Below are 144,179 nucleotides of genomic sequence, written 5' to 3'. Positions count from 1 at the left end.
GATTGGGATGGAGGTGACTAGTGGCCCAGAAGACACCGGGGGCTTGTGAGTACTGAAGGCTGAGCAGAGTTGGGGTGAGAGGGGGCAGGGCAAGTTTATTTTTTTTGAATGTTCGTAGCACATAATCTTAGAAGTTCAGTTCATGCTTTATACACTTCAGGGCCATTTTTTCAGGCTGTGGAGTCAGAGCTGGATACGGCTGTTACACCCAATTTCTTCTGGCTGGTATCTAGGGTGACCAGACAGCAAGTGTGAAAAATCGGGACAGGGGGTGGGGGTAATAGAAGCCTATATAAGACAAAGCCCCAAATATTGGGACTGTCCCTATAAAATCAGGACATCTGGTCACCCTACTGGTATCTTGGCGGCTTTATACCAGCTGTTGGAATATGTGTCCCTTAAGGTCTGATAGAACATCTGCCGCTGTATGTTGGCAGCAGCCTGCCTGCCACCCTCCCCCACAACAGCTCTGTATTGCATAACTTCACCCCTACCTGTTTAGGTGGTGAGTTGATCCTCCAAGGACTTTATCCCTAAACCAGTATGGAGCTTAGCAATACACCCTCCACCCCCACTACAGTACTTATCCCTTGCTCCACCCCACCCTCAACTGTTCCTTTCCCTTGCTCTGTTTATTTTTGGGTTTAAACAGTGAGCAAAAATTGACTTTGGCTTCTTTGCCTGAACTCTGAAGTGTTTGAGTTGATAAGATCCAGGTGATGCATTCAGAGACAGTTACACAGTTCCCAGGGAGAAGACTGGTTCCTGGCAGGCAGCAATGAGTGAAGCTAAGCGAGGGCTGACGTTTCTTTTAACTGCAGCAGCATTGCTCTGCTTGCCTGTTCACCAAACTGTTAAAGCTAGATCACCGATTAGGAATAACATTAAAAATCTTTGGCATTGAGGATTCCTGCTTAGATCCTGGAGTGGGGTGAGGGGCTACATAGTATGGTGGAGCACCCACAGCTGCTGGGAGGAATGTGGGGGAGAGCATTACACGTTGCTCTTGAGTGAGTCTACCTCCTGCCAACCCAGAGGCGTGTTAGACTCAAAAGGAGCCACATCCAGCCCTTCTTGGTCTAAAGGGAAGGTCAGACTAGACTCAGGAGGGGAAATAATGGGGGAAACAGAATGGTGGAAGAACCACACACTTCAAAAATTCTCCAAGGGACAGAGCCCCCCTTCCTCCGTCCTAGGCAGTTGGCCATCTATACAGGAAAGCTGGGTGCAATTAAGTTGGGATCCTGTTATGGTGACATCTTTATTCTCATACACCAACTCCACTCTACACAGAGGTTTACCTACAACTAGAACATCACGGTGCATTGAAGCTGCCAAAGACTCATTCCACTGCCTGTAACCGGAGTTGCACTGCATGTGAGTTCACTACAAGGCCAGTTCCACCCCATAAAATAAGCCTGCTTATATGATTTTTAATACTTCATTATAAGAAGTTCCACATTTTTAAAGAGAGGCTTGAGTGAATACAATTGTGCAACTAGGTCTGCAACTAGGCCATTAGCAATTATCTTTGAGAAGTCATGGAAGACGGGAGACATTCCAGAAGACTGGAAAAGGGCAAATATTGTGCCCATCTATAAAAAGGGAAATAAGGACAACTGGGGGAATTACAGACCAATCAGCTTAACTTCTGTACCCAGAAATATAATGGAGCAAATAATTAAGCAATCAATTTGCAAACACCTAGAAGATAATAAGGTGATAAATAACAGTCAGCATGGATTTGTCAAGCACAAATCATGTCAAACCAACCTGATAGCTTTCTTTGACAGGGTAACAAGCCTTGTGGATGGGTTGGGGGAGAAGCAGTAGATGCGGTATATCTTGATTTTAGTAAGGCTTCTGGGATGTATTAGCAGGAGTATTGTAAGCAAGACATGAGAAGTAATTATTCCGCTCTACTCCATGTTAATTAGGCCTCAACTGGAGTATTGTATCCAGTTCTGGGCACCACATTTCAGGAAAAATGTGGACAAATTGGAGAAAGTCGAGAGAAGAACTACAAAAATGACTGATGGTCTAGAAAACATGACCTATGAGGGAAGATTGAAAAAACTGGGTTTGTTTAGTCTGGAGAAGAGAAGACTGAGAGGGGACATAACAGTTTTCAAGTACATAAAATGTTGTTACAAGGAAGAGGGAGATAAATTGTTCTTCTTAAGCTCTGAGGATAGGACAAGAAGCAATGGGCTTAAATTGCTGCAAGTGAGGTTTAGGTAGGACATTAGGAAAAACTTCCTAACTGTCAGGGTGGTTAAGCACTGGAATAAATTGCCTAGGGAGGTTGTGGAGTCTCCATCATTGGGGATTTTTAAGAGCAAGTTGGACAAACACCTGTCAGGGATTGTCTAGATAATATGTAGTCCTGCCTTGAGTGCAGGGGACTGGACTAGACGACCTCTCGAGGGTCCCTTCCAGTTCTATGATTCACATGCATTACTATCACTGCACATGCACCTCAGGACACTGTATGCACAAATGGCTGATGGCTGCATGCACACACGTGTGGCACAAACCTCTCAAGAAATGTGGCCCTATTTCTGTGTGCACCTATCATTTATTGTAGTCCAGAGATGTTCCAGTCACTGACATGTGAAAACAATGTGGGACAAACATCCACCTGACCTCAGCTGCAGGCTGAAATATTTGCACCTGCATGAGTGTAGGCCCAGTTATACGGGCAGGTTGAAAAACCCACCCTTTCTGTGGATTCAGCCATCATGTGTGTTTTTCAGGAATACAGCGAAGCGGATTTCATATACAGATTAGCCATCACTGCTGAGAGGAACAGTGAGAAGAGGAGGATGGAAGGGAGCACCCATAATATTTTATCTCCTCAGGGGTACTTCATATAGTACGTCTTAAATGCAGCCCCCTCTGGAGTGTAGAGTAGCAAACAACCAGCCTACAGCACACTTGCATCCGTTGGAGGGAAGGGAACAGAAGCATTGGGGTAAGTTTCCTAACATGCTCTGGAATCATTAATGCCCCCAACCGAGAACATCAAACTGCCAGGGGCTTCATTTCTCTACCTCAAAAACTGAATCAACGTTGACAGAATTTGAACACGGGGTTCCTAAAATCTGATGCTCAAAAACAGAGACAACCCTTTAAGAATAAGCGTGATTTTCTACTACTTCCCACTAGCAATATATATCACTCTAGTTACTATTCTTTATTATTTGGTGTTTGACCTAAAGCTTCTATTAGGAGTCAAACTATTTAGCCTACGCAGCACAAATAGACTGTGGGGTACTATGGACTAGAGCACCACCCAGTGGTAAGATGTTCTTCTGCAGATAAAACTTGCCACTGAATGCTCTACCTCCCTCTGCCGTGTCCAAGGTTAAGATCAGAAGTCTCAAAAAGCAGCAACAAACCCCAGAGAAATAAATTACACACACATGCACAATTTGGCACTTTGATACTGATGATTGGAACCCTATAAATATTATAAATGGATGGATATTGCCAGTTTCATTTCCCCAGAAGCTAGCAGTGTTATGACAGACCATTCCGTGAGACCACTTTTCAATAGATTAATGTCCTAGGCAAATAAATGTTGCTCCCACTCCTTTGACAGGTTTAGGGACCCCAGACATGGAGCAAGATGAAGAAATTGTAGTCCACCACCCTTCCAAACTAGCTCCTGCACAGCACGAGAGCCCATACTGCAGGTCCCCTTCTCAAACCTGGCCTCAAAAGATTAGGCTTCCCCATGAAATCACTAGTCCTTCAATCTCAGCTAAGGGTATGGGGGAGGGATTTTTCCTCTTCATTTGTGCTAGTGCTAACTCAAGATGGCATGAACACAGACTTCAGGGATGGGACTGCGGGGAGAGAGGAGGTAAATCAGATACCAGCAAGAAAAACATTAAACGTTCACAAACAAGCCAAGATGGGCAAGGGTCAAATTTACAAGGAGAAACATCTCACTCTAAAATATTTTGCCTGTGGGGAGAGTGCATTTTCGTGGTAAAGCTGTATATGCAGTCACCCAACAAGTTTTAGATGTTAGCAACTTTCAATCTTTTGATCTGGAGTAAAATTTTCAAAACACCTACGTGATTTAGGAGCCTACGTCTCATTTTCAAAAGGGAGTTTGGGCAATAAGGAGCTTAAGTCTCAATAAAAGTCAATGGATCTTGTACTCCTGAGTCCCAAGGACACTTTTTTGGAAATGAGACTTAGGTTTCTAAATCACGTAGGTGCTTCTGAAAAATTGTACCCAGTGTGAATCTGAATTAGTGGTCTAGTAATAGAAAGCTTCTATGCCATTTCCAAGGCTATAAGCCATCCAACCTCCTTAGAGAGCAATTATGGTCAAAACATTTATAAAATTAAGCTAATCAGAAAATGGTAAAAACTATTTCAAAATTTCAATGTGTTTTGTGAAATTGTTTCCACTTCACAGGGTACAAAATTGACTCTCTTCACAAAATTGTGATTTCTTATATTAACATTTTTAACCAAGTTTTTCTAAATTATTTACAAGTTTTTTTAGTTACCAGAACAGCCAGTTAAACAACGTTTTCTTCTATAAGAAAATATGGTGCATAGTAAATTTTTGCAACAGTTTTGAAAGTGACTGATTAAAACATTAGTTACAAATACTGTGAAAAGTTTCACAAAATGTGGAAAATTGATTGTTTTCCACATTTCAAAATTCAAAAATGAAATGTTTTCTGAAAAATTGACATTACGGCCATTTTTTGATAAATAACCTTCTAGAGAGAAAAATTTTGTTATATACTCACATAACTCTGCTTCTTTGGGGCCAAATAAATTGAAAACCTACATATGATGTTGCCAACTCATTATATCTGGATTTTTGTCTTAAAGTCCCAGCTACTGGAGTCATGTGATTACATGAGATTTAGCTTACACTTAAGAGAAGCAGTAAATTTCTAGCTCTCGTAGTATGGAGAAAAATCTTGAAAACAGGAATCCTTAAGGCTCAAACAACAAAAGCAAGACAAAATCTAAAATTCATTAAGTTTTATAGTCTCATGATTTTTTTAAATCTTTGGATTTGGCAATTCAGCAAAATCCAGGGCAGAAGTTTGTAGGGTTTTGTTTACTGAGGCTAACACAAACAGACAACTAGCCCATTGAGTCAAGACCACAGAGAACACCTCAGGCCTTTATGAAGTACTTCCATTGACAGGTAAGACAAATAGGTTTCCCTGCTTCCCGTCCTAAATCCTCATTTAAATTATTGTGATGCTTGGGTTTATCGGTGATTGTTTTCATATTGAAGGACTGGCTTGGTTTATGATTTCAGTGAGAAATAAACAAATTAAAGCTGATAAGAAGTTTCTGCAGCTCTCCATAAGAAGTAGTTACTATTTTTCCCTGTTATACTATATTCTTATATCTGTGTGCACACACATGTATGAAAGAGAGAGAGAATGAGTCATGCAAAGCTTCTAGAACTGTGCTTTCTCACAAAAAGTTCTCCTTGTATATCAAGTTATTAGATAAATGAGCAAGAAAGTTTTAAAAATCCTACATCACTACTACAGTGTGTATAAGTAACAGGGGGAAGTTCTTCAGCTGACCAAGTTCCAACTCTTTCAGCAGGTGTAAGAAACCTGCATAAAGCCACTGAAGTTTGACCTCCTGTATATTTAGGATGGAACTAAAGTGGTTTTCTTGAAACAGAGGGACGTAAGGACCAAGTTGGCAAAGGTGCTTAGATACCTAACTCCTTAGGCACTTCTGAAAACCCCTCTAGGCTTCTATCTGCATCGACTTGCATCCGAAGAAGTGGGTATTCACCCACGAAAGCTCATGCTGCAAAACGTCTGTTAGTCTATAAGGTGCCACAGGATTCTTTGCTGTATCTGCATCTGTAGGCACCTAAATACCTTTGCAAGCCTGGCCTCTAAATACCTAGGTGAGAGGAGGTACAGGAATGAAGTTGTAGGGACGGCCAATCTCAGGAAGAAGATGCTATTGAAAGAATAAGTTTAAGCTCTTGGGTCAGTGAGCATCTGTTCTAGGTTTGTGGGGCCTAGTCCATGACTGGAGCTACTAAGTGTTACCACAATATAAATATAAACAAAAATATAAATAGCTAGCCTAGCTATGGTTTGAGTTACCAATGAAGCCAAACCCCAGAGAGAGTGACTACGTGATCTGCTGAGGATGGGGTAGAAACTCAGACTGTCCAGTGTAATACAGGTATCTAAAAGTAGCATAAAAGAAACTGTATTAAGAACTGTTCTATAGCATTCTCATTTCAAAGCAGAAGCGGAGAAGGGCTGGATGTTTAACAGGCTGAACATTTCCTAGTCAATTCTACTACAGTATTTACTCAACAAGATACCAGCTGAGAAAACAACAGCTTTCTGTGTTTTTCCATCCTGTGCATCTTTAACAGCTTGAAAAGAGTGACACCAAGTGGTTACTTCTACTTTTGCTTACTGTCTTTTCCCACATGCAGTGTTGTTGTAGACATATCAGTCTCGGGATATTAGAAAGGGACACAAGGTAGGTGAGGTCATATCTTTTATTGGACCAACTTCTGTTGGAAACTTGTCTCACCCATCAGCAGAAGTTGGTCCAATAAGAGATATTACCTCGCCCACTATGTCTTTTACTATAGTCATTTTCACCAGTCAGAGCAGCAATTCATTAGAATTATTTTCCAAGGCCAAGTTAAATTGCCAAGGTCTGAGAAGTGGTAAGAACAGTGCCATAATTTAGGGAAAGCCAGGAAGCCGTTATAGACTAGTTAGGGTGACCAGATGTCCCGATTTTATAGGGATGGTCCCGATTTTTGGGTCTTTTTCATATATAGGCTCCTATCACCCCCCACCTCCTGTCCTGATTTTTCACACTTGCTGTCTGGTCACCCTAAGACTAGTTAGCTTAAGGTCAGTTGGGGGCGGGGGTGGGGGGTTTGGAGAAATTTAGGAATCATTTAGTAGGATTTGAGAGCTACACTTCCAAAACTAATTGGGTGCTGAAATGATCCATGGCCACAAACTGAACAAAACAACACAGTCGTCATCAGCTAAACCACAAACATGTGGTATCAGAGATAGAACCCGCTGTGACCTTCTGCTCTGAGAAAAAAGGCCTTTGCCACTGGAGATAAACAGAAAACATCTTATCTGTTGGCTGCCAGTGGATGGCGCTGTCCAAAATATTCACCACCAAATGTGAAATCTCCTGATAATTGGTTTTATTTTTGTCAAAAAGTGCTCTTTAAAATGATTTAATTTGTTTTCAAATTAGAAATAAGACTATCTCCAGTTCCCACCACCACCACCACCACCACATTAGCCTGCTATTCTCCCTCCATCCCCAGGTAATGGTGGTCTTAGTTAAAGCAGGAATGTGAATCAGGAGACCTGGGCTTATGACCTTAGACAAGTAATCCAGTCTCACTGTGATGAATATTATGTCTGTACAACGGGGACAACGCACACCTATCTCACAAGGTATTAGTGAGCTCAGGGGTGGGGTGCAAGGGGTTATGAGGCATAGATACTTCTAGGGTTGCCAGGATTGGCCCGGAGTCTCCCGGAATCAGCATTCCTCTCCCGGTGACTATTGAAAGCAATCCAGGACATTTAAATAGGATATTTTAAGAAAAATGACATTATGTAATGTCCCAGAATAGTTTCAGTCAGAGTTGGCCACTCTGATTACTTCACATTTGCAAAGCACTTTGAGAATCTAGACTGGAAGGTGCTACAGAGGGACATTCAATGATTAGGACAATTCTCTCTGTGGATCTACAGAGTTTGTGAAACTGTGCGCTGTCCTTCTATCTTCAATCCAGCCATGGTCTTGCACTCCTATGGAGTGGGTCCTCCTTCCACCGGGGTCCTCCCTTGTGTGGTTCAGCATTTCTTTTTCTCCATACACTCTGCATCCACTTGCAGTGATTTCACTATATTATGGGTTTAGCAGAGCACTGACTCACAAGCATGGCACCTCCAGCTGGCCATCCAGGAATTAGCTCGCTCCGCCCTGGAGCGCCCTCTATGGGCCGGTGTCTCACCCTCTGTTACCTACCCCACCGCAGTCCCTTTATCTCCACAACGTATAGGTCCCACCAGGGGCGGCTCTAGGATTTCCGCCGCCCCAAGCAGGGCGGCGCGCCGTGCGGGGCGCTCTGGCAGTCGCCAGTCCCGCGGCTCCAGGGGACCTCCTGCAGATGTGCCTGCGGAGGGTCTGCTGGTCCCGTGGCTCTGGTGGACCTCCCGCAGGCACTCCTGCAGATGCTCCACCGAAGCCGCGGAACCAGCGGCCCCTCCGCAGGCATGTCTGCGGGAGGTCCACCGGAGCCACGGACCAGCGGACCCTCCGCAGTCATGCCTGCGGGAGGTCCGCCAGAGCCACCTGCCGCCCTCCCGGCAAAATGCCGCCCCAAGCGTGCGCTTGGCGCGCTGGGGTCTGGAGCCGGCACTGGATCCCACGTCCGTCCCGGACCACAGTGCCCCTTACCTTGGGGTGCTGCCCATCATCCAGGGAACCCCACTCCCCTGAGCCCACCTCACCTCAGTGACCCACTGCCAGTCCTCATCTAGCTCCTTTACTCAGGGGCAAACTGCAGTCTGAAGTGGCCATGCATCATTGGCTAGGGGGTTGGACCTGCTGCCTTTCCCCGCAGGCCCAGTATGTCCTTAGGCCTTCCCGTCAGGCCTCAGCCTGGGAGGTCACCAGGCCTGAGCTCCCCACCTCAGCCTGCCCCTTCCCCAGCACTGCTTTGTTGAAGGTACCCTGTAGTCCCAGTCCCTCCCACCCCAAGGCTGGAATGAGACTGCCTGCCTCCTAGCTCACAGCCCTCTTTATACCAGCCCTACCGGGCCTGGATTGGCTGCTACCTGCCTTCCCCTGATTGGCTCCTTGGGGCAGCCCTTTCCTAGAGCTGGTTTTAACCCCTTTCTCCCCGGAGCAGAGTCCTCACCCTGCTACAGTGGGCCCAAGTATGGTCCCAGGATTCCTACCCTTAAATGCTTTGTTTGCATTGCAGCAAGGGATTCCAGTATTCAAACACCAGATAGCAAATTCTAGCTTCTGTGTCTGCAGTAGTCAGTTTTCTATCTACTACTCTTTATACTCTCACTAACTTCCATCTACCTCCTCTAATGGAATTCCCCATCTCCACAGCAGCAGTTGCATTCATTTCTGGACAAGGTCAAGTGAACAGTGTCCCTTCAATGGATAAGAACTCAGAAGGGCTTACTCTGCTGCACAGCCGTGTCTTCTCTTCAGAAATGTTTTAGAAACAAGCTGTCCTGTTTAAAAGAATGCTTTACATTTTCCCCCAACAGCTCCAGCACTGCACTTCACTTCAGTTAAGAGGGAAAAAAAGCAGCCTTATTCCCACTCCCACACACTGCATCACCCTCATATTTAAATAGTTTATCAACTTATCTCTAAAAATATGCAGTAAAGCCAAGAGAACAAGTTCAAGTCAAAGAGCATTTCGCTGGTGCATTTGGGAATCTACAGAGGAAAAATATTCTAGGCACAGGTCTCTCACGCTATAGATTACTAATGTAACCTAATAGTATTTTACAATTGTTTATCACCTTTAATCCTAAAGTTTAGTCCCTGGCTAGAAGAAACATTCAAACCAGGAAATTATTTGAAGGCTTCACTACAAAGGACAGTAGGATACTGGTGATGGTTGCAGAAATAATTCTGCCTGCTTCCTTGACTTCAGAGAAGACAACTTCCAGGCATTTCCCATTGACTTCCTCATGGGTTGAAGCCAAGCCAAAGTTCAGTGTCCACTGACCCAGTAAAGCCAGAGAATTTAGTGGCCTGCTTCCCCCACCCCTGCCCATTCACTCACAGTTGGGCTTCTCTCCATGAGATTTATTTAGTGTTGTAGGTTGACAACAGGGGTCTGACTCTTGTTTTCTTTCCACGCCACATTTAAAAAAGCTTTTATCAACCAAACCCGCTGCTCCTTTTCTGTTTTGAGAACCTAGCACCAGCAAACACCTTTTTGCTGCATCACAGAGCCACTTTCTTTGCTGAGCTCCATTTATTAGTTTAGCTTTGTTATTTACCTTCTCTATGACAAGGTTATTTGTAACAGCTTGTTTCAGTGTTCTGCCCTCTTCCTGGCATCTGTTTGCCTTTCCTGTGCCAACATCAAAACAGAGACAACAACAAGAAAGTCAGCCAGAAAAGAATCCTTGTATGTTGGGGGAGCAGTGTGGTTTAGTATGTGAAGTGCTGGCCTGCGTGCCAGAACAACTCAGTTCTAATCGTGAGTCTGCCACTAACCTGCTGTGAGACCAGGGGCAAATCACTTCACCTCTTTTTCCCCCCTTCAGCCTTTTGTCTCTGCCTTGTCTATTTAGTTTGCAAACTTTTCTTACTGCATGTTTGGGCAGAGCCCCACTCTCAGCTGGAGGCCCTTGGTGCTACAAAAGATAAATAGCTTTTCAATGCGGGGAGGGGAGCGGGGGAAAAAAATCACACTGATTTAAACCACCACCACCACCAAAACCCCACTCACACACCAAGTCTGATCTTTCTTACTGTAGTTGATGGAATTACTTCTGACTTCCAAGTAAGCAAAGTTACACTAGTGTGAGAACATAGTCTGTAACTTAAATAACCCTGTGTTGAATTAAATTCCTTCTATGTTGCAGACATGATGTTAATAATAATAATTCCAGAAGATAACCCTATGATACACAGATCAAAGTCTTACATTCTGACCGTTCAGTAGGAGAGGAACAGTCTCATTTCTTGACATTGAAGACAATAGCACCAACAGATTATCAGATGGGCAGCAGGTCTCAACATGCCAGCACAGTATCATTGCAATCCATATAGGAACACACAAAATGAAACAAAAAACCTTTAAAGGCTAGTCTATACTGGCAATGTGCGGCAGCACTTTAACATGGCTTGTGTGGTCGCGGCGGAGCGCTGGGAGAGAGAGCTCTCCCAGCACTCTAAAAAACCCACCTCCACGAGAGGCATGGCTCCTAGCGCTGGTGCACTGTCTATACTGGTGCTTTGCAGCTCTGAAACTTGTTGCACTCGGGGTGGGGGTTCACATGCCTTAGCAAGAAAGTTGCAGCGCTGTAAATTGCCAGTGTAAACAAACCCTATGCCACTGCATGAGCTACCCAGACCAAGAATTCTGGCACATTGGGTTAAGTGGGCACTGAATGCCTGTGTATTTCACCAGTGAATGGGATCTGTGCTGCTGAGCTGAGCAGGTGGGAAGGGATTGCTATAACTAGCTGTTACTGTTGATATAAGTTCCTTCTTCCCCCCAAAGCACGGGGAGGGTACGGAGGCAGGGGCGGCTCTACAAATTTGGCCGCCCCAAGCAATCATGCCCGGGAGGCGCCCCCGAGCCGCGGGAGCAGCGGACCTCCCGCGGGCATGACTGCGGAGGGTCCGCTGGTCGCGCGGCTCGGCTGGACCTCCCGCAGCTGCGGGCGGTTCGCCGGTCCGGCGGCTCCGGTTGAGCTGCCGCAGTCATGCCTGCGGGAGGTCCAGCCGAGCCGCGGGACCAGCGAACCGTCCGCAGTCATGCCTGCAGGAGGTCCACTGGAGCCGCCGGCCGAGCGTCCCCTCCGCAGTCATGCCTGCGGCAGGTCCGCTGCTCCCGGGGCTCCGGTGGACCTCCCGCAGGCATGACTGCGGCAGGTCCGCCGGCCCAGCCTGCCGCCCCCCCGGGAAAGGGCCGCCCCAGGCGGGTGCTTGCCCCGCTGGGCTCTGGAGCCGGCCCTGTACGGAGGCATTGTGTCTGAGAGGGGTATCTGTGAGGCAACATGCTTCCCAGCACTACCCGATGTGGCACAGCCATTGCTTAGAGCTGTGCCTAAATGTAGAACTTTAATGAATGCAAATAGGTGGCTTGCTATGGATAAAGTGACTTTGTCAATACCAAACTAGTAATAAAAAAGGTCCATGTCTCTGTTACCAACACATTATACCATTCATAGAATTTAAGGCCAGACAGGACCATTAGGTCATCTAGTCTAAACCTCTGTATATCACAGGACATTAAATTTCATACAGATACCCTATATTAAGCCCAGTTACTTTAGTTAGACCAAAGAATTTTAGTCCTCTGAAGACTAAACTGTTCTCTGCCTGTGGCACACAACAGGAGAAACCACACTGACAACGATGCCAGAGGCTCCTGCAATGGCAGGGAATTGATTAGATGACAAGTCCAGATTGTGATGCGGGCAGATCAGGTGCTAGCTCATGCCAAGGCCCCAGGCCTCATTAGCACTGACAAATACATAGCTGGAAACCAGTCTGGCTTACCTGTGGGTTAGTATGGTTAAAATAGTGTTATAAGGATGTACTATATTTAGACTTTATGGAATGCTGGAAGAACGCTGCACATATTTACTTCTGCTCATAATATCTTTATCTGTGGTATTAAGTTATGTTGAGCATTTGAGTTACACAATTACAGAGGTTGACAATGCAAACAGGAAAAGAAGCATTCATTAAAATAAAGTGCGACCCTGCACATAAGATGGCCCATTGAAGGCAAATGAGGCATTGTGCAGTATCGAAGGACAGAAATCTTGTTGATTGCAGTCCTCACTCCCCCCAGGAAATGGAGGCCTGAGCATGAATTCATCCCATCAGCTTGGATTCTGGGATGAAGGAGATAAAAATCCCTGACAAGTTGAAACTTGGTCTCTTTATGCTGTCTGGACTCTGAGGGGCAAAGATTCCTAAACATAAGCAATAGATCCCCATAATACTTGACATGGGTCAGCCTTGAAGGACATAAGGTTCTGTACTAAGCAGGTCTATATGTCACCTTTTTAAATCTAAGACTAACGCATGTGTGTGTTTATGTTTCCTGTTTTAACCTTGTAAATAACATTTCTTTTCTTAATTAAATTTATCCTTAGTTAATTACAGGACTGGGTACTGCCATTATCTTTGATTTGAGATCTGAGTACAAGTAACCAGTCCTTTGGTACTGGGAGTAACCTGAATGTTGTTGTGATTTATCACATAGTCCCGCTTGTCTGGGTAGCAAGATAGTCCCCTTGGGCATTCCAATCTGACTCCATGGTAAGACTATCATAGTGCTTTAGGAGTTCACACTGTTTACTGGGTAGGTGAAATCTAACTCTTCAACATACAACCAGCTTGGGGTGTCTGCCCTGCTTTTTGAGAGTCTGCCCTGAGATTGGAACTTACAGTCATAGGCCATTCCAGACAGCAGGACACAGATGACCCTAGCAGGCAAACACACATCATGCCGCAGAGAAAGACAAAAAAGAAAAAGTTCCTGCCAATTTGACCTGGGGGAAAATTCCTTACCAACCTTGAATCTGACAATGAGTGTGACCCTGAGCATATAAGCAAAACAATCATGCATCCAAGTGAGATGATTCTCTATACCACTTCAAAGCCCTGGTCTCATCTTTAGAGGAAGGTTTAAACAAAACAAAAAAAAAACCCGCAACATATCTGTCCAAGTATGCCTCAAGAAAAAGAATTCCTTTCTGATCCCTGCAAGTGACTGTCTGAAGCCCTGACGCATGAGATTATTTTATATTCACTGTCTTAATGCAGAGCTGCAAGCATTGTAAGCACATTGAGGACAATGCAGAGCTCCCTATTCCCCCATGGCCCAGGAAGAAAGATAATGAACAAGGAATTCATAGAGTCACAGATTCCAAGGCCAGAGGGGACGCTACCACAACCATCCAGACTGAGCCCCTGTATACACAGGCTATAGATTCTCTCCCAGAAACTGGATTAGAACATATCTTTTGGAGAGACGGCTAATCTTATTTTAAAGGCACCAAGCAATGGCAATTCCTCAAGCTCCCTGGTAAATTGTTCCACTGTTTAATCACCCTCACTGCTAGGAAACTGCATTTTATTTCAAGGTAGAATTGTCTAACTTCAGCTTCCAGCCCCTGCAAGGTTACATCTTTGTCAGACACACTGAAAAGCCCGAGTCAAGGAGTGAGCTCACCTCTGATGCATCTCCTTGTGGCTGGATGTGGCATAGTGGGCTCTCCTTCTTTAGCACCTTATGCTGACAGCTGCTCCGGCCCTCCGATGATCTTTCTCATCTCGTGCCATGACCCTCCAGCTAGGTCATGGTTAGAGCCATCCCTTCCAGGGTTGGCAAAGAGTCCAACTCAAAAAAACATAACTCCTTTCCCCTTCAACTGGACTTACTCCTCTACAGACTCTTCACTCCTTCACAGGCTCTGCAGGGGCGTCCTGCTCTTTTGCAGAGATTTCTTCCTGGAGGCCCAGCTCCAAACTCAATAGTCCTTCCCCTCCTTGTGCCAGGGGGTTTCTGCACCCCCTTTCCTGGTAGACCAGTAAGGGAACCCAGACTCAGCCTCTGCTCTGGTTTCCAGTTCAGAGACCCTATTATGAGCAACTAAGGTCCATTCCCTCAGACTCCTTTTGCTTCCCTAGACTTGTTGCTCTCTTGGCCTTCCTTCGAGCGCCTCCCACTGCCCCTCAATGGGCTTACTATACATCTGGCTATCTTTGCAGGCCTTTTTTTCTACTCTTTGGCAACTACCTACAATCTCTACCTACAACCTCCTCTTTGTCTGGGTTTCTTCCCTTTGTGCTCACTACCCAGCTCCTCCCCAAGAGAGCTTCATCCTCAGCTGGGCCTGGCCCACCCACCAGGTGCAACCCAGTACACTAATTGCTCTCTGTTGCCAGTTAACTATTTCATTAACTCTGAGGGGGAACATGCTCCATCACAGCCTCCCACTATCAAGTATCTTGTCCATGTATAAGTATCTATACAAAGAAATCAAGTCACCTCTCACTTAGAGATGGACAAAAGTTAGGGGAGTCCACATGGAGGGGCTACCCCAGACCCATGAATCCTATAACCTGGTCATAAGACTTTCAGGCTGTCCAAGCAGGGAGTCTGGAAGCCTTGGCCTGGCTGAGCTGCCCTGAAGCCAGGACTTCTAGATTCCCCACTGCACAGCAGGGCCCTATGAGCCCTGACTCCAGACAGGGTTCCTGAAGGAGGCCCATAGAGAGAAATTTAGGGCCCTCGTATACCATGTTTGTCACCCCCTTTCCCCCCCTGCCCCATTTCACTTCATTTACACGCACATTGCAAACACTTTAGGGGTGCCATGAGCTTGGTGCCCTGGAACAATTGTCCACCCTTTCCCTGTCTCTCATCAGCCCTGCCCGGGGCTGGCTTGGTCCCTGCCATAGAGCTAGGAGCCGATAGGGAATAGCAGGGCTGCTAGACTCCCAGTTCACAGGAGGAAGCTTGGTAACCTGGGGTCCCTGGGCCAGTACCAAGGAAGTCCTGATGGCAGGGCTTCCCCAGAGCTATGGACCCTGAAACTCAGACTGTCAGCCATGCACAAGGAAACCAGGCAAGCTGTATTAGCTGTTTTAAACTTCAAAACCTCAAAACCAGACTCCAACGAGAGATTGCTGAATTGGAATTAATTTGCAAAATGGACACCATTAAATTAGGCTTGAATAAAGACTGGGAGTGGATGGGTCATTACACAAAGTAAAGCTATTTCCCCATGTTTATTTCCCCCCACACACACTACTGTTCCTCACACCTTCTTGTCAACTGCTGCAAATGGACCATTTTGATTACCACTACAAAAAGTTTTTTTCTCTCCTGCTGGTAATAGCTCACCTTAACTGATCACTCTCGTTAGAGTATGTATGGTATCACTCATTGTTTCATGTTTTCTGTGTATATATATATCTTCCTACTGTGGATGCATCCGATGAAGTGGGCTGTAGCCCATGAAAGCTTATGCTCAAATAAATTTGTTAGTCTCTAAGGTGCCACAAGTACTCCTGTTCTTTTCAGGGATCATATAGAAACTCAGGTGGCTTTCTAGGTGAGTGTGTTGCTTGCCTTGCCACATAAATTAGACTAATTAAAACAGCCACTGATATACACAACTGCAAATTGTATCCAAGTTTTGTAAAAGGCATGATTGACCCAGTTGCTTGTCAGAGGTCCCACATCCATCCAGCTCATGATTTTTATGTAGTCACTGATACTGGTTTGATGACCTATAGTAATCGTATTGTAGTTCCAGTCACTGAAGGACAATATATCAGAAAGAATAAACCAGCACCTCACAAACGATTATAAGCAGGCCCAAATGTCAGTGTGGTGGCATGGCCTCAAGCAAGACCTAAAACACAAGGAGGAATCATGAGAGCCTTCCAGATAGCAAACACTAAGCGTCAGTGAAGAAGAGGGATATACCCATCTCTAGTTATTGACTGTTTCTCCAGGTTTGTAGAAATCCTGTTCCTCACTTGTCCCGCAAGTCAACAGGTCATAGAAAACTTAGAGTATTCGCTAGCCAAGGTAGTCAAAATAAAATCCAAACTCCCAAATTCAGCTCTTTCTTCCAGGCCAGCTTTATTAGTAAACAGAATATGCAAATGTCTTAAAATAACAACAACACTGAGTAACAACTCCCATCCTCCTTTCCACAAGCTGGGAAGAGACAGACCACATCCTAGGTAGCCTTTCCTAGCCATTGCTCAAACCACATACTAGAGTCCCATGAAGGACCTTTCCTTACCTTAGAATTTTTCCTCATCCCTTATTTTCCTGAAACTAAGCTGGCAGCCTTCCAGCAAGGCTGCCCAGAGGTGGGGTGCAAAAGGGTCACTTTGACCCAGGCCTCTCCTTTGAGAAGAGCCCAGACTGGCTTGTGGAGTTGCTGTACCACTCAGGTTTGGCCTGGCTGCTCCTCTGTCACAATGGAGGGATGGCTGGGCCAAATTTGAGTGAATGACGCTGTGATCCTGCATGCCAGGTAGCAACGCCCAGAGCTGGAAGCTGGTATAACTCTGCAGGACAGGAGCTGCCGCTGTGGGGTGAATGCAGGGCAGACTCACTCTGGAGCTCCCTATCTCCCAGACCTCCCCTCAGTAGTAATTGTTTTGGAATAGTGGAGGAACTCCATTTCAGGTTTTGCCCATGGCCCAGAAAAGTCTCTTTGCAGCCATGGCTTCTAGCATATGATGCTTGTTTAACTGACTCATCACCATCATGTGCTCTCTCTGAAAACTGCAACTCCAGCAAGGGCTGTAGCAGACATACAGGGCTCTGTGCATGTTCCCCCACAAGGTACAGATTTTTCCCCCCTCACATTTTGGCATTCTCAAAGACACAGTAACTAACCTTGGGGTACAGTTTGTTGGCACTGAATGCCAAACTTGTGGGCTACAAAGTGATTTCAAGCATATTTCCCATCCTCCCTCCCTCAGAACAGAAAGGGATGGTGGAGAAAACAATAGAGATGGCTACAATAAAAAAGAGCTGCCCTGAAGAGCTATGGGGCAGCCAATTAGACCCCAGGTTCGTAGAGCAGAACAACACAGTCAATCTCTGAGGTAAGTCTCATAGGCCTTGCTGAAAGAAGAAAGTACCCATGAGCCTCACCTCTTTTAACAGTCTGACTTGACTCAACCTTAAACCAGCTGATTCAGTCACGATAAAAATGGATGAAGAAACCTATTAGACAACATCAGCTACTGCCACTGGATGTAGTTGCATCCCAAAATCATACCTGCTTGAGACCTACCTAGGTACTCCATAAAGAAGGAACAGGCAGCATATGTGAAGAGAGTCCTATTATTGTTGAGAAGAATCTTAATATTATTGAAGAGGACTCTACACCTTTGGGGTTTGAAAATGCAAGTGAACGAATGGAACAAAACACAAAAGATGTCGAGATCTGGGAGAGTAGTGAAGTCAATGACTCATCTGCATCTATAATTTGTTGTTAAATATTAATTCTTGTTTTATACTGAAAAAGGAGAAGAAGTGATATGAGGATACCTGCTGTGTTTTCTAACCTGTAGCTAGCTGCACTAGGAGGGCTGGCAAGTGTCTAAGTAGGAGCAGGGCTGGAGAAAGTAGAAGCAGGGCTGTAGAAAGTAGAAGCTGTAAATTAAGTATGGATAGTACGGTTTCCCTCATTTTAATAAACGTTCTTGTTCAGTGTTAGGAAAAAAGTGATTCTGTCCTTAATTCTTTACCAGTTTCCCTTTATAAAAAGAAGCAAAACAGCCCATTAATTAACATCAAATTGCTTTCTAGTCCTAGGAATTTGTGCCCATGCAGTATTATGTAAACTTAAGGCACAGTTGTCTGGTTCTTTTAGATTTTGTTCTTGCTCCTACAGGTGCTGAGAGATTCTGGACTCTCAACTCCTAGGGTCTGGCTCTTTCCCACTGCAGTGTGTGTGCCTCATTTGACACTGTAGCATTGCTGGGGGGGAAATCAAGACTGAACTGTGTTGGGTCTTCACAGTGAATGCTCAGAATGCCTAGCTTACTATCACCAGTTAGTAAGTAAATAAGGACAAAGACTGTCTGGGGCTCAAGACCCAAAGAGCATCTCAGAAGCTGCCAATAGAGTATTATCTGTCTTTCTGGTAAATAAATCTGAGGTTTTAATGTGGAATAATGGGAAAATTATGTGCAGCTTGATAGTGTGAAGGGTGCTGAATGTGAATGACAACCTTTCCGGTTGTAAATGGACATCCAGCCTGCTGGAACTGTTACTTATTATTAAACATAATTGTAGAGTTAGATTCACAATGCCACAGTGCAGGAACATCATGTATCTTATTTACAGGCTTTTTTTATGGCTGTTTTAAACTTGGTCATCTTGAAATTTGAAATATTGTGACCACAGATGCAAATTTGTATCTAATGGCTGAAATGGAGTAAGTCATTTTTTGGATCTCAAACTGGTGAAAAAATAGCATGTTCTTTATGTTTTGGTTGATTGTTTTGCTCTTTTCCAAATGCTTTTTTAAAATTGATATAACTCAGAAACAGACTTATTTTAAAAAATGAAATTTTGCAGGTGCTTCGAGTTCAGTCTATGCTGTGGGAGATGTAAAAATTAACCCGGGACCCCTAACTACTGTAGTGCAGGCCAAAGATTAGGCAGAGTTCTGTGTACTCTGTCCTCACCACTTCCTGACACATAGCTAGGGTGTTTGGTTTTGGGAGTTTATTTATTTCGTTTTTCAGAGTTTATTTTTAGCAATTTTTTAGTTTTATGTAGATGTCTAAAAATCAGGGTTTTTCGGGGCTTTCTTTTTGTATATACTGTAATGAGTAATCTTTTTGTAATGTTTCCCTAAAATGCACTAGGGAACCTTTGTGGCACACCAGCAGGGTCTTCATGGACCAATTAATGTGCAACGCATTAGTGCTTTTTAGAAAGCGCACCCCTATAGTCAGCATTACTGCACTGTGTAGACAATCCTTAAATAAAATTACGATTTCTGGTGTTTTTCAAGGATTTATTGGATTTTTTGGGGGGTTGTTTTGTTTGTTTGGGGGTTTTTTTGTATCAGGATGTTTTAGCAGTGTTTATAAATTAAACCTAAAATCAGAGGCCCTACGCTTACACCAGGAGAAATCCAAGGATTCCCCTACTCAGGGAATACCTTTGATGCTAGCATAAGGTGCTTTAAGGGCCCTTTCCACTCTTCCAGCAACACAAAGGGGACTTAACGAGAGCTGTGAATCTGGTGCCTATGCCTATATTTTAACATACTGAGCCCAGATTTTTAGAAATTTCAAGAATCATTCTGGTGGTTGCAGGTAGAAGCCACCAGCTTCTTGACATCTAAATGGTCATTTGTGCCCACAGTTAAAATTGTGTAAACAGTTGTTGCAACTGCTTGTAGAAATTATGGGCATAAAATTCTAAAAATCTGGGCTCAGATTTTAAAACACTAGAAGTACTATTGCATTTGTATACAAAGTATTTAAATTTTTTTAATGCATTTGCCATTGTTGTGTCTACCTAAAAAGTGTCTAAATTATCCAATTTGCAAGTGTAATTGCATGTGGAAAGTACACAGGCTATTATACATGTATTTGCACATCTAACCTTTTGCAAACCTAATGCCTGGACCTTAATTGCACATGCACCTGGCCCATGTTTTTAATATTGTGCACACATTTTAATGCCGAAACAGCACAGCAGTACATGCAATTACAGTGACTGAAAGTACAATTTAGATGTGCATTTTCTGAAAAATTGGGACAAGATTGCACCACTGCAGTGATTAGCTATCCCCCAGCCAAAGACATTATCATGTATACACATGTAAATGTTTGAGAATCTTTATAATCCAATTTATACCAATAATTTAATGCTGAATCCCCAGAACAAAAAATTCCCAGTGATTTAAGCAAATTGTTAATTGAACTATAAATTTAATTGAACATGCATTTTGCCACCTCATTTACTTCATAAGTACCTCACAGTATATGTTTAAAACTCCCATTGTTACATATTTATCAAGTAATCTGAGCTATTACAGATGTGTATATCTGTATATACTCTTAAATGTGTCCATACAGTACTTAGTGATTTTTTAAAACTTTCTTTTTCTTACTTGAGCTCATTTTACACCGTGAAGGGTGAATGCTGTCTTCAGTCTGTGGCAGACCCCCAAATTCTCCAGGGCAGCATATGGCTCTTAGTGACCTGGGGCAACTATTCTATGATAACAGTATCTCAGATAATTTTTTTTCTTGATGGATCCTTGACTGAAGAGTCTGCACTGATTTTATCTATCCAGTCAGAGAAGGTGACATGAATGCACAAGTCTGTATGCTAACTTTCCTTATGAAAAGCTTTTGTACTGCAGTAATTCAATTGCCTGCAGTCATAGCATCATGGGCTTTGATCCTGGCTTAAGTAGGCCTATATTTGGAAGGGAAATGTCCAAGGGCTATCTATGTGTTGCAGTAACTGTTACTGGTGACTAAATGGAATCAAAGCCCAGAATGATGTTCAGTGTGTGCTGTTGAAAGCTGCTGCCTTTCACTACAGGGTCAGTTGCATTTCAGTGGAACCTACCCAATGGATATAATCTGTGAAGCATATGTGAAGCAATCCTTCAAGATTAAAAGTGCTAGAGAGATATAAACTATTGTAATTGGCTAAACTGCCAGTGCCTGACTGGACTGACCTTGAGAAGGGTCCTATGGATTAAGAGCTGCCACCTGGAATTATCTCACAGGAAAAAGATCTGCGCATCACAAAATGGTGATGTTCATGTCCCAGTAGTGTAGCATCAAAATGTCTGAGTCTGAAATGTCTCAATGACATTTTGATTAGATTTTGTTTGAGCTTGGGAGCAGCAAGCATAGTTCATTGGGGCTGGGAGAATGTTAACCCTTTTGAAAATGAATTATGCTCATGAAGTGGTACGCACAGTACATATAATGAATGGTACACAGGTTCACCTAGCAAGGGGAGGAGTGGTGAGAGTGGCAGAGTGAACTATGTGTTGGAGCTGGCAGATGGATTCCAGAGACCAGGAATGGAATAGGGAAAACCCAGCCTCACTCCACCCATCTGTGCAGGCCCAGGTCTAATTAGACATAACTAAGGTAACAGTAAAAAGAATGAGGAGTACTTGTGGCACCTTAGAGACTAATAATTTTATTTGGGCATAAGCTTTTGTGGGCTAAAACCCACTTCATCGGACGCATGCAGTGGAAAATACAGTAGGAAGATAGATAGATAGATATAGATATATATACAGAGAACATGAAAAAATGGGTGTTGCCATACCAACTCTAATGAGACTAATCAATTAAGGTGGGCTATTAGCAGCAGCAGAAAAAAAACGTTTTGTAGTGTTAGGCCTAAATAAAAATGTAGCACAAAAACCAGTTATGTCAATTTGACTGAAGTCAGCATGTTTTATAAAGCCCTAAAAAAAAGTGAGATACGAAAGGAAGGTGCATTCCTAAAGTTACCAGCTGTGTTAACTCCTGTCTTCCAGTGTCTGGTGCTTGGCAACTATGCTGATAAGAAAGTTGCTGGGGCATCACAACTTGCTTACATTATAAAGAAAAACAGATGTGCTTTGTTATTAGGGTTTGTTACTAACCAAAGGGGGGTGGAATATAGGTTGTGTGAAGTAAATAATTTATGACGTAATAAAACTGTCTATATAAGCTAATACTAAGCTGTAAAGGGGGGGCTGGTTCTCTTCGAATACAAGCAGTTCTTTACTGACACGTGCACTTGTCAATAAAAAGCTTTTGTTTTGGACCTTGCTGGTGTTGTCTGTAACTCTGCGGTCAGACAACGAACTTCGCTGTTGGGGTTCGAGTCCCCGACAGTAGTGATAATCAGGATGGCCCATTTCAAACAGTTGACAAGAAGGTGTGATTAACAGTAGGGGAAAAATTAGCATGGGGAAATAGTTTTTACTTTGTGTAATGACCCATCCACTCCCAGTCTTTATTCAAGCCTAATTTAATGGTGTCCAGTTTGCAAATTAATTCCAATTCTGCAGTTTCTGGTTGGAGTTCGTTTTTGAAGGGTTTTTTTGTTGGAGAATTGCAACTTTTAGGTCTGTAACTGAGTGACCAGGGAAGTTGAAGTGTTCACCAACTGGTTTTTTAATGTTATAATTCTTGACGTCTGATTTGTGTCCATTTATTCTTTTGCATAGAGACTGTCCAGTTTGGCCAATTACATGGCAGAGGGGCATTGCTGGCACACGATGGCATATATCACATTGGTAGATGTGCAAGTGAATGAGCCCCTGATGGTGTGGCTAACCTATGATGGTGTCCCTTGACTAGATATGTGGACAGAGTTGGCAATGTCACCAAATTTGTCCATCTGTCTCTGGGCCCGAGAAAAAGGCACAGGTACCAACCATCTGTCAGTCCTCAGGCCTGGGGTGGGGGCATAGCTCCCCTGTCAGTCCTCAGGCCTGGGGGGGGGCATGACTCCCCTGTCTCTGTCCTTGGACGGGAACACAGGTCCCCTGTCTGTCTGTAAGTCCCCAGGCCTGGGGTGGGGTGGGGGGCACGACTCTCCTGTCTGTCTGTGAGTCCCCAGGCCTGGGGTGGGGGGCACAGCTCCCCTGTCTGTGTGTCCCCAGGCCTGGGGTGGGGGTCACGACTCCCCTGCCTGTCTGTCTGTGAGTCCCAAGGCCTGGGGCGGGGGCACGACTCCCCTGCCTGTCTGTCTGTCAGTCCCCAGGCCTGGGGTGGGGTGGGGGGCACGACTCTCCTGTCTGTCTGTGAGTCCCCAGGCCTGGGGTGGGGGGCACAGCTCCCCTGTCTGTGAGTCCCAAGGCCTGGGGCGGGGGCACGACTCCCCTGCCTGTCTGTCTGTGAGTCCCAAGGCCTGGGGCAGGGGCACGACTCCCCTGCCTGTCTGTCTGTCTGTCAGTCCCCAGGCCTGGGGTGGGGGCACGACTCCCCTGTCTGTCTGTCACTCCCCAGGCCTGGGGTGGGGGGCCCAGCTCCCCTGCCTGTCTGTCACTCCCCAGGCCTGCGGGGGGGGGCACGACTCCCCTGTCTTTGTCCTTGGAGGGGAACACAGGCCCCCTGTCTGTCTGTGAGTCCCCAGGCCTGGGGGGGGGGGCAGCTCCCCTGTCTGTCTGTGAGTCCCCAGGCCTGGGGGGGGGGGCAGCTCCCCTGTCTGTCTGTGAGTCCCCAGGCCTGGGGGGGGGGGGCACGACTCCCCTGTCTGTCTCTCCCGGGCCGCCCCTCCCCCAGCGGGGGCGGGCCCGGAAGCGGCGTGGCCGGCCTGGCAGCGTAGTTCCTGTGGCCGGGGAGGGGGTGACATGCAGAGCAGGCAGCGGCGGCCCCGCGAGCAGCTGGAGCCGGAGGAGCAGGGAGCCGAGGCGGCGGCGGGGGGCCGGGCCCGGGGGGCCCCCACCATGGAGATCGAGAAGGAGTTCCACCGGCTCGACCAGGCCGCCAGCTGGGCCCTCATCTACCAGGTGAGGGGCCGGGCCGGCTTCCCCAGCGCCGGCGGGGAGCTCTGCCGCCCCCGGGCCCCGGCTGGGGGGGAGCTGCGGCCCCCTGACCCCTCCCTCCTCCGGGCCGGGGCCCCAGGTGGGGGGGGCGGGAGCTGCGGCCCCCTGACCCCTCCCTCCTCCGGGCCGGGGCCCCAGGTGGGGGGGGCGGGAGCTGCGGCCCCCTGACCCCTCCCTCCTCCGGGCCGGGGCCCCAGGTGGGGGGGGCGGGAGCTGCGGCCCCCTGACCCCTCCCTCCTCCGGGCCGGGGCCCCAGGTGGCGGGGGGGGCGGGAGCTGCGGCCCCCTGACCCCCCCCCTCCGGGCCGGGGCCCCAGGTGGCGGGGGGGCGGGAGCTGCGGCCCCCTGACCCCCCCCCTCCGGGCCGGGGCCCCAGGTGGCGGGGGGGCGGGAGCTGCGGCCCCCTGACCCCCCCTCCGGGCCGGGGCCCCAGGTGGCGGGGGGGCGGGAGCTGCGGCCCCCTGACCATCCCTGCTGCCGGGGGCCCCCGACTGCGGGGGAGGAGGGGAGCTCGGTTCCCTTCATAGCCGCTGGCTCTGGGCCCTGGTGGGGGAACTCTGCTCTCCAGCTCCGTCACTTATTTCCCCCACTACCGTCCTGCTCAGGGCTCTGTGGGGACCTCCGCCCCCTTCTCCCTCTGGGCATGTCTGCTCCCCCCCCCCCAGCTCCTTTCTCAGGATCTTGTAGCGGGGAAGCTCTGCGCCCTGTGTAGGGCTCTGGGGAACGAGCTCTGCTCCCCCACCCCGTCCTGCTCGGAAGTTTCCTTCCCGTGTCATGGGTCTCTAGGGGGAGCGCTGCAATCTTCTTCCCCCGCAAGTGGCCAGCCGCTGTAGAGGGCCCTGTGGGAGGACGGTCCGTCCCTTTTCTTCCAGGATCTTTCCAAAACCAACCTCCATATATGACTCCTGGATGACGGTCCTTAGTTCTGCCCCCTTCCCCCACCCTTGCACAGCTTTCTGCACTGGGCTGTAAGGAAACTTCTCCTCCCCCCCCCAAACCCCACCCTATTGCAAAGCTCCGGGGGAATGGTGTGCCCCCAACCAGTCCTCTGTACAAAGCCCTAAGGTGAGCTTTTCTGCCCTCTTTCATTGATATATCTCTACCACACAGCTCCCTGCAATGGGCCCTGGAGGGGCAATTTAGTGATGCATATATTTTCCCCCACAATGCACAGAATAGAGAACTGATACCCTTATAATCCCTCCCCCTCCAGTCTCAGGGTGGATGGGGGAAGGAGTTTGTGGTACATGTTTTCTCAACCATCCTTGTACTGTCACCACCACCACCCTCCGCCCCACCTAAGGAGAGGCAATAAATTCCCTTCTCTGCCTTTTAACCTCTTTTTAAGCCCTGAGGGGTATGAAGTCATATACTCACACACCAGCCCACTTTCCCAGTGGAGTGATGGTGGGGTGGCTGTTGCATGTATGTGGCTTTTGAATCATTTTAATAATACAAAGGCTGTAAAATTGGTTAGGTATAGATTTGTATACAATTGTGGTATCCCCAGGGTAGAGGTTATTTGTCAATAATGGTATTATATAAAATATCTTTAAATTGTTTTATTATATTTACCCAGAAATATTTCAATTTCATAGTGGCAGACTTTAGAAAAAGATACATTTGTTACTTCACTGGTAGTGTGGTGGGTTTTGAATGTGCATCATTTACATTGCCTATATTTTTAACAAGCTCCCTTGACAGTATATCCCCAAAATAAACAGGATGTGAGAGGGGATAAGGAACACTTACAGCTAGGTTCATAAACCCAAGATCCTAATATGTTGAGATCAGGTGGCATTATTATAAAGTAACAATGTTTTTGCTGTTAATATATCTTGCTGTCTAGTTTCTCTACAAAGGCGATGTTGTGTGTGACTGGGTTATCTCTTCCCAAGCCTCTTAAATTTTTTTTTTAAGCTGATGTTTTGTAAGATCTTTTAATGGGTGTTTGACAGTGTTTTAGTTCATATGCTGCCAAGTTGCTATGATCTACAGAATGGATCAATATGTGAAATCAGGCTCCTCTGCCCATTCACTCTGAACTTCTCTCACCATAGAGTTTTACAGAAGTGGCACAATTGAGTTTGTTTCATATCCACAATATGCAGAGTGTAGAAAAATCTTTAATGCAACATTTTGAGCTGCTATGGGGCAGATGGTTGCTTCACAAAATTAGAGATGAAGAGTGAAAGATCACCCAGTTCTGGGTTTTCTGGGAAGGTCTTCTACTGGTCTGCGTATTTTGCTTCCTGCAGCATTCTAAACTTGATGTCCATTGAAAGTCATTAGGTTTTTTTTCTAATCAGTTCTTGAAACATTTGATGTCATAGACCCAGTGTTCAGGAAACAACTTTGACTAATGTATTACAAAGTTGGTCTAATGTTAAGGTTGTGAATTATGACAGCAGAAATACAGAAATTCAATTGTGGCTGCTGCATCACTTTTAACTTGCGTCATCAAACTGAAGTTCTTACACAATAGGAAATATAGGATTATGCTGTAACAGCCACAGTATTTGCAAGCAGTTGCTTGATTTGGGCTGTAGAAGCAGCCTTGAAAGGGATGCTCTGGATGTTCATAGCTTTTTAAGTTGAGCTCTTTTAGTTACCAGCTTGTACTGAATTTGAGTGGGCAGTGATCAGAAGAGAGAATCTGATCACTGCCATTTGACTTTAGTGAAATGAGTTAGTGGTGGGTCATGTTCTAGTTCCCGTGCATGTGTCACTGAAGAACACTAACTGGCACCTTTTGCTGGCAGTCTCAACGAGTCCATTAAATTTAAGTATCGGGTCAGAGTAGGAGCATGTTGGCTGGGCAGCATGGGGATGTTTGTACAACAAATGTCAGTTGTATCCCTTGTGAAGGATAAATAGAGAATTCACTCTCCAGGGTTGACAGCTGTGAGGCTGTCACCCCTCACCAACACTCCAGCAATGTGTGTGGTCCACTGATCTCAATAATTTGGGTCTTAGGTATGTGTGACAGAGTGCTAGCTGTAGCAACTGGAGACAGTGACCAGAGTGCATCTGCTGCCTTCTGTATGCTATAGCAACTTTAACCTGTTTCCTTGGGAGTTACTGACACCAGGTGGTAATGGCTGGGCTAATGAGGTAATTACTTTAGTAATAGGAATTATATATTAATTGGTGGGAACAGGAAGTAAAGAGGAAGCTCAGATGGTGAGCTAGGTGGAAGAGACAAGTGGTGTGAAAGAAGAGTAACAGTGTGTGTTTGTGGCTGAGGGACCACAAAACGAGGCTAGGGAGGGGTCCTCACTAGATAGCTCAAGAAGCAGCCTGTGATATGTAGGTGCTGCAGAGACTACCATAGTTTCTGTTAGTGTTCTCTACTCTGATGTGGATGAAGGCTGGATGTCTGCTGATTCTTTTTGCGTATCATCTGTCTTTGGTACCATTGGCCATGAGTTAGTGGGGATATGACTGCAGACCCCATCAGGAGCAGAAAGTGATTCTTTAGTAGCTCTCCTCCTTTCTTACTGAAATATCCTGGAGTGTAGTCATGAGCAACAGCCCTTTTGCTGAGACAGCAGTCTTGTGGGGTTTCACGAGTTGCAATTTGTCATCCTCTCCTGTTTTAATGTCACTAAGGGGACGTTAAGGGATACTGAAACACTTTTTACTTATCCCTCTAACAGTCAGCTTTAAATTTAGTTTCCATCTCACCTGGCCAGTGTGGTTCAATAACTTGCTCTAACATAGTCTAGCGAGGTTCAATTCACCCCTGAAACACTGAGATGATACTTGGAGGCTGAGCAATGTAACTGGGAAAAAAGCAAGAACATTTCAGGTCAATTTAATACAGTTTTCTTTGTAACCTAAGTCTCTTTTTGAGGCCCAAGTTGCTTCTGGATGTCCAAATATCAACTGTAGCCATGTTTTTCTAACCTAATTTGGATGGGAGAATGCACATCTTTCTTTCACATGTGCACTTTGCTACAGTCCCTACTTTGACTGTCATGAGAATGGATTACTTCAGGGGTCGGCAACCTTTCAGAAGTGGTGTGCTGAGTCTTCATTTATTCACTCTAATTTAAGGTTTTGCGTGCCAGTAATACATTTTAACATTTTTAGACGGTCTCTTTCTATAAGTCTATAATATAACTGTTGTTGTATGTAAAGTAAATAAGGTTTTTAAAATGTTTAAGAAGCTTCATTTAAAATTAAATTAAAATGCAGAGCCAACCCCCTCCACCCCACCCCGGACCAGTGACCAGGACCCAGACAGTGTGAGTGCCACTGAAAATCAGCTCATGTGCTGCCTTCGGCACACGTGCCATAGGTTGCCTACCCCTGGATTACTTTAATGGGTTGTTAATGCAACTTTCCTGTGTATAGCATCCTTCATGCAAAGATTGATGCATTATAGTGAGACATATATATGTAGCTTTGCCAATCAGGAGGGATACAGTTACATTTTTCCTGATATTCTTCCTCAGGTTTAACAGGTAATTTAGCCTTATCAGAAGTTTCCAGTGTCTAGGTGGTATGAAGCTAACTACTAAATGTCCAGGAGGAGGGTGTAGACCATGTCACTTCATACTGCCCTGAATGAAGCTTAACAGCAATTAACAAATAGAGTCATTGGCTCATATTCTTGGACATAGGTGCCTGACCAGGTTGCATTTAGTATAGGGGAGGGATACTGAATGCTACAAGGAGCTCAAAGCAGTAGTGGATGTGGCTAGCTTGGATCACTCTCGTTGTAGGTGGTGGGAATATCCATTTGACCGCTGTCTAAGCATATGTGCTGATGAAGCTAAGTGGGAATCTGTCATCTTCTGCAGGATCAGGAGATCTTTGGTCATTGGTGCCAAGTGACTACTAAAACTCGGGCATCTTTTTAGTGGGATAGGAGGGGGCTGCGCTCAGCTGAGGGAATATAACCACTGTGAAAGAACAAAAATAAACCACAAGAAGACAATCTTTCTGAAATGAAGTACTTCGATATTGTGTGTACATTACAAAACATGATGAGAAATCGGCCCAACGTTGAGTACTTAGTGGAGCTACTTTGGTTCACCATAAATGATTGCTCAAAAATGGGAAAACATTTGTAAAACACTCAATTTTTTCTTGACCAAAAAATCCTCTCAACACTTTAACCAGCTCTGTTTGCCACAAAAACTGTAGAGCATGAGATGTTTTGTCTTTGGCATCCTTCCAAGGAAAAGGGCCCAATCTCATTCTATCCTATGTCAGTGTCATAAGAAAAACTCTTGCTTAGAAAATACTTGAATAAAGTGAGAAGCCATTCTAGACCAATTACAGTGATGTAAGTATGCCTTGCACCGTGCATATAAATAGGGTCCTCTACGTGAAAAACAGCAAGTTCAAGAAAGAGCTAGGGACAAGGGTAAACAGTAAATTTAAATATGAGCTTTGCAATGTGAGACTGTGGCAAAGGTATGCATTTAGAAAATAAGTGGTGTAGGGATGGGTGAATGATATGTTCAGTACATAAATATCTTCAAAAGGATCACTAGGAATGAAGAGAATTCACCCTCTGAAGATATCCCAACAAGGAGCAAAAGCCTGAAGCTAAGCAAAGTTTAAGTTTGCCGTTGAGGGAGGGAGTATGGTGTGTAAAGGGGACACTCAGCCATAACAGTAAGTGGACAGTGAAACATCACAGTTCTCCAAGAAAATAGACAAGATAAGATATTTTAGTGAGATTGCTGCAAGGAGTAGTCCTTCAAAATGCAGGGTGACTTTTTGTAGGCCCCAGTAGCTGATAGAGCTATATATGTCTAAGGAAATGCTCAAATATTGGCAGGTGTGCCCACTACAACATAAATGTTACTCCCACTAAAATAAATATATAATAAAGAAGCAAAAAGGCAAAAAGCCTGATGTCTTTCCATTGCAGTTCACTTTTAAAAGGGGCGCCATCTGCTTGAAATCTAACAAATAAAAAAAAAAGTTAAAATTAGTTTCAGGTACTAATCTGCCCCTGAATCCCTATGCTACTTTTTATGGTTTTACAGTCACACTTCCATGATTTCTTACTTACATTCTTTTCTTTCTCCCTTTGCTGTAAGAGACTGGTTATAAGGGGGAAACAGTGAAATTGACTACACACAACCTGCTGTCAAATGCAGAAAGAAATATTTTCATTAATCCTTCAGTAATAGGAATCCTAGGTGTTACTTGGATCAGTGGTAAATCCAAAGTTTTTGGACAGATTACTTTACTTTCTTAATTGACAGTGTGCCTTTTAAAATATGCTGCTTAGGCTTTAATACCTTTAACTTACCTAGTTTTAAGGCCCATAGGCAACTAAACTGAAGTTTGTAACTTAAATAAAAGGTTTCATTTTCCATCTTAAGACCAAGCTTGCACATGAAACTAACATGAATTATATATCAAAGTTGTCTTGTCCCAGAGGTTGGGTGCAACTGGGGGCTTCTAGTCCTTGGCACTTAAGTTGAGAAACTGTTGCTTCTTTCTAGGTGGCTACTCTAACTGGGAGTGTCAATTCTGACTTTTTTGTATGAATGTTGATTTAGTGTATAATAGTGGATATGATTTGGAATAGTAGTTGCAATCCAGTATCTGAATTTACAAGTTGTTACTGTCCAACATGTTACTGTTGCAAAATGCTTTGATATGTTGGACTTCGTATAAATCAAACCAGGCTTGGGTATTTGTAACGGACTGGATGACCGGGGATGATCACTCGATAATTGTCCTGTTCTGTTGTTCTCTCTGAAGCATCTGGCACTGGCTGCTGTCAAAAGACCAGATACTAGGCTAGATGGACTGTTGTTCTGACCTAGTATGGCCGTGCTTACATACAAGTAAAGTGTTGTTTTCATGGTGGGTTGAGAGCATGGCCCAGAGGGGGGCACAGGGTTGAAAGTTGGGAAACCTGAGTTCTGGCATCAATTTGGCAAGTAAATTAACAGCCGTACCTCCTGTTTTTTCCACTTGTAAAATGGAATTATACTCAGTAACTAGATATCCATGGTAAAACTGATTTATAAAGCACCTATGTTTTGACACCTAATTACTGTAGTGTGGGAAGGAAAGAGACAACTTTTCAGTAAGATCTTGATTCTGCTCCCATTGAAGTCAGTGGGAGTTTGGCTATGGATTTCAATGGGAAAAGAACTGTACCTAAGTTTGCCAAGAAAACATGAACATTTACTACGCATACCAGAAAAATACTAGCAAGACAATAATAATGCCATAGGCACAATCTGCAAGTGAGTGGTATATCAGGTATTTATAAATAGTAATCATGAGCCCTAACACCATTCTGTTGTAATGCTGAGCTGCTATAATAGTGGAAGTTATACATCATACAGGGATTTTCTCCTTTGACCGTTATCTCTTGCTTTACAACTGTGTTTTCTTCTCTCAGAACAGAGGCCTTTTTGTCTGTCAGAGGAATAGCTTTTCTGTACTGTGAAAGTGTTTGAGAATGTGGACTGAGTAGGAGGCTACATCTCATTAAAACTGAGACTGATAAACATTGGCACATGAATGTTATTTTTAAAAGCATTTTTGAAAAATAATTTGAATGGCTAGTTTAAATGTCCCTGTGTTTGTTTTAATACCAATGTTTTACTTTATGTTGCTAATTTTAAAAGGACTATTTCTTGGTATATTAATTCACAGGAAAGAGATTACTGTAAACTGACACTTATAAAAAAGCAAACATGTATTAGGGATTGTCCAAAGATTTTTGGTATCTCTAAACATTTTAAATGTGCATATTTATATAATTATAAATGTAAAACTTCATTATTTTCAAAATAAAATTGTTAGCACATGTTCGTGTAATAGTTGTTGAGAATTGCAGTGTACTAACACCTGTCACTTATGGGAAAGCAGATGCTCAGCAATTACCCTAAATGTTTGCAGTTCTTAGGGAAAAAATCACCAGGATTGGAAGATAAAACCAGTTCTCTCATCTGTAAGTGAAGATTGAGAAGAAATTCAGGAAAAAAATCCCCCTTTAATTTTAAAAAACAAACAAAACAAAACAAAACTAACCTGATGAAATTTAACTTGACCACTGTCGCCCTTGATTAGTTTGTCATGTGTACACAAGTGTCTGTTAAGTTCTGTGCTTCACTTCAAGTTCAAGGACTGTTTGTATGATTGTGATTTAATAAGGAAAAAGTACCCAGTTCTTCGACAGCTGGGGAAGATGAAAAATAATATCCTTTCTGCTCTCTTCTGTAGGTGTAGAGGATGTCCATGAGTTATTGAAAAGCCTTTCTGCAAGAAGTCTGAAACAATCTTTGTGCAAGGCAAGCTCTGAAAATATTGGTTTCAGTGGAACTAGATGACCACTTTTAAAGTGGCTTAATGTACTTATTCTTGTCATTGGCAGGTGTAACAGTTTTTACACATTCCGTGACATTAGTCTTAGCTAAGAACACATTCTCTCTCAACCACAGCATTCTACATGAACTATGAAATCTTAAACTGCAAGGGTTAAATTTGTGAGAGACAAGGAACAGGCCTTTCATGATGGCTGGCGCAACACAGTGGATCTCCCTTCTGGAGTGTGATCAGAGATCTTGCCACTTTAAATTTCACTTTTCTCTAGTGCTGTTGATTGATCACAATTAACTCATGCGATTAATTCAAAATTAATCGAGGCTAAAAAAAATTAGTCACGATTAATTGTACTGTTAAACAATAGAAAACCAATTGAAATGTGTTAAATATTTTTGAATTTTTTCTACATTTTCCAATATATTGATTTTAATTACAACACAGAATACAAAGTGTACAGTGCTCACTTTATAACAAATATTTGCACTGTAAAAATTATAAAAGAAATAGTATTTTTCAATTCACCTCATACAAATACCATAATGCAATTTCTTTATTGTGAAAGTGCAACTTAAAAATGTAGATTTTTTTTTGTTTTGTTACATAACTGCATTCAAAAACAAAACAGTGTAAAACTTTAGAGCCTACAGGTCCACTCAGTCCTACCTCTTGTTCAGCCAATCAGTCAGACAAGCAAGTTTGTTTACATTTACGGGAGATAAGACTGCTGGCTTCTTACTTGCAATGTCATCTGAAAGTGAGAACAGGCGTTGGCATGGCACTTTTGTAGCTGGCATTCCAAGGTATTTAAGTGCCAGATATGCTAAACATTCATATGCCCCTTCATGCTTTGACCACCATTACAGAGGACTTGCGTTCATGCTGATGACGCTCGTAAAATAATAATAATAATAATAATGCATTAATTAAATTTTGACTGAACTCCTTAGGGGAGACTAGTATGTCTCCTGCTCTGGTTTACCCACTTTCTGCCATATATTTCATGTTGAAGGAATCTCGGATGATGACCCAGCACATGTTCCAATGTGGAAACTACAGTACCCAAACCACCAATAAAAGAAAACCAACCTTTTGTTGTTGGCAGCTGACTTAGATGATGGAAGTGAACATGCGTCGGTCAGTCTGCACTGCTTTGGAGCAGCAAAATAGTTACGTTCATCTAAGTTTTTAATTACTAAATGTGAAACAACTAAAATTCTGCTTGACGTGCCACTTTGAGGTATAGTTTTGTAGGCAGAGCATGAGATGACGTATCTCTGACTTTGATAAAACATAATTTTAGACTTCTATACCATGCTTAATTTTAAATCAGTGACATTACCATGCTTACTTGTATATTCTTTTCTTAAAGTATTTTAATTTTCCCTTCTTTCTCTCTCACTCACTCACCCCCACCCACCAAAGCTACACAAAAGTCAGTCAGGCATAGATAATAGAACTTTGCAGCAAAGTTGAACTTGACCGAAATCCAAACATAGTAAGTAATATAGATAGGAGAGCAGACTGTGCATAAAGTAGTTATGTAGGGGAAAAAGCTAACCACCAAACTAGTTTGTATGCCATCTACTATTTTCAGTCTTTGCTATTGAACTTCATAATGTATAGTGGCTGAAAACACAGAGAAGTAAGATTTCATAAAATGCACACAGCAAATGAAAACTAATAAATAGCTAACTTGCTCAGTGGTGAAGGATTCCACACCATAATGAACTACCTAGTTACTCTGATTTTAAAAAGAGAAATCAGAGATTCAAAAATTTTGAGGGCTAGGATAGCCTCACAGTCCTATCTCTTTTGAGTGATTTGGCATCTAAAGATCTTTGAGTCTGCTAAAATTAATTTTGACAGATGAGTTTGGCAATCTGTTCTTTGTCACATTTAAAATAAGAAGCGCAGAAAGCATTCTGATGGACACCACATTTTCAACTAACTGGACTGTGTAGTAAGATCAAAATAGATTAATATATTGTCCAATAAATCATTAAGTTCACAGGAGTATTTGGTTTTTCTAAACTATGGAAGATACTTCATGAAAACTAAATTATAAAGCAGTATTGGTAAGATTAACCTAATGCTAAGAAATGGGATCATAGAATTGGATGCAGTGGACTTTGAGCATATGCCAGGAAAGCAGGGAAATTCAAGAATATGAGAGCTAACTTAAAAGAAGGTTCTTTGTACAGGCATGACAGATCTTACCATGTTGAGGAGGAGAATGGGAGAAGATAGTGAAAGATCTTGCAATACGCTGTCCAAACAGAACTTCCAGAAGTTTTTAAATGAAAGGCCTTTTTGTTTTAACTTTGGGGAAGTTAGTTCTATCTTCCACTTCATACAAGCTGATGTGCTAAAATATCAAATGTTGACCAAATTATTTCCATGGGTTATTATTGCCCTTCCACTCATGAGTAGTGTGGTGGTAAAGGGCATCAGAGTTTGTGGAAAACTTAACAGAACCTCTGAGCTGGCTGTGATTGATCACTTTTTTAATATCTGAAAAAAGAATGGATTCTAACTCTTAAAAAATAGTGCCATGACACATTGTCATTGCTCCTGACTGTTCTGTGTCTCATATGGAGATTCATCTGAGTACATTTCCACCTTAACCAGTTGCTTATGGCCTCTTCACCAACTACCTATTATCTGTTCCTATCCACTCAGTTATGGTAAACCAAATGCTGTCTTAACCTTTTAAGAGTAGTCTTTTGAAATTACTGGTTTAAGGCACATTTCTGTGCAGTTTCCAAAGAGTTAATCCTTTGAATGGAAAAACTGTGAGATACATGTTCTTAAATGTAGCTGGACAGACTTACTTTGGGGACGGAGAGGAGAAATGGGTTAAGAGATGGATGTATTGAAAACTTAACCTGGTTTAGAGGTACCTATTGTGGCTTTATCTGGGTAAGTACTGTTAATAATATGTCAGTATTTACATTAATGAAGCTTATTTCAGAGACTGTCATGCTTGCAGACTAAGGCTGTATTCCTCCTCTCTGGAACATTTGGGTAGCATCTTGTCTCTTCATGGTTGCTTCCTGCTTTAATAGGAGAGCCAGGCAGTAAGGTAGCTCTTTGTTTTCTTTTTTTCCCATTTCCATTTTTCCTTCAAGAGATAGTGCTATGGAAAACAGTAAGCAGCATGCTCTGCGCAGCAACTGTCTCCTCCCTTCCATAGCAGTATCTCTGTTTTCCTTCTGTGCATACACCTGCTACTCCCACCATCTGAAGCTATAGCTGACTCAGCTGTTGGTTCTGGTGAATGCACTGCACACACAAACCATGAGATGCAAGAAGAAAGGCACCTTCACTACAAGAGGGTAAAAAGTTCAGTGAGGGTTAAGGTCCCACCTCAGAGGATATTTGGTCCTAGGCATCAGTGATTTAACCAGGGTTGAGTGTGTAGCTCAAAGTTTTTTCCCCTGTTGTGTAAGAAATTTGAATCCTCTTAAAAAATTGTGAAAGTTGGAGGCAAATTCTGCCCTTGGTTTCACCACATAACCCCAATAATGTTAGTGGAGCTGCACAGGTACAATTAAGGGCAGAAAGAAAACTGTCAAATGTCTGGGAAACAGAAAATGTATCGTTTTTTACTACCTCGTTGGATTCACTTATTTTTAAAGCACAGTTTTGATGGTTAGGTTGATTAGGTTAAAATGAATGTTCTTCTGACCTTGATCTTTCAGATGCTTTCCTTGCCTTTCCAGCTCAGAACTTCACGTTTCCACTGAGGTGCTTAGTTTACCAAATATAGAATGTGTCTCGGCATTAACTAGAAGCTGTTCTGTTCATCAGATTCTTTGTGGAACAGGAGCAAGTGGTGGACATACAGAGTAATGTTCTCATACCTCTTTTTTTTTTTCTTGTACACATTTCAATAAAAATTACTTGTTTATATCATCCTGTAATTCCACAGCAACAGGTTCCAGTATTATACACAGTGTGACCTTTAAGTGTGATCACAAGGAAAATAGATAAGATCTATTTTTAAAATGAATCTTTTGACTAAGATTCTACTTCCTTTTGCTGGCAAGAAAAATAACCCATGTTGGTTCAGATGATCTCAATTCCACTATTACACGAGGCCTGTTTTTTCCACTGCCCTACACAGCGTACAGTCATTTACACCTGTGTAAAATTGGTGTGAAATGGGTATAAATTGCTACTATTTTGACTGGTCGCATTTTACACCCACTCTGGCAGGTGTAAGTGATTGTACAAGGTGCAGGCCAGTGGAGGGAAAAATAAGCTTATGGCCTTTGATGCAAAAACACTAGATTAACTGGGATAGCAAGAGGATGAAGTTGGGAGAGGGATGGGAGTTGGAGGGAGACTTGTACAAATACTAAATTGCATCTTAAACATAAAAACTACATGCATAACATGGGCACTTTTTTCCATTAAAAAAGCTCCTCAAAATGGAGGAAATATTACAACTGACCAATACAAATGTAGTTCAGTGACTGCTACACTAGTCTAGAAGTTCTCCATAAACTATCCTTGTTCTCCTCCTTTACACAGCTGACTGAATCACAGAGCAATATTTGTTTGCTAAACTTTTGATAAAGGGAAGTTTTCTACAGAAGCTGCAATTTGCCTACTTGCATGTGTCAGATAGTGGTGATGATAGCATGCCAGGGTCACAAGAAGTAGAGAAGAGCTTGACTGAAAACTGTGCTAGTTAAATCAGCAATATTGATCTTCTCCAGAAGCATCACAGAAGTGCAGCGCAAGGCTTCTCCTATTGATACTGTTTCATACGGAACAAAAAACTTCAAGCATATTAAGCATCTGAAGGATAACATCTGCCGTGATCCAGCAGCTGCACCCTCTGATTCAAGTGGTCTGCCAGTATTACTCAACTGCTGAGTCCCCATCTTTGTCAATGAGTGTCAAGAGGACTAGTTGGAACAAAGAGGTGGTGGTTTCCAGCCAGTGGTATAAAGAAAAGAGTTTGCCTATGACAGTGGTTGCCCTTAGTCATCATGTGCTCTAGTAGAGCAGTTATTGTAGACTCTGCAACCATGAACTCAGATGCTAAAAGCTAAGTCATAGAAATGTGGTATGTATACTGAATAAGAGTGCGAATGTGTCTTCTCAGTTCGTGCCTAGTTTCTTGAGGTGGCATGCTGAGGCAGAAGGGGGGTGGAGGTAGCAGTGGCTCCAGGGATTCGGGAAGGAGAGGGCTCATCAAATGCTTCTTCCCACAACAGAAATGATGATAGTCTGAAGCCCCAAACCAATAAAACTAATGCTGCCGCAGATGAGAGCGGCAAGGCACCTTGTGAGAGCCATCTCAGCTTTTGAACTTGCTGCCGCGTCCCTGGTCTGAAGTAATCCTAGATTATCAACTTTAAGGGAATGTTGCAAGTCCCATATGTTTTCCCTGGATATGGAGGATTTGGAATATTTTGGGAGATTAAGATTTTAAATGTTTTCTGATGGTAGGTTATAGAATCATAGAATATTAGGATTGGAAGAGACCTCAGGAGGTCATCTAGTCCAATCCCCTGCTCAAAGCAGGACTAACACCAACTAAATCATCCCAGCCAGGCCTTAAAAACCTCTAAGGATGGAGATTCCACCACCTCCCTAGGTAACCCATTCCAGTGCTTCACCACCCTCTTATTGAAATAGTGTTTCCTAATATCCAACCTAGACTTCCCCCACTGCAACTTGAGACCATTGTTTCTTGTTCTGTCATCTGCCACCACTGAGAACAGCCTAACTCCATCCTCTTTGGAACCTCCCTTCAGGTAGTTGAATGCTGCTATCAAATTCCTCTTCTTTCTTCTCTTCTGCAGACTAAATTACCCCAGTTCCCTCAGCCTCTCCTTGTAAGTCATGTGCCCCAGCCTCCTAATAATTTTCGTTGCCCTCCGCTGGACTCTCTCCAATTTGTCCACATCCCTTCTGTAGTGGGGGGACCAAAACTGGACACAGTACTCCAGGTGTGGCCTCACCAGTGCCGAATAGAGGGGAGTAATCACTTCCCTCGATCTGCTGGCAACGTTCCTACTAATACAGCCAATATGCTGTTGGCCTTCTTGGCAACAAGGGCACACTGCTAACTCATATCCAGCTTCTCAGCCACTGTAATCCCCAGGTCCTTTTCTGCAGAACTGCTGCTTAGCCAGTCGGTCCCCAGCCTGTAGTGTTGCATGGGATTCTTTCTTCCTAAGTCCAGGGCTCTGCACTTCTCCTTGTTGAACCTCATCAGATTATGTTGGCTTATTATTGTAGAAAGTGTTATTACATGAGTAGTCTAGTATTTTTATAATTGTATTTTGAAAGTGTGTCAAGAAGGTTGCAGAGCAAAGGAAAATCTTTTTATGGAATTAGTGTATTTAATCAAAAAATACCTGAGCTTCCTAGATGCAAAGCATTACACCTACGTTATATTGTATCATTTATGGACCAGAGACCCATTATGTTGTGCTCTGTACAGAGGCAGAAAAAGATGGTCTCTTCCAGGATTAAACCAGACTCAACAGGAAAGCTAGTTGCTTAGTTTTTTCTACTGCATCTGTTATGTTCTGGACTATGCAAAGGTGAGTCACTTGTGCTGCTTGCAGAGGCTTATGTGCCATTGTTGTGATGGCTTCAATAGCAGTAAATAAGATAATACTGCTACTTAGATTAGTGGTGCTTCCAGCAATAGTTATCCAAAAAAACCAAACAATTCCAAATTTTCTCAGGTGTCACTATACCTGTGTGGTGTGAACTCCAGAATTTTAAGGTCTTTTGCCCGTCCTGTAAGGGCTCTTAATTGTAAAACCTTCTCTACAGAGTGTGCATTCTCCATATTAGAGCCTATATATATAAAATATAAAAAATTCCTGTGCTTTTGGTTCTCTAGGCTTTGAATCTGCCATTAAATACACAGTGCTTCCATCCCCACTTCTAGCAAAATATGCTACTGCGCTTATGTGCAAGCTTAGTAGTTAGTCATCCACAGACACTGTTGTGTGCCCGGTGGTCTTTAATTTAATGTCTAAGCATTTTTTTTGCCTGTATTTTTACCCTTTTGTTTTTGTTTGCATTCTTAAGTAAGATATTTCTGGAGGTGGATGTACTGCATACTTTTTATTCAGTGAGCTTCTTTAAATACTTGCACTGCTAATGGGGGTTTGAAGTAATCTTGCTTAAACATGCTTTATAATTTGGGAGCTGATATCAGCCAATGCTGACAGGAAGTGGAATTTTATGAGCAAGAGACTAGTCAAGTTGCAGGGTGTGGTGGAATCAGCATGGCAGTGTGGTCTGGACTGTAAAAGAGTATAGGGAAGTAATAGGAGTTGTATGTTTCCAAAGAGAGTTCCCTAAATATAGAGATGCAAGTCCTTACTAGTCATTTGGCTTTGCAGAGTGGTGTTCCTTGGTAAATTGCTTTAGACACAATACTAATAGATCATGAAATGAGAAAGTGTTTATCCTATCTCTCCTGTGTAACTTGCTTTCAACTCACAAATCTGAATTATTAGCATGAAGAAAACTACTAAAAAAATCCCATGCATGCTTGGCTTATCTGGCCCTGTTTTTTGTCTTTAACATACTGGAGTGTTACAATGGTGCCCTAATTTAGTAGCGTGTCTGTGAAAGACTGTTGTTGGCATCAGGACATCCCTATTTAGCACCAGAGTCATTCTTTCAATCCAGGCTGCTTCCACTCTTCAGGTGAAAGAAATGCATAAGGCCCAGTTCTCTCTTGGGGTATGTCTGCATTGCCAAAAAGTGTGTTCTTAGCTTGTGTTAGCTAACTCAGGTTAAAATAGCAGTGAGGATAAGACAACTTATCTTTTGACTCAAGTTAGCAGCTTGAGACAGAGCCTATAGGGGATCCTGGGTTTAGCAGCTCCAGTTCAATCAGAGTTAAATGCTCAGTTTCCTTGTCTTCACTGCTATTTTAACCTGGGTTAGCTAATCTGAATTAACACACTTTCTTAGCAATGTAGACATACCCCTACATGAATAGGGTCTGTTTGTATATAATATATATATATGGTGCCATCACCATAGCAGGTGTACCTTTGCCTTATTCTTGCTATGGTTTCTGTATGCTAGTTGTTGTTTTGTAAATTACACAAATAATGCTAAATTAAATGTAGAATAATGGACAAGAATATGGCCTGTTTTCATTATCCTTTGTGAGTTAGCTGGTTTTGTGTCTTTCTACAGAAACTTCTTAAACTGCTTGTCTTTCATAGATGGAGCAAGGTATTCAGAGCCTACTGTTAATCTCATACAGAACTGGAATTTATATTTAATTTTCAGTCATGATCAAATTCCTTCAAATTGTCTTTGTTCCATAAACATACTTTCTTGGTGCATGGTTAGCAAACACTAATTTTCACAAACTGAGACATTTTTTCCGTTGCATAATAGAAGCCTGATCTCTGTAGCAAAAAAGCATAGAATTTTAGCATAAAGAAATTAAGAACTTAAATTTATATTGTATTTAGAAGCATATAAGAGAAGCTAGTTCTCTTCTGTCAGATGCATGTGTGTCTAGAACTTCACTCAACTAGGCTTATGTGAACTGTGGTGCTTATCTCCATTTATAGGATTCAGTGGTTACGTTTTTGTTTCTCCAAGAAAAGTATTGATTTTTCTTAGAACAGAGTTTACAACACTCTAAATATTCATCAAGTGCACACAATTTAAGTTTATCTGTTATAATATTCTAAATGAAAGCCTTAATCTAATACAAAATTTCTGGATGTTGTTACATAAAAGTATACAGGCACAAATGGGAAAATGGGAGTAACCCAATCCCGCAGTCCTTTTTATTCCCAGGAGGATTTAGTGTGAACTCCACAAGTGATTTGGTAACAAGGAAGAGGGCACCATTCAATAACTTGAAATCTGCCTACAACAAGCACTTAAGTTTGATTTCTAAACTTGCATATTTAATAATTGCATGCCCATGTTTCTCCATATTTTTCACGATCAGCAGAAATATGCTACAAAATAGATTGACAAACAAATTTAACTGTCCATGCCATTTTGTAGTGTAATGGTTTCTTCACGCACACACACACACACACACATCTTTTGATCTTTAAGATCAGTCAATAATTGAGTGATAAAGCTAGATTAAAAATAAATACTTGGAGTTTATTGGTTAGCTGTTACCTAAATAAAAACTACCTGAAACCTGCAAATTCAGATTTTGGGAACGTAATGAAAAACTGCTAGTGAAAGTGTGCATCTTTGTGTCTGTTGTGATAGCAAAGGTGAGTTATTGCATGTGCATGAACAAAATGCATGTGTAATCCTGGTAATTGTGCATTCACTCAGTTTTTAAAATGTGGCTTTGAATATCCTAATAATACTATGATTTTTTTTACTAACAGTGTGACAATACCTCTGTCTCTACAGATAGGGCCTACCTCCGCTGTTTACTATTGGACATTAGCTGAGGGTTAAGTTTGCAGTATAGCACTCTTACCCCATAGATTGTAAAACACTAAAATACCACAGAGTTTCAATCAGAAGAAATGAACTGTGTAAAAAAGGGAAATCCTCTTGCATGATGGAGTATAATGTTGTTCATCTGATATTCAGAAACAGTTCACTAGTGTGGTGTTTTTTGAGGCTTTGTTTGTTTTTTTTTAAAGTCTTTAAAGCAAATCTGTAGAAAACTTGAATTATCTGCACCACTTTTAGGTAAGATAACTAATAGACCAATGTATGGTGCAAAAGTCTTTAGCTGTAAAGTCTACATCTTACTTTAATGTGTTCACAGCTTCCAATTTAAAAGTTTGTGACTCCCTTTCTTGTATATTTTTAATACTGTCTCTATAATATCTCGTAGTTTTAGATACTTGAATTTTATGCAAGAGGAAAGAAAATTGGAATTCTCGACTATATGGTGTGTTCTGTAGTGGTGTTCCAAGTGTGAAAATAGTACTGATGTTACTAGCATTGATATGTTCATAAAGTATTAGGTGTGCTATACCTAGTACTGACAGGATTTTTATCCTGTTAATATTAGGAGTTGTGCAAATCTATTAAACTTAAATGGCTTATTTTATTCTTCAAAGCAGGGGTCCCCAATGCGGGCGCCAGACTAGAATTCGGCAGCATTTCGGCAGATGCCCCACTGCCGCCATGGTCCTTCATCTGGCGCCCGCCAGACGAAAAGGTTGGGGACCACTTCTTCAAAGACTGTATTGCTAGCCTAGTCAATTCAGGATTAAAGTTATGAGAATAGTTACATTTGCATGTGCTTAAGCAATAAGTGTAAAGATTCTCATCCTTCAACCTCTGACTTCAGTTGTGTAGTATTTCAGAGTATTGAGTGGTCAGTCTGAGTGAAAAATTTAACAAGTCCATAGTCTTTTATTCCACAAGCATTCACTGGACCCTAATATTTGTTGTTTTCAAGAGTTTAACACAGATTTTATTGGTGGGTTTTATTTTTTTATATTTTATTCACCCAGAAAGGCTAAGATAAGAGTATAGCAGTTTGTATTGGTTATTTTCTCTCCCCTCCCACCTGCCCTGTTTGTAACACCCTAATAAAATGAACTGATGTAGTACATTTAAACTAAAAGAAAACTGTTCTTAGGATGCCAGATGGCTCAACAGTGTGATAGCACCTTTTTTTTTTTTACATTGAGTAGCCTTCATCAAGTGATTAATAATGCACCATTTCTCTTGGGTTGTCTTATTTTGCAAAAAGAACGGTTGGTAATAAAAGATGAATCTAGTACATGTGGAACTACCAATATTTCCATTTTCATACTCATTCTTAAGAATTTAGGATGGGATTTTCAAATGCTCAGCGTTGGTCTAACACTGCTTCCACTGAAACCAATGGATGTTTTGCTATTGACTTCAATGGAAAGAGAGTTAAGTCAACACAAAGCACTTTTGAAAATAACACCCTTCGAGTATTGGCATCTGCAAGAGCTTACTGGGCAGAAACTTGGGACAGATGGTCCAGATGCAATATTTATATTTGGAGTTTGGCGAAAAAGAATATAATTTGGTTTCTCATGCAGTACCATGAACCTCCAAATAACTTATTTTCTTTATAGAAATGTAGAGAGAGATTGCAGAAAGTCTTGCTGCAAATCCTAGATGGTTTTGCAATGGAAAGTGTGCTCATGTCCATCAATTTCATAATTTAGCTGCTATATATGTATAGTAGCGAACTCTTCTGTGCACATTACTGAAATTTTGCACTTTCATGTCAAACCAGAGGTCTACACCAGAAATATATGTTCTTAAGCAAATAGCTATGAATCAGAACTTTCCTTTCAAGACAGGCTCTTCTGAAAGTGCCAGAAAGAGAAGATTGACTTTCACATTCTTATTTGACAATGTAGCCTTTGTAAATGAAACACTTTAGAAAAAATAGTGGTCAATCTCTTAAAGTCCGAGTACCCTATGGCATTTTACATAACAGTACCATACTGTGTGAACTTAGTAATATAATAGATTTTTAAAAGCTTATGAGAGGGAAGTAACCTTTTGGAGCTCTTACAGTATGAAAACCAATGAGAGGCTACCGTGAATAAACTAGGAACTCTAAAATTGCTATTCTAAGCTAGTTTAGAATGTCCTTAGTTCTCAGCAGTACCCACACAATTACCTTTTAAAACTGATGTAAATGTATAACTGTAGGATTTATCACTGTGGGAGAAATAGACAAGTTTGAGGTCAGCAAGCTTGTTACTTATCAGTCCAAAACAGTGCATTCACAAATCAAAACACTTATGTGGCCATGGTGACTGAAAATGTCTGATTTACGCAAGATGAAAATGAAAGTTTCTTGAGGAAAAGTACTTGTATAACAAAACTAATTCATTATGCTTACAGAAAGGTATTTTGAAAGATGTGCTGTAGTCAGTAAGAAACTGATTACAATTCACTACAGAACCAGGTTTCTTTGCTAGGGTGGATTTAAAAAAAAAAAAAAAAGCTGAGATTCTTCTGTAAGTGCATGACTTCAGGAGTTAGAGCTTTTAGAAAAAAATACTGCATATCACAAGTTGGCAGCAGTGGAAGATTGGAGAATATTTTATATTTTGGAACTAATGTTCAAATAACCATTGTGCAAACTAAAATTTTGTGCAGGACACAATTGTAATATAAACAGCATATTTGTCAGAGTAAGTGTTGCTAAAGAATTGTCCAGATAGTAGTAGGTTTTATAAAAGCTACTGTTCCCTTCATTCATGACCTTGACATCATTCTACTATAGACTATAGCCAAGACTATAACAGGCTTCAAAAAAGAACTAGATAAGTTCATGGACGACAGGTCCATCAATAGCTATTAGCCAGGATGGGCAACGATGGTGTCCCTAGCCTCTGTTTGCCAGAAGCTGGGAATGGGCGACGGGATGGATCACTTGATTACATGCTCTTTTCATTCCATCTGAAGCACCTGGCATTGGCCACTGTCAGACAGGATCCTGGGCTAGATGGACCTTTGGTCTGACCCAGTATGGCTGTTCTTGTGTTCTTACTCAGTTTCCATGTCAGCATTTAAAATACTTCATTTCATAAATTGCACAGAGTGCCAGCAGTAGCAAAAAATTTGTGGATTCAGCAGTCAGTTTTGCAGAGAATAATAAAGAACAAGCAAAGTCCAAACCACAAAGGTGTGATTCCTCACTTGATGATTTTGCATATATTCAGCAACAGTGGCAAATGATCAGAGAAGAATCTCATGTTACATGGTCAGTTTAGACTCCAAACTCTGTGGAGCAGGGACCATATCTTTGCTCCGTCAATGGCTCATATGCATCTGGTGGTATGCACAAATGTTGGAAAGACGTCTAGAGTAGACACTGTATCATACTCATTACCATAGTGTGAGTGCCTTTATAAACTTGTATTGCTTCAACAGGTTGTTTTTAAATGTATTTTTAGCACCCCCCTCCTTTTCCTTATGCTGAATGTTTTGAGAGGTTGTTTTTTTTGTTTTAATGTGTATTATAAATACATTAGTGGAGAACTTAGCAATGAATGCACTAAACTTAATCTTGCTTAGTAAAGCCCCAGATGGGAGGCTATGACCATTTGGAGTGTTGACGTGTTGCTAAGTTTTAAAATAGTGTGTCAAGAGTAGTGAACTGAAACATGGGATAACCTTGACTCCTACACCTCTTGTGCAAAAGGCTTGTGATTTACATTATTTTTAAAATGCTTTCCTGTACTGTTACCATCTAAGCTGAATAATATTAAATCAGCTGTGATCACACAAATTTTAAAACAAAGTAAAATATCACCTGTCCTGGCATTTGAACATCTTTTCTGCTGTTTTAAGGTGCTGTGTTATAAAATAACGGTACTAGTTTAAGAATTTGGAAAAGCTTTTGGCATTTAATTTGAGATTTAACCTTTGTGTAAAGAGTTTACAAGTTTCCTGATACTGTCAAGTCAGAAGCAAGTTAGCATTAAAAATAAATTCACAACATATTTTTACTAGTCTTGGTTAGCTGATGGCATATTTGGCTTTTAATATTTTACACACAGACTATCAAAACCAGCTTCTATAAATCATTATTAAATGTGTGTTTGTGTACTGTCTCACGTGTTCAGCTATATTAGGTCTTTGAATTTTTACAAATTAAGTATAGTTTTAACATGCCTTAGTAATGTGCAGGAGAGAATATCCTAAAACTTCTTTACTTTCCAGAAGTCATGCATAGCTGCAGCTTGAATCTGGCAACTTTTGAATATCTAGTTCAGTGGGTCTCAACCTGAAGGCTGCTTGCGGCCCAGTCAACACACCGCTGCAGTCCATGTGACATCCTCAGGGCCATACAGGTAGTGGTGTATATCTATTGTGTGGATGTAACACATAAAGAGCTGCATATGCGGCCCACAATGGTAAATAGCTTGAGAACCACTGATCTAGTTGAAGTGTGTGTTACTTATATTATGAGGATTGGAGTGAAGTTTATCTGCCATATTCTATATGGAGGCCTGATATGACCAACTTCCAAAAAGTGAATAGGCATTGGGTACAGAGGTCAGTAGTTACAGATTAATCGTGCTCAACACACTAGACGGCACCCTCTGTAATGGTAGGAGTAGACTTCTAGGGCAGCCCCAGGAAACAAGATATTCAAAGGACAAAGCAGTTCTGACTCCCACGAGCAGTAATCCTTTTGTTTTTGCTTGTTTGGATTCTGATGTAGGGGTACCTAAAATCTTAAAGAAGTGCACCTCTTAGGCTCTCCCTGACCCCTCCCCACCCCATCCCCCAGGCACGTCAAAGGAAACATTTCCAGCCCTGACTTCCAGACATCCTTTTCATTTTTTACTCTGAATGACAGCCAGTGCCAAGGACAATCCTGTTCTATAACCTTAATGGTTAGGGGAAGGAAGAAAACAAAATCTAAAGCTCTTTTTCCCCAAGAGACCTAGGAAGACACATCCTACAAGAGCCAAAAAGAACTCCAAGAAATGCCTCTCCTACTGACAGAAGAAGGGTACAATTATTCTTGCACGGCTGTCAACCAAGGGAGCATTCCCATAGTAGCTAGATTTCTAAAGTAATGGTGGTCAAAATCTCCTTCTCCCACGTCACAAACTCAATCAGAGAATTAATGACAATAACAGATGAAAATCTGTCTAACTGAAGAGCACAAATGGTGCCAACAAGAACTCAGGAGCATCAATTGGCTGTAGTCACAGATGATTTGGTGAACTGGTGCATTCAGGAGTCTCATGATACCATGGTAAAGCCTTTTGTGAACTGGCAAAATGTGCGCTTCCCCCCATCCCCTTCCAATTTCATAGCAAGGAACTGAGATTGCTGAACCATCAACGTTCGAATCAGATTTGACCCTAGTAACAATATCCAAAAATTGACATTCAGGTGTCCAAGGAACAGCCATAAAATAAAGCAGTGTGTTTATACTTCAAGTGTAATGTGTTTATTTATAAGTCCAGCACAGATACTTAACGTGGTTTTTTTTTGTTTTTTTACCTCTTAAAACTCACTAGACCATTTAATTTTTGGGATACGAGCTATATGCTGAAATTTATACTAAAATTCTGTAAAGGCCTGAATAAATGTACAAGCTCATGTACACACACATGTACTGCCTGTGTCCTCTTGGCATGCAAACTACAATGAAGCGTATTAAAAACAGTGACAAAATTCAGTCAGTGATAAACAGGTTTCAGCATGCAGTGCTTTGACTACCTTTCTGTGGAATGAAGTAGTATAACTTCCATTCCTCATTGCAATCTACAAACTGTTGATTCCAGGAAGTACTACAAGAGTAAATTGAATCAGATTGACAAACTAACTGGTAAATAATATGGACATAAAGAACTGAAAACGAAAAGGATGTCTGGAAGTCAGGGCTGGAAATGTTTCCTTTGAAATGTATGCTGAAGTTGCTGGTGTGTGTGGCTTTTTTTGTTTTGTTTTTTTAATGACTTAAAACACATTTTAGAAATGTTCTTGAAACATTTGTCTTGAGTAAATGGTTGCAGTGTTTGGCTGTTTGTGTAGTTAAACTGCTGTGCTACTTGATTAAAAGACAAGCATACTTTCCAGGAAAAGGTGAAAGGGCACAGATACCACAGATCAGTTTCGTTTGCCATTCTCCGAACTTCAGGCAGATATTCTAGTGTGAAATGCAGTCTTTATACTGAGACTTGAGAAACAGTAAAATACAAGGATTCAGTCTGTTTCATTAAGTACACTGAGTTTAAGAGTGCACTATGTTGTATTTGAGGGCAAAAGTTGAGACCACAAAGCTAATTCTCTGGATCTGATTGCCTTGAAGCCTCTTACTAGGTTTCATTTTATCACTTAATTTGAGGATATCAACATCTGTAATTGATTGAGAGCTGGAGTTATTATCACTTTCAAATATTGGCGAGTCCAGTTGTATATATTCATGCATCACAGATTTTAAAATTGGGAGAGTGGCTGCATACCCATGTAAAGGCATGTTGTTCAGCTGGGAAGTTTCTGAAGTGTTTCAAATCAAAAAAGAGGAGGCAAGACTCTTCAGTATTCCTGCTTTACTTACAGATGAGAGAGTCCACAATGTTACTGCAGAGAGGTTCCTCAGTTGAAGAGGCTGAGTGCAGAGATGGTGTGGAAGCCAGATCTCAGGAATCTATTTGGAGCCAAAATATCAACTGAGGGAACATGACACATTTGTCTTACTGTCATAGATGTGCCAGGGCTATTTTAAATTCCAAAACAATAGTGCAAAAACCCAGGTTTCCATGGTTTAACTTTACAATATGCAGGTAAGCAGAGGGCTTCAATTGCAATTTAAGGCAATTGCTATGTCATTTGGGAAGATGTGATTCAAAAACAATAAAGGGCAACTAGCTTGGCCCTCCATCTGCAGGATTTTCCAAGGTGGAGGAGCCAACTTACCAGGATGGAAACCTTGGCAAACCAGTGTAGAGCAACGGATTTAAAGCAGTGATACTCAGACTGAGGCTTGAGAGCCGCAAGTGACTTTTTAATGTATCTCCTGTGGCTCTTAGCAGCACATGATTTTAAAACACTATGTGATTTAATTAACAACCAATCAGGATGCTTTTACTATGCTAACAAATTGTAGTTGATAAAATAAGAGTTGGTCAGTCATTTCGCTAGGAGAATAAAATTATATAGAGTTGCCAATTCTGGTTGGACGTATTCCTGGAGATTTCATCACATGACATAATATTTATTTAAAGATTAATCTTTAATTCCTAGAGACTCTAGGACACTCCTGGAAGGTTGACAACCCTATATATATAAAATAAATGAAACAATGAATTTGCCCTGCTGTGGCTCTTTAGGGTAATATTAATTGCTAATTTGGCTCCTAAATCACTGAGGTCTGAGTATCACAGGTTTAAAGAAAGGAGTATGGTGAAGGAAACTTGCAACAGGTCTCCAAGGTATTGCTGTGTGAGCAGGAGCTGGTGACTGTTTTAAATGCTGCATGCCAATAATAAGGAGCCTTTACAGGAAACTGGGGACGTGCTAATTATTCCCTTAATGAAATAAAATATCCCAGGTGTTGCAACCCCAGAATAGAGCTTCTATGCTAATGTCTCAATTCTACACTCCTATATAAGATAATGTAGAAAAGTCTCACAACCGGCTTTACGAATAATACATTCAACTGTGAGTTTGTCTACACTGCTCCTTACCCTACCCCCGTCCCAAAAAAGAAAAACCTGTGGAAGCCAGTCTCAGAGCCTGGGTCAACTGGTTTGGTCTTGTGCTGTCAAGCCGAAAATAGCAGTGTAGACATTCCCATTTGGACTGGAGCTCAGGCTCCGAGACACACACACCCTCCTTCGCCGGGTTTCAGAGCCCAAATAGTCATGTCTACACTGCTATTTTTAGCCATGTACTGGGAGCCTGAGTCAGTTGACCCCTGGCTCTGAAACTCGCTGCAGTGTGTTCGTTTGTTTTTTTGTTTTTTTTTACAGGGCTACACATACCTTTTAGCTTGCATGTAACCTAATGCTTGCGTTAGATCTTTACTGTTTTTGTATCTGTAAAGTACTGTGTACACATAAAACTTAGGTAAGTTGCATGCGAAAGGGGAAGACTGCTCATGAAACAGGATTTAATTACTGAGCTTGTGTTCATTTACAGGAACACTTTTTTGTGGTTCAAAGCCTTGTATGTAGTGGTTTCAAATATACTGAAATCAATTACAAGAAATCAGACTAGAGTGATTCATTTTCTGCATATTGATTTCTGCCCAAAGTGAAACTTGTGACTTTAACAAAACGTAAGTGATTCTTTTATTTTTTCATCTTCGCATAGTCCCTTCAGGGAGTTTCTTAAATTTCTTTCTGATCAAGTCTTGTAAAAGTATGAGACTAGAATCCAAACAGAAATGGTACCGAGTAATTCCTATGCTGTTAACTTAAGTTACAGCTAGTTCATGTTCACATGGAATGAGCATACTCCATGGTTTTTTTTGTTTTGTTTATCTAGGCCGGATTTTTTAAAAGGACTCAGCGCCCAGAATCCGGTCCAGATTTTCAGAATAGCTCAGCATCCTCTTAGGTACCAAAATAAATGGCCAGATTTTTGGACCATCAAAGCTCACCACCTTCTACTCTGAGCACAAGCTGAATTTCTTTGGCCTTGCCTTCTCTAACAAACATGTGGCAACGTGTAAGCAAAAGGAAACTTGTACAACATTGCAAAACAAAACAGTCCACACACTCCTCCCCCAGGGAGAACATGAGAGAAATAGCACAAATTTTAGACATGTTGCTTAATGCATTTCTGGAAGGCACTCAGCAATGGAGTTCAGTGCAAGAACCCAGATAGAATAGAATTTCAAAACAGCTCAGTGCTTATTGTGTGATAGTCCTTGTTTTAATGAATCAAACTCAGTCCAAACACTTGAAATACCATGAAATATTCTTTGCACCAAAAGTTGAAAGTAGTTTGCTTACACTGTTACAGTTTCAGGTTTGCTTCAGTGTGATGAGAGATCAGTTTTGAGGCTACTCATGTGCCTTATTGTAGGAAAACCTTTTGTTCTTAAGCTGTAAAGAACCTAGGAACTGAAACAATGGCTATATTGACCACAAATACATGAAGTGAGTTTTTTTTATTCTTGTGAACTTATTTTCTGTTTGAGTTATAGGCAATACCAATAACCCTCCCCTCTTTGGAAAGAAGTAAATTGTTAATTGAGTACACACAAGAGAATAGATTTGATAAAAGCAGTGTCAATTCATATGAAATAAACTTAAGGCAGGTAAAATATCTAGTTTCTAGGTTTTTAAAAAGTTATCCACTTTTTTAGTGCCGTTTCAGAGTAGAACGGATAGCCCCAACGTATTTAAGAAATTAGATCCCTCCTTTAATTCAGAACAAGGCAGCAGATGTGACAATTTGTGGCTCCTTCCATAGATTTCAGAAAGAACTTACTTATTAAAGAGTTTACTAACGTCTTTTCTGTAATTCAGTAGCTTTTGAAACAGTTTTCATTGCATAACGTTTGACACCTGCAGTTCACATTTCTTATCACAATATACATGTAACCTAGTTTGTTGACAGTGCATTATCAATAGAACCTTTGAGGAAAAACAACTCTTTCTATTAACTTTGGTGGGTTTTGGATTAAGCCCATACTTCAGAGTGTTGGTGCTATGTTTATTCTGTTATTTCTGTTGCTAAAAACTGGTCCCTGGCTGCTGCAGACTCTGGTGCATTTGAATATACAGTTAGAGGTTTTTCCTTTTTATTATTCTTTTGTGTATAAAGGGAAGATGTCGGTAAGTGAGATTTTTATGTTTAAAGAGAATTTTTAAATAGTTGGAGATTCTTGCTAGCATTGTTTAATGGAAACAGATTAGTGGCAAAGTCTATGCACAAGACCAAATCAAGCATTTTTTTCCAACTTCGCAATCTCCTGCCCTTGCGCTAGAACAATCCTTGAAACTATTTGAACGAGATTATCATATCTCTAACCTTTAAAGAGACCATATTCTATGTAGTCCACTATATAGCTTTATAATGTGAGGCTGAAATTTTTCAGGATTTATAAATACAATCTAATACTCAAAATTCGGATGTCTTTTGCAATCAATACTGTAAGGCTGCAGTTCAGTTCTAGAAAATTTAGACCTATGTAGGAGAACTTAAAGCATTTGAATTCCGAGGAAAATGTATAATAGAAAAATCACTAGAGACCTCCATTGTGTATTAGATTTTTAAATTAGCAAACAAAATACTACGTCCCAACACGTATCTTTGACAAAACAAGTGAACCATGTAGTTTCGTTTTGCTAGGTTGGTAGTGTTCTGGTAAGCATATTTGGAACCTCACTGTGCCACTGTTAATCTTTGCTGAGAAACGGAGTATGACTGGGTTAGTTGTCAGAATTTTTGCAGAGTGAGAATTAAGATTCCAGTATGCTTTACTGAAAATCAGGCTTATTCTCTTTAGTATTGGATGCAGTTGTGCAAAACACTTGTTTCAAAATGCAAATAAAATATCACCATCCTGCTAACTTGAAAAAGTGGTGCATTTTTTCTAGGTTTCTGATATCAAAAATATCATCTGCTCAATTTTCACAGCTTTTGAGTTCCTGGAGAGCCATTGAGGGGGAGCAGTCCTGCTTTATCACGTTTTTAAAATGGTCACTTGCTCTCATATTTCTCAGCTAATTTAGTTGATTTTTTTCTTTTTTTTTGGAAAGGATAATTAACTATTTGATTTAAAAACTAAAATCTGTTTGTCTCAGGACTTAAATTCGGCTAGAGCAGAGCTCTGGTAAATATTTCTAAGCCCAAATGGCTCCTCTTCTTCCCACTCCTCCCCTGGTGGGCCTGAAACCCAGAGACTGGAGCCCTGAACTGGAGGTTTTTAATAGCATGGGGGTTGAGGAAGGGGCTCTGGGAAATAATCTAAGAATTTAAACTCTGGTTTGTCCCAAACTATTATCTATGTATATATAAAATTGGGGCTACATTCTATACCAGTGGTTCTCAACCAGGGGCCGTCAGTCCAGGCCCCCCCCGGGGGGGGCCGTGAACAGAATTCATGAGGTCCACCAAGCATGGCTAGCATTAGACTTGCTAGGGCCCAGGGCAGAAAGACAAAGCCCCACCACACGGGACTGCAACACGGGCCCCCAGCGCCAGGCAGTTACCCTATTTGCCACCCCCTAATGCAGGCCCTGGCTTTTCTATGCAGAAAAACAGTTGTGGCACAGCTGGGCTGTGGAGCTTTTATAGCATGTTGGGGAGGCCTCAGAAAGAAAAAGGTTGAGAACCCATGTTCTATACCATTTTAAACATATTGTAAAATATTAAAGGAGTCTTGCACTCTAATTCCTACTGTCCCTTATCCCTTTAAGGTTAATTTCATGTGTATAAAACATACTTCGGTGAAAAGTAATTGTGGGTATATATGTAATAAGATGATAATGACCGTGGGTGAACACAAAAGATGAAGTCACTCCACAGTTCCCTTTCCATCAATTATGTCATCAGAACCTCTGCACTGAATTGCATCTTTGTATTCATTCCAGGGCCATCTACTGTTCTGTTATAGCCCATACACAATGAGATTCCTAGCTCTGGAAAGATTACTATCTTGATGATTGTACTCTGAGTGTGCAGCCAGAACCATCTGGTTTCATTGTCTTAAAGAGTGTGGGAGAAGCCTCTTGTCAGGTGCTTAATATTTTTGTTTCTCAAACACTTTTCACAAAAATATTTAGATTTGCAAAAAGGCTACATATGTTATCAGAGAACATTCGGTTTTGGTCATGTCCTTGTATAAGTAACAACGAAGGCTGTCAGTAAGAAGTTGACACTGTCGTCAGTCGAGGGGTTAAAATGTTATGTAGCAACTTTCTTGAAATGTCATCCTATAAAAGGTTGAAATGTCCAAAGGGTCAGGGAGAATTAAATAAGTTTTAGTTCATATAAAAACACGTGTTAGTGGAATCCAAACACCACTGTGCAAAAATTTGTTAAAGCTAAATTTTCTTTCAAAAACTGCATCTGAATTTGCTCTACAGACTGATGCAGAAACTACTTCAGGAGCTAAATAGACATCTGGATTTTCAAATGTCCCCAGTATACTAGAGATGAACCTGAGCCAAAATACTGGATCTGAAAGCCTCCAATCTTTGGGGAACTTAAGATCCTGTATCTGATCTTCACGATTCATTTCCCTTCTCTAAACTGCATAGGAGGTGGATTAACTGACTTGTATCTCGACGCACTAGTAAGACTGTGGTTTGTTTCCTGGCACTGATTCTTGCTTGATATTGTAAATAGTAAAAGCTTTTCCTCTGCAAAAATACTTGTCAAAGAGCCATTTTGTTTTTCAGTCTCCACCTCCAATCTTTTTCCCTCACACTCATTTCAGGAGCAGTGAAGAGAGTTGTTGAATAGGAAACAGAGTTGTGCAAGTGAGGAAGAGGGGAGAAGCAAGATTTTTTTTTCTTCTTTTTTTTTTTTTAAATATAGATGCTCCTGTTTTAGTTTTGTTTCCTGTTCAGCTATCATGTTATGAGCCTTTTGAAATATCGTAACAATGTATTCCTGCCACCTATTGTGAACTTATGTTCTTAGTCTTAGTTTTCATCTTTTAACCTTCTAATTTATTTAAATCTTGAAGACCTCCATATAACTTTTAGCCTAATATTAGACCTTCATTGATGCTGTCTTAAAAAAAAAAAAAAAAAAAAAAAAAGAGCCTTCACTACAAGTAATAAAAACCATAATTGATTTAAAAAAAAGTTGAAAAGTCAGAAATACGAAAGGTTGTAATATGTAGGGACTGACAAATTGTCAGATCCTCAGCTGGTGTAAAATCCACATAGCTCCACTGACTTCAGTTCTACAACTTTATTTTCCTTTTTGCTTAATATATTTACATACAAAAAACATTTAAGTGTTCATAGTTTCCAAGGCCAGAAGGGACCAGTGTGATTATCTAGTGTGACTGCCTGTATAACACAGGCCACAGAACTTCCCCAAAATAATTCCAATTAGAACTAGAGTATGTCTTTTAGAAAAATATCCCATTTTGATTTTAAAATTGCTGGTAATGGAAAATCTGCCAAAATCTTTGGTAAATTGTTCCAATGGTTGGTTACCCTCACTGTTAAAAACTGTTCCTTATTTCCAGTCTGAATTTGTTCATCTTCCATTTGTAGGCACTGGGTCTTGTTAGACTTTTTTGTCCACTAGATTGAAGAGCCCATTATGAAATATCTGTTCCCTGTGTGGATACTTGGATTGTGATCAAGGCTCTCCTTAACCTTCTCTTTAAGATAAATAGAATCTTGTTTAGGTGGCAAAGTCAAACACTTGAAGGTTAGGAAATGCCAGATTTAGGGTAGCTCACATAACTTTCATTCTACCCGCATTTTAAAGTTGCACATTTAGGGTTATGTGTGGGGTGTGTTTTTGTTGTTGTTGTTGTTTTTGTTTTGTTTAACTTCCAATCATATATTGGGCTCCTATACAGCTAGTGTCTTTCAGTAGAAACTAGTTAGTCCTGTTTTCCCCCTTCTTGCCCTTCCTACCTAGAGGTTCCCAAATGGCAACTTATAAATCTTGGCCCAAATATTTAAATTTGTGTGGATAAGTGCACACCCAAATGATCAGAATTCAGAATGTGTATTCAGATGAACTAATTACCTAATTTACACAGTCCTTGGTGTAGAAGAGTAGACTCACTGCTAGAGTGAATCCTTAAAGCATGGGTGTGGTGTAGTAGCTCTCCTATTTAGCACCCCTTGCCAAGAGTCATGCTGGTCCCTTTGTGGTCCACCTCTTCTCATGGCTCGTGCTTTAGTCGCCTCCCATTCAGGCTGACAAAGTCTAGCATAAATAAATCAATACCCCGGTCCTTCCAACTAATCTGTCTCCCTTGGGTTTTGGAACCTTCTCTCAAAGTTTCTAGCAGTCCATATCTTAAGGGCTTCCCATCACCTTAGCAGTGGCTGGTAGGGGAACCCAGGTACATCCTCTACACTATGCCCTCTTGCTGCCACCTCCCTGGACTTCCTCCAATGAAGCCTGTCCCTGGGCTTTTCTCCTCACTGTGTGTAAGAGCTTCTTGTCCTTACAGATCTCGCCACTCTGTACGATCAGGCGTGTAACTTGAAAGTTTCTCCTTGCAGCCCCTTTCTGCTTCGTGTCCTCTGTTTATAGCACCACCCAGCCCCTTCACAGATGGGTTCCATCATTAATTAGGCCAGGCCCACATTAACCCTTTCACCACATATGTGGGGTAGTCACCCTATCACAGTAGGCAATACAGGTTTTGCAAATTATGATCCTCTAAATTTTGGGTTTACATTATTTTTAGACCAGTTGCACCTTGTTTGTGGTGCACAACAAAGCCCTAGCTTAGGGATGTCTGATTGCTAGGATAATCAAAATGGGTATAGGTTTCTTTAAAGCCCTTTCCTACGTGCTGACATAATTTAATGGCATGTTCCAGCCTAGCTTACGCATTCTGGTGGCTGTGCATTTCGGCAACCACAGCCAACTGACTGTAGACATGGAAGTGCTGCTTATACTGCATCACTACAGCCTGTTTCAAGTTGCCCACATAGTATTGAATCAGCAAGGGGCTTTCTAGGAAAACCATGTTGCAGGTCTGTGATTACAATTTCTTAACCTCATAGGGCAATCACTTGCTCAGCCAGCCTTACACAGACCTCTTGAGAAATGTAAGTACACATCCACAGGCTTGCTTAGTTCCCGGATGTATGAACAAGCAAATATCCATAACCAATGTCATAGAAAGTGGTGTGAACATTTTATTCAATTGTACAACTTCTACAGCTTGTCAGACTTTAGTTCATGAATCTGAGTGGAATTTTATAAACTGTGTTTATACAGGCCAGATTAGATGATCATAATGGTTCCTTCTGGCCCTAATATCCATGAATGAACCACTTGCATATGTGGTCCAAAACAACATCCCTAAAGAATTTTACATCAGGGCTACTGAAGTCTGGTTAACAAGTTTATCAGGCAGGTGTCTGCATAGAAAGGGAAAGCCAGTCCTGTTGCCCCAACTGGTTGAATATCAGTTTCATCCAGTGTGTTCCTGAAAGCTTTATCAGAATAATTCACTTCATATTCTGGCTCACCAGTGTTGCTCACCAGTGTTCCCTTTAGAGAAGGACCAGGGTCACTGATGCTCAGTTCTGCAAAATCCTGCCTCTTCACTTTTGAGCCTGAAAAGGTTTTCCCCCCAATTAATCCAGCTGTTTGTCTCTGCAGGACCCCTCAACACTTGTTTCTCTTGTGGTCTCAGGAGGGAAAAGCTTTGTAACTGCATGAAGTCACCTAGCAAAGGAACGTTCCAAAGAGCAGCAGCTTTCCCTTGACTTCTGATTGTGACTTATTTTATTGTGCTGCCCTTCTTCGTGGCATCTGTATCAGTAAATGGAGACTAGGAAATTGATTATTTAAGTAAAATTCATTCATTTTAAGATTACTGTTATGCTGATTTACTAAAAGCATTAACGAAGTTTTAAATGTTAAATGTGATCATTTCAGTGTACACCAGACTACTATGGTTCACTGTAGCTGTGCTCATAGGGCAGGGGTCGGCAGCCTCTGGCATGCAGCTCGCCAGGGTGCTTACCCCGGCAGGCTGAGCCAGTTTGTTTACCTGCCGCATCTGCAGGTTCGGCCAATAGCAGGCTCCCACTGGCCCCAGTTTGCCGCTCCTGGCCAATGGAGGCTGCGGTAAGCAGCGCAGGCCGAGGGATGTTCTGGCCATGGCTTCCTGCTGGCCCCATTCGCCTGGAGCTGTGAACCGTGGCCAGTGGGAGCCGCGATCGGCTGAACCTGTGGACGCGACAGGTAAACAAACTGGCCCGGCCTGCCAGGGTGTTTACCCTGGCGAGCCGCGTGCCAGAGGTTGCCGACCCCTGTCATAGGGTCTTGGCAACTGCTGTTTCCCAGAGATAGGCAGGCAGTGAGTCACAATATAACATAGGACCGCTTATCCTATGCTACCCGAAAATTATTTTCCAAAAGGGTTTATGGGTAAATATATTTCATTTTACCCATTAATCAAGCTATCTACAGACTTAAGGTCCGATGCAGACCATTGAAGTCAGTGGGCTTTGGATCAAGCCTCTTTTCCCCCCCTCAAACAGTAATATGAGTTGTAAATATTGACACATGAATGCTTGCAAGGAGGTGATATTCATCATGTGATTATGAATGCAATGTACCTGAATGGTTGCTGACAGATCCACAAAGGTATGTAGGCTCCTAACTTGAAATCTGTGGAAGCTAGGACCCTAACTACCTATGTGAATGTGGAACTTAATTTTTCTGTGGCTCAGTTTCCTGCCTATAAAATAAGGATGCATGTAGAGCACTCTTGATATATTCTGATGAAGGGCACTATAGAAGTTAGTGTAGCAGGTGGCCTAAAACTAAAATGAAAAAGCAGAACTTGGTTATACATAGTGACTGAGTTCGGTGTTTGAGGCTACATAGCTTTATGGTATTTTGTAAAGCTGCTAGTGGTACTGGGGGCCAGAAACACTGATCTGACCAAGGTGTGCTCAGCTTGAGGAGAAAGGGGAAAGTTGACTCTAAATGACTTTTCCACTTACCAAGTCCTGGGGCCCATTTGGCCCCTAACATAGCTGAGAGCAGCTCCCCCCTCTTGAAAAGCACAGAAAGATCTTTAACTTTTACCTGTATCATTACGATAGATCTAGATCAGAAATGGGCAGAAAAACATTGATTTCTCATCTGAAGTACAGCATTTCAACAGACTTCCTCTTCCCAAGCTACAAGTTACTGCCCTGAAATATCTGTGGTGGGTACAGGACTTAAACCCATGAGGTGAGTGCTGTCAAATGAGTCGTACTCAAAACCAGATTTAACTTCAGAAAACTGACTTTCAGTTCTAATCCTCATTAAGTTTCATAATGCATGACATTTTAAATTGTTATGCTTCCCTTTTAAATGATATTCACACTGTAGAGGCACCATATGAATGTAATTCAAGAAAGTGTTAATTATCCTTATCAATCCCTGTATTCATCTACCAGCCTTTCATTTATTATACTGACATTGAGTTTGAGTCACTCTGACATGACACTTGTATGTGAATTTTTGAATGAGTACCTTTTTTTTCTTTTACTGTGGCTTCCTACGTAGATTATACTACCATAGGACTGACACATTTTGAAATTGCTGATCTGATAACTAGTCTCTGACAGTGGCCAATACCAGAAGCTTCAGAGGAAGGTGCAAGAAACCCCAGAATGGACAATTTTATGTAAAACTTTGCCAGCAGAGGACTTTTCTTTTAATAACCCCCTCCACTGAGGGCATCTGTGCTATGATTAAGTCACTTCATGTTCTGTGGGACTTCTCATTTCCATTGGCTGCACAAAGAGCTACCATTGCAAAAAAATAAATAAAAAGAACCACTACCATCAGACACGTCAGATGAGGGCACCTCTTTCAGAAATATAGCTGGCTCCTGAGATCCATGCATTCAAGACTTTCGAGATTGCCTATTTTATGCAATTTGCTATATTTAGAATGAAGCCCTGTGGACTAATTGGGGGTTTTTTCAGGGCAACAATTAGCATCACAGGTCCCTATGAACACTTCACTGTGGCACTCCGTTCACTGCACTGGCTCCCCATTTAGTGTAGAATCCAGTTCAAACTAAGGACAAACTTTGAAAGCTCTACAGGGGTTTCTCGAGCTACCTGAGAGAAAGTATCCCCCTCTGTGACAGTGATTTACCACAACAGGTATGTCTACACTGCAGTTAGACGTGTGGCAGACCCACCTCCGCTGGCTCAGGCTTAAGGGCCTTTTAATTACGGTGTAGACATTTGGGCTGCAGCCTGAACCCAGATATCCACACTGCAATTAAACAACCCTTTAGCCTGAGCCCCATGAGTCTGAGTCAACTGGCGTGGGCCAGCCAGGGATATAGACGTACCCAATCAGGCAAAACAGAGCGCCTACTAACTTCCTGCTTTCAGATCTAAATAGCAAACTGATCTGTTTGACCTAGCTTTCCTACAATAGTATTCTTTCTTAAGGCAATGCAAATTTAGCATATTTTCCTACCTTGGGGATTGAAAAGAGATCACTGCCTTTATTAAGACTTTGTCTACACTATGCACCTTTTAACGACACCACTGTGCCACTACAGCTGTGCTGCTAAAAGGCACGCAGTATAGCTACTGTTTGTTGGCAGGAGAGAGCTCTCCTGCTGACAAAACTTCAGCCCGCAACAAGCAGCAGCAGCTTTGTCATTTGTATAGGATTTTTTCCTATATCTATGAATATTCTTATAGTCCTATATCAATGTCTAACACTTTTTAACCGTATTGAACACTTGGCTTCAATGGTATTTGTGGCAATGAATTCTTGGGGAAGGTGGAGAGGATCTTCTGTCAGTTATTAAAGTTGCTTTGTGTGACTGAAGCATCATTGTAATTCTTCTGTAAAATGTAAAAAGAGCTGATGTTAGCAGTTTAGATACTTAGGAACCATTATTGGCTTACAGTGGCACAAGGCAGGTTAGTGCCTCTGCTTTATATATTGGATTGAATTAATAAAACCATATAGACTTTTTTGCTTACATTACATGTTGATTTATTAGCATATGGACCTTGTCTTTTTCTTTACACTTAAAAAGACTATGTAGGCTCTGTGGGGAAAAACTTTAGAAAAACTTTTTTGCCATTCCCTTTTTGGTCTTGATACTTCAATTTGGGCATGGTAGCAAAAAATCTAAAATAAAAAATGACCAATTTATGAATATATGTTTGTAAGTTGCAGGGACTTCATGTTCCTGGGATGTTGTACTGTTGAAGTTGAGCCTACATTCTCCATCAGAAGTACAGGCAGCCATGTGTTAAATTATAAAAAGATAGCAGCTGATGTCAAGGCCTATTCAGCAGGGAGCTATTTCAGATCACTGTACTAATTTGGGGCAAGTAGTTGTAAAATATAACTCATCACGCAATATAGTCTGTAAAGCATACTCAGAGATTGCTGCTAAATCTATGGAGAGGAGTAGGAAAGGAATTGAATGCTTGCAGTTGGCAGGCACTTTGGACAAAAACATTCCTATGATTTAGCACTTCTCTATATACCTAAGGTTACTTCTCTGCAAAATCATAGAGTACCAGTCTGATTTGGTCCAAATTCGAAGGGCCAGATCCTCAGCTGGCATAAATTGATGTTTGCTCTGCCGATGTCAGGGAGCTACACCAGTTTAACCAGCTGAGGATATGATCCTAAAAATTTAAATTTCTTAATGTAAAATTTAGTTTAATTTGATTAACCAAATAAATCATAGTGTCTCAAATTCAACCCTAGTGGAAAGGGATGAATTTGCCCTAATATCTTTAGTATTTTTGGATGGCCTTTGAGCCATGGTAAACTGTACATTTTACACACATACAAGATGTCTGTGTTGGGACTCCTTAAATTTCATTGTAATAGCTAAACCTGAATTCTACAGCAAGTGCATTTCCTGCAGATTTTGTTCCAGCGTGGGTGGGGGGAGAAATCTGCCATGGTCCTGGTAACAACATTCGTACAGGTTGTACTCTTATGCAGCATACAATATGCATGTCTGCCCGATTTTCTGTAAATAAGGGTTTATGTTTAAGTTGGGCAGTATTTTTGCTTCTTTATTTCTTCTGAGTTTCTTTCAGAGGCTTGAGCTGTTAGACGCATCTGAAAAAAGGCTGGCGGTAGAGCTGGATGGTTCTGTCAGCATTAGCTTGGGGAATGGCATCCGTGCTTTTATGTAGAGTATGCACTGAGTACAAAGTACCCCTTTTGTCATTTGCAGCTCCAGAACAGCTTGCTGATGACTCGAGATAAGGATCCAAATTAACTTAACTAGACATGACTGCAGTTTTGGGCTGTTAATACAGACTTATGAAATGGTGACGTGTAGAATACTAAATGACAGATGGATTGTTACAGATACCCATTTCTAACCATCTTTCTTAGTGAACTCTTTAATGTGTAGCTGAGTGCAATGAATAACTTAGTGGAAATATTTATGTAATGCCATATTCTTTATAATTCTGTACATCAGGTAAAATATGTTAGACGTTGTGCTTTTACACAAATTGTTGCAATACTTCCTTTGTGAAAAGCTGATAGCATATTAGCATAGCCAACAATGAGTCAGTGTCTTGCACACCAAGAAATAATCTTACCTCAGTATTTAATCTAAAACTGAAAACATTTGTTCTAAACAGTTGCTGTCCAAAACCCTCAAGCAAATTAAAACGCCATGATAAGCAGACACTTGCAGGTGACTACAAAATAAAACCCTCACAGACACACTGAACTGTAAGCTTTTCTTGCAAAGTGCTGGCAAGTTTAAATATCTTAATTTCTTTTGTTCTAGGATATCAGGCATGAAGCCAGTGACTTTCCATGTAAAGTGGCCAAACATCCCAGAAACAAAAACCGAAACAGGTACAGAGATGTCAGCCCCTGTAAGTATCCTTTCTTCACAATTATTTGTAACAGTCTGCTGACCTCTAAGAATTTGTCTCCAGAAGGCATTTGGTTGTATATTTTGAATGGATGGCTACACATCCATGACTGAAATCTTGTCATTAATATACTTAATGACATAAGATATATCACAATACACCATAGTATGGTATGGTATGTTATGGGATTACACTGCAGCAGTATGCAGTAGCTGCAGTATTCATGAACAGAAGTCTTTGCGGGAAAGCAGTTGTCTCATGGTCAGATCCCTGGGGACAGAGAAAAAGAATAGGTAGGATAGCACAAATCTGTTATCAATATTAAATGTACATTTATCCTCTCCATTACTGTAAATACACGTGTGTATGTGTATAGCATGCTACCAGTTAATATAGGATGTTTGTAGCTGTACAGAGACGGGAGCAATCTTGCCAAAACAATATAATTGGAAGTTAGTTTGAGAAGAGAAAAGGAAGCAAAGAAACCAGCAAAGCTAGCATTTAACTTACTCACTTCAGAAACTCTGGTCTCCTTGTTTTCCTAATATATAAAGTTTCATTAACAGATATTCAACCCTGTAAGTCTCTTCTCCCTGCACAGAGTGGGTCATGATTAGGGCATCTGATTTTCAGTCTTAACTGATAAACACTGAGAAAACACCCTAATACAAAAAATGCAATCAGCGTTTCTTGGATAAACACCAGAAATGGTTACTTGTATGCAGGAGCTTGTCTACACAGACTGGTAATGTGGATTACAAGGGTGTAAATACTAAAGGACACTAATTTCTTGCACAATAATTGGTCCTGCTGGTGTTCATTAGAGGTTCCCTAGTACACTTCAGTATATTGCTGTTTGAAAGAGTACTATGTTAAAATACACTAGGGAACATTGCAAAGAGATTATAGTAATTATATACTATAATGAGTAATGTATAGAAGGCCCCCAAAAACTCCAACTTGGACACTTACAAAAATCAAATGATAAAATAAACCCTGAAAAATTAAATTATAATAAACCCAATAAACCAGAAACCCTAATCATGATGCACATTTGTGACTTCTTTCCCCTCATCCCAAGTGCGTATTAATTATATCCTCTGTTTTGCGAGACAAGGTGGGTGAGGCAATATATTTTATTGGACCAGCTTCTGTTGGTGAGCTCTACACAGAGCTCTTCTTCAGGTCTGGGAAATGTACTCAGTGTCACAGCTACATACGAGGTGGAACAGGTTGTTTCGCATAAGTAGTTAACACTGCATAGAAGAAACATAAAGAACAGTAGTGGTGTATGCTGCAGTCATAGGATTCCTGTACATATTGCAGCTGAACAGATATTTCCAGATAATGGCTAAAATTCAGTTGAGCCTTTCAAGAAATTCAGTAGAAACTATAATGTTGCACATAGCTTTGCTTACTGATCAGTTTCAAGAGTCTTATTTTTTTTCCTGCTGACAATTGTTGATTTTGTTTTACGTTTGATGGTATTGCTTCCAACAAGTTTAATTTTCCTGTAAAATGTGGAAATTCTTATGCATTGAGGGGAATCATAAATACTTCAAGCTTTGGAACGAACAGACATATGCAGTAAAATAAGCATCAAGTAATTTTTGTTCAGTAGGTGGGGTAGATTAGGGAAAATTTCAGTTGAATCTAGGACCTATAAGGAGAGGTTAAGGTTTCCATTTTGTGATTATCCTGCTAATACAGGCAACTTTGTTCAAATTTCTTTTATCCAGATTTTAAGGAACTGATTTTCACAAAGACCTGCAAAAACATGCATACAGTTGTGTAATTAATTTGTACATGCTAATTGCATGTATAAGCAGCAGCTTGATATATAAATCTGGTTGCATAATTATCCAGTTTGCACATACAATTGTGATCATTGCATGTGCACAATACTCCACGCTTCACAACTTTTTTTAATCGGGTCCTAATTGTGTTATAACAATAAAATAGTACAAATTATTGTCTGTTCCCAGTACAGCAAGTACAAAGAACTTTTCATTCAGAAACAATCCTTTATTGTTACTATTTCACTTTCTGTTCTTTTAGAAAGTTACATTTTTGATCCTAGCATTTGATGAAATTGGCCATGGATCATAACATATGCATGAAGACATTAACCTGTGTTTTCTGATTGTCTGTGCTACAGTTGACCACAGTCGAATTAAGCTAACCAAAGGTGACAATGACTATATCAATGCCAGCTTGATAAAAATGGAAGAGGCCCAAAGGAGCTACATCCTTACCCAGGTAACTGCTGGAAAAAAAACCCTGCAAAATAGTTGAACCAACACCTCCAAGAGTTGTTGTTAAACATGACTTTGCAAATATTGTATTGTCACTTGAACTGCACATCAGCACTGGCTCTAATAGTTCATTCTGACTTTCTTGTATTTTTAGCCTGTAACTTTTTATCCCCATCCACACTAGGAAAGTAGTGTGTATTGTAACACATTTTTAAATTTTGGCTCCACTGAAGTCTATTGGAATTTCACTATTAACTTTAATGGGACCAGGATTTGGCCCGACATGTTTTCCTAGACATTGCCTCAGTACAGTTTCCAGATCTGCCTTTGGATTAAATGGAGGATCTTTCGTTAGATGATAATGCATCTGTCTCGCCACTTGAGAGACAGCATCCTTTAGATGTCAAACTTAAGTCTGTTGGACTCTAAACCCATCTAGTGGTAAATCCTGATTATCCGGATTTCTTAAGGCACGTCTAAAACATCAGGGTAAGTAGAGTTTGGCAGGAAATGAAATTTGTATCTCAAATCCAAAATCCACATAGTAACATGTCCATGTTTCTAATAAATCAGACAATAGGCACACATACACAAAAAATATAAAATCTCACAAATTAACTTCACATTAATTTAATTTAGTTTTAACTTGAGAGTTCAGAAATTCCTCATAATTTAAGACTCCACCACCATTATTACACATCAAACTAATTTCTGTTTTTTATGCAAATACTTGGGACAGCCTGATTCATTAGGAAATGAAAAGCCAGGTGGTCTGGCCATTCTCTTCCTAAATCCTTTCATCAAGAGTTTGACAGTTAGACTACATTTGCCAGTTTGCCATCCCTTTCGATAACTTGTCATGCTCCTTTACACAACAATATTACAAGGAATATTAACTGTAGATGCCTCTATTCTTAAGTGTAGTACCAGTTAATATTCTGGTTTTACAATATTTATATTTTAAATTGCATCCTGCATATACTGTCTATCCTTTTTGCATTTGTTTTTTAAATGAATGTTTCACTGATGAAACTGGAAAATTATAAGCTAAAGAACAGTGTAGAGAGGTAGCAAAGAATCCTGTGGCACCTTATAGACTAACAGACGTTTTGCAGCATGAGCTTTCGTGGGTGAATACCCACTTCTTCGGATGCAAGTAGTGGAAATTTCCAGGGGCAGGTTTATATATGCAAGCAAGAAGCAAGCTAGAGATAACGAGGTTAGTTCAATCAGGGAGGATGAGGCCCTGTTCTAGCAGTTGAGTGAAAACCAAGGGAGGAGAAACTGGTTCTGTAGTTGGCAAGCCATTCTCAGTCTTTGTTTAATCCTGAGCTGATGGTGTCAAATTTGCAGATGAACTGGAGCTCAGCAGTTTCTCTTTGAAGTCTGGTCCTGAAGTTTTTTTGCTGCAGGATGGCCACCTTAAGATCTGCTTCCCTCAGATTGACACAAATCAGACACAAATCAGATATTAGGAATGGCAATATACAAAAACCTGTAGGAGAACACTTCAACCTCCTTGGCCACACAATAGCAGATCTTAAGGTGGCCATCCTGCAGCAAAAAAACTTCAGGACCAGACTTCAAAGAGAAACTGCTGAGCTCCAGTTCATCTGCAAAGTTGACACCATCAGCTCAGGATTAAACACAGACTGTGAATGGCTTGCCAACTACAGAACCAGTTTCTCCTCCCTTGGTTTTCACTCAACTGCTAGAACAGGGCCTCATCCTCCCTGATTGAACTAACCTCGTTATCTCTAGCTTGCTTCTTGCTTGCATATATAAACCTGCCCCTGGAAATTTCCACTACTTGCATCCGAAGAAGTGGGTATTCACCCACGAAAGCTCATGCTGCAAAACGTCTGTTAGTCTATAAGGTGCCACAGGATTCTTTGCTGCTTCTACAGAACCAGACTAACACGGCTACCCCTCTGATACTTGACACCATGCAAGGCACTGCATTTAGCCGTATGGAGTGGAAATCCATCAACCTCATGAAGAAACTTGCACAAATACAGACGGATATCATCTTCCTTTCCAAATGCAAACGGATGGACGTCATACCTAATGGACTAAAGGTAAAAAATCCACTGCTATCTACATACTACACAGACCACAGTGAGAGATTATGCCATACTCTATCAAAGAAACTGAGGAACCACCTGATCAGCATCCTATACAGCAAACAGGAAAACATCAAAAAAGAGCTCTCCAACCTGGAGACTCTCATCAATAACCAAACTTCCATACAAACGGACTTCACTAAAATAAGACAGGAGATCTACATTACTCACTTCACCTCTCTACAAAGGAAAAAGGACTGTAAGCTGTCTAAACTCCTACCTGCTACATGGGGCCACAACTGTGGTACCCCTAACCCACCCAGCAATATCGTCAATCTATCCAGCCACACACTCAGCCCAGAAGAAACGTCTGTCCTATCTCGGGGACTCTCTTTCTGCCCTGCCACCCCCACCAACATGATACAGTTCTGCGGCGATCTGGAAGCCTACTTTCGCCGTCTCCGACTCAAAGAATACTTTCAGGACAACACTGAACAGCGCACTGATACACAGTTACCCTCCCACCAACAGCACAAAAAGAAGAACTCCACATGGACTCCTCCTGAGGGTCGAAATGACAGTCTGGACCTATACATTGAATGCTTCCGCTGACGTGCACAGGCAGAAATTGTGGAAAAACAACATTGCTTGCCTCATAACCTAAGTCGTGCAGAACGCAATGCCATCCACAGCCTCAGAAACCATCCTGACATTATAATCAAAGAGGCTGATAAAGGAGGTGCTGTTGTCATCATGAACAGGTCTGACTACCAAAAGGAGGCCGCCAGACAACTCTCCAACACCAAATTCTACAGGCCACTTCCCTCAGATCCCACTGAGGAATACACTAAGAAACTGCACCATCTACTCAGGACACTCCCTACACCAACACCGGAACAAATCAACATACCCTTAGAGCCCCGACCAGGGCTATTCTATCTACTGCCCAAAATCCACAAACCTGGAAATCCTGGACGCCCCATCATCTCGGGCATTGGAACTCTCACTGAAGGACTGTCTGGATATGTGAACTCTCTACTCAGACCCTATGCCACCAGCACTCCCAGCTATCTCCGTGACACCACTGATTTCCTGAAGAAACTACAATGCATTGGTGACCTTCCAGAAAACACCATCCTGGCCACCATGGATGTAGAGGCTCTCTACACAAACATCCCACACCTTGATGGAATACAAGCTGTCAGGAACAGTATCCCTGATGATGCCACAGCACAACTGGTTGCTGAGCTCTGTGCCTTTATCCTCACACACAACTATTTCAAATTTGATGACAATATATATCTCCAGATCAGTGGCACCGCTATGGGCACCCGCATGGCCCCACAATATGCCAATATTTTTATGGCCGACCTGGAACAACGCTTCCTCAGTGCCCGTCCACTCACGCCCCTTCTCTATCTACGCTACATTGATGACATCTTCATCATCTGGACCCGTGGGAAGGAGACTCTGGAAAAATTCCACCACGATTTCAACAGCTTCCACCCCACCATCAACCTCAGCCTGGACCAATCTACACGGGAGGTCCACTTCCTAGACACTACGGTGCAAATAATTGATGGTCACATTAACACCACCCTATACCGAAAACCTACCGACCGCTATGCCTACCTTCATGCCTCCAGCTTCCATCCCGGGCACACCACAAGATCCATTGTCTACAGCCAAGTACTGAGGTACAACCGCATCTGCTCTAACCCCACAGACAGAGACCAACACTTACAAAATCTCCACCAAGCATTCTCAAAACTACAGTACCCGCACGACGAAATAAGGAAACAGATCAACAGAGCCAGACGTGTACCCAGAAGCTGCCTACTGCAAGACAAACCCAAGAAAGAAACTAACAGGACTCCACTGGCCATCACATACAGTCCCCAGCTAAAACCCCTCCAGCGCATCATCAGGGATCTACAACCCATCCTGGACAATGATCCCACACTTTCACAGGCCTTGGGTGGCAGGCCAGTCCTCGTCCACAGACAGCCTGCCAACCTGAAGCATATTCTCACCAGTAACTGCACACCGCACCATAGTAACTCTAACTCAGGATCCAATCCATGCAACAAACCTCGATGCCAACTCTGCCCACATATCTACACCAGCAACACCATCACAGGACCTAACCAGATCAGCCACACCATCACCGGTTCATTCACTTGCACGTCCACCAATGTAATATATGCCATCATATGCCAGCAATGCCCCTCTGCTATGTACATCGACCAAACTGGACAGTCTCTAAGGAAAAGGATAAATGGACACAAATCAGACATTAGGAATGGCAATATACAAAAACCTGTAGGAGAACACTTCAACCTCCCTGGCCACACAATAGCAGATCTTAAGGTGGCCATCCTGCAGCAAAAAAACTTCAGGACCAGACTTCAAAGAGAAACTGCTGAGCTCCAGTTCATCTGCAAATTTGACACCATCAGCTCAGGATTAAACAAAGACTGTGAATGGCTTGCCAACTACAGAACCAGTTTCTCCTCCCTTGGTTTTCACTCAACTGCTAGAACAGGGCCTCATCCTCCCTGATTGAACTAACCTCGTTATCTCTAGCTTGCTTCTTGCTTGCATATATAAACCTGCCCCTGGAAATTTCCACTACTTGCATCTGAAGAAGTGGGTATTCACCCACGAAAGCTCATGCTGCAAAACGTCTGTTAGTCTATAAGGTGCCACAGGATTCTTTGCTGCTAGTGTAGAGAGGGATGTTCTGCCAGTGGTGCAAACCTTTATTAGCGCTATATTTGCAGGAGGATATCATAAGAACGGCCATACTGCGTTAGACCAAAGGTCCATCTAGCCAGTATCCTGCCTTCTGACAGTGGCCAATGCCAGGTGCTTCACAGAACAGGCAATCATCACGTGCTCAAAACACCACCAATGGTGTTTAGATTGTTTAAAATTGGTGGTGTTTTAAACAATCTAAATTAAGGTTTAGTTGAAGCAGCTGGCATGGTAAATATTGTTGAAGACCGTCGAATCTATAGAATGTTACTTACATAATCCTTGCCAATGTTGAAAGAGAGTCTAAATATAGCTGAATGGATGAAATTTACCTCTGAGCATAGCGCCAGTGCAAAATCTATGCAGAAGTCCAATTAAGCCCTGTTATCAGTGCTGGCTCTGGGAATTTCACCCATTAAGACAGGTTCACACAAATAGAAAATAATGCAAATCCGAATACCAAGGTTTTGGAAGTGTATTGTAAACACAGTTGATACTAAGCAGTCTGACTGTTAAATTGAATTGGACTGAAACTGTATAAAGATACACAAAGGATTTTCCTTTTGTCATCTGTATACTCATAGTTATAAAATATAGTTACACTTTTAAGACTATTAAAATCTTCCATCCTCAAACAGCAGCACATTCCTGATTGTGTTACTGTAGTGAAAGATCCTTCCTGTAACTTTAATATTGCTGTATTGAGGCAGCTATATTAAAGTTACAGGAAGGATCTTTCACTACAGTAACACAATGTAGTTCTCCACTAGCTGAGGTTTAAAAGTGTGTAGTTTATCCACTGAGTAGGCTATATCACCAATGTACTATTTAGAAGTAGTGAAGAGTCTCCCCTTTTAGTTTAAACCTTCTTCAGGTCAGGTTGTTGAGCTATTTTCTCTTGTAAGTTTCATTTAAAAATATAGAGGCAGCAAAAAGTGTAGAAAAACAGATTTAAGAGATTTTTTTTAATATAAAAAATAGCACCATTGAGTTACATTTCCTGTGAATCTAAACTTCTGCATCTTTGTATGTAATCAGACTGAATTATACCTTGCTAGCATGACTTGTTAGTTGCTAACTCTAAGCCTGTGCCAGAATTCTTGTTTGCCTTAATGTTGTTTAGACAATGAGATTTATGGTTCAGTTCCCTGGGAACAGTAATCTGTAATGCTTGTTTAAAAAAAAAATCTATGCTTATTAGATGACGGTAAACTGGGATTAATATTTTTTAGCAGAAGTCAAGAGCTCTTCCTCCTTGTTTTCAGAAAATCAGCACCAATCTGTAGTACAGAAGTAGACTTTTTTTTTAGAAAACATGAGTTAATTAGGATCTGTGATGTCCTAGGAAATGAGGAAAAACAATTGTGGATACAGATCTACTTGTTTTATTATTCAGGGCAAGGAAGTAAGAGGTACACTTAGCTGATAGCTTATATCAATTCTAACCCAGTGTTTCTTTAATCAGTTTAAAATGAGGCCGCTGAGAATCCAGTTATTCTTTTCAAGGACCATGCCACATTATTTTGTCTTTAAGCCATGTGAGAAATCACAGCTGCACAATTTTGTTAGTCTAGGTTATCAAAAAAAAACAACAACAAAAAAACCAACCACCTAAGAGGATGTGTGGTGGTAGTATATCTTCCCACTACATAGATTAACTAACAGAGATTAGGGGTAAAGGAAAATCTTGACACACAGAAGGTGCTTTGAAAGTAGATAGCTTTGGGATCTAATGAAGAGGACTACCTCTTAAAGAACAATTGATAGGGGAGCTATTAAAGAAGACTAATACATTTTTGTATAGTGTTTGAGCAGTCCAAAATAGTTGGCTCATTATTTTGCCTGACCATTGTTTGCCAAGCCTCAGTCAGTAACTTCGGCACATTATTACTAGCAAGTTCTTCATTACCTGTAATATGTACTTACTGTCAATCACGGTGGCCCCAGTTCTGCAAACTACTTACTCTTAAATCCCGTTGACTGGGTCAGAGTGAGATTATTTCCCCCATTAGATTCCTTTTTTGCCCTTTTTGAGCAAATTCTGTTTTTTCACTCCCAGTTCCCTTCTTGCAAATACTCTTCCTATTTTATGTGGGGAAATTTAAGCTGGTGACTTCATAGTTGGAAAATGGAACTTAAAGCTATTGTATTTCAGATGCTTAAAATGAGAAGTGACTTGCATGCATTAGGCTGTAAAGTTAGGGTACAGTGCTCTAATCTATTTCCACAGAAAATGTTGCTTACTTTAGAAGATTCTGTCTTTGCAGGGTCCTCTGCCAAATACTTGTGGTCACTTTTGGGAGATGGTTTGGGAACAGAAAAGCCGTGGTGTTGTCATGCTCAACAGAGTGATGGAAAAAGGATCAGTAAGTATATGAGCGTTTTTTAGCTGTGTGTATTTAAAAACAAATAAATAACCAAAACATAATGGTAGCAGAAAGATGCATGTACAGAATTTTGTCCAGCAAAGCATATCTAAGATTCAGAAGCTGAGTATCTGAAAATGGATCTTGGTTAACTCTGAGGGATATGTGGAAATTATCCAGTTCAGAATAGCAGATTGTAATTTCTTCTGAATTCAGATAAACTAAGGGCAACTGGAGTTTTCCATCCAGGAACACTGAATTGATTTCTCTCTTCAGTCCTGCTAGTCTAGATGCTTATGTGTAGTTCCTCTTTGTTAATGGCTGGAGACTGGGGCCCTGATTCCCATTTATATTAAGACCTTTTACGTTACTTTGGCACTATCCAGTGGCCTTAAAAGTAGTTGTAAGATCTTTGGGGCAGTACATTAATCTACAGCCTATATCTAAAGGCAGACAAAATATACAGAAAGAAGAGCAATATGTAAAGTAACTGAGCAGGGTGGTGATAGATAACTTCTTATTTCCAGGCTTCTTTCAAACTCTCCTGCGCCACTCCTGATCTGCATATTTCCTATGTTAATCAATTCACCCCTGCCCCCTACATTTTCCCCATAGCTGGGGACAGGGAATGAGGGGAGTTAGACTCAGGGAATGATCACCAGAAACTAATTAGTGAAATATCTGGAAATCCACCAACCATCTCTGTACGTATTGGCCACTTGTCCTCCTGTGCTGTAAAAGGGGTTCAGCCCTTCTGGTAAGCAGGTGAGGGGGGGGGGATGGGCTCTACTAATAGCTCTTACCACTTTTCATCCACTGCATGAGTGAGGGGGAGGGGTGGTTTAGCTCCATGGCAGGTGGTGGGGGACATACATCCCTAGACCCAGGACTTGTTCTGCAGCCATGGGCTCAGGAGAAGTTACCATAGTTTGCTTGTTAATGGAAGCTGCCATTACTGTGATCGCAGTAGCGGGTCTGCCAATGGAGCGGATTTTGTTAAAAAGTAATTGAAGATTGAATAGAACTGTACACTGAGATTTTTTTTTTAGTTCCTTTGCTGACTGTAAGGCCATTTCAGAGGAGGGTAAGTGGGCATGTTGTGTCCCCTAATGGGGATCTAGTGTTGTACACTTGCATAACCAGGAAAGAATTCCTGGTCATCAGGAAAATAGTTGTGCAGTGAGCTGTGTTCTAACTCTGGCCTTGATTTGAGTTTTTTGCTTTTTTAGTAAAGGAAATAGTGAACTGTAACCTTCAATGGGGATTTGCAGTAATTCTGTTTTAATCATCCTTCCTCTCCAACCACACACACACTCAATCTCTTCTCTTTCTCTCTTCTCCCACCCCCCTTTACTTTGAACAAAGCAAAGAATTATCAAGATCCCTTAGGGCAGAGGGCTAATACTTCTCAACAACCAGCAGTGAGAGATTTTCAGTGGAACTCAGCAAAATGTTGTTTGCAGAGCCATTTGGTGCAGAAATAAGACATGAAGCTAACTGCTCTCTTCTAAGATGATTTTTTTAAAAATTGCAGATGATTATAACGTATCCTTGCTTCATATTGTCATCCTGCTCAGTATTTAACCAGTGTTGGAAGCATTGTAGGCCTTGATAATTTGTCCTGAGATTCCTTCACCATCTACAAATAAAATGCCATTTGTAAAATGTTTGTCTAACTTCCCTGAGAGGTAAAATCCTCTCTTTGTCCCAACTCCCATTACACACCACAGCTCTCACATTTTATTACCATCCCATCATAGTTTATTACCAATGGAAAGTAAATCATTATGTAATAACGAGTTTTCTTATTTCAACTTTGTTCCACTCCAAATTAATGCCACTTTATTTACAATTTAATATAAGAAGCATTAGCCATGTGCAGTAATCCATTTCCTCTACAAACATAGATTTGGCACACTGATCAAAATCCTGTTTTGGAGGAGCTGTGTTAAATTCTGAAAAGTATCAGTTTAGTTGTTAACATTCATAATATCCATATAGGTCTAGAGGTCAGAGACATGGTTGCAGACTTTATGAATACCTCTAACAAGATCCCTTGGTGTCATTTCCCCTTTGTACAGAGCAAAATGCACTACTTGTATTTTTGGCTGACTCATTTAAGTTTCTCGCCTGTCAACAGTTTATTGGTGCAGACCTTCGGTTTCCTGGAAAATTATTACTGAGAAAATTACTATGTACAGTCAGAAGCTAGGTTGCAGACTCCTTTTTTAGCTCAATTAAAGTTTTGTAACTTTTAAACTGTGCCATATGGAATCACAATGATCTCAAGACTTTTTTACATTTGTGGGGAGTGAATGGATATCCCAAAATCTCATCTGACATTTTTACTTCCAAATTAGTAATTCTGTAACTTTCTATATGTAGGATATTATGGATTCTATAAACAAGCTTTCACATTTACATTGTGCTGTCTTTTATTAACACTTATTTTCTTACAGTAATCCCCTCCCTTAAGATGTTCAGTCCAACTTCATCTTTTATGCCTGTTGGTTGCAAAGTGAAACTGCCTAAAATCATGATCTCTGAAGTTCTTCTGAGCCCCCAAGCTTTTAAATGTATAGGATCCAGTTGAATCTTTTCATACTATATGGACTGCTGATGCAGGGTCCAAATAAAAATATTGGAGTGCTTTTAACTAGATTCCAGGGGGGCTGTTCTGACTTACAGCAGCTTTGCACAGCCCCTGATCCCTTCCCAGCCCCGGCACACCCCTGTGCCCCAAGGGATGAGTAGAATGGCTTCATCCACCCTAAGCCACTGTTGTGCTCTGGGAATTTTCCAGGGGTGCAGTGAGGGTCAGCCTCTGGGTCTTTGTGTGAAAGATACCAAGATGTGCTGAGGTAGTACTTGCATAATGTACTGGAAGCAGGAGGCCCTCCTGCAAGAACTAGCCTTTCTTTTTAGAAATGCATGTTTGAATTTATTGCAATATACTAGACCTCAGGACTCCTTAGTGCACCATTAATATATGTAATTAATAACTTAAAAAATGCTGGATTAAGGAACACTCCTCTTTCCTCACCTTTAACACAGACCCAAGTGACTAGTGCTTGTCTTCTGTTTGCTTTTTTAGATAAAATGTGCCCAGTACTGGCCACAGAAAGAGGAGAAAGAAATGCTCTTTGAGGATACAAACTTGAAGTTAACCTTAATTTCTGAAGATATAAAATCATATTACACAGTACGACAGCTAGAATTGGAAAACCTTACCGTAAGTATGGAAAGCATACCAGTCAGATAGTGTTGTGTGAATTCCCCGTCAATGAGCTGTATTTCCTCATCCTGGTTTGTAAAGGCTCCAAGTACAAAGAGACTGGATGCTGAAATTGGGTAACATGCCCATCAGTGACTTAGGAGATTCTCAATATGTTAGCTTTGCTCTGGTCTGTGAATGCCAATGCAGTTTGCTCTTGACTGTACTGGTTGTGGGGATAAACACTTTTCAGCCTTTGATTTTCCCCAACAACATAGACGTTAAACTCCAAGGTGTAAAGAATCAATATGTATTAACATCTATGAGGTTAACTGTTGTAATTCAAAACATAATTTGAATGAATGGACATTGTATTGCGAAGTCTTCAGCATTATCTTATCTACAGTGACAGCTACTTTTAGGGTATGTGTATTTACACACTGCAGTGAAAAGCAGGCTGCATCCAAACTGTGTATGTGTGGGAGTGAAAGAGGCTGGCTGGGGAGAGACAGCAGGGAGCTGCCAGAGCCTTTTCCCACTGCCACTCTCTTTCATTGCATTGTGGAAAGGCTCTGCCAGCAGGGAGGCAGCGGGCCACTACTCCACTAAAGACAGCAGTGTAGATAGAGGAGGCACTGCTCTGGGAGGGTAGGTCCCTGCAGAGGACATACCCTAAGGTTCTGGAGTGTCTTTACTCTATTCGTCTAAGCAGTGCCCCACTATCTACACTGCTGTTTATACCCATGCTAGAGGGACATGCAGTGTATGAACTCGCTGCCGCAAGTGTAGACCTAGGCTTAGATTCAGTGTGGAACGTTAGGGCAGTGTTACCTTTATAACATCACTGTGTAAAAGTGCAGTGCCTCTGTACAGGAATGTCTGGAATAATTACTCTTCCAAGCACTCGGCCATTACCAATTTGCTAATGAATATATACATGGAGCTTTTTAAAAAACATCTTCTGAAAATAGACCTCCTCTTGGAATTTTGTCTCCTTATCATCCCTCCTGTGCTGACTTAAATCTTCACCTTTTCACACTGAAAACCTCCAGCAAGGGAATCAGCAGTCTTCCTCACTTAGGGCTTGTCTTCACTACCAGGTTAAATCGACCTAAGTTACGCTACTCCAGATACATGAATAACGTAGCCGGAGTCGGTGTAGCTTAGGTCGATTTTACCCTGGTGTCTTCACTGCGCTGCGTCGACAGGAGATGCTCTCTGGTTGACTTACCTTACTCTTCCTGGAGAGGTAGAGTACCGGGGTCAAGGAGAGAGCGCTGTGCCGTCAGTTTAGCAGGTCTTCACTAGACCCACTAAATCGACACCCAGCAGCGTTAGTCCTGGATCCTGCAATGAGCTCTGCACAGGTGGAAGCCCCACATGGAGCCCCACTGAGGCTCAAGCTCTTAGTTGCTAAAAGGGGACTCTCTGTAACCGTTTATTTTTGGCGGTGACAAAATAAAACATTACAGTGGGGAACAGTGCAAAGCAATGCTGAGGATACACGGCACACGAGGATAAATACAGCAGAGAGGAATCCTAGCAGAATCATTCACAGCAGAGGGAGGGGCAGGCCACTGAAACTATGCTGGAGGAGATTGGCTGAAGGGGCAGCTGCAGTGAGCATGTCTAATCAAAACTAACATCTGCATCTAGTTAAAATCAAAGTCCACAGAGCATCTCGAACCTGTGTTAGAGCAGGTGCATGTGGACAGGTAGTGAATGCCAAATACATTTTAGTGACATGCTCATTTCAGTTCTACTTTGCTGTTTCCAGTTTGCCTTTTGAGTTAGCTTTTTAAAACCTAGTACTGCCTGTTATTGGGAGAGAATACTTATCCCCCGCACCTAATATCTGTAATCTCTTGCCAGGAAGCTGAAAATAGGCCCATTGTCAGGTACAAATTTCACTAGCCAAACTATACTAGAAAGAACTCCGCAGTTGTCAGAAAAACATCCCAGATTACAGTGTCTGCAACAGACAAACTTCAAAAGCTTTGGTTCAGGATTTCAGGAGGCTGAGAGCATCAGTCTTAACACTCTTCTGAGATTGCTGAGGTTGTTGGTTGTGAATGAAAAAACTGTGGTAATATAAGGTCCGTGCTTTGGACAAGTCCAAGCTGCTCTTGCAACTTGAGGTACCTCATTTTCCAAAGAGTTCAGCCAGCCCATCTACTGGAAGGCTGTAGTGCCCATTTTATATGGGGATAAAATGTACATCTGAGCTATAAACTGTAAAATTACTCTGTATAATTTAGTTTTATCTAGTGTCCTTCTTTCAAAACATCACACGGCTTTTATGGTGAGAGAATTATTTGTAAATTATATAGGTCCTTAGACATTCACGATACTTTACAAGCAAGTAGCGCTTTAGAATTGGGTTCAGCAGCTCTTAAACGCTGAATGGGAAAACTTCATAGGAAAATGGATTGTGTTAGATTAAAGGAAAGCAGCAAATGAGCAAGCAGGTATTCTTGCTGAACGGGTAATAGAATGGTGAGTAGGATTTAGTCCATCATAAATTTAAAAGGAATCATTTTCAAGGTTAGATTTGAAAAGAGAAAGCAGCGTGGCATGAATTCAATATGGGGCAGTACAAGTGAAATCCTGCCCCTTTCCTTATGAATTGTAGAATGTAGATGTGTATATTTGTAGCATCAAGACTGATCTTGGAAATCCCTTTGAATGGAATATACTAGGAAATTGGTCACTTACTAGGAATAGGAACATGTGATGAGTGGTATTCTTCCTCTGATTAGTATATTGCGGACAGTAGCTGTGCTTGAATACTCGTATCTAGAGATTCTTATAGCTTGGAAACATTATATTTTACAGGCACAAGAAACTAGAGAAATTCTGCACTTTCACTATACCACATGGCCTGACTTTGGAGTCCCAGAATCTCCTGCTTCGTTCCTCAACTTCCTGTTCAAAGTGAGAGAGTCTGGCTCACTGAGTCCTGAGCATGGACCCATTGTGGTGCATTGCAGTGCAGGAATTGGAAGATCGGGAACTTTTTGTTTGGTTGATACATGTCTTCTACTGGTAAGAACCACTTACTCTAGATGGGAATAAGGAGTGAGTTACAACTTTGTGTAGTTACTTCTGGGAATTCCTTATTTGAAGCCTGTGTGAGCCATGGCACCTTTCATGAATTGTGGTATAGTGACACACATTCCTCTGAGACATTTGTCTCTTACTCGACTTTTATATTTGTCTCTGGTAATATATTTTCATTTTAAAGCTAAAGCAAACTGAGCTTTGAATGGGCCATTGTGGGAGTATGAAAGAAAACTATCACTGGTTCCAGCTGGAGTGACTCGCAAAGTTAGGCTTTGTCTTCCCTGCTAAGAAAAGTGGTCCTTGCCCAATTTACCTTGCGGTAAAACTAAAGTGCCTGGTCTTTACTGTTTGTTTTTACTTTGGGGATAGCTCATATGCATTATAATCCTGAGGTAAAACTGCATCTTTTTTTAAAGCAGCGAAGGCCTGATAGAAGGTTCCACATGTTACCTTCATCCCCATACATGGGATGAGTTTGAAGCCTAATGTGTTTCAACGCAACTCATTTGTTGCATAGAGTGTGTGTCTGTGTAAAGCAAATTTCAAATCTTTACCTTCAGATGGACAAAAGGAAAGATCCTTCTTCTGTGGACATTAAGCAAGTTCTCTTAGAAATGAGAAAGTACAGAATGGGGCTTATACAGACAGCAGATCAACTTCGTTTCTCTTACTTGGCTGTTATTGAAGGAGCAAAATTTATTATGGGAGATGCTTCGGTGCAGGTGAGTATTGAATGCATATCATTTGTACAGAGAGAAGGGGGGTGAGTTGGGCCAATAAAATATATTACATCCCCTACCTTGTCTCTCCCATATTCTGGGACTGATGCAGCTACAATACAGCATACGACAATATCAAGATTAAGATCCACAAACCTCCTAATTGCATGTAGCCAGGCAAATGTTATGAGGGAAGTTAGTATGGTTGAATAAGGTTAAGAGGGCCGAATGAATCATTAAACTACATACTATCTTTGGCATGAGCATTGTACAATAACTTTGGTGCACAATGCTCTTGGATCCAATGCATTGTTTTACACATGTTGATGTACAAGTACAAATAGCCCACAATAGCTGCTGTCATATGGAAAATTCTCCTTCTTGTGACCCTATGGGAAACAGTTGGGAGATAGCAATTGCTGTGTGAGCCTCATGATGCTGTTTTGCTAAGTCTTCTATTCAGGCCCTTAATAATTTTCCAACATGCTGTAGATTCTTCCAGTGTTGTCTCCTTTGAAGTATGCATGTTTATGTTATTGCTAAATAACACTACAGCACAAAATGGGATTCATGTTGCTACTCAGAGTTTTTTTCAAGCACTAAATTAAATCTCCAGTTAATGTTTCCCATATGTGTGGTTGGGCTGTGGGCATACTGTTTAGTTGGTGGGAGGGGAGAGGTGAATGCATCTGAACAGTGACCCTGAAAGTAAAACAATGACTAATGTGTAAAGCCTCTGCCATGTTAATGTTAGAATTACAGTGGTTTTAATATAAAACATTATAATATAGCAGAGCTTAATAGGCACTTTCTTCTGTGTAGGAGCAGTGGAAAGAGCTTTCCAATGAAGACCTGGAGCCTCCACCAGAACATACTCCCCCACCCCCAAGGCCACCAAAGCGAATGTCAGAAATGCACAATGGTCGGATGCATGAACACACCGAGTTTTTCCCTAACCACCAGGTGGTAGAGGAAGAGATCAGATGTATAGTCAGCGCTGTGGAGGAGATGGTACCTGATGGCACATCTGTGCAGCTGGGTACAGACAGGTAATTGTCAAGTTGTTTGCGTTGATGTTTTTGACTGTTCCGGGAAATCCTGCTGTAGATTCACAACTGTATGTAGAAAGTTCCCTTGTTTGAGTCACTTAGCACCACCTATAAAGCGTGTTGGACAGAACTTGGCGCTTGTTGTGTAACAATGCTGCTAGAATAGGATTATAGCCCTTTATTTCCAAAGGCCCACGTGCTTGTTTAGGTGAGATGTGAAAAGGATACGAGAGTGACATGACAGCTCTTGCTAGGCTATGATGAAAGATGGAGGAGGCACAATGACTGCATGCTTTAGCCTCACATGTAGGTGCATAAGGGGTTTGGTTATACAGGGCTCTTTTACACGTTAGGTGGATTGTCAGGCCTTTGGCTTGAAGCTAAGCCAGCTAGCTTCAACCACACCAATCAGTGCAGGTATCTGGTGCTCCACATACTTTATTGGAGATATCCTGCAACATTTGAAAATGTCCTTTTAAGTCAGTTCAGTACTGATGTTAGAACATAGGAATAGACAATTTTCATTCAATATCAAAGCACCTGTTTGCCTTAAAGATGCAGTTCATCCTTTTAAAAAAAAATTTTTTTTAAATCTACAGTTTTCTTGTCATATGTATCTTTCATGCTGGGGAACTATCTTTGCTTTCGACTACAGGTCAAATCAATTATGACCTTTTAAAAAAAAAAAAAATTCTTCAGCAGAAAATTTATTCTCCCTTTCAGTCTAGCTAGACCAAAGTGTTTGGCCTAAAGAATAAACCTATAACTTGGGGGCTGGGGGAATAAGGGTTGTTTTGTGTTTTGACCACTAGATGTCACTGCTGTTTCACAAATCTGAAATATCGTATGCTATGTTACAATTGATTCCCGTAGATTCTACTGTAACAATCCTTAGTTTTTGATGTACTGGATATTGATCTATTTCTGGCAGTCTTTGTCCAAGATGGCCAACTAAAAACCCCTTCTGGGAGGAAAGGCCAAGGGGACAGCAAAAGTCACCAGGAGAACAGTTGAGGGGAGAATTCCAAGGCTGTCTCAGGCCAGTGAAACAAATGATCACACCTGGGACACACCCAGTTTTGCAAGGGAATGCTAGGAATAGGCGCATCTAACTTTCAACATTTCCTACAAAGTTCTGGAGATATTCTTTGGCAAATAAAGCTGGGAAACTTAGTGCCATAAGCCACTCCGCCTTGTGAAACTGGCTGGGGAGTGACCTTGAGAGCTGTGAGTATTGACACGAAATGAGGCACGTTCAGTAGTTCTTTCTGTCACCTTCAGCTGGTCTCCACAATATTTTTTTATCATTATTTCTGTTTATAAAAGGACATGCTTGCCCAGTAGCATCCCCTGCTGATAACCCACGTGGAAGTCAGTGTGATGCCAGAGGATGGAATTTCTGGTTGTTTTTTGAGTTGCCTTTTAAAAAAAAAATCTAGGAAACAAGCACAAAATTAAATATATAATTAAAACAACAAGTTTAAGGGTATAGAAAAATAGTATGTGATCTTGTAATTATACTCTATCCGAATGCATACACACAAGGGGGCCAAATTAAGGTTACACACTCAAACTTAATTCTGGAATTTCTTCACTTTTGAGTGCTTGATTTTGCAGCCTTAATTTAGGGGTGTGTTTTGTGTATAATTATACAGAGCTCCATCCCTACTGTCTTGCTCCAACACTTGCGCATGCTTTGGTGATAACACGTTCAGCGTTTTGGTGCAAATTGGTGTTTGTGTGTTTTTATGGGCACAGAATAGTTTTGAATATATTCACTGTCAGGAATTCGTGTTTGTAAGGATGATTGCCGATGTGTGGCCTTGAAGTGGAAAATCTGAACTGGGTAGATGCTTGAGCACCGTCAGGGATATGGTAATCAACTTGGGATAAGAAGCAACTTGTTTACTAGCAACACCCAGCTGATCAGGGCAATAAATATCAGCTTAAACCTCTAATTGAAAGCCCTAACTATAAAAGGATACATCTTGTGTATCGGGGTAAAATCTCTTGGTGACAACTGATCTACAGCTTCATCTGTAAGTGTCCGTGAGGTGTCTCTGGACTGGGCTTCAGTGTCCACACACCTTCCCCCTCAAGGGGAAGAATACTATACTGAATATTTATTTCTTCATCCCTCAGCACTAGTCAAGACACTGAACTGAGGAGGAGGACTGGTGAAAATCTGTGTGCCTCACCTCACAAAGAAGAGCCAGTGAAGTCAGAAAACGTAGAAGAGGATGATGAGAACATAATGACAACTTGGAAGCCATTTCTAGTGAATATCTGCATGTTCACTGTCCTCACAGCAGGAGCTTACCTTTGTTACAGGGTATGTTTTCATTGATGGACATGTCTGCAAGATAGAGTATGCAGAGAACAACAACAATTTGACCAGTGTGTAATCCACTTCTATGAAAGAAATCTAATTGAGGCATCTGAGCCTTGTCTCAGTGGAAATATACCTTAGGTTGAAAGGCTGGAACTTTTGGTTAGGGCTTAAAGAGAGAATTGATGCACTAGGGTTTAATTTAGCCCTGTGGTCCCAAGAACATAATATTCTAATCTCAGGGCCTTAAAATATTCAGGAGTAAGCAGAGAAAATGCCAAATAAGTCTTTTTTTTTTTCTTTTTTATGGAATAATAGAATTACAACACATTGTTGTTTTTAGCCTTTTTTAAAAGCCAGTTCTTTTTCTTTGTGTTACTTCAGAAAGAAACTAGGCACAAGTGAAACTTGCTTGTACTCTCCAAGTGTTGTAACCAAATACATGATTTATATTATTACTGAGTTCCCAAAAAGAGAGAGAATCCACATATCTGAAGAATGTAAACTTTTTGGAAGGGGGAAGGCTCTTTTTTTTGTCTCACTGCATCTATTAAAGACTGAGTTGTGGGCAGTGCCTGTGGTATTGATATATTTAATCATGGCATAACTGTTCTTAACTAGCTTCTTGTTTTACATATCTTTATAAAAACAGGCTTCTGCATTTGCTCAGGGTATCCCAACATGTCAAACATTGTTTAAGGGGAAAAAAATTGTATTTCCCCATTGACTTTTTTTGTTGCACTCTACTTGCACCTATGCCTACTTACATTGTACCAATCTCTGTAAAGTTGTTTTTACCTTTATATTCTGGGATGTGGGGGAGGAGGGAAGCAGGAAGGGAAATTCAACCAAAACATGTCCACCAGCATTTTACAGCTGTTCAGCTGGCGTTGAGAAGGACCAGTTTTTAAACTTCATCATTTGGAATGTAAAAATGCAGTTTCACTCTAAATCTGCTTTGTACGGAGTAATGTGCTTTGTGCACAAACCAGAGAGAGGAGGAGCATACTCAAGGGTGATGTGGGAAACGATTTGGAAAGCATTTCAATATATCCAGAGCAATTAATGCCATGGCAGCTTCCTTAACAAACTTAAAAGATCAACAGAAGACATGTTGGTCTTTGAACATACCAGTTGGCTTATCATGATGCAAGCGATTGTGTAATTTTTTTTAGTAAAGATTTCAATATTGACTTTAGTTTGGTTTGAAGTTATGTTGTTAAATGATTACTGGGGTAGAGGGGCATAAGTGCCTGAGGCCTGGCAGCTCTGCAGTTGTGGGTGTTCCTATCTTAGCTCAACGTGAGAAAAGAGCTGGGTGATGTAGAGTAAAAATTAGGACAAAACAACCAAACAATGGTGACACAACTTGGCTCCGTTGGTTGTGCCAACTCGAGCGGCCCAGGGCTTGAATAGTGTTAGGGGTGCATTAGCAGAGCTGTGACTGGAAGCTTGCACTGCACTAAACCGAATTCTCATCAGTGCTGTTAGTCTTTTCATGAGTACGAAATTCATACATTTTAAACAATAATAGAGAAAATCTTTGCTCATAGGGCAGAGATGAGAAGCAAATTCGCTACTTAAAGCGGTAGTGGTGATAACTAAACTATGACGACTGATGTGCAAGTGTTACTAATCTGTGCTTTTTAAATGCATTCTAGTTGTATAGCACTTAACCACCGTTCTCAGTGTAAACATCTTTATGGAGTATATTGTGTAACAGTCCTTTCACTCCATATTTATTTTTTTCAAAGCTGCCAGTAGCTCTTGCTCTTTCCTTAAATCCATAAGGTGTTGACTTGGGGTGGAAGGGTTGTTTTTATTTGTTTGGGGGGTTTTTTTACCTGTTAAGCTTGCATCAAGGGCTTCTCAAAAGTACAATAATAAATAAATCCTCAGGTAGTACTGGGAATTAAAATTTTACCTGTGAGACTGTTGGTCAGACCAGTACTTGAAAGGGGGAATATTGTAAGCAGTCAGTATTTAGTATATTATTGGAAACATGAAAAATTGAGTATAGAAAATGATATAATATATAATGGATCATTTGTGTATTTAAGATACAGTATGTGATTGCTTTGTCCCCGTTATTCTCTCCATCTGGTAGAATATTGTTGTAGGGCAACATTTGTACCCCCTTTGTATTAGAATGCATGTAAAGTCTTCTAGTGTCCTGATTAAATATCATGTGCTTGAAAGATGAAAAAACTTATACTTCTGCTTACTGATGTGCCCAGATAATATTTGCATGATCTGATCATTTAAGTGGCTGTGGTTCAAAGGGTGTTGCTGAAAGTGTCTTCATTCAGCGATACATTGATTTGGTGTGTTATCAGGTAACATGTACTTGCCTAATATTTGGCACGATTTTCTATTGAATTTCTGCATACTCAGTGTAACCCAGTTGTTTAGCATAGTTCATTTCAGCTGAGTAAGTATAATACAAACATTCCAAAGTGTGTGTTAAGCCATATTCACACCTCACCTCCAGTCAGTTCTGGCAACAAATATCTCAACAATTTCAGAATGACTTGCTGTGCTGCCTTCAGAAACTTGCACTTGGGGAAACTCTGCTTTTGGAAAGGTCACCAATAAAGCAAGGTTTCAAGTGAGTGTTTTGTGCCATTGAGCCCTAATTGATCTCTAGAAACAGACTGGTGAAATAAACGAGTGGCCCATGAACTGACTGGGACTTGCAGTATTTCTCTCGATTTGGACAAATCTAAATGTTGGGGTTGATGAAAGCACAGCATCCCTCCTTAGAATCCACCGTTGTACTGTACTTGCAACCTTTTCCACAAAGAAAAACTTACACATTTCGCTATACAGAGAGAGAGAGCCACTCTAGCTAACATGCCCCTTTCTCCCAGCTAACTTCACTACTTGGCTTTCATCTGTTTAAAGTCAAGGAGGCCTTGTACTGTAGTGGGAACATACAGTGGAATGCCCTGTAAGCCGTGAGGTGTGTGTATAAGGCTTATCATGCTAAACTGTAAGCATTTTGTTTTGATGTCCTGTATCTGTATGTAGTAGTTTGGGTGTGTGTATATACAGTAGTATTTCAAAGTGGGTGTATTGATTAACCTGTTCTTGGAAAAATGGACAAATATCCATGTTAAGATTGTTAGAAAATTAGCTGCTCTGCTATATGCCTTAAGCAAATATTTACTCATCAGGTCTTTCTTTTTTACAGATTGCCATAGAATAAACTTTTTTAAAAAAATATAAAAAAATAAAAAACAAGAGCTAAATGTTTTGGTATAATACATTTTCAGGTATCTTGTCTTTTTGTGTAAGGCGCTGCAACGACCTCACCGTTTTCAGTAACTGTACAGTTTTTCAATTTCCCATACAAGTTTTCAGTTCTCATTTTAGTTGCAACAATAAAAAAAATTTTAAAGAATGGATGTATGAGTCTTTCCACTTCCTGTTTTATCACGGAGGTAGAGATGATTTAGTCACTAACAAATTTAGACCCTTGGGTTATCAACAGGATTTTACCTCCTACTGATTATTTTGTAATTTCTCACATTAATAGAAAATGTTAAGAATATTTCCACTAGTGCAGAAAACTTGCTTTCAGGTCAGTAACTAGCTATCTGCTATAAAATAAAATGCATTTTCACTACACATCGGCTTGCTCGTAGATGTTCAATTGAGTTTAAATACGTAGTGTTTGGGTCATATCAGTAAACCCTGATGTGCAACCTGCAACATTGAAGATCTCTAAAGCACTGTAATTGTTTTTACAACAGTTTACCAGGTGTGGATTGATTTGCTAAATTTGTTCTTCAGAATGGGACTATATGCTACAGCAGTCTGCACAACAAGGATTGCTGCAGATGTAAATGACATCTCCAGGTACTCTGCGTGCTTTCAGAGACTTTTTAATGAGACAAGCTCCGGGCCTTTTGATTACCCATAGATCAACATCTGTTATTAGAGTGGTGGTTGTACACGTTCCTCTGCTCTGTATTTGAATACAATTTAAGTAAAGCTGCCTGGAGATGCCATTCCCAGTAACTCTTTAAAATTACATGAGAGAAACACCAGTGTCGAAGACCCTGAGTCTCACTAGAGTAACTGCATAAAGCATAGCTTAGACTGCAGCTTGGATCAGCTTCGTTCTTGTGCCACAATCCTCTCTCACTTTTAAACATAAGCTATTCCTTGTTCTCTTGTAAGGATGAAGTTATAATATATGCAAATATTACAACTGTGTGCTTGCCCTCTGCTTGTAAATGTCTGCAAATTAAGTGGAGCCCTGTGTACTGCTGAGGGAGAGCTCTCCTGTTTTATGTTGGGAGTGGAACAGTAACCTAAGGATGCTTTTCAAGCCCGCGTGTCTCCTCCCTACCATCCCTGTTTTATTTGAGAGCAAAAAGTTTCAGCCAGACCTATGTTCTGTTTGTTTCACCCAAAAGAGCCAGAGCAGGTGTTATATAGACTTAGGAAATACTTTTGCTTTCTGATTTCAATGACTGTGTCAAGTTTGAAATGAGCTGAGAATGCTTCTAAAGTAACTACTGATAACTAAACAAACTTACTTAAATTCAGGTTCATATTTCATAAGCAGTGACCATAGAACTAAAAGTGTGATAAATCCTCCCCCATATTTCAGCTGTGGTTTATTTCACTGGTTTTGCTCTGAGGAATGTATTAACTAATGGTTACCCCTATAATGTTTTCAGCACACAGACTGTTTGCAAAAAGGCAAGTATTTAATGTTTTATTTAAAATTTTAGAAAACTGTATGTAAACCAACATAGAAATAAATACTGAATAGAAAAGTATAAAGCACAATATACTGTATAATATATACATAAAGACCAAGACTGTTCAAGTATTGTGCCTCATGTAAGGTTCCTAAACCCATATTTGAATACTCAAATTGGGTTGTCTTCTTCTCAAGAGCTGAGCATTCAGCAGCTTCTGCTGAAAATCAGGCCACTCCTGCATGCTCAAGTATGGATTAAGGAGCCTGACTTCAGGTACCTTTTTTAACCTTAGCCTAAGATTAAATGAATAAGTGTATAAATTAAAAACTTGACACTTCTGCCTGGAGCTGTCCATATACAACTCAGTTCTGTACACTTACTCCATAAATGTGAAGGATATGCATGTTCTGAATTCTTAAACAAGTGAGGCTGAAGAAACATTGCCTCAATAGTTTCCTTCTATCTACGCTTACACTGCTTTCAGATTAATTTCAAACATCTCTTGCTTCAAGCACTGAAATCCCAATTTGTTTACTGCACATTTTTACATTGCTTCCAGAAACCAATGAACTTTTGAGCTCTTACTCAAATTTACAAGATAGCACAGACCAGCGTAGAAACGATGACATTTTAAAGTGCATGGCAGCTGCTATGACTTCTGACGGAACAAGTGCTGGTTTATAACTTCAATAGATGCTGATACGGGAGCCAGCTTGTACTAGTGTTCTGCAGATCTAGCATACATTGATTAATTTATATAGGCATTCTGGCTCATTAGTGACACTGTCCACATCCACAGTGTCTTGTATTCATAAAATCAAAACTCCACGGGCTGTAGGAAAACTACATTTAGGACCAGCTCCTGTAACCTAAAGGAGATAGGCTCCTTTCACACCAGCTGAAGAGCTGACCCTTCTTTAGCACAAACTACTTCACACTGAAGGGGAGAACACTTTGGGAGGCTAACCACCAGGCCCAGTGATGTCAGTTCAGAGTTCCTACATGATGTTTCCTTTCTGCTTCACCACCTCTTCACTCTAAGCTTTATTTGTGCTCATGCTCTGAGTAAGAGAGAGGCAGTGCTGTCACATGTCAGTTATACAGCTACACTTTACCTCTGCTCCCTTCCCACTCATGAATCCCCAAACCAACTGCAAAGAGTTGAGGGTTTTTTGGTTTGGGCTTTTGGGAGAGAGAGTCTGTGAAACTGAGTCAGGATTCTTAGTGAAAACAAACATGTTACTAAATCTCCTGTCAGACTTACCCTTTGCCTCCTATTCTGGCACTGCAGACAGAGTTGTTTCAAAGTTTGTGCTTCCTGGTGGGGACAGCCTGAGAGGGGCTGATGGATTTACTCTAGCGCCACCTAGTGATACTTCATGATTTTAGCTGAGTCAGATGCATTCTGAGCCAACTGCTGTGTGATTTTTTTTTTTTTTTAGTCCTAACTGGAAGCGCTGTCCCACATGGATGCTCCCACTCAAACTTCTGCTAGATACCTGTGTCCGCTAACTTAACCACCTAGTGGTAACTGGAAAATACACCATGGAAACCAACTCCTTTTGTAGCCACCTGGGCTGTAGGTCAGATTCAGCATTGCCTTAGTTAAAATATTGTGATTTCAATTTCAGCTTCTTGGTATACAGTGTCTCTCAACTCACAGCAAACTCTGTCCATTTTTTCAAAGGCTAGTCTTCCTTTTTCACCTACAAATAAAGACAGACAAATCATAGTGAGGACAAGAAGTCTGGGAGGAGCTCTGCACCTCCTCTTATGACCTTGTTACAAGTTGGGTGTTTAGTCACTCCTGAAAATCACTGCCTTAGTGTGGCTTTGGATATTCAGCTTCAGACACCTTTAAAAGGGACCCCATTTCCAAAAACAGCTGAGCATCTTCCTGCTGAAAATCAGGCCCCTTTAAGGCAGCAGAAGAAAGGCACCCAAAAGCACTAGTAGTTTGAAAAATCTGGCCTGAATGCAGATGAACTGTAAAGGAACATCTTAAAATGAAACAATTCTGTTATCCTGGGCCAATTGTCTAGTCACTGGCTACAAATCTAGATGTGGTAAGAAATGTAGCACAAGTGAAAGGAAAGCCAATACATACTATCTATGCCAAAGGTACTTGGAGAGAGTCTCTTTAGTTACTATATATGTGCTCCCATCCTGCCTCACTGAGACAGTAATTGCACAGGATCAGATCCCATCTTTGCCAACCTAATTTCAGTTCCTTGATGGCAGCTGGATCACAGCTTAATTTTTCTCTCTCTGGAAAATGCAAGTTCATTAATACATCCCTTGCTCTGGTATTTTTGGCAGTTACTTTCTGAGCCTGACCCCTCCCTCCCCTCGGTGTCAATCGAGTTTTATACTGCTGTAACTTCATTGAATCAGTCCCTATATGTGCAACTGGCCCCTTTATTTACAACAGTGATGTCTACATTACATATTTTAAAATCAAATCTTACTTAGATTCAATAAGATTTCACCCTAGTTACCAGCCTGGTTAGACTTTTATGTCTACAGCTCCCAGAGGAGAGTACCAAATGCTAATATTTTTATTGCTAACACTAGTATTGACGGCAATGCTGGAATTTTAACTTTTAACGTTATGACTTGTTTGTTAGCTGAAATCATCTTGTTGCTCACTGTCCCTTTACAATGGTTAATAGTTTGTACAGCTCCCCCCCTCAAGCTGTCTTCTGGGCCTGTATATATACAAAGTCTTGAAAGACTTTACAATAATCTTAATGCAACATATGTGCCATGTTCTGACAGTGTCGCGAAACATCTCTATACCTGTTAGCTCAGCCTTAAACATATTCTTTTACTGAAGAACATCTTGGTAAACCTTTAGGCCTATTTTGTTTTCTTAATAGCTCATCTGTCACTCTCCTTTCAGCATCTTTATTTAAAGCTGCAATAAAGATTTACCAAACGACAGTGTTGTTTCCCTGGCAGCGTTCCGTACATCCTCTGTTTCAGACTGACACAGGCTGGCAAGCTGCTCAATGCTTTCTATGGCCTGTTGGGGAGAAGAAAAAACTGCAGCATTATCTGTTTAATAAGCAGTCCTGATCGTTTCTCTCAAAGAGTTTTCCCACCATAACACCAAGGTACTATCTGTTACATAAATACACAGACATGCACCAGCTGTTCAACTGCCATCTCTTCTTGTATCTCAATTCTAATATGATTGTGCTCCATCCCCCTTCCCTTCTGAATTAGCTATAGGTTGGTTTTCTTAGCATGGGCATAGGTTTGCCACCGCCTAGCCTAGTCTCAAAGAATTAAAGGTTTGAAGATATAGGACGTGATTCACCAATGCATTACTCCAGTATTGTACGTGCACTTCCAATGGTGTTACACTGGCATAAAACTGAAGTAATGCAAGGGTGAACCAGGCCCAAAGAGTCAGCAAAGTTATCACATGGTTGCTGACACACAGGGCCCAAGACTGCTTTCTAACAGTCATTCCTAAAAAGTCAGTTAGTGGCTTGGTCTATCTTATGACTGCATTTCCTTATAAAAAAGAGTTGTGCTGACAGTAATTGCTTATGTGCAAACTAACTGGTTATAAAAGTTATTGGAAGGATTTGACTCCCCTCTGCGCAGGAAAAGTTCTGCTAATTTGTGTTGGAGTCTGCTGGTAACTTAAGACAGAAAGTGGGCAGATGTTTTTAAAAAACAAGAGAGCCTCTAGCATGCTGGGATTGTTGATGAGCAGTTACTCTCAAAACAGGATTAGAAAGTCATTCAATAAATCAGCCAATCTTAAAGCAAGAGCACAAACTATATTCTGTGTTTGGTTCCATTGTTAGTACCTTGCTAGAAGCTAAAATGTCTCTCCAATCAGAACCTGTTTTCCAACCCAACTATTCTCCCAATTGACAGGGAAGCAGTAACTAAGACCACTCGTGTCTACTCTCTGTACTCCCAGTTTTAATAGGGTTTAGATGATCATTACTCTCTTTCCTGGTTGCCTTAAGTAGCAGCAAAACTAGTTCGGAGCTAAAGAAACCCCATTTCATGTACCGTATAGAAGGTAATTTAAAGAAAAATCTGAACAATGCCCACCAGAAAAAATTAAGATGAACCTTTGGCCATACAGCTGGACACAGCCCCACACAATAAAAATCCAGTTACCCAGTCAAATACACTTACTCTGAGGTTTTTGAGAGCCAGACATGCAGCTTGCTGTATTTTTGCATCACATTCAGCTAAAATATCCGTGTAAAAAAGCAGAGCCTAGAAAATAAGATTGAGTGATTGGTTACCCTACAAATAACTTCAAGTGTTCTGAATGCCAAGAGGACTGAGATCCAGTGCGGTTTTACCTATCTGAAACTGATCAAATAACATACAAGAATAATTTCTGATGCTGAAAGGCAGCAGTCTCTGGGGTGGAATATGGCAGGGTTCAATAGTGCAGGATAGAACCAATCACAGTTCTGATCCTTAACTCACCCTGCACCCACTGGGGTAGCAGATGTTGAGAGCTTCCTAGAAGCAGGGTGCAGAGTATAACTCCTTCCCCCCAAAATACTGCTGCTCTCAGGGAGGTAGGATTCCTTGACTTGTAGCATCTCACTCTGAAAACTGGTGAGAAACCATGAAGTGGCCCAATTCAATCAATACCTTCTCCCTGAAATTCTTATTCATTGCCGCCCGAGAGAGACAGGACGTTGCTGCTTTGCTGACGTGGCGGTTGTCATCTAGCTGCAGAATCCCGAGCAGCCGTAAAGTTTGGGGTAGAGGCTGGAGCTGGCTCAGTCGCTTCCCTTTTAATTTCTTGATTTTCTTAAGTCGCCCGGGACACTGTAGCTCCTCAATTAGCATCACTGCAAATGGAAGAATATCAGTTCAGCGACAAATGTGTGCAGTGTCTATGGAGAGCTGGTCCTGAGAAGTCCCTTCCAATTTTGTCTCCTACCTCAGCTGTGTGCCCCTTATTAACATCACTACTGAGCAAGGCTGTCTCTTAGAAAATACTTTGAGGTACATGACTAGGCAAGAGGTGAGCTGCTAGTCTGCACAAAACATGCTCCTTTTACCATTCTCTTATCCTCCCTTCTTCCCTCAGTTTGTCCTTTTCATCTCCTCATAAACCTAGCTTGTAAACTCTCTGAGGCTGGGGCTATGTTTTTACAATATGTATGCACAGTGCCTAGCAAAATGGGACCCTGGTCCTTGACTGAGGCCCATAGATGCTAAATTAATACAAACGTTCGGTGAATGCGAAACCTTTTGGAAGCGCGATAATTTGACTATTACTAAAAAAAGAGGGAAAACTGAAAAATGTTAAAACAAGAATCTGTGAAAGATAAGGCTGCACTGGTTAGGAGGAGTAGAAGTGTACCATGGAGAGAGAATAATATGCCTAGTTTTAAAAATAATGCACCACACTGTCCTTTTGAAATCCTACACGAGATAGCAGACAAACTTCCTATCCCTTTGCGTTCACATACTGAATGGCCCAGAGGAAATGAAACTACCCCAGTATCTGCCACATTCAGATTTTCAAAGTACTGGGTGGACTGGGTTTCAGCAGGACAGTAGCGCTCTCAGCAAATGCATATTAGTTACTCCTGGAATCTTAATGCCACTGATCTGTCTCTCATCACTGTCATGACCATGCGATACCGTAAACCATCTACTCCGCTGCGGAACACAGCAGCTTACTGTGCAGCCAGTTTAGTCTCTCCTTATATTGCAGACATTGAGACCTAAGCCAGACACTTGAGCTAAATATTTGCATGAAATCTGTTCCTTTCCTGTCTAGCTATGAAGCTTGATTTTACCTTTCCTGCTCTAATTAAAACTGCATGGGCACAGTGAGGAGAAAGGATGAAAACAGAGTTGAACTGTATTATGATAGAGTTATATCCTTACTCTTTAAAAAAATGTATCCCTTTGGGATTGGGACAGATACAGCCCCATAAGCTATTCCAGCAGCCAACTAGCTAGCCTGAGGGTTATTTGTCTGAGTGCAGTATCTGGCAGCCTGCTATCACCTTCTTTGATGAGTTCTGCCAAGTGCTTCTCCAGGTTGGTAACACGCTCTTTTTCCAGGTAGCTGTGAAACTGGAATAAGGTAAGCAGTTCTTCAGGGAGGCTCCCAGAGGGGAGCAACCCACTGCAGGTGACGATCTGCTCCAGGAGCCTTCGCAGCACTGAACAGACATGCAGAGAAGAGCAAACAAAGAACGCCCGCTGAGGGGTTAGGACACTCTGCACTTATGCATTTCATTTACAGTTTTAACAAGAAGTGGAAGGCTGGAATTTTCAGAGGAATATAAGGAAGTGGGGGCCTAAATCTCACTAAAATTCAGTAGGAGGCAGGCCCCCACTCTGCTGATAATTCCAGCTACAGTACAAAACAGACCTCATCCAACACCCACAGAAGCCAAGAGGAGTTATTGTATTGACTTAACGGACTTTGAATCAGGTCTGTAGTTGGTAACAAAGACAATTAAGGCCGCCTGGTTAAGAAGATTAATGTAGGGACTCAGAAATGGCAACCTGTAATTCTAACTCTGCCATCAACTAGCTGTGTGACCCTGAAAGAGCCACTAAACCTTTCTGGGCCTCAGTTTCCCCATCTGTAAAGCAGGGGATAATGATTTTACCATATAAAACAAAGCAGTGCTCTGTGCACAAGTTTAGAAGCCCTTTGGAAACAATAGGGTTGCATAAAGGAAATTCCTTTGTTTAGAAAGATCATCCTATGGAATTCCTGGCCATATTGTGCATTCAGTGTTGGGATTAAAATCTAAATGAAAGGGGTCATCCAAAATGTAAGTCCTAATGTCAGATGCTGTTTGTGTCTGTCTTTTAGTCAATTTTATCAGTTTTGTTCTCTCTCTTCTACATGGGGGCACTGTGCATGTGGGCATGCGCATGAGCACACCCCTTTGCAGCAGAATCCGTACCGAGCTTTACTTTCAGTGTTTACACAACACCACAAGGCTACTGAATGACATACAGATACATACATACAATACATACATATTTAAATGATAAACTCTTTGGGATATGGATGATGGCCCAGATTCTGGTAGTTAGACACCTAAATACCTTTGAAGATCTGGGCCTACGTCTGCCTCATGTTTGTACAGCACCTAGCAAAACAGAGCTTTCATCCCAACAGGGGCCTCTGGGCACCACTGCCAATACAAGAAATAATAGGAACTCCATGTTGACTTTCTGAGATGTGTGTAACAGAGAAGATACAACACAGCACAGCATTCATAATGATCTTAGGCCTGGTCTACACTGGGGGGCGGGGTCGAACTAAGGTACGCAAGTTCAGCTACGCGAATAGCGTAGCTGAACTTGAACTACCTTAGTTCGAACTATTCACCAGTCCAGATGCCGCGGGATCGAAGTCCGCGGCTCCCCCGTCGACTCCGCCACCGCCGTTCGCGGTGGTGGAGTTCCGGAGTCGACGGGAGCGCGTTCGGAGTTCGATATATCGCGTCTAGATGAGACGCAATATATCGAACTCCGAGAAGTCGAACGCTACCCGCCGACCCGGGCAGATAGTATAGACGTAGCCTTAGCAATTAAATGCCTGCAATTTTTTATACCTCTTTGGCATATCAAATAGAAGGGAGGGATTTTCAAGAGTGCCCAAGCGAGTCAGGTTTCTAACTCCCATTGACTCCTAACCCCCTTAGGTGATTTGGTAAATCCCACCCAAAATTATTACAAAACATAAAGCTAACAGTCCACAATGTCATGGGAGAGAAGTAATGCCTCATCAAGCCGCGTGTGGAGAGCGCCATGGTCATTTTATAGTATAACTAATAAATCAAGGGGATGGAGCCTGAATTTTCAATATAGTTTACCAAGAACAAGTTCTATATCATTTTAAAAAACCTACAGGGACAACCTTAAACTCAGTGTACAAATAAAATCAGGTGCCTTATCTTCTAGTAATTGACTGGTACCTGCTTCTAGGTGTCCTGGATATTTCTCCTTCACTTTGAACATTAATATGTATTTCAGTGGATTCTGGAATTTTTCCGCTGAACAGAACAAGATATTTCCTGGCTCTGTGAATTCACTCCAGATTTTCAGACACTGCTTCTGCTTTTTCGCCTTATGAATAACTGTAGAATAAAGTTTTACAAAGTCAGCAAGTGAGCTGGAGTGCATGAGACATGAGACACCAGATGGGATGTCTAACAAATGTATGGATGTCATTTGTATTTACATTCCATAGATGGATTTCTTTACAACTGAATTTTATTGCCGATTTATTAAAGACTCATTGAGGACCTGAGCCAAAGCCCCTAAAGCCAATGGGAGTCTTTCCATAAACTTCAATGGGCTTTGGATTGAGCTCTACACTGTCATACCAGCGTGTAAGTGAGACGTCTACCATGCTCCTAGCTCCTGCCTTTGCAGGGACATGAACTGTGCCCGTCTAGGGATTCCCCGTCTCTAGCATCCTAAATTATCTCATTGGACCACGATCAACCTATTAGAATTGCAGACAGCCTACTACAGTATTTTGCAAGATAAAAGGGTGTCGTGGTAGGATGATCACTGAGCCTTGCTCCATGTTCTAGAGGGCAAGTAAAAAAGCCCCTGCTCCTCTTCCCTAGGGACTAATTCCTTCTCAAATTCAACTGTGGAGCCTAATCCTACAGTCCTTGCTTAGGCAAAATTCCCCTGGGTTTCTATCAGAGTTTTTCTGAGTCAGGCCTGCGGGGGCTGGTCAACAGTTTAATTTGGATCATCACAATAAAAACCTGCATAGTTCAGTATCTAATAATCTCATTTGTGTTGCTATTTCACTCACTGCCTTTTGCTAGGGAGAGATAATGTTGATGTCCAAGGGCCAGATTTTTAAAGGCATTTAGGCACCTAAAAATACAAATATGCACCTAGTGGGGTTTTCAAAACACCATGGGAGTGAGGAAACACCCTGTTTTGAAAATCCTACTGGACGCATATGTGCATGTTTAGGTGCCTAAACTGGCCCCAAATAATTACCCATTTTCCTGGAAGCCAAAGATTAAAATTTTCAAAAGTGCTCACCGTTGGCTTTACGCTGCTCCCCCTGCATTCAGGGGGGAGTTTTATCCATTTCAAGGGGAGCTGAGTTAAGCCAGTGTTGCGCACTTTTGAAAATCCTTCGAATGCAAAATTCAAAACACTTATGGCTCCCTACTTATAGGGTGGGGAAAGCCCCTTTACATGAAATACACAAGGTCTGTAGTTTACTTGGTACATACAAATTCAAGTTAATTATTGCCTGGGGCAGAAATTCTAAAAACCCTTTCCTTTCTAACCAAGAAAGATCTGAGCCCCAGCTGTTAGGGTTTATAACCTACCCATAAAAGCTGCTTTCACTGGGAATTTATTTTAAAGCCTTCAGAATCCATCCCTGATTTGTCATATGAGGTGAGAGCCATGTTACCTGGGCCTCTCTGGTCTCCTACATATGCCTTGGCATCACACCCACATTACTCACCCTCTTCAACAGAGGTGAAGCTCCCAACTTCCAGAACACAGAGCTTTGAGACAGTTTCCAGCACTTGTTTCTGCCGTGACACTTCTTCCAAAAGGCTCTCCTGGACAATTCGGGCTATGTTTGGTGAAACCAGTTTCTGAAACAAAGTGTACTTTTCCTCAGTGACTGAGACAAAAGCACTGAGCAAACTCAAGAAGTGCTGAACCCCCTGACTTTCAGAGCTCAACTCTCCAACAGCCAGTGGGGAAGACAACTGCCTCTCACAGAAATCCACTTTTCTCATTGTGTCTTGGATGAGCAGAGGATGAGACAGAAATAGGAGACAGACTTGTTGAAAGTCTCTGGGTAAGGATAAAACATGTAAAAAACAAGAGTGATGTCATAGTAGGGTCTACTACAGACCATCTAACCAGGAAGAAGAGGTGCATGAGGCTTTTGATTTGGTGGTGATGGGGGACTTCAACTACCAGACATCTGTTGGGAAAATAACACAGCAGGGCACAGATTATCCAACAAGTTCTTGGAATGTACTGGAGACAATTCTTTTATTTCAGAAGGTGGAGAAAGCTACTAGGGGAGAGGCTGTTCTAGATTTGATTCTGGTTGAGAATCTGAAAGTGGAAGGCAGCGTAAGTTAAAGTGATCATAAAATGGTCGAGTTCATGATTCTAAGGAATGGTAGGAGGGAAAACAGCACAATAAAGGTAATGGATTTCAAGGTGGCAGACTTTAGCAAACTCAGGGAGTTGGTAGGTAAGATCCCATGGGAATCAAGTCTAGGGGGGGAAACAATTCAAGAGAGTTGACAGTTTTTCAAAGAGACATTATTAAGGGCACAAGAGGAAACTATCCCACTGCATAGGAAAAGATAGGAAGTATGGCAAGAGACCACCCTGGCTTAACCAGGAGACCTACAATGATCTGAAACTCAAAAAAGAGTCCTACCAAAAGTGGAAAGTAGGTCAAATTACAAAGGATGAATATAAACAAATAAACACAAATATGTAGAGACCAAATTAGAAAGGCCAAGGCACAAAATGAGATTAAACTAGCTAGAGACATAGAGGGTAACAAGAAAACATCCTACAAATACATTAGAAGTAAGAGGAAGACCAAGGACAGGGTAGGCCCATTACTCAAGGGGGGAACAATAACAGAAAATGTGGAAATGGCAGAAGTGCTAAATGATCTTTTTGTTTCAGTTTTCATCAAAAAGTTTAGTAGCAATTGGACATCTAACATAGTGAATGTTGAGGTAGGATGAGAAGCTAAAATAGGGAAAAACCAAGCTAAAAATTACTTAGACAAGCTAGATGTCTTCAAGTCACCAGGGCCTGATGCAATGCCTCTTAGAATACTCAAGGAGCTGACTGAGGAGATATCTGAACCATTAGCGATTATCTTCAAAAAGTCATGGAAGACGGGAGAGATTCCAGAGGACTGGAAAAGGGCAAATATAGTGCCCATCTATAAAAAGGGAAATAAGGACAAGCCAGGGAATTGCAGACTAGTTAGCTTTACTTCAGTTCCTGGAAAGATAATGGAGCAAATAATTAGTAAGGTGATAAGTAACAGTCAGCATGGATTTGTCGAGAAGAAGTTGTGTCAAACCAACCTAATCGCTTTCTTTGACAGGGTAAAACGCCTTGTGGATAAGGGGGGAAGCGGTAGATGTGGTATATCTTGACTTTAGTAAGGCTTTTGAAACGGTCTCTCATGACTGCCTCATAAACAAACTAGGGAAATATAACCTAGATTGAGCTACTATAAGATGGATGCATAACTGGTTGGAAAACTGTTCCCAGAGAGTAATCATCAGTAGATCACAGTCAAGCTGGAAGGGCATATTAAGTGGGGTTCTGCAGGAATCAGTTCTGGGGCCGGTTCTGTTCAATACCTTCATCAATGATTTAGAGAATGGCTTAGAAAGTACACTTATAAAGTTTGCAGACGATACCAAGCTGGGAGGGGTTGCAAGTCCTTGGTGGCTAGATTAAAATTCAAAATGATCTGGACAAACTAGAGAAATTGTCTGTAGTAAATAGGATGAAATTCAATAAGGACAAATGCAAAGCACTCCACTTAGGAAGGCACAATCAGCTGCACACATACAAAATGGGAAATAGCTGCCTAGGAAAGAGTACTGCGGAAAGGGATTTGCGGGGTCATAGTGGATCACGAGCTAAATTAAGAGTCAACAGTATAACACCACTGAAAAAAAAATCAAACATCATTCTGGGATGTATTAGCAGGAGTGTTGTAAGCAAGACAGGAGAAGCAATTCTTCTGCTCTACTCCATGCTGATTAGGCCTCAACTGGAGCATTGTGTCCAGTCCTGGGCGCCACATTTCAGGAAAGATGTCGACAAATTGGAGAAAGTCCAGAGAGGAACAACAAAAATCATTAAAGATCTAGAAAACATGACCTATGAGAGAAGATTGAAAAAATTGAGTTTGTTTAGTCTGGAAAAGAGAAGACAGAGGGGACATGATAACATTTTTCAAGTGTGTAAAAGATTGTTACAAGGAAGAGGGAGAAAAATTGTTCTCCTTAACCTCTGCGGATACGACAAGAAGCAATGGGCTCAAATTGAAGCAAGGGTGGGTTAGGTTTAGAGTGACCATGCACCCTGTTTTGGCCGGGATTGTCCCTTTCTTAAGCCCTGTCCTGGCCCACCAACTGAGTGAGGGGCTGGTTTCCGGCATAAATCAGGGTAGCCTGAAGGCTGCCCTAAACTATTCCAGCTGCCTTGGATGTGAGAGGCAAATAGAGCAGCAAATGCTGTGGCAGAAGTATGTCCCATCCATGCCAGCTTTCCCTCCAACCATGTCCCCTTCACCATCAGCCAGAGAAGAAGGGTCTGGCATAGAAACTGTTACTCCCACATTATGCTACCAGAGAATCCTGTGCTGGGGGGATTCTCATATGGCTGGCTATGCCAGCTTTGTTCCTGTTGTACAAGGCAAAGTGCCTGCACAGCATCCCAGGATCTGGGCCAGTATCAATCCACTGCAAATGGGTTCATCCATACGTCATTCCTTACCTGCAAGAGAGCTTTGCACAACTGCAAATGAACTATCAGAAGTTTGTCTAAATCATCATTCCCTGTGGTTAACTCTTTCGTTTCTGTTTTCTTGTCATAGCCCAGTATGTTGTCATTGTAAGTGCTGTTCGAGAAGTTAAGAAAGGGGAACAAGTAGTTAATGTTAACCAGCCATTGTGTGCGGTAAAGCAGAAGGATCTAAAACACCAAGAAAAAAATAAAAGTTGTTTAAAAACCCACCAGGCACCTCCTTAACGCCTCTATCTTCAACAAATGAATGTGAACGTTTCTCTTCCTGTTTTCTCAATAATAATCCCCAAACTCACCAAAGTGGTCACCACTTTTGACAAATAACTGGTGCTCTATAAGAGCAGTAAGCCTGTTAACAATCTGCTCTCTTGATTGTGTGTAAACTTCCTACAAAAGGTGAAGATGGGGATTTAAATCTCTAATTCTCTTGTCAGGAGGGCAACAGTATGTCAGCTAATCCTGTGACCTCGTTTTTGTGAGGACCACTGTGACGTTGCACTCTATATGGTTTTATGAAAATATGCTAATATAACTGGAATATGCTTCATGCAAAAGGTCTCTTGTAAGGTATCATTACAAAGCTTATAATCTACTGAGTGTGATCATCCTACTTGCATAAATGTACCACCCTTGTATCTGAAACTAGAAATATGAAATATAACTCTAACGGCCTATTGTAATTATGCAACGTGTGGGCCATTAATGGTGGTCTGGAATCTCGACTCCCATTAACCAGGACAACTGACTGCAGATGGCTCTGTTTTACCTCTAAGTCTTCCTATATACGTGTGCGCTGGCAAGTGGGTAATGAAGTCCTACAGTGACATGTGATCATGTCACCTGAACTGGAATCCATCTTTAACCTGGTGCTTTTCCATGGAGAAGGGGGGGAGGGGACCCGGAGGGACTAAAGGATTCCCGCCTTATGCACAAGAGAGATAAGTGGGTGGAACAGAGAAAAGGGAGGAGCCATCATGAGGAATCCCCTAGCTACCCCCTGAGCTGGAACAAGGGCTGTACGGGGGGAAAGGATTGTGCCCAGACTAGGAAGGCGTCCAGTCTGTGAAAGAGACTCACTGAAACATCTTTCAGGGTGAGATTTTATCTGTGCTCAGTTGTGTTACTGTATTAGGCTTAGATTTGCGTGTTCTATTCTATTTTGCTTGGTAATTCATTTTGTTCTGTCTGTTACTCCTTGAAACCACTTAAATCCTACTTTCTGTATCTAATACAATCACTTTTTACTTATTAATTAACTCAGAGTATGTGTTAATACCGGGGGGAGGGGGCACACAGCTGTGGATACCTCTCTATCAGTGTTATAGAGGGCAAACAATTTATGAGTTTACCCTGTATAAGCTTTATACAGGGCAAAACAGATTTATTTGGGTTTAGACCCCATTGGGAGTTGGGCATCTGCGTGTTAAAGACAGGAACACTTCTGTAAGCTGCTTTCAGTCAAGCCTACAGCTGTTAGGGGACGTGGTTCAGACCCTGGGTCTGGGTTGGCAGCAGACTTGCACGTCTGGCTCAAACCAGGCAGGGCACTGAAGTCCTAAGCTGCCATGGCAGGAAAGCAGGGGCAGAACTAGTCTTGGCACATCAGTTGGCAGCCCCAAGGGGGTTTCTGTGATCCAACCCATCACAAACAGTCAATAATGTGTATTGACTGGCTGGCCCCTTTGAAATGACGTATTGCAGAAGGAAAATAAAAACACCTTGTTCTCTAGCAACTCCAACTCAAGGATGCTCTGTAGTCTGGTCTATCTGGGGCTACTCAGCACCTTTCAGGATCAGGCCCACAACACCAAAGGGTAAGTTTGAGTGTTATGAGCAAGGGTCAAAAATATGAAAGAGAACCCAGTAGAAGAGACTTGTGAGCTGCTCCTGACCTATTCCCTTTCAAAACTGTTCCCCATCATAGCTATACATCTGTTTTCTGAAGGCTAGTTTTAAGTATCCCAACTATCTCATTCTGCAGCCGTAGGAGGAAGGCTTTTCAAGATATTCAGCCTAAATATTTCCAAATTTCAACCCATTTATTGCTCTGACTGAGCTGTAAGTTTCATAGTATCCTAAACAATTCCTCTCTCTCCTGGGTGTCCACACCCTGGGCACCAACTTCCCCACACTTCACAGTCATTGCCTGACTGAGTTCAGTGTATTTACCTCCTAATCTTTCTCTTGTCAATCCCTTCATCCCCTCAATGGGATGCACTGGTCTGCTCACCTGGTAGCATCTGTCCTTATGCTTCCAAATAAGGAAAGCTCATCAGCACTGCAGTCCGTGTTTAAAAAGTCAAAACTTTCCAGCACCATCTCCACCATCAGACTCTCCATGGATGAATGTTTCTGATGAGACGTCTTCAGCTGTTGATAGATAAGAAATAAACTATTGTTCTTTGCAAGGATCCTGGTCCTCCCCAGCAGTTCACCCATATGATTTACAAATCACCATCTATTCAACCATGGGACAGTTTGCTCCCATCAGCTCATCCACAACACGCCAGAAGAGCTGGTCCTTTCACACATACAAAGCACTTCAGCCACATCACCCCGATCCTGAATCAACTTTGCCAATTCATTTCAGGAACTAGTTCAAAAGGTTTATCCAGTTTTAAAATTCTCCTTGGGTTTACTACAACCTCACCAGGGTGGGTGTAATACCCTTCTTCTCTGCAGCTCCTGTCCTTTGGTACAACTTTCCTGTCTTTCTCCTTCTTAAGACCTAGAGCTATCAGTTTTACACTGCCACCCATCACTGTAGTCTCTGAGCAACTTCAATAGCAAAGTCCCTACCCCTTCATGGAGTCTCTGGCATTTCTCCCCTTTCTTTGCTTGGGGCAGAAGTTTTGGGAAAGGGGTTGGTTTTGGGGGTGTTTACGTTTTTTTAATTTTCTTTTAATTTTTCTGAGGGCTAAGGCTTTAGGAGTAGAAAGCGGTGTCAGTGTCATTCTTATCTCAGATCTCAGCTGAAATCTTACAGTGTCTTCTCTCTCTTGCCTACACACAGGGCCTCGTGTATGCCACAGCTGTGGGACAACAAGTGCAATCCACCCTTTGCCACAAAGTTGTGCTCCAGAATCTTTCATGTAAGAGGGGGAAAATGTTTCTAGTCTCATATGGTTGTGAAGATATCCTTAAACACATGGATGGCGGGTATAATAGCCGCCTCCATGGGATGCCATTTGTGGGTTTTTACTTATTATCATGTGCCATGCAGGTTCCAGGGCAGTTGAAGAGGCTCTCTCTGCTATTCAACTTCCCCGGTTCCTCAGTAATCTCCCTGGACTCCACAGATGGACAGCTGGGGGAGGTGCGCTGCCTTTACCATTCTCCAGCCAGCGCCAGGCTGCTTGGGCCAGCTGGCACAGCCCAAGCTGGCCTGGGGCTGCTCAGGCTGCTGGAGCTGGCACGGCTGGGACAGCTCAGGCTGGACTGGAGCTCAGGGCTGCTCGGGCTGGTCCATGGCTCGGGTAGGGCGGCCGGCACGGATGGGGCAGCCGCCAGAGGTGGGAGCGGGGGGGCCTCAGGGCTCTGCTGAGGGGAGACAGAAAGGGGCCTCGTGCAGAAGGGGTGGGGCCAGGGGCTAGCCTTCCCTAAGGGAGCATCCACCAGCAGCACATGCTTAAACAGAAACTGAGTTTTAATCTGATTAAGTGTCATCTTTCTGAGGGTGGAGAAGGCCTTAAACATTAGCTCTGATGGATTGACCCATTCATCAAGGGGGTGTTTGCTCTGAAATCTACAGATGACAACATACATGCCAACATTGTCAACAATTTCACTGCTGATCATTTTAGCAGGAAAAAAAACCATGAAATGTGTTTCCCCTAATCCCAGACAGTATCATCAGATGTAGAATTTAATATAAAAATAGAACACCGTGGCTAATATCCTGATTGCCTTATTCATCTTCTTGGATTTTTTTTTCCATTAAAACCTCCATCTAAATGAAATTACTGTGGAATCCCATACCAGTGTCCCACAATGCAGGGACCTTACTACAGAATTTACGTCCAGTTTGGCTCAGAGAACACAGGGCCTTGATTATACTCTGCTTTTTAATATCTCCTTCCCTCTGTTATTCACCTCTGCAAAGCATGTTGGGATAGAGTGCATGAGAGATGTTATACAGACTAAAATGTTGTTGCACTTAGCTAGCTCTCTTGACTTCTAGCCATTTCTGAGAAATGCCTGAGCTCTGATGGTCAAACCAACATTTTGGGAATGTGCCACTGAAAATTTTGAAGCCATCGATACTCCATCATGTGGTTTTAAGCCCTTTAGAATAGTAAGAGGGAAAATGATGAACAGCAAAAACTACAGCATATTACACAAAGGTGAAAATAATACCACACCTTTAATTTGTCCCTGATGCATAAAACTTGGTACTCCAATTCCTCCACTTGGGTTTGCCCTGGATTCTGTGACTTCAGCAAATTTAACACTTCTTGAAGGAGTTTCTCAACTGCTTTGGCACTTCCGGCTGGTTTTCTGTCATCTTCAGTGTTCAAGCTTTTCCGATCAACAGACAGGAAATTTTCTTGTTCCACAGGCTGGTGACTCCAGTGATGGCCGATGGAATCTCTGCCATCTTTGCTAATGTCCCATGGGCTGGATGGGCTATTTGGAGCTCCATCCATGGAGGGTGTCTCTTTCAGGATATCTAGAGTTGTGTGGTTTGGAGACTTATGTTGTCTTCCTTCTGCACAGGCGTCCTGTACAAGAACCAATGGCAGGGTCCTGTGGTCTGAAGCTGGAGTCACATTTCTGGTTTCTGTTCCTTTCCGATCCTGGGAGCTGAACGAGTCAGTCTCTGCAGAGCTGTCATTGTCATTCCTTAGATGCACATCAAAGTCACAGTCAGCCAAGTAGCTCAGTATGCAGGGGGCTCGTGCCTCATCGTTTATGCCACCTTGGTTCATCCGTTGCTGCAAAACAGACTGCAACAAACAGGTTCAAGTTTAAGTACAGGTACTTGATACATATGAGATTTATCCAGAGATGGAGAGCCCAGGAAAGACCCTCAGCCCCACATTGCCCCTCTGGAGAGATTCGGGGTGACAGACACAGCTACACTGGCCAAACAGAGAAAACCTCTGATCCCCATGCAGACCAGAGCAGGAGGATCTGTCAGGGCAAGCCACGCATGGGCCCAATATTTACATTGATCCAGTAGCCCAAGAGCCTCAGGGAAGAGCTGAAGACAGGCAGAGAATACTCCACATTTAAAGAACTTTAAACTGAATGTTAAAAAAAAACAGTCTAAGATGCCACTGCCTGACACATTTTTCATTCCAAAGGGACCCTCACAAATCAGTTCTAACCCTCTTCAGCCCAATACAATATGATATTAAATTGGCTGGGAAACGTTTTAATGATTAGTTATTAATAAATACAGCACACTCATTCAATAACTAGCTAGCCCCATAACACTGCTGTGTGCAGAAGACCTTTCTACAAGCAATGTTTTGTACTCCCTCTGCTGGCTTGGCAGGAGCACACAAACCTGACTGCCAGGCTGATACGGGAACCTGTCTTGAGGTTAGGGGCGTATACGCACACATGCCTCTGCTATCTATTGCCTGTGCTATTAAGAGGCAGGAGCACACGGAACGAAGCAGCAACACTAAGTGAAAACCCCATTAGAAACACAGGAGATTGTCTGGTCCAACTAGACAGCACTTGGCACTAGACAGGGGAGAGGGAGGAGAGAAGGGGATGCTTTACACTCCACCTTTAAGCCACCACTATGGTTCACTGCTCCTGGGATTGGCCAGTTCCCAGTGTAGATTGCTCTAATTTATGCCTGGCTGCACATGGGGAATATTTGGCAGGGGAAAAATTTTTGCATTTCAAATTCTAAAATGGGATTGAAAACAACAGGGGTTAAATAAAAAAAATAAAACACTCCATAATGATCACCATACTGCCCTGTAGCTGTGCTCTGTCCAATTCTATTCAGCAACAATCTGATGTCCCAGCCCCAGCTCACTGTTTGGGCCCAGTGTTTTACTTCCTCCATCATACTTACGAGATAATATTTCTCTCTGAAGCTGGGAGTGTTCGGCGGAGTCCAGCTGTATAAGGAGCTTTTCCTACTACCCAGAGAAAACTTGGCAGTAGTTCCAGGCGACAAAAACAGGTTCTCTGTGTCAAATGGGCTATGAGCAGGGAATACAAAGATGTAAGTGTTATCAAAAGCCAGGGAGCATTTAGATGTTTAGCAACAGGAACAGCTACTGGGATTTGAGCCCCATAGCATCATTCTGGTCCCTGAAGTTTATTAAATAATACTCAGCTCTGGGATAAAAGAAGAGGGAGACAGGCAGCCCCTCTGACTTACTCCCTTGACACCTGAGCTGCAAGAGGGAGATAGTGGGGGATCATCCTTTTGCATGTAGAGAAGTACCGAATAACCTCATCCTTCAGGCATGGAGATCACAGCAGAGCCTAATCGATGCAGAGCACTCTGAGCTGGCTTCTCTCCCAGAATCAGATCAGAGTCTGATGAAAGCTCCCTCTCTTTCTGGGCGGCCTTACATCCCACACAGTAGTTCCCCAGCTATGGCCCATGAACAGCAGGGTGCTTGCAGGTGGCAAGCAGAATGGTATATTGGCCGCATCGTGCTCCAGAAATGCGCGGGGGATATTAAATGAAAAATAAAAGGAGTGTGTAACTAACTTTTTCCACAAAGGACAAAACACGATCACTTGAAAAGCCAATAAAAAGGTATTAAATACAGTCTTGATCCTACATACACGTATACACAATTGCTGTAGTTGCCACAGGGAAGTTGTGTCATTGCGCACAGCAGGAGATGTGGTTCATGCAACTGTGGCTGGGAAGGGGGCTTCCACACATCTATCCCTGTAAGATGCTGCCCGTGCTGTAAACAATCCTTATTCTAAGCACTTGCCGATTGTCCTCAACGCTCCAAAGAAGGTCACTACTCTTCCCGTTTCCAACAGATGCATGTGCTGGGTCCTCTTTCCTCAGAGAAGCACACTAAGGCAAAGCTGGGTGAACCTTCACCCACAATGTACTCCAACACAGAGGAAGAGAGGAAAATTCATGGACTCCCCCACCCGCCCCTTCTTGATAGTGCTAGGGCATTTTTAATTAAATTACTTCCCCTCTCATGTGTGCTTTTGTGCACGAGGGGAATGTATCATTCATATTATCTCTGATCCCACAGAGTGGGGTGACCAGACAGCAAGTGTGAAAAATCAGGACAGGGGGTGGGGGGTAATAGGAGCCTATATAAGAAAAAGACCCAAAAATTGGGACTGTCCCTATAAAATCGGGACATTGGGTCCCCCTACCACAGGCCATATTTTAAATGAAGGCCAACCACAATGCTAAGGTATCTGCACTCAAGTGGAGCCCCTGGGAGTTCTGAAACGATCCAAACAATAGTGGGCACAAATTAGTTACATGGAGACTTTTGCCCTCAATTCAAAGCCAAGTTCTATTTCCCTTTTATTGCAGGGGTGGAAGGCTGAATATAAACATTTCAGGCACAGACAGCAGTGTCCCTCATTGGAACATGCTGTTGTTATCCCACCATGGAAGTATCACTCTCAGAATGTTGGCCTAATGCATGTCAATTAGCTAAATTAACCCGTGTCATGCAGCTGGAGTTTGTCAAACAGGCCAGTTCCATGGAGTCAGATTAGCAGCCATCTGTGCTTTCTCACTGTGCAGCAAATTAACTAAATCGGGTATCTGACAGCAAGAGCACTTTATCCAGAGAATGTCATGGACTTACTGACAGAGGCAAATTGCTTTCATCTATGGCATTTTGTTCTTAGAAGGAGGATGGCTGGGCTGGGGAATTCTTTTGTTTAAGATTTTCAGTTTTAGTTTTTAATACAGCAACAAAGCAGTAATAATAAAGAATACAGACTAAAGATATGATATCAACCTAAGGCCATTCTCCTCCTGTGATAACTGATATAATCCTATAGTAAAGAAAAAAGATTAAGGGTATGTTTACACTGCACATTAAGATCAGGTTCTGACTCAGGTTTGAGCCCAGCCCCCCCTTCGTCCACACACAAATCAGTCTGACTCAGGTTAGCAAGCACTCAAGACTTGGGTCCTAGGACTCTGCTGGGAGGTTAGGTCAGAGCCCAAGTCCGGCTGTGACTTGGGTCCAAGCCCTGTCATACTGCAGTGTGGACACAGGGCAAGCTACAGACCCGAGTCAGAGAGTCTTCATAGCGCAGTAGGGACACATTAGCACAGCTGAGACACCCAGGTCCAGTAAGTGTAAACCCAGCTTTACAATGCACCGTGGATTCTCAAGCACAGGCTTGGAAACAGAGTCCATAAGGCTGGGTCGTACAGGTCCAGGTTTAATGTGCAGTGTAGACATATGCCCTTATGGAGTACATCTCAGGGTATCAGCCAGAAAACATGGTGAAGTATAGGGATGAAGTGATGACATGGCTCTTGTGCGTGAGTGAGAGGCCGAGACCATGATGCTGAATGGGAGAGAATGAGAGCTGCTCAACTATGGCCAGACCCTATATTGCAAACAAGTCAGATTTTCTCTTTAACTCAAGTGGTAGGAGCCTGAGCTTTTAGAGCACCAGGATCTGGGTTTTAGCCCTGCTGTTCCCATGCAGTACTGAGGTGCACAGAAACAGCCACAGCACTAAACTGTACGATTACCATTTGCAGGGGAAGCAGCACTACATTTACATCTACTTGCCAAGGTCCACAGTTGTCTGGGTGGCTTTGATCCTTGGTTCAGTCCGATGCTCTCTTTTCCAGCCACCTTTGCCATTAGGAACATACCATCAGGGTTGTATTCCTCCCCCACCCCACCGTGTTCACTCCATTCAAACTATGAGGCAGCCCAGGGGGGTGCACTCCAACAAACATACAGCCATTACAAGAATCATCATAGACCAGATGGTGCCATGATACCACAGTGAGGGGCGCAGCCTTGAGGGAGAATGTAGCCTCCCTTTGTGATTCTCTTTGCTGTTTGGGTTGGCCTGGAGACCAGGTCCCGTTCCCAAGCCCGCAGAGCATCTACGACCTCTCCCTCCCAATCATAGAATATCAGGGTTGGAAGGGACCTCAGGAGGTATCTAGTCCAACCCCCTGCTCAAAGCAGGACCAATCCCCAACTAAATCATCCCAGCCAGGCCTTTGTCAAGCCTGACCTTAAAAACCTCTAAGGAAGGAGATTCCACCACCTCCCTAGGTAACCCATTTCAGTGCTTCATCAGTTTCATCCAAGCTTCCCTCCCTCCTCCCCTAAGCAAAGCTCTTAAGGGAGGTCAATGCCACAGCTGGAGGTGTGAGCACAGCTCAGGTAGGCATACCTGCACTAACATTAATCTAGCTAGCATGGCTAAAAGTAGCAGTGAAGATGAGGTGGTGCAAATCCTAGCTGGGGCTAGCAACATGAGTTCAAAGTCGACCCAGAGTTCCGGGTGGGCTAGTACAGCCCATCATGAAGCCCTTGATGATGTAGCTTCACTGCCATGTTTAGCCATGCTAGCTTGATTAAAACTAGCATAGGTATGACTGCCTCTGACTGCAGTCTGCAAAGGAGGTTTATCAGAGCTACCTAGGCTAAGGGAGCATGCACAGCTTAAAACCAAAAAAAAGCAAGTTGCAGTTAGAGCTCTCACTCCACAGCTACTGGGGTGGGAGCTGGCCCAGGAGGGAAGTTTGGGTGTCACAACTGGACTTGTTTAGTCAGTCATCATTTCAGGGGGAAAAGCTGCTATTGCTCTGAAAAGAGCTGTTATTTTGAGTGGTTTTGTTTTTTAAAATGGAAACACCCTTATCTTATCACTGTGCAAATACTCCTCTGTATGAACAGCTTCAGCAGATAATCTGTCAGAGAATAGGAGCTAGCCAGTTCCATGTGCAAGTGCTCTGGAGAAGCTGCTTGGTGGGATACCAAGGTATTGTGCAAACCTTACACATTAGAGAAATATGGCAGAAATTCTCTGATAAGCATCAAGAGTCCTCGGGGGTGGGCGGGGATTAGCTCACAGGGGATGTATGTCACCATTAACGTTGTTCCCAGCTGGGCAGTTGCCAAGCTGAAAACCTCTTGTTTCTTGGAGGCAAAAAAAAAAGAGAGTTACCGCTGGACCAATGCTGCCAAGTAGTACCAGCAGTGGTGCACGTATGGTGGTACAGTCCAGTACACCATATCAATCAGATATTTATAGCTGGTACGGTATACCAGAAAGACACAGGAGGAGCCTGCCCCCAGTCCCTCCCTTCCACACAGCTGCATCTCCTGAGTCCTCGTGGCCGGGGTCTGTACAGCAGCTATGCCTGAGGACCAGGGCTGGGGGTAGTACAGCAGCTGCATGGAAGGTGCTGCCCGGCAGCCATATTTTCTTCTGCTCCTTTTGCTGCTGTGGTTCCAGAGAGCCCTGATCGCTCAGAAACTGCAGTGGCGAGAGGAGCAGAATGAGGGGTAGTTAGGTGGCCCCACACGGACAGCTCCTCGGGCACAGCTGTACCACCCCAGCTCTTCCACACAGCTGCATCTCCTGAGTCCTCCTGCCTGGGCTCTGAACAGCAGAAGTCTCCAGTGCAGCAGGGGGAGGATAGAGCTTCCCCACCCCCAGAGGTAACACGGGATGGATGTGGATGAAGGAGAGGGCACAGGGAACAGCCACATGCGTTGCTTTTGTGTCCCTCCCATGAGGGCAGCGTACCAGCAAGAAATGATTTCTACTTGCACCACTGATTCCCAGGGAATCATTTGAGTTTTTAAACAAGTCATTTCACTTGTGTTCATGTTGCCTATAGGTTGGTTTATTTGATCCTCAAAGGCATCATACAGTCTGAAGTAAGTAGAGACAGATTGAAAGTCTTAGGCCAGGTCTATGCTACCCACTTCTGCCAGCATAGCTACATCAGTCAGGGGCATGGTCCCTGATCAACGTAGCTAGGCTAGGAAAAGCCTGTAGCATAAACACGGTTATAGCAGCAAAACTGTTCTTTTATCAGGAATACAGAATACTAGTATAGCTCTGTTAGCCAAGCACTCTCACTGTAGACCTGGCCTTAATCAGAATTGAGTGGGTTTGTGTGTAGAATGGTATTAGTACGTCATTCACACACTGCAGGTGCTGCTAAGTGCCAAAAGCAGCAACAGTGTGCCAGGGAGATCAGTCAGAGGTGCCCTTTGCCTAGTGGAGTTTTTAAAATAGCCCACAATCCCAGAACAAGAAGGTACGTTACCACCCTCCCTTCCCACAGAGGGACAGGAATTTGTGCGCACACAATTAGAGAAACAACACTAGCAGGACTAAAAGCAAAGCAACAGCCTTCATTTGGCAGTCATTTGCCCTTGGGGGTGAGAGGGAAAATTAGATAGGCAGAGATGTCTTCCAGCCTCAGCTCTGTAGAGGTACTCTCAGTACAGTACTCCCCAGATTTCAACAGAGATACTATGGCAAGAGATGGTTTAAAGACTCATTCAATATAGCAGAAGTACCTCCAACACCGCACTCAGGGCTTCAGATCACTTTTTCTAACACAGTCTTCGTGCACATTTTAAGCCCAGAAGTAGAGCATGTAGGGATGTGTTGGTTCTTGCAAAGTAATTTGCGAGTGGTTAGTGTATTGTTTTCTTCAACAAGTTTCTGTTTTTGTTGAAAGCCTGAAAATACCATGCTGCTGCTGCTCCTCCACTCCCAAATTAGTTTGGGGTTGCTAAAAACTAAATAGGTTTAGTAATTGAGCAAAGACTTTAAATATCTGATTTGTGTTTGTCGATTTGTTACCATGGACTTTTTGGGGTGGGGGTTGTCAAAATGGAAAGATTTTTAGCATTAAAAAGTCACATCACATTAAAAAAATTGGCCAATTCTAGCCTGATGGTCTTTACTTACAACTGCAAATAGCATGCATGTAAATCCACACAGTTATGACTAGTGATGCTGGAAGTAAGAGTGCTGGGGGTGCCCCTCTATCTTGAAGTAATAACGAACACCACATACATGGAAACCAGGGTTTCCATCATCAGCACCCCCAGTATAAAAATTGTTCCAGCATCCCAGGGTTTGACAGAGATCAGCAATCAGAACCACAGTGGTCAATGCTTGTGGAATGATGCTTTGCTGTCAAGCTGAGTACTAGCTCAAGCTTCCAAAGAAGAAGTGTTAGGGCCCTCAAACCTCAGAGCAGCTGCAACAAAAAACCCCAAACAAAAACACAACCAAAAATAATATACATTGGTGCTTAACACAAGCTTTCAGGAGAAGAAGAAACGAGCATTATAAACAGGTACAGGCACTGAGCTCTGCTACATAAGTGTATTCTCATTTACTTCAAGTGTTTGAAAACAAACAAACAAACAAAAAAACGAACTTCAGATGCTTTTGAGCACACTGATATTTTGTTGCAACAACACTGAGCTAAACAGGTGTGGAAAAAAATGGTAGGATGTGTGATGAAACATCTGCTCGCAAGAAGGCATTGGAAAACAGTGTAGGATACTCCATGAATGTCATATGTTCCAGAGAGCAACCTGAAAGTTCAGCTACTTAGCTACATTGGGGTTGGAAGATGCGTGGGAAGGCTCTTTACAATATTTCATCTGTTGGTAGCCAAAGACAGCATCAAAGCAGAAGTCAAGCTAGGTTTTCAAATACTCTTAGAAATAGAACTAGGGTTTTAGAACTCAAGAGGATTAGAGTCAGGTTGTTCCCCATTCCTGAAGGAGCCTAAACCCACAAATCCTTCAGATCTGAACTTTGCAGGTTAGTTCTAGTTGTTACAAATATATTCCAAGACCCTTTTCCAGCCCTGAATGTGATGGAGCTGAAAACAGCCAGCAGTAAAGGTGCTGCTCTCATTGATTGGCTGGGTACTTCACAAACATAGCTGGGTTTGAGGTAGTGGAGAGTAAGTTAGCATTCTGCTGTACCATAGGGGCACCCAGCACTTTGCAAATATAAAATAAGAGTTTGCAATATACTGCAACCCCTGAAATATGAAATGCTTTATGACACTGACTCTCTCTCACACACACAGAGCTGCCTTCCAGCAAAAGTAGTTTGGATTCCTTACAGACACCAAACTGTTGATCCACAGGATGACAGTGGTTGCCTCTGCTTCTCAAGAAAATTGAAGCTCTGCCACATTCTGTTAAATACTGACTCGGTCTGTTTCTTAGCTTGCTTTGCAAGCCATTTCCTTCTCATATTGGCAGGGGGCGCCAGTTTTAGATGGTTTTCCATTTCAAGTCACCTGCGCTAGTGAAAAATCTGTAGCAGATTACTGACAACGTCTTTTTCCAACCCCTTTGGCCCTATCAGGAGACCAGGTCACAGCTATTTAAAAAAGGGAGTAATCATTTAATTCTGACCATGGCCAGAAAAAAAAACAAAAAACCCACACACCAAACCCCACCAGTCTGTGCCCCAGCAGAAGGGAGCTACAACAACTGAAATATGCCAGCAATTGACATCAGGAGAGAATGGCTATTAAAGAGCCATCCTACAGTCAGATAGGCAGGACCAGCACGTGGCCACATCTTGTATAAATCAGCCTCAACCACATATGAGAATACCAAATGCAGCAGCTGTCTTCCAGGCATTTACACCTGCATCAGAGAGCTCAGGAAAAAGCCTTCACACAGATGGTAAATTATGGAGGGGCTCAAGATGCAAATTAAGATTTCTGGAGTGAGGATTTTGAGGTGTACCTGGCAGAAAAGGATTCAGGAAATCTCTCAATGCAGTACCCATAAAATGAAATTTTTCCTTTAATAGTAGTGGTAAAAAAACAGTAGTACTAAAAAACTACAAATCTAAAATGTAATACAATGCATCAAATCACAGGTACCACCTAACTGTTCGGGGGCAGGGTGTATGAGATGCACCATAGAAGCAATCACACTGGGATTATAATAGTGTTTCACAACCGTGCACAAGCAAAACACTAGAACCTGCAACTGTGATCACCATGTCAAAAAAGTCAAGTGTGACAGCAGCCAACCCTTTGAGGAAACCTAATTTTTTAAAGGAGTGATTGGCCCCTGTAACTAGTGATTTCTCTAACCTCAACCATATTCATATGGTGGTGTCTAAGAGCTGCTGTTTTCAGCTTCATTTCATCTTCTTTAAGTCCATTCTTTGCATTTCAGAGATGTGCCTACACCACAAACTGAACACGGACTCTGGACAAAGCAGAAACTTAAATAAAAGCCAGACACAGCTGGCTCCATTGCTCTGTGTTGAGGCTGCCAGCAAAGAACTGAAGGGCCATGGAGAAAGGGGCTATCCTCTCCTCCCTGGGATTGGTCCCTCCAGATCAGGGGTCAGGCACATTGGCAAGGGGTGCTGTGGGGAGGCTTGCGCTGCTGGTACCTAGGCTGCACCTGTTGTGAACAGAAAGAGGACTGTAGTGTTCAGTGCTGTTAATGCTTGTGATAGGTGCCACTGTAAGGCCCTGTTAACAGTCCTCCCCCCCAACCCCCCACGTTTAGCATTTGGAGTTGTACTCACTTCCAGATGACCTCCAGCTGTAGCTTGATGGTGCCTAGCTCAGTTATATCCACAATGATCGCCTGAGGCCTGGTTGTAAAGAAGTCGATGCTGTCACACGTTACCACACCAACAAGAATCGTGGTCAGTCCCCGCAGCTCTGTGACCTACAGAGGCACAAACCCATTTTGCAGATACCTGACACACATGAAGGACAGTTGAGGAGTTTAGAGAGGCTGGACTCACGGGATATGGCTGAGTCCAGTTCATGCCCATGGAGAGACAGATTCTCTACCACCCATATTGAGGAACTGGCCAGTTTGTGTGCACAATGAACATGGCAGCCTAGGATCAGCTCTGAGGCCATAGGCCAAGTTCTTCAAGCCTGGGTGCCTACATTTAGGCCCCTAAATAGTAATGGGCTGATTTTCCACAGATGCTGAGCCATACGCAGCTCCCATTCACACCAGAGGGGGCTAGGAGTGTTTAGCACTTCTGAAAGTGAAAGTCATCCCACGCAAATTCTAGTTTTAGTGTATTTCAAGTAACTCTGTATCAGATAAACAACCTGGAACCCTCTTTGCTGCAAGCCTCACCCATTCCTGGATTTGACCCAAAAATCCTCTAGGGTAGAGACCCATTAGATTATCTAGTCCAGGGGTGGCCAACCTGTGGCCCTGGAGCCACATGCGGCTCTTCAGAAGTTAATATGCAGCTCCTTGTATAGGCACCGACTCCGGGGCTGGAGTTACAGGTGCCAACTTTCCAATGTGCCGGGGGGGTGCTCACTGCTCAACCCCTGGCTCTGCCACAGGCCCGGCCCCCACTCCACCCCCTCCCCTGAGCCTGCCGTGCCCTCCCTCCTCCCACCCAGACCCTCCTGCATGCCACAAAACAGCTGATCGAGAGGTGCTGATTGACAGGGCTGCCGGTGGGTGGGAGGCACTGGGAGCCGGGTCAGGGAGCTGATAGGGGGCTGCTGATGTATTACTGTGGCTCTTGGGCAATGTACGTTGGAAAAAATTCTGGCTCCTTCTCAGGCTGGCCACCCCTGATATTCTAATCCACCTCCCTACCAACGGAAGGCTGTTCCAGTCCGACTACCTCCAGAACGTGGACACAGCCCTTGTCTACCACTCCCTCTTCGGCCAAGCTGATCTCAGCTGCAGCTGAGAATCAAAGCCAACAGGTCTGCAGCATCCCTCCTCTCATGGTTTACAAGCAGCACACCCTTAATTTGTCATTACACATGCTTTGCAGCCTGACCCACAGCTTCTTCAGCCACAGCTGAGTCCAGCAATGGCAGAGAAACAGCTTCCCAGTTCTCAAGTATGTCTGCAGTCCTGGGAAGTGGGGCTGGAAAACCCCCAACCAAGATGCAGCTGGACAAAGGCATATTACTACTTTTGTGCATCAAGGGGTCTGTCATATTTAGGATCGGGGACAGATTTAGCAGGTAAAGTTTTCAGAAGCACATACATCTCATCTGAGAGTTAATGGTAATTAGGAACCTAAGTAACTTTTGGAGGTGGGACTCTGGCACTTTTGAAAATTTCATAGAATCATAGAATCCAAGATCAGAAGGGACCAATATGATCATCTAGTCTGACCGCCTGCAAGATGCAGGCCACATTAGCCGATCCCCCCACTCCTTTAGCAAGCGACCCCTGCCCCATGCTTCGGAGGAAGGCGAAAAACCTCCAGGGCCACAGCCAATCTACCCTGGAGGAAAATTCCTTCCCGACCCCAAATATGGCGGTCAGCTGAACCGCGAGCATGCGGGCAAGACTCTCCAGCCATACCCTCTGGAAAAAGGTTAAGAATATCATATCATTGACCCATTGTACTATTTACCAGTGTGGCACTTAATTAACCTATTGACTAAGCCCGGTATCCTATCATATCATCTCCTCCATAAACTTATCTAGCTTAGTCTTGAAGTCATGGAGGTCCTTCGCCCCCACTGTTTCCCTCGGTAGGCTGTTCCAGTATTGCACTCCCCTGATAGTTAGAAACCTTCTTCTAATTTCAAGCCTAAATTTCCTAACTGACAATTTATATCCGTTTGTCCTCGTGTCCACATTAGCACTGAGCTGAAATAATTCCTCTCCTTCCCTGGTATTTATCCCTCTGATATATTTAAAGAGTGCAATCATATCTCCTCTTATCCTTCTTTTGGTTAGGGAAAACAAACCGAGCTCCTCAAGTCTACTTTCATACGACAGGCCTTCCATTCCTCGGACCATTCTAGTGGCCCTTCTTTGTACCTGTTCCAGTTTGAATTCATCCTTCTTAAACATGGGAGACCAAAACTGCACACAATACTCCAGATGAGGTCTCACCAATGCCTTATATAACGGGACTAGCACCTCCTTATCCCTACTAGAAATACCTCGCCTAATGCATCCCAAGACCGCATTTGCTTTCTTAACGGCCACATCACATTGCCTGCTCATAGTCATCCTACGATCAACCAGGACTCCTAGGTCCTTCTCCTCCTCCGTTACTTGCAACTGGTGCGTACCTAGCTTATAACTAAAATTCTTGTTAGTCATCCCTAAATGCATAACCTTACACTTCTCACTATTGAATTTCATCCTGTTACTAATACTCCAGTTTACAAGGTCATCCAAATCTCCCTGGAAAACAGTGTATTGTAATATTGTAAAGAGCCTTCCCGTGCATCTTCCAACCCCAATGTAGCTAAGTAGCTGAACTTTCAGGTTGCTCTCTGGAACATATGACATTCATGGAGTATCCTACACTGTTTTCCAGGGAGATTTGGATGACCTTGTAAACTGGATCCAGGGATCCCGATCCTTTTCCGAATTGGCAATACCTCCCAACTTGGTGTCGTCCGCAAACTTTATCAGCCCACTCCTACTCTTGGTTCCCAGGTCAGCAATAAATAGATTGAATAAAATCGGACCCAAAACCGAACCTTGAGGAACTCCACTAGTAACCCCCCTCCAACCTGACAGTTCCCCCTTCAATACTACCCTCTGCAGTCTCCCCTTTAACCAGCTCCTTATCCACCTCTGGATTTTCATTTCAATCCCCATCTTTTCCAATTTAACCAGTAATTCCTCATGCGGTACCGTATCAAACGCCTTACTGAAATCCAGATATATTAGATCCACCGCATTTCCCTTGTCTAAAAAAATCTGTTACTTTCTCAAAGAAGGAGATCAGGTTGGTTTGGCACGATCTACCTTTCGTAAATCCATGCTGTAAACTATCCCAGTTGCCATCGGCCTCCTGCTCCGTAACCACTCTCTCTTTTAAAATTTTTTCCATGACTTTGCATACTACAGATGTTAAACTAACAGGCCTGTAGTTACCCGGGTCACTTTTTTTCCCCTTCTTGAATATAGGAACTACATTAGCTAATCTCCAGTCCAACGGACTTGTGTGGAGAGGGAAAGCAAAGAAACTAGAGTCAGTCAGGTTTAATAAACTGGCATGAAACCCAAGTCATATAACCTCTCTCTTGAACTTTGAGGTGACTCATCTTCACTGGCATACAGAGCAATTCATGTTTTTGCAAATATTATGAGAAAACATGCATCTGAATTAGCTTCTCTCCTGATTCTCATTGTGCAGTGGTGGGGAAGGGACATTTTAAGAACATTTCTAAAAGCTCTACTGGCTAGAAGTCAGGAATTCTTTCCTATGTAACTCACATGCTGCCAGAAGGGATAGGATGTTGCAATAGCTATTTTGCATGGCTTCCAGGCATTGAAAGCCCCATGTGTTTCACTCATAGTGTAGGATCCAGCCCAACCCTGCAGCCTATTTTAGTCTCAGCTCCCATCTAAGTTGATGGGAGTCATGACTGCAGGATCTGGCCTTCAGAGGATTCCAGTTCACAACAGGAGTTTGCTCCTAAGCAGCAGCTGCTAGGTCAGGATGTAATGAAACAGGTGGAAGCAGCAGTAGTAATAGTAACAAGAGGATCCAACTTTTACCTAAGTGAAAGAATAAAGTGCCTATCATGCATCTGTATGGGATAGCAGGGAGACAGAGACTAAGACACTAACAAAAATACAGGAGTCCTCCAATCAGCCACTCTAATGCCAAGTGGCAGAATCCTGCCCAAGGATACTGAATAATTATGCCCAACTCACACTGGCCGGTGGATCTCATTAGCTCCAATAGGATATATGTGGCTTTAGAGTATCTCTGGGGCAGAGGAAATTAGGGCCTGAGACAAAAGAGGTCATGTAGGGAAACCCCAGGAAGGGGCAAGTTTGGCTTATATACACACCCAAAATATACATACATAGAGTTACCCTGCTCCAAAAAGCATGTCAGAAAATTCCAAAAATCTTGCATGCAATATAATTACTCCATTCAAGCCATGGACCCCTAACCACCACCAAATCTTGGATACAGATCTTAAAAAGGAGTCATTCTAATATATGGAAAAGCAGAAGCATTAACCCAGTTGCCATTACAAGAGTCCTGGGAAAGAAAGCAGAAGCAGAGATCAGAGGCCAGCTCAGCGAGCAGAACATTGATTAATTGCTGTTTCTATGGAGCTGTGAAAATTCATGTTTTTTTTAAAAGCGTGCTAGGCAGAGAGCCGGGTCGGAAGGCAAGCTACTTGCTAACCAATGGCTCCAATCCAGCCACTGCAGACAACTACCTTTATTTCAAGCTTCTCATGGAGGTTGGGTATAAAAACCTTCTCTTCCTCATCCCATGTTTGGCTGTCATCCGTCTCAATCTTGCCCTTCAGCTTCCACTTCTGGCGTCCCAGTCGCACAAACACCTAGAAGCCACATAGGGACGAGGAGGCTAGAATCAGCAAATCCCAAGATAGTGTATGGAACTGCACCATCCCTCCCTCCCCATACTGCAGAGCTCGGGCTTGTTCCTTTGATTGCTATGCTTTTTAAGAAGCAGGGATGGAGGTGCCAAGTAGTTCTGTGCCCCACCTGTCCTGGAAGAACTTGCGTGGCTAAGTCAGATACCAAAGCGTTCGTGTTGTGGTAATGCAGAGAGTGAGTTACTGACATGTAACGTCCTGCATCAGAGCAGGACAGATTTTAAAGTGATTTGGAGTTTTGACAGTGGCAGGAAGAAAAGCGTGTTAGAATTGAAACTACTGGGATGAAAGCCATAGGCTTTGTACACATAGTTATGCAGTCCTATGCCTTTCAGGGCAGTTGTTCCAATTGGTATCTACCCTATGGATAGGCAACAGTATTGCTGCTACCCTCTTTCAGGGTGGTTTTAGACTCCAGCAGGTCCCCAGAGGAGCTCTTCTGGAAGACTTATGTCTCCCAGGTACCTGGAGACTGCCCTTTATCAAGGCGCTTAGCTAAGTCCTTCAGCTTCACGCGGAGGCAGGAATAACTTGGTAGCTGTGCAGCACGCATATAGCTTCTGGTTTCCCTGCATTCTCTCTCCTGCCCAGCCTACACATCCCCACACTCCCCACCTGCACGTTACAGGTGAAAGCCCATAATTGCAAGTTGTAAGAGAAAATAGATTGCTGTGTACTGCACCTCATACTGGTCCCCTGGGCAGAGACGTGCGTAGCCCACCAACCCTGAAAAGAGAAGGAAAACCCCATCCAATGTTTGTAGCTTGAGAGAGTTTCAAAATATCTATTAACAAACCTCAGCTTGCATTGAACACCCAGGTGACACTCTGATTAACGTCCCCTTATAGCGAAATCCCTGTGGAGGCGTTGTTAGCATTTGTCTTATTTACTATTGCAAACTTTGCATAGGGGTGGGGAAGAGGAAAGTCCTGCTTCAACACTCACATATAAAAGAATCCTGCAGAGCAGGGACAAGTTTGTTTCACATCAATGGGGATAAAAAATGAGGTTCATTAAAAGAGTCAGTTTAGGTCCCGATCCAAAGCTCAGCTCCCAGACTTCAATGAGCTTTGGATCAGTCCTTTATACAGCAAAGCTGAAAAGCTTTTGGCTCAAGCGATGAATGCTGTAGAATAGTACAAGGGCTACCTTTCATTTTCAAGTGAAATTCTCCCAAGTGCACCTCCAGTGCCCCTTCAATCAGACACATATCCTGGAAGAGAAAGACACAGCAACTACATTGACTGAAGAGTGGAGTAAAATGGTACTATGAGAAAGTGACAGCCATTTGTCTCCATTCTTGAAGACAAACACATCACAGACTAGTTTAGAGCGGTTTGCAAAAGTACATACATTTTTACACACCATTAATACTTCTCACTTCTGCATACTGAGGCAGATTTTTTTTTTAAATGCTACTTTCAGGATGGGAAGTTATATCCCAGCTCTGCAGAGGAGCAAGGTTGTTTAAGTAATAGGCTTCCCACAGTCTTCCCCACTGAGGATACAGCTACACTTTGAGCTGTAGGTGTAAATTCCAGCTTGAGGAGACATATTAGCGCTAGTTCTGATGGAGCTAGTGCACGTTGGGGGTGGGGAAAAAAAAAAAAGGATGAACTGTTGCTGTGGCTAGGATCTAAGTAGAAAGATGGACAAGATTGTTCTTTGGCTGGTTAGCCCAAGACCCTAGGCATATACTTAGACAGGTAACCCCTCCCACTGCTTGCGCTGTTACAGCTATGCTATTTTGAGCTATGCTAGTGCCATCAGAGCTAGTGTGGCTATGTCTCCTCAAACTGAAATTTACATCTCTAGCTTGAAGTGTAGACCTACCCTGACTTACTCACACAGTAGGTTACTAACTATGGCTCCCATTGGAAGTCAGTGAAAAGACACACACCCCACAAATAACTTCCTATGAAAGCTAGATTTGGCCCTAATGTTACAGGGACTGTCTATGCACCCTTCAGGAACACATTTGGATGTAAGCAAACAAAAACTACATTACCCTGTGCATTTCACTGCATATTAAGGGGGAAGTTAGACAGCAAAATACTTTTATAGAGGAAGCTGTGAGTTGTAGTTGATGTTATACATCTTCATCTAATTTTACATATTACGTTCTAAGCCCAGGCCACCAGAGAGCCAACAGTTCAGAATAACATGTCTTGGTACAGTATCCACTGCTTTGACTTTAGACAGAAGAGTCAGTTCTTTGTCAGATGCTTGAGGAGTTCTCTTACCTCTGTGCATTCTTGGAGGTTCTTATAAAGTTCTACCAGGCTCTCTCTGGAGGCTTTGGTGGAGGGAGTCAAGGAGAAGGCATGTTTCATATTAGAGGCCCCATCTCGCAGCCTGCACTGGATGCAGTAAGTTTCATATAGTTCTTCTACCTATAATAAATAAAATAATAATAAATAATAATAATAGATGACAACAAATTAGTAAAAGTCTGGTTTTTGTTCCCCACCACCACCACCACTCTGGTGTCGGTTTCCAATTTTAGTGAGTTGAGGGAAGTAACATTAACATGAGGAATTTTTGTTTGATGTTTCCCCTTGTAAGAGAGCAGACCCCATTGTTCTAGCACTGACTCATACCCCCTACTTTCATAAGAAGCCTTTTCAACAAAGTGGCGCCAAGATTTCATATGGAGGGAAGAGTGGGTGAAGGATTAATCCCACCAGCTAAAGATTTTTTGAGGTTTTGTACAGTACAAGAAAAGCATGCTAATGAGAAGGTCCTACATAACCTTGAAACATGTCACTGTTAACAGTCTGTCCCAGGTTTGAGGCCAAACGCTTAAGTTCATTTCCCGCCAGCACCAACAAAAACTACTAACCCACCCCAAAGCCTGAAAGCCTCTAATTAATTGTTCCGCAGATAACTTAGAAATGATCAAGTGAAGGTTATGGGTAAATAGTTTCTTGGGGATATTGTTTTTCTGCTGTTTTGGCTACACAGGCTACCCTACCTCACTTTGTTTTGTCTACCACGGACTCCAAAATCTGAGCCGAGAGCCATGTTTCTTCCAGCATTACTTCAAAAGAACTAGGACACCAGGCTGTGGAAACCATCACCACAGATACAAGACACAAAATAAGTAGCCCTACAATTCTGTCCAGCTTTCCAAGGTACTTAGTGTGTGGTAACGTGAGCCTTGTATCGGCGGGCCCTGAAATCTTTAATGCGCTTCTCACAACATGCCTGTAAGGCAGGGCAGTGCTATTATCTCCATTTTACCAATGGTGAACGGAGGTACAGCAAGGCTAAGTAACTTGCTTAAGGTCACACAAGTAGTTAGTGGCAGAACAGGGAATTAAACCTTAGTCTCCCAGGTCCTAGACTAGTGCCCTAACCACTGGACCATCCTTCTCATCTCCAAGTCTACACTGAGGAGGCAACTAAGTCAACATGGGCACGTTGAGGTGGATAAAGATGGGGCTGCTCTATTTGTTTAATCTTAAAGCGACGATATAGGGAGACCTATGGCACTGATGCTTCAGTGCTAGCCCAGAGAAAGGCTTCTGCTTACTCAGGCTAAGCCATCCCTTACCTACATCCAAGTCATGGTAAAATGGCCCTAAATGGATGGGTGTGTAGGATACATCATGGGTCTCAAGTGTGTGTTTAGTGAAGGCATGACTCTAAACCAGGGATATCTAGAAAGCAGGTTCATTCTACTATTACTAAGCCATGAGGCATGAAGGGTGAAAGGAGACATGGTTTAATTTGGGGGTGGACTAAGGAAATAGGGGGCAGTCACTGAATTCTGGGTTGGAAACACACATAGATCCATGTATGTAAGAGAGATTTTTGAGCCCTTCAAATCAGAGAGAAGATTGGCAGAATCCATTAAGTGCCACCACCTAGGTTTCCAGGAAGCAAAACAAAAACAAAAAACACACACCACACACAAACCACACACCCACCAACAAAAACAACCACCCTCTGCAACTCCTCCCAACAGCACCTTTCTTCTGAGTAAGCTGGTAGGATATAGAAACTGGTTCTGCAGGCTGGGCTATGCCCAGGATTCAGTCTGAATAGAGCCATTCAAACAAAAACCACCACCCTCTCCTTTTGTAATGAAAGCAGGTACATCCTTCAGAAGTCTCAATGTTACTTCCCCACAAACAAGCGATCCTGAAAGTATTTTCTAATCAGAATTTTTATACAGCAGTGTAAATCTCCCATACACCGAATATAAATAGTGTTTCCCTTACCTTGCTTATATGAAATTCCAGTTTTCTGATATACCTTTCAACAGAGCGAATTTGCTTTAGAAAGGGAAAGAAGGATTAAAAGCTATTTAAACAAACATCCACATAATATGGCATTAAATTATTCAGTGAGCATATAGCATCAGTGCTTCCACTTTGCTATTCATTGCTTTCTGTGACACGTCCCGTCCCTACCCATCCAAAAGAATGAGGCCTTACCTTATCCAGATCATAATAGAAAGCCTGAAAGACAAATACAACAAGTTGCCTGTGAATTCATTTGCACATATTAAAGACGTTTCCACATCTGCTGCCAGAACTGCCCATGCTGCACGGAGTCTCTGTTTAGAGAGTTACAACGTTGTAAGCAGCATTGTGCAATACAGCGGGCAGACAGCATTTTCAGAAGTACCCTCTTAGTTTCAGTGTCTTGCTTTTTGGGAGCCTAAACCGAGGCACCTCAAGTATGATTTTCAGAAGTAGTAAGGATTTGAAAATTGGTTGAGGTGTGTGGGAGGTTTTTGAATCCTTTATCCAGCCTTGGAAGGTTACTTTGTGTTCCCAAGGACAGTCCCAAGTTTGAAGTGCTTTGTACAGCTTAGCACTACAAATAGTAAAGGTTTAGTTGAGATTTTTGTATGTAGCAGAATCAGAGTTGCTAGGACCTATTAATAAATATTTCATTAGTTTTGTGTAATCTTACTTCTCCTCAGTTTCTAGACACAGCCAGACACGTATATTACTTGCCAGATAATAATCAGCAGTTAGCTACTGTCCCAAAAGGGAAGGAGTGCAAGCCAGGGGACACAGCAGGATACTCCTGGGTTCTTTCCCCACATCTAGCCTTGACTTACTTGGGGAATTTAGCAGATAGGTATAATACTAGCCTCTCACTTTCAGCATTAACAAATGGAAAGCCCCTTTGAGTCCCAAAGGCAAGAAACAGTGGTTGTTTTTAAAACTCTGCCCTCTTTAAACCATCTAAGTGATTAATACTGAGAAGCATCTTACCAGTCTGGAGTTCCTTTTTGTATCTTTGTGTCGAGCAGAGAGATAATCCAACTCAGCCTGATGCACTTGCAGGTATTCACTGGAGAGGAAAAAAACCCCAAAAGTGATATTTTCTTCTAGCACGTGCAGTAGGATACTCCCAGGAACAGGTTTAAGAGGGCCAGGGGGAGGGAGAGAAAAGAGATTCTCTGCACCCCCAACTCAAAAGTAGCCAGAGGTTGGGAAGGGCTGAGCTGGTGCAGCTGAAGGAACAGTTGGAAATGGGAAGGGGAGCCATGGCAGCTGGAAAAGAAGATGGGCTTCATGTAGGTTAGAAGCTGCTGCCCTCCATCTTGCTACCTCTCATCCCCAGATATTTCCTCATGTGCCCTCCCAGCTCCAAGCACTTCGTGTTCTGTTGTCCCCACACCCAGAACACAGCCAGAGCCTCATTCTGAGGGACTTGTTTTAGATTAAGAGAAACAAGAAATAGTAAAAGTGCAAGTGAGCAGGCACAACATGCAACACACTGCAACAGGTGCCATCTTGGGACAGGCTGCCCTAAGGCATTCAAAGGAGGAACAGGGGCCCGGGAGGCTCCTAATGTTGAAAAGTGCTGTACATAGGAAACAAAATAGTACGTCTGTGTGCCCCTGCTCTCCCAGCAGGAACCTCCCTGCATCGACCTTCTTCCCCTCAGGACAACCCTTTACCTGCACGAGCCACAATCCCTTCAGAGGAGCCCTCATGCCTGGGCCTGCTTCCACGTCTCACTCTCTCCTGCCACCTCCCCTTTGCTTGGCCACCCACAGTGGGGAAACAAGAAGTGGGAGAGGGAGGTGTCTCCAAGCCTCTTTGTCTCCTCAGAGGGGGAAGGTGGCTTTGGGCCATGCTCCTAATTTCCTGCTCAGCTTCCCAGAGAAGGACTGGGGTAGGGAAGGTGGTGTTCTGGAGCTCCATGCTCCTGGTTACCCTTGCGGCTGGAGCAGAAGCTGCTGTTTGGGGAGGGAGGAGCTGCAGAGCTGACTCTAGCCAGCTGTAGCTCACAAGGCCAAAGGGTTGAAACACTGAACACTTCAGTCCTCTGGGCTTGATTTTCAGAGGTGCTGAGCATCTGCAGCTCCAGCCAAAGTCAACGGGAACAGTCAGCACCTCTTAAACATGCCCTTTGTTTATCTGAGCAGCTGGAGGCTGAATGCTACCTTTGCTGTCCCCTAGAGCAGCCATTGGCTACTTCCTGATACTACCATTGCTTTTCCACACCAATTAAAAAGCAGGGGCCTTACCCTGCAAAGTGTTGAGTGCTCAGCAGTTTTTGGCTTCAATGAGCCCCATGGCAGCTCCCAGAAGACAAAACTCCTGAGCTGATCCTCTTCCAACTTCATTTTAATTCAGAACAGACTTGAGTAAGTCTATTTTCCCCTTTTGTATTTAAAGAGCTGTAGACAATCACCTTCTGGAAAATGCTGCTTTACAAGACACAGAACCTGAACAGATTGATGTGTTTATATTAAGCAGCCTGCACTTTTCCAAAATTACTCTGTTGGTGTATTTTATTGTCTTACTATTATGAACACATTCCTGTTAATACACAAAGTGACTCCAGCATTCAATTTTCTGCTCTCCACACTTGCTGATAACAACTCAATGCAGTGGTAATCAGAGTTTTGTTTTTTTTAAAGTCATTTTAGGTTTTTTCAGCATTTTAAGATGCTCAGTTGGTGGGGAGGCACCCAAAAGGGGCATTAGACTTAAGAGCTAGTTGCTGTTACTATCTAAAAACAAAAAAACATTCCAGCAAGAACAAATGGATTGAGTTTGAATTTGCTTAAAATTTGGCCTTTAAATTATTGAATGCAGCTGTTTTCTGCAGACAGCTTTAATTAGTTATTCAGTTCTGCAAGGAGGTTGCTCAGGAGTCTGACTGTGCGATGTTCTTCACAGAATTGGGACCATAACTCTAATCCATCTGACAGTTTAGTCTCCCCAAGCCCTAACAAAATATTGGAGCCAAGTCAATTTTTTTCTAGGTTTAGAATTTTTATTGTTAATTCCATTAACTAGACACTGGTGTAACTTTTTAAAAGGCTAAGACCTTACAGTCCTTGAGGGAAACCAAGCGTGTTTTAGCTATGTGAGACACAATCAAGCAGTTGAGGTGTTTACATTTATGGCAAATAATTTCAGTACTCCCCCCATTATGTTCTTAGCTTAAAATCCCATGGTATTAAAATCCTGGAGATGCCAATGTTGTATCTGAAGGAGCTGCGTGCCAGCAATGGTTCCCACAGATTAGAAGCACTGAGAGGAATTATAAAGCCACATAAAGGTTATGACGATTCCATTTACTCTGTGTCTACTCAGTGATGGCCAGGTACCTAATGAAGTTCCTAGAGCTCCATGCTAGACCCATGGATATCATGGAGTTTAACTATTACCATTAATAGAAGCAGGATAAAATCCTTGGCGTGCGGGAGGACTTGGTTCCAAATAAATGTGTTTGCCACTAGGGAGTGTGTTTACTAAGGGCCCAATTCTGTATCTAATAAAGACAATAGGAGCTTTGCCATTGATTACAAGGGTTGCTGTATTGGACCATTAAGCTAGAGTATAAGGAACAAAATTTTGGTAGTAACAAAGACACTAAAGAAGGCAAATTCCAACAAATTAATACTTGAAAAGTCCTTACTTAAGTCCTTTCTTCAAAGCTTCAAAAATTTTCTTCACCTGCTGTGGTTTTGGATCCCAGATGACAGCCCCTCTCTGCAGGGAGGGATACATTTTGGAGGATTTCACAGACATTTTAGACCTCACTGAATTCCTGCTGAGAGACTTTCTGTAAGGAAGTGGGGGGAAGAAAAAAAATCAGCACCATCTCAGAGCTGGAAGAAAGTCTCACACATATAGCTACTACAGTCCTAGTTACAGAGCTGCTCCTGCAAACCTTTACTCAAAGGAGAAGTTGCATTGAAAACAGTGGGACTACATAAGTGAGTAAGGGAAGCAGGATCAGGATCTGTATTAGATCCATAACAGAGAGTGGTTCAGTGTTGGTCTTTAACCCATCAAAGCCAAGAAATGGCTACAGCTCATTGGGACAAGAGGCTAAAGGAAGATAGAGAATATTAGGTTATGAGTGTTAATTTAGAATTTCCTGGTTTCAAGGGAGACCACAAGGAGTCAAGTACCTCTCTTCTGTTGTTAATTACACACACACACACAATTCCCATTATTTGGGGGAACCAGAAATAGATTTTTTATGTACTACCAATTCACAGACTGCTGTTCACAAGGATTAATTACTGAGTGTTGATCAAGATAGCTTATACCTTGATCCTGCAAACACATTCATACAGGGTAGGTGTGTAGAACTGGGATCCAGTTATCATCTCTGTTTGTAAAATGGAGGAACTAAGGCAGAGAGTTTGTGGGTTACTCAAGGTCAGGAAAGAAGTTGGGATCAGAGTCAGGATTAGATCTTGTGAAACTTGGAGAACAGCAGTGCCCTGATCCCCTGACAAATGGTCCACTCTCATCAACTAAAGGGATCATATACACGATTAAAAGTACATTAACAGACCAGATCAGTTCTGGGCTATTAGGCAGTCTAGCAAAGATACGTTATAAAAAGACTTCAGAAATAGCTACTGCTTGGCTGCTCTCAATACCTCTTTAAATATTCACTCATTTCTATTTTGTGTCTGAAACATGCCAGAAGTCTATGAGGCCCAGATTATAAACTAGTGTTGGTTTTAAATCAAGGGTTTTTTCCCTAACCCAACCTGGCTTTCTATGACAGGCACATTACATCTTTTTAAAGCAGTTTAAAATCAAATCCCACTTAGCTCAGAAATCCCATAAAAAGTCATTATATAAAGGGCCTGCTGTGCAAATATGAAGAACAATAGACCCTGTAGTCTTTAGTCATATACCTGTGATGGGTAAGCAGAGCCCAGAATAGGCTTTGAAATCACTGCTAACACTTGTCTCCTGTTGATAGATTCCTGGCTGGTTTACCTCCCTCTTTATAGGCTCATAAACCCTGATTATTTGTAGCTGGTTTGATTAATTCCCCCTTCTATTTGCTTTTAACTCCCTCCTTTAAACCAAGCCTTTATTTGACAAAGTTAATCTAGAGAAATTCCCCACTCCTGACATCTATTCAGATTGTGTCATTGGGTTGGGCTGAGTTGAGGCTCCCTCAGCTTTTGAGTGCTGAGTAAGTCCTGGATTGGACACACCTGGGGAAATGACAAAAATCGGAATTCTGGAGGTGGCCTATGAATTATACAGTGGGCCACCATAAAGAAGGTGCATGAAACTTAAGGTGGGAGGAAGGATGGTCTGGGGATTGGTTCTAGCTGTGTTACAGGCTTGCTCTATGACTCTTGGATAGGTCCTTCAGTTAGATGCCTATATAATTTCAAGGAGCTGGGCTTTCTGTGTCTTAATTTCCCCATTTTACAGTTGGGAATAACAATATTTATCTCCCTTGCAGGGTGTTGGGAAGGTAAGTTAATTAATGTGCCTAAAGCATTTTGAGAGCTTCAGATGGAAGCTGCTGTAGAAATGCAAAGTATGGTCAGTGTATGCTCAGAAGGGAGTCTGCCTGTGATCTGCTACTGTGTCATTCTAAAGTGCTGGTGTGAGAGATTGTGAAGGGAAAGGCAATGAGTAAATACATTCACTTTGCTGGGGAAAGTCCTTTGGTGTTTCAACTAGCAATGTCTTGCCCTTAACACTTTCCTAAATGGCTGAGTTCTCATCCCTGAGCAAAACTTTCCTCTATCGAAAGGGTTAAAAGGCAATGGGATTTTGCAAATAGGAAAAAAATGCATAAAGGCTGATTGTTTAGAAATGCTTTACAGCTGAAAGTAACAGAGTAATCTTAGGGGAAATCTAAACTTGCTTATTTGGAGTTTTCTTTGCCTGCTGGAGGTGATTTGGTTATAGAAACAGCTGTTCAACTCTTTTCCTGCTAGACTCCTTCCCTGTAAGAACTCCCACTATGTATGTCAAGCTCAAATCCGTTTATGTAATTTACTGTCTGTGTTTTTCTCGACAGTTTAGTTATCAGTGACTTTAGACATCTGACTTATGCTAGGACTATTATTATTCAGGTTCCATAATGAATTTCATGAATTCATGTGCAAAGACTTCCGGAGTAGGTTACCAACCTGTGTCAGGTTCTCATTTCAACTCACAATTTTATAAATGCTGTGCTTGGTGACAAGGTTAATTAGTTTGTTCAGTGCTTTGAAAATACAAAGAACTGTATAAGAAGTGCCAGGTGCTTGACTGAGATACAAGCAGTTACTCATGTATTGCTTTAAGAAGTGGAATACTTTTAGTGACATTTTTCAGCACTTCTATATGATTCAGATCAGTTCCCTTTGGTATTTTTCTAGCATATGTTGACAGCCAGAGCTGCTGCTGATCATCCATTTATATAGCATTATTATCCTAAAAAACATTTAACAGATTATATAGGAATCACTTAAATCAGCATAGAAACACAAGCCACTCTTGGGTGGAAGTGGCAGCTATTTAACACTATCTACCAATGTTACACAATACTTTAGAACAAGCAGGAAGGAAGACTACTGGGCCATGCTGCTGACAAGGTCCTGGGACTGAGAGAACTGGGTTCTAGTCCCAGTTGTGTCACTAAACTGCTGTGTGACATTCGGGCAGTTCCCTTGATTTTCTCTGTGCCTCTGCACACCCTTTGTCTGTCTTGTCTATTTCAGCTGCAAGAGACCTTCTCTGTCCCTATTATAATGGCATCCTGATCTCATCTGGGGCCTCTAGATACCATTTAATAAAAATAACTGCAGGAGGAATGTAGGTGCGCTGAATGTAATTACCTAGAGCTAACACCCCTGTTCTACTGAAAAGTGCCATTTTGAGATTTTTAAGGACTATAAGGAGTCAGGAAGTTTTACGTCTTCTCTCATAGATGGCATTGGCACAAGCATGCTAGTTACTACCACGCTGCTGGGAGAGGGTTGTTGCTTCGGTACAAACTCAAAGCTTCAATAGGGGGGTTCTTCCCTCTAACACCAATGCTTGCAGCACTCAGTGTTCTCTTTGGGATCCCATCCAAACATGGATCTGTCACAACCCTGCTTCTTGTGTGAGATGTGAGCAGTTCCCTTTTAATTCCCATGCATGTCCTTTAAATCAGTATCTAGTGGCAAGTTTGCAAAATAGATTTTGCAGGTATTTCTGGGTAAGTACAGTTTTGCCCTCAACATGCCAGGGAAAATCAGATGTGCTCTTCCTGGCAGATGGAAGAATGATCCATACAGTCTGACCTGCTTTTGACTCTGCAGAAACATTGGGTGACAATGATAACAATCAATAGTATGTTAGATGCATCTTCCATCCCAAAGCAGTTTGTAGCCTAAAACTGATATGCAAACTATAAGCAAAGGTTGCTTCATCCACTGCTGAAGTGCAGCCATCTCTAGAGCATGGTGAAGTAGATGTTTAACAGTGCACAACAGTACTCATCCATTTAGGACAAAAAAAGTAAGGCACACCTTATGCAGGGAGGATTTAGGTTGGCAAGAAATGTTGACCTGTGTCTAATATCTGACTGCTCAGGGTGCATGTATTTGTTTTCACTTTTTATTCTACTTACGCTAACTTTCTGCTTTGCACCGTGCTGAATCCAGCAAAGGAACAGCTCCTGCTGATTCCACCTCCATCACTGGGAGAGACAAATGTCAATTTCACTGACATGATAACCAGTCAGGAAGTCTGTGGCCTTCTGAAACAAACAGGAAAACAGATGAGTCTAAACCTGCTTGGCAGTTCAGGTTGAGCCAGTGCTGCACTGCAGGGAGGAGAAACCACTGAGTAATACAGCAGGCACTAGAGTTGCTAGAAGAAAAGATCTGTCTGCTGAACACATTTTCTCTGTCACACTATAATTAATAAACAACGGCGTCATCTGAAACACACTCATGCCCTCAGGTATTTGCTGATCTGTTTAGCAAACTCTAGACCTCATCCTATAAGATGCCAAGCACCCTCAACTGCTGCAGAAGCCAATGGGGCTGGAGGGCTCCCAGTACCTCATGCAGTACTTCCTACAATTTGCAACAGCCCTACTGTCGAAGACGGAGGTTGATGCAACCCATGTACTCCCAAGTCATTCTGGGATACCAGAACAGTACTCGGGCTCCAGCCCTGCAATCAGGGACATGAAAACAGGGCCCTGCATCCATACAGAGCCCCCCAGAAGTCAATGGGGCACCACATGGATGAAGTGTGCGTACACACACTAGCGTGGATCTAATGGCAGGATCGGAGCCCTCATTTGTGGTGCTCGAGCCCACAGCAGAACCTCTTCTTCCATCAGTAAAACTCAGGCTCGTTCTCCCCTTCTGGCGAGTTTAATTTCCCTGGGATCCCTCACTTCTGTTTCCCATCAGTCATACTCTTTTGTTTCCTGGAGAATTATGTTCTCCACTGTATATGTATAGAATTCATACTGTAATACAAGTAACAGACACATCCACAAAACAGCTGTAGAAAATCATCCTAGGCAGTTAATATACAGAAGAATTCCCCTCCCGCCCCCCACAGGCTGGTATAATGTAAACACCAGAGCTAGCAGCTTTGCTTTCTTTTTTTAATGGGGCCATGAAGAGGGCCAAACCCTGACATCTTCTCTCCATTCTTACTCTCGCAAAACTCCCATTGAGGTCAGTGGGGAATTTTTGCTTGAGTAAAATGTGAGAGCCAGAGCATCCCCTTCTGCAGAAATATCCGCGGGAGAGGAGAATGCCACAAGGATGTCCTCATGGAATTGTGACCAAATTACTCCATGGGGGAGAGGTATGTGCCTTGCACTGTGGAATGAGTTCTAGAGCCAAGATCCCTGGAGCTCAGTGTGCCTCTGCTCTGGCTCTCGCCTCAGTAGCATGGCTTCAATTAATAGCACAGCAGTCTTGGAGTCCAGAGAGCATTGTTCTATTCTTGGCTCTTCCCAGTGACTTGCTATGCAAATACAGGCATGGTACCCAACCTCCCTGTACCTCAATTTCCCAATGGATGAGGAGGAGGATATTTCTCCTCCTATGTAAAGCACTTGCGCTTCCCAGGAGGGATGAGAGATTTTGAACGTATCTCCTGAATTCTAGGCTAAACTAAGGGCCTTCCCAGTATAAGGCCTCTAAGTATTATTATCTGCAGCAATAGTAACTATATCAATAGGTCACATAACCATGCCCATGTATATTTTTTTCATCTGATCGTTTGAACGTGAATGAGAAGTGACCGTTTTACCTGCAGCTTTTCAGCTAATTGTTGCCTGTACTACCTGAGTTCTAACTTCTAGATCCCTGCACGTTTCACTGGCTTGTCCAGGCTTTGGGGAGTTCACGAGTGAGCCAATGGAAAGCAGTTGAAAGGTGTTAGAGCAAGATCCAACAGTCAGGCTGTGGGGCCAAAAAACATCTACTTTGCAACAGCCACTCAAGACAAAAGGGCCTGGGCACGAAGTATCTTTTCTCTTAGTACATTTAGCTCCACAAGATCTCAAAGGGTCTGATGCAACTCCTAGTGAAGTCAATGGAGACCCTCCTATGTGGCCCTGTAAGGTGTGCCCCAATCACAATTTAATCAGACAGCATGGGGCTTTTGGTTTCTTTGGCTGTGCGGGGGTGTCTGGTGGCCATCGCTGTGTTTAAGGTTACATTACAGCTTTCATTCTTGCCTGCAGTTTTCAGAAGTTCATAACTCTGTGACCAATCATCCCATTATCGTGATCACTGGGCTGAAATAAACATGCAACTTACTGAAAAATGTCATTGCCTAACAAGTCATTAGAGAAAGAAACAAAAGGAATGGCTTTGTGGTTATTGCCTGCATACCCCATGAAAGCTGGACTGGAATCCTGGGTCCAGTCTTCCACCCCTTGGGGTTGGGAGTCTGACAGTGGGGTGGAGGAGTATGGAGGAGAACCTTGCCTTATTTACTCCTCAAGTCGGTGTGGTAATGGACATTGAAGAGCTCTTAAAGGGAGATTCGCAGACTTTGAGGGAAGGGATAATACACCACAGACAAAAGGAGGGAGGCTTGTGGGGGTTGGAAGATTGTGAGAGGCCCCGTGCAGGAAGGACTTGCAGGTCTGAGCCCCAAGTTCAAAGGGCTAGGACGTGTGAGACTTACAGATCCCAAAATCACACTTGATGCTGTAACTAAACTACTCTCCAAAAAACCTTGGGCCTGATTTTCTTCTCATTTATACTGGTGTAAATCAGGTGACACTATTGAACTCCAAGGAGTTACACTCGTGCAAAGTGGATATAAATGAGAGGAGAACCAGGCCTTGTGACTGTCATAATCAGCCCTGAACTTATTTAAACTCACGCGGGCTCAGTTCTCAACTGGATTGAGTATGTCCCTTTAGTTACAACATTTAGGGTTATGTTTCAAAGAAATTCACTGGCAGGATTTGCACGAACAGAAGCTTTTCTCATCAGAATAAAAGGGAACTGAAATAACTTCAGAGAAAACATCATGGGGGGGGCGGTATCTTTATTTACTTTGAAATAACTGTGATAAAGTCAAATCATCTCATGGTACAAAAAACATTTACATATCTTTGGTGGTGACTCATAGCTCAGTTCACACTTCTGACTACAAGGTCTTAAGTAGGATATCATGGTAGCATCTTTTTTTAGCAGGGAGGATTTATAAGCACAGTTCTCTAGAGAGAGGCTCACAGAGTTTTGCAAGCCAGTGTGTCTATATCAGGGGTAGGCAACCTATGGCACGGGTGCTGAAGGCGGCACGCGAGCTGATTTTCAGTGGCACTCACACTGCCCAGGTCCTGACCACCAGTCCAGGGGGCTCTGCATTTTAATTTAATTTTAAATGAAGCTTCTTAAACATTTTAAAAGCCTTATTTACTTTACATACAACAATAGTTTAATTATATATTATAGACTTATAGAAAGAGACCTTCTAAAACGTTAAAATGTATTACTGGCACGCGAAACCTTAAATTAGAGTGAATAAATGAAGATTCGGCACACCACTTCTGAAAGGTTGCCAACCCCTGGTCTATATAAAAGTGCTGAACTGCATTACAACTGCTCCTGGGGAAAAAAAGCACCTGGCCATATCTCAAGCCAGTTCTTCCCTCAGGTTAGGAGTGACTCAGACAAGGACCTCCAGCAAAACTTAGTTGAAAATCAATCTCAGAAGTTTACTAACCTGGTAATCTCCTCTGGGTGGGTCCGGGTCTTCAAATCTCAAAATTTTGGGAGTTAACCCTTGGGGTCAGACTCAGAGGTACTTTCCCAATCCCAGAAGTCCCAGAAAGCGTAAAATATGATGATAGTGGCTGACTGGGGCCCAGCACATGTAAAATACCAGACATCAGAGCGAATGTAAGGAGCAGGCTTCTGGGCGATGGAATTGTTAGGGGCAGTAGAAGGGTTGAGCTGAGAGGGAAAAAGGACAGGGACTGAGAGTCAGTATCCACATTTTGATGGGGCTTAAGCAAATCTCCCAAACCATCAGAGATTAACTCAGTCAAATGTTAAGTGTCTGATTTTGCTGGATTGAGATTCTAATTCCCTCAAAATAAATTTTGTATTTTTTTATGTCAGGGAATAAACTAATTTGTCCCAACTTTAACAACTTGCAATGCCACAAAGACACTTTAATACTGTGCTGCACCGTTCCCATATAACCAGGCTATAGGGCCAACAATTCAACTATACTCGGCAATAGGTACTAAAAGTCAGCTCAGGTTGCCTGCCATACTCAGAATCTGTTAGTATTAGGATATTCCTAAAGCCAAACTACCCTCATCCCCCGCAAACAAAAACCTGGTTTCTGTTTGTGTTTATGCCTAAACTTTTCCAACCCTAGTCACATACTTGCTTGTTTCTGGGCACAACAGTTTCAACAATTTTATGAGGAAAATATGACTCATTGACTTCTTGCAAATATTTCTGCTGATGTTTTGTCCTTTTAAACTAGTAGTTATGGTTTTTTAAATGTCTCCAAGAAATTTATTATCGCTAGAGAAGGCATTAGAGCCTCTATAAAATAGTAAAACATCCCATTTCTATTAATTAAAACAAACACACTTGCTTCCATTTAGTGTATGTCTGAAAATAACTGTACTTGAATTTTGCTTCCTGCAATAAATGGTGGATACATATATTAGTACTTAGATCTCCCCTGATCTATTTGTACCAACATATCAGATGGCTACTCATATAATTAATAAATATTTGCACCCACAGTTCATTGCATGCAGCAAAATGTGGGCTCAGTTATCTACTGCTACTATCCTATCCACAAAAATGGAGGCCCAGTTGAGCTCAGGATGAATACAGGCCTTAAGTCTGAATATCATCTCAGATCCCTAACAGGTATAGATTGAGAAAATTCTGTACCATCCTTCCATAATGCTGTAACATGAGACACAAGTGACTGAGCAGAGGATGTGTTATGTCACTGGTCTACTTTGTCTTTTACTTTGGATGTTGACTTTGTTAGACACATAGTACCCAAAAAACATTTTTATTTTTTTATTTTTTGGTCCTACATAGATTACTCTAAATTTGTCATATACTGCTTGATGCTTACTTTCCCCTCTCTTTATTTTGATTACTATTATTATTTATTTATTATTTCTGATAAATAATTTTGCTTTAGCTGCATAGTACTGGCATTGACTGGGTAGGATACACAAGGTGCTCCCTTTCTTCAGGGTTGTGAAAAACAAAGGGAGTTATTGTATTTTGTCTTATCACAATTTAATCCTTTTATGCAGTAGCCTCAAGTGTACCCAGCACTTTACATAAGGAACTATGGCCCTGACTCTGAAATCGGATCCACGTATGCCAACCCCTGTGCACATTTGGAGCTTTGTGGCTGTCTATGGAGCTTCACATGAATCTGCCTACAGTACATGGATCAGTCTGCAGGGCTTATGCCTGCTGCATGGTGGCCAGACAAACTGTGCTGGCGGGAATGGTTTCTACACCATCTTTAACCAAACTGAATCTCCACTGTAGATGGAACCAAAACTAAGTAAAGAGAATGAATTACCTTCTGAAAATATCTAGTGTACACCTAGAAAAGGTTTGCCGATATAGCTAGCTACACTGGCAAATCCACCTACTGGAGGTGCAGTTTTACTGGCAAAAATGTGGTTTTGCTGGTATAGCTTTATTCCAGTTCTCAGAATGAAATAAGCTATACCAGCAAAAGGTTTTTTTGGTTTTTGTTTTGTTTTTTTTGTGCCCCATCCTCTTGCTCCCAAATAACTGCATGTACACTAAAGCTTTCACTAGTATAAAAATGCCATTAAAAACCACACCCCTGTCCGATATTATTCGACTGTCAAAAGTTTCTAGTATAGACCTGGCCTACATCTCATTTTGCAAACAGTGCTTCGTTTTGCTCTAATCACATTCATATGATCAAAGATTGTTTTCTCCCTCTAATTGAAAAACTTGGGAGCAATGGACTTCAGCACAGTTTGTAGAGAGACTACAGGCCTGATCCTGCACCACTGAGTTTAAGGGGAGCTCTGCCATTGACTTCATTGGGTGCAGATAAGGTGCTAAATACACATTCCTAGATTTAGGGCCCAGTCTTGCAGTTCTGGGACTCGTGAATAGCCTCACCTAAATCCCCATGTCTATTGATGTATGACAGCTTCAGAACTCGGCCATTAGTTATTTTGAAGATATATAAAAAGCAAGCAAACTAAACAAAGAACTAAGGCTCCATTTTACGTACAACATAGTGTTAAATTCACTGGGAAAGTACACGGTATATGTAATCTCTGCTCTCAGGCATTCTTTAGAGAGACCACTGACCTCAGTAGCAATGTCTCCTTCACTAGATACTTTACTGGATAAACATTCCAAATTTATGATTAAAAAACTTAACTTTTCAACTTTCCTTTTAGATTATTACCCAGTCATGGCAATAAAATTGTTAATGTCCGAACTAAAGAACCTTTCTCTAGTTATTTTTCTAGAGCTGGAAAGGCCATTTTAAGTCCTGGAATGGGAACATCATCATTTTAATCCTTTCTCATAGGGCTATTTTCACACAGCATTATGTATACTGCATCCAAATGGACTCCCTTTCCTCAAATGTATACTTGCACTTGGAAACTTACAGAAATAAGGAAGTGCAGAAGGTCACATGCCATTCAGCCTTAGTCCAGAAGGTCTAATTGATAGACATCATTATTTTGGCACTGAAGCTTGTTGTCTCAGACTGGCAAGCAAAGCATGAACCCAGGTTTCCAAGAAGGCTGGAGATAAGCCATCCTTATGACTTCCACAAAGAGCTTGTAAAATGTACAGTTTTTAATTATTGTTTTTGGATATAACTGCTGGAGCCAATGGGAGCAGAGTTAGCACAACCCTGAGAGCTTTAGAAAATCCCACCCCCAATCCATTCAAAGTTTTGCATCTTGCCTCTAACATGTTGAGGATCAAATTCTGCTTTTTCCCCTCTGCACCTTCTCCACCCCACACTCCTCAGGAGCGTAATGCGACATGGGCAGCCGGACTGGCGCAGTCTGCTGTGCAGGATGTGGGGAGCCTGTCACAGAGCTGTGCTTGGCAGCAACTTTGCATGACCAAGCTAAAGCTGGTTGGAGAAAGAAGGTATCCAGTGGCTCTGTGACTACACAGATTCACAAGCCAACCACCCCTTCATGCCCTGAGGCTGAGTAGTGGATACAGGGCAATTCTGCTACAGATCCACAGCCTGTAAGGGGGAAGATTTTGTTTTTACATCCATACCCACACACCTGCTGCTGTGGAACTCCCTGTCCCATGACAGTTTCACTGAGGCCCTAACAGTCTTCTAGGTACAGGGTAACATTTTCAATAGTGCCTAGGAGGCATAGAAGCCTAAGTCCCTTTTTCAAAAGTGAGTTAGGTCTGTAGAAGCCCAAGTGTCATTGAAAGTCAGAATGACTTAGACTCCTAAGTGCCTAAATCATATTGACTTTAAGTTGGGCCCCTAAGGGCCTATTTCATTTTGGCAAATGGGACTTGGGAAGCTTTGAGAATATTATCCATAAAATATATTTAACCCTTAAATATCTATTTTAAAACCAAATATCTGAAATCACTTTCCCCTTTATACCTCTCACTCAGGCATATTTAAGAACAGGTTAGACTGGTTTATCATGCATCTTATCCCCACCCACATTGCCTAGCTTCAGACATTAAACCCAGCTCTGAGGCCACAGCAGATGGGGCCTCGCACAACTTCCGAGAGCCAAATTCAGTACTCTGTGTTTGTCCTGCACCAGTGCATAGCATCACAACCAGCCCCCTCAGACATCTATCCCTGGGCTGCATATGGCATCTGTGAAATAACCAGCTATTGCAGGGAAAAAGCACAACCATGATCTCAGGCCCGGCCTCTCAAGTACAACATGACCCACTTTTCAAATAACGTATTCAAAATGCCATTGCATTTCTAACTGGCTTCAGTCTAAGCACATAAAGCCAAATTCTGCTGCCTGTGACACTGGTGTGAATCCAGAGTCAGTGGAATTACTCCAGATTTACGCTGCATTCCCCGACAGCAGGATTTGACCCATATTTGAACAATGATCTGGAAATTATTTTTCAGGAGTGGGGGGTGTAGCTGTTAGTTTTGAGGTTCACTTTGACTCTCCCCCTAGTGGCAGGATATTAGATGGTTGAAGGAGAAAAGAGAAGTTACAGGCCGCATGCTAGTTGTAAAGCTCCCACTTCTTCCAGCCAGACTGTTCGCCAGAATCAGGACAGGCAGTAAATCCCACTGTTATTTTTAAAATGCTTCTGGACTATTATGGCAAGAATCGGTTTGGATTTAACCACAAGCCTTGTGCAGTTTAGTTCCCTCCCCGATATGTGGCATACTCATGTGGCACGCTCATTCGTCCACATGTTGAGTTGCTTCCTGCAGTATGTGGGGTGGCTTCATGCCCGCCTGTATCAGGGCTCTGCCCGTGGCACTGAGGTGTCACTGTGAGGCTGCTCTAGCGCCATTCCTTGAGTTTTGCTTTCTTCCCCAGGGAAAGGCAGGGAACAATCCATCCATTACCAGCTGATTTACGAGCGCAGATCCCGCTGCTTGCTCCTCTGGTTTCAATTTCAAGCTTGATGACAAACTTTAAAGCCTGAACCAGGGATTCTGGAATGCACCAGGCTCTACACGCTAGCCTGACTCATAGCTTGTTCTGCTTTGGCAGAAGCTGAGACTGCAGTTAGATGGATTCTAATGAATACTTAAAAAAAAAATCCTACCAAGAGAATAAGCAGATGGTGTTGAGAAAGTGAACTATTTACAAGCAACGAACAGCCCTTTCTAGTTCTGATAAGAAAAGTCTGCCTAGCACTGATGCACCAAATTCTACAGCCACTGCCACAGATAAGCTTCCCTTTGTCAGCTGGGAAATCCTGTAGCACACTTCTCCTTTCCTCCCACCCCGCACCCAAGCCTGTACAAATGTAATACACCGGCTAAGTGCATGTGATTATGTCTCCCTCTAGTGGCTGGTCCCAGAGACTAAAACAGCCTGCTACTTACTCAGAGCTAAACTTCCCCTGTCGCTCTACTATGAAAGCCCTGGAGCTTTAGGGCTCAGACTCTCCTGTTTCTTTTTAACTCCTGCTGGAAACCATGGTGATGTAATGTCCCATGGGCACCTACATACATGTGCATGCACACTGCAGCCAAAGTGGATAGGGATGCCTAAGCAGTAATGAAGTCTGATGTTCAGCAGCATGAGGTGCCTTTAAATATCTCCAAGAGGCCAGCTCTGCAAATCACAGTGTATGGGAATTTCTACCAGGGCAGACTTCTGGCAATATAAGAAGGAGCTATTATACTTCTCATTTAGTCTTGTCATTATGAAACTAGCCTCCCTCGCTAAGGACTCGGGTCCAGATTTTTAAAGCTATTTAGGTGTTGTTGCGCTAATGCCTAACTGATTTAGAAGCCTACATCTCATTTTCAAAAGTAATGCAGGCACTTTGGAGTCTAAATCTCATCAATAGTCAATGGGATTTTGGTTTCCTTTTGCCATTGAGATTTAGGCTCCTAAATCAGTTAGGCATTGCAATGATGAGCACAGCAAGGCCTAAGTACCTTTTAAAAATCTGGATCTTAGCCATTATGCCAGCCACATGACCCAGGCTTTAATCCCTCAAGTACCCCAGGACACTTGATGTGATGGGCAACTAGTAGGGCCATGGGAGATGTGGGATGTACAGTACATTCTGCCATTCCACTCTTGCTCCCTAGAAAATAATGAGTCTGATTAAACAGGGTTAGTCTCCAGAAGCACATGGCAGATAGAGAACATCAGGTCACTGGGAATGGAGTTACTCTATAACTTCTCTTTGTTGACATCTAAAGCTAAATTATTTCCATAAGGCACAATCCAGTGAAGTGCTGAGTGGTGATGGAGTTACACAAAAGAGGTAAACATCTTCACAAGTGATTTTTGGGTGCCCAACTTGAGGCACCTTAAAGAGGGCTGATTTTCAGCAAGTGTTGAAAACCCACCCTCTGCAAGTTAGGTCCATGTCAAGTTGGGCACCCAGAAGCCAACGGTCCCCCAAATCATTAGTTGTTTTTGGAAATTTTGCTGGGGACAAATTTGGCCCAATCTCTCTTAAGATAAACAGGCAAGGCTTGAAAAGTTATGATTTCTAATGAATTAGGAGTGAAAAGGTCTAGTCATTGCTGTTGCAGTACTAATCTCTGCCATTATGTTCTGCGTAACCTGTTTTCTCTGCTGACACACAAAGGCTTCCCAGCTGTGGTACCTTCCTTACAGGGGACAATAAGGATCTCTGCCAATACAAGGGTGTGTGTGTGTGTGTTTTGCCCTTTCATTTATATCACACCAAAGCACTGTTCCTATCCAATCTTGGCACACAAGCTTCTGCCATTTGTAGCCCATAATATCTTACGCTGTTACTCCCTGATTTTATTTGGTTTGGTTTTTAATGAGATGAAGTTTGCAAATGCCCCACTCCAGCTCTTATAAACCATTGGTCTTAAATGGGCAGATGTAGAGATTTTGCAGAAAAAACCCAGTCAGTAACCACACAGCTCTACTTAGAAACAGATGTTTTACCCCCTCTAAGCTGAACTAATAAGGCAGAAGTTTGGAAAGAACATGCCAGATTCAGTAAAAGTTCTGTCCAGAGAGCCACACAAGCATGGTGCCGCCAGACTAGGTGGCATATCCCCAGCTTGTGCAAACTGTTACAGTTCTATTGACTTCAATGATCTGCCCCTTTGAGTCCTAGATCACATCTAAACTAGACTGCAGGCTCAGCCACAGTGAACTAAATGCTATTTGCCTAATTTACAAATGTATCCTATTGGCATATTTAATGTAAATAAGGGAATCAAGGCTTGGTCTTGTATGGAGAATATCACTTCAGTAAGCCAGATCCTCAGCTGATGTAAACTGGCATAGCCTTATTGAAGTTAATAGAGCTATACTGATTTATACCAGGTGAGGATCTGGCCCTGCATCTGGTTTGCATTTAGCAGGCAAAACAAGGACTCTAAAGCCTATTTTTCAAAGCAGATCATCTAGGGTCAGATGCAACTAAAACTCTGACTGGCTATAGAAATTTGGCCAAACGTAAAATTCTTTAAACTACTTGTGTGTGTAAGTGGGGGGAATGGTCCCGCTATTGTGGGGAACTTTCCTGGCTTCTGCACTACCCTGGTGAAATAGGCTAGCGGAAGGATCTGAGTCCTCGCTCCCACTTCCTTTACCCAGAGGACTCCCCTTCCCCTCTCCTGTCTGGCAGAGTCCTTGTAACCCCCAACAAGGCTGGGACCAGGATTCCTGGGGGGCTCGATCCCCAACCTTGCAGTGGTCACCTAGGTCAGGGGCTAGGGTGTCCCCACTCTGGGGTACTCTCTCTGCACTGGATGCTTTCCTGACCCACTGATCATTGCATACGATTTAAAGCAATACAGTTTATTTAATTAACAATTAGTTTAAAAAGGGATAAGGAAAAATGGGAAAGGTTAAAGGAAACACATCATCCCGCTCTGTGGCAGGGAACATCACAAACAGTGTCTCTGGAATGTCAGGGCAGCTCAGTCTGTTTCTTGTAGGTCCCAGGCTCTGGCTGTGCTGCAGGGATGCTGCAGGTTGGACACTTGCTCTGGCGGTGGCCACATGCTCTCAGGCTCTAGGTGGCAGGACCCTGTCAGGGTTACGATCCCCCTCCAAGTCTGGCCTGCAGAGCCTCTTGGCTGAGGCGTCTCCCTGTGCTGGGCCCAGTGCCCAGGGTCCCCATCGCTCTCCCCAGCTGCTCACCATACCCAGCTCCGGGCTGCTCCAGCCCCAGCTCCACTCTGCCTCAGCACGGCTGCTGCTGCTGCTCTGCCTCCAGCTCCCTGGGCTGCATCTCTGGCCCCTCTGGCTCTGGTTGCTGCAGCTCTGCTCCCAGGGCAGGTCTGCTCTGCAGGCTGCTTCTGTGACTCTGCTCCCAGCTCTGACCTGCTCCCTGGGCTGCTTTTCTGGCCCCTCTGGCTCTGGTTGCTGCAGCTCTGCTCCCAGGGCAGGTCTGCTCTGGGCTGTGCTCTGGCTTTGGGGCTGCAGCTCTGCTCCCAGCAGCTTAGCTTGGGCCCCTGCTCTCTCCTTAGCTTGGCCCCACTCTGTCTGACCCAGGCAATTCCAGCTCAAACGGACCCGTCCCCCCTCCGGCCTCCTGACTCCTTGATTAGCCTGCCCACCCTGTCAATCAGGCTGACCTGGAGTGTTGGCCTCTCCCCATTGCCCCTGCGGACCGTCAGTCTCGGGGGCCTGATTTCCCATCGACCCTTCCCCTTTTAGTACTGGGAGCTAGCCAACCAAAACACCCCCACTGAATGTTAGTAAAGGGATAACAGTCCCCTTACATGCGCGTCAGTTGGGTCTTAAAATATAAAGTATTTTCTGCTTTTAATATAGCAACAGGTAAGGTCTCCAGGATCGCTACCAGTCTGCCCAATTTTGCTCCCATCACAGTCACTGGGAGCTCTGCCATAACTTCAGTGGAAGATCTCTGTAATCATAATTTGGCTTGCACACTGGAAAAATGCATTAGTTATGGGCTTTTATAGAAAAGATGCATCACCATTTTCCCTCAGATTCATAGTTTAGAGCCTGCCTAAAATCCATCCGGGATCTGCCTTTATAAATTTCTTATTGACCTGTTCACTAATACTACAGACCGGGACTGACTTTGACAAGAAATACTGCCTGCTCCATTAGAATGTAACAGCAGCAAGAGAGAGATACAGCTTTGTGAGGGTGAAGGGGAAGGCGGATGGGAAGGGAACAGAGTCTAGCACAATGGGGCCCTGGTTTTGGATTGGGGCATCTAGGAGCTACCATAATATAAATGATTAATAATGAAAATAAACATTGGTTGGCTCAGACCCTTTTTCTGCTCCTTACCCAAGAGCGTATTTTTGTGATGGATGTAGCCAAACAAGGCCCACTTGAAAGAATGCTTAATTGCAAACAATCCACACTAAATGAAATACAATGAATTATATCTTAAAGGTTATACAATAACTCCTCACTTAACGTTGTAGTTCTGTTCCTGAAAAATGCGACTTTAAGTGAAATGATGTTATGTGAATCCAATTTCCCCATAAGAATTAATCTAAATGGGGGGGGGGGTTAAGTTCCAGGGAAAACATTTTTTTGCCATACGGTACAGTACAATAGTTGGGAGGTGCCCCCTCCTTACCCCACACAGGCACAGCCCACTGGCACTGGAGACAATGAGGCAGGCAAGGAGGCTGAAGGTGCTGTAGGCTAGGAGAAGCACATTGCACAGCAGAAGCGGCAGCTTCTCCTATTCTGCAAGCACCAGGGGCAGGGGGCTCAAACCTCAGCCCGCCCATGCCACCTCTTCCCCCAAGCCCCCACCCTTAACCTGCCTCTTCTTCCCCCCCTTCTCCCCCTTTACTCCGCATGTCATGTCTTCCTCCCCCCTCCCTCCTCTGCCTCCTGCCCGCAGCAATCAGCTGGCTTGCAGCATTCAGGAGGCAGGAGCGAGGACAGGGCACGCAGGCTCCCCCTCCCTCCCGAACACAGCAAGCCAGCTGATTGCCATGGGCAGGAGGCAGGGGAGGGAGGGGGAGGTGCGCCACATCCTCACTCCTCCCCCATCCCTCCTGCCCGCAGCAATCAGCTGGTTTGCAACATACAGGGGGCAGGAGGGAGGGAGGAGGACCAAGGACTCATCACGCAGGCTCCCCCCTCCCTCCCCTGCCTCCTCCCATGGCAATCAGCTGGCTTGCGGCGTTCGGGAGGCAGGGGAGGGAGGGAGAGCCTGTGTGCTGAGTCCTCGCTCCTCCCCTCTCCCCCCTGAACACCGCTAGCCAGCT

At 42.6% G+C, this 144,179-nt stretch overlaps 2 protein-coding genes across 2 annotated transcripts; one reads left to right on the top strand and one right to left on the bottom strand.

The window, feature by feature from the left end:
• Positions 1–23,633: 23,633 nt before the first annotated feature.
• Positions 23,634–85,355, top strand: PTPN1 (protein tyrosine phosphatase non-receptor type 1). Its single transcript, XM_044986241.1, has 9 exons — positions 23,634–23,792; positions 62,043–62,133; positions 64,292–64,392; positions 71,476–71,574; positions 74,669–74,806; positions 77,624–77,833; positions 78,412–78,573; positions 79,393–79,619; positions 81,762–85,355. Exons 1-9 carry the CDS (start codon positions 23,634–23,636, stop codon positions 81,964–81,966), a joined length of 1,392 nt encoding a protein of 463 aa, XP_044842176.1. The 3' UTR covers positions 81,967–85,355.
• Positions 85,356–86,748: 1,393 nt separating this feature from the next.
• On the bottom strand, positions 86,749–127,722 carry RIPOR3 (RIPOR family member 3; the record flags this gene model as incomplete). The annotated part of the gene is made up of 21 exons (XM_044985808.1): positions 86,749–88,372; positions 89,601–89,691; positions 90,831–90,914; positions 91,305–91,507; positions 92,681–92,839; positions 94,619–94,780; positions 96,151–96,286; positions 99,195–99,318; positions 101,455–101,594; positions 103,586–104,170; positions 105,262–105,391; positions 113,733–113,878; positions 118,360–118,485; positions 119,225–119,268; positions 119,692–119,755; positions 120,786–120,935; positions 122,769–122,822; positions 122,985–123,008; positions 123,777–123,855; positions 126,445–126,591; positions 127,688–127,722. Coding segments are annotated over 21 exons (2,784 nt in total), but the record flags the coding sequence as incomplete, so codon positions are not given.
• Positions 127,723–144,179: the final 16,457 nt, after the last annotated feature.

The sequence above is a fragment of the Mauremys mutica genome, chromosome 13, assembly GCF_020497125.1.
Source record: "Mauremys mutica isolate MM-2020 ecotype Southern chromosome 13, ASM2049712v1, whole genome shotgun sequence".
In the NCBI taxonomy this organism is placed as follows: domain Eukaryota; kingdom Metazoa; phylum Chordata; order Testudines; family Geoemydidae; genus Mauremys; species Mauremys mutica.
The sequence above is the reverse complement of the archived record's forward strand: the minus strand, read 5'-3'. Positions and strand labels throughout refer to the sequence as shown.

Bases quoted from the DNA above. Each gene is read 5' to 3' on its own strand.
- PTPN1 (XM_044986241.1), top strand. From the start codon at position 23,634: ATGCAGAGCAGGCAGCGGCGGCCCCGCGAGCAGCTGGAGCCGGAGGAG. The intron at 64,393-71,475 runs GTAACTGCTGGA...CTGTCTTTGCAG, and splicing joins GGAGCTACATCCTTACCCAG to GGTCCTCTGCCAAATACTTG. The intron at 71,575-74,668 runs GTAAGTATATGA...TTGCTTTTTTAG, and splicing joins GAGTGATGGAAAAAGGATCA to ATAAAATGTGCCCAGTACTG.